This window comes from Loxodonta africana, chromosome Y (assembly GCF_030014295.1).
Source record: "Loxodonta africana isolate mLoxAfr1 chromosome Y, mLoxAfr1.hap2, whole genome shotgun sequence".
Taxonomy (NCBI): domain Eukaryota; kingdom Metazoa; phylum Chordata; class Mammalia; order Proboscidea; family Elephantidae; genus Loxodonta; species Loxodonta africana.
Window position 1 is genome coordinate 15,679,918 of NC_087370.1, and position 116,335 is coordinate 15,796,252.

The following is a 116,335-nucleotide window of genomic DNA, read 5'->3' on the forward strand; positions in this document are numbered from 1 at the left end:
TCTCACAATGAAATTACCTAGAGAGCTTCAAATAATACTGATTCTTAGGTTCTGCCCCAGGGATTCCGATATAACTGGTATTACAGGGTGGCCTGGACATGGACACTTTAAAAAGTTCCCCCAGACCATGGTCTCAGGGAACATCTAGCTTAACTGGCATAATGTAGTTTATAAAGAAAATGTTCTACTTCTACTTTGGTTAGTATCGCCCAGGGTTTTAAAAGCCTGTCGGCAGCCACCTAGGATACTCCACTGGTCTCACCCGTTCCAGAGCAAAGGAAAATGAAGAAATCTGATGTTGTAATGGAAAAATTAGTCCAAAGGACTAATGGACCACATCTACCATGGCTTTCACCAGACTGAGTCCAGTCCAACTAGATGGTGCCAGGCTACCACCACTGATAGCTCCAACAGGGATTACAATGGAGGGTCCCGGATGGGGCTCTAGAAAAATTTAGAACAAAATTCTAACTCACACAAAAAAGACCAGACTTACTGGCCTGACAGAGATGTGTGAAACCCTGAGAGGTCCCCAGACACCCTTTTAGCTCAGTAATGAAATCACATTCCTGAGGTTCACCCTGCAGCCAAAGATTAGACAGGCCCATAAAACAGTATGAGACTAAACGGGCATACCAGCTTAGGGACAAGGACTAGAAGGTAGGAGGGAACAGGAAAGCTGGTAACAGGGAAACCAAGGTTGAGAAGGGAGAGTGTTGACAAGTCATGAGGTTGTTAACCAATGTCATAAAACAATATGTCTGTTTAATGAGAAACTAGTTCCGTAAACCTTTATCTAAAGTACAATAAAAAAATCTGCCCAAAATGGACAGAAAAAAAAAAAGTTCCCCCAAGTGATTTTGTTTGCAAGCAAGATTGAGAACCACTACTCCAGTCCAATCTATGAATAAGTATATATTAATGTAGCAATATATGCAAATGCTGAGCACTTCACCTCTTTCAACAGCACAAACTTCAAACTACTTAAAGCAAAATGCTGAGGAAAAAACACTAGGTAAACGCGGAGGACAAATCTCAAAGATATATGTTACACTAAATATGGCAGACACAAAAAACTACCGCATAATTCAATTTATATAAACTTTAGGAACACGCAAATCTGTGCTGAAAGAAATAAAAAAAAGTGGCAGTGGGGAGTGATGACAGCACAAAAACACCAAAGAACTTTTTGCAGATTGAAATGTTTTCTATCTTCACTGCGTATTACAGTGGCGTATACATTTGTTAAAACTCAACGAACTATACCGTTAACTGTACGTTTCTCTCCTCATATAAAGCATATCACACTAAAAACAAACCAGTACACTATGAAAAGACTTAACAAATCAATCTTGTAAGAACTACAACCAGGATATTCCTTAGAAGAGAGGGTGGTGAGAGTTAAGCTTGCTTACTTGGACATGTCATCAGGAAAGACCAGTCCCTACAAAGATGATCACGTTCGGTAAAATAAAGGGACAGCACAATGGGAAACCTTCCATGAGATGGACTTATACAAGAAACTGAAACACACCAACAATCATGAGGATGGTGCTGGAACTGGCAACATTTTTTTCTGTTATACATAAGGGTTCCGTGAATCGAACCACACTCCACCACCCAGAGCACGTGTTATTACCTCAGAAGTCCAAGCCCTCACTAGATTTAGAAGAACAGCAAATCCCAGACCAGCACCGATGAAAACAGAAAGAAGACAGGAGTAGGGCAAAAAGTACTGAAGTCGTGACAAAGCTAACTGCTGCACAGGTGAAAAAGAAAATAGACTAAAAGCCTTATAAATAGCAAACAAGAGCCAAAGGGGGAAAAAAAACGCGTCTCCACGGCATTTCCTGTGCACAGACGTCAGTCGATGTGCACCACCAGGAGGGTCCGGAGTGAAACCGCACCGTAGCGGAAAAGGTTGCACTTGGTTTCTGCGCAGACGCTGGAGTTGTAGCGGATCACGGGAGGCAAACGCCGGAACTCGCCGCGATGATTCCGATGTCTCTTGTGCTGGTGGTGATGGGCGGGTGGACTGCGGTCTACCTGATGGACTTGGTGTTGAAGGTGAGGGCCTCGGGTTTGAGACCATACCTGCTGGGTCTAGGCCCAGCAGTGGAAGGCCATGCGTCGCTCGATGCCCCCTTTTCCCTTTGCCCTGCTTCACGCCGCTGGAGTCCACGTATTGCCTGCGGCTCAGCACACAGGCCAGGTGGAGTAAATGTCTACAGTGGAGGGTTTAGCAGTTCGGGCTGCTGCCTTCTCAGCACTCGTACTTCAGGCGGTGCATGCTCTGCGTTCCGTGAGGCTGGGGCCGGCCTGAGTGGCCTCAGCCCTGCCAGACTGGCTGCAGTTTACCGTGGGGAAAATAAATCTTCCATTTTGTTTTGTTTTTTTTTTTTCCTTTCATTGCCTTTAAGGTCAAGACCCTTTATTGGGATGAATCTAAATCAGCTTGTGATTTTGAGCAGTAGCTTCAAACTTCAATGTGCGTAAGATTATGGAGATTTCCATTAAAACACAGTTTCTGATTCAGAAGGTCGGTGGCAGAGCGTTAACATGCTGCGTTTTTAACAGGCTCCAAGGTGCTCATGCTGATTCGGGATCACATTAAGCACCAACGAAGTAAATAACATTTTTTTTGTAACCAGCGTTATGGAGATGTATTTGACATAAAATACCAATTGAACAGTTGTTTGAAGTGTACTTTATTAATATAATAAACATTTTTATCAGGCCTCCAACTTTCTGCACCTTGGTAATCCCTTCTCCTTCCTTTCTTCACTCTTCCATCCCCAGGGAGCATTTGCTGTGCTTTCTATCACTCTAGTTTGCATTTTCCACTATTTTATATAAACGGAACCCATAGCCATAAAATGTACTTTTTTTGCTCAGTTCTTTAACTAGCGTAATTACTTCGGATTCAGTAGCTCATCCTTTTTCTTGCTGACTAGCATTCCATTGTATGGATGTGTCATTGCTTATTCATTCATCTGTTGAGGGACATGGGGGTGTTTCCAGTTGTTGGTTATTACAAATAAAGTGCTTATTAACTTCTTGCACAAGTGTTTCAATAGACATGCATGTCTTTTTCTTTTGGCTAAATACCTAGGAATGAAATCACTGGCTATGGTAGGTGTATGCTCCACTTTTTAAGAAGCTGGAAACCTTTTTCCAAGGTGGTGCGCCATTTTACAATCCTGCCAGCACTGTGTGAAAAATCAAGCTTCCTCACATCTTTGCCAATACTTGGAATGGTAATTTCACTTCTAGCTATTCTAAAAACTGGATAGTTGTATCTTAGTATGTTTTTACTTTTAATTTCCCTGTTGCGAATGATGTTGAGCATTCGATTGGGCACATTTTCTGTATACCTTCTTTGGTGAAGTGTCTGTTTAAATCTTCTGCTCATTTTTTTTGTTTTAAGTTGTTCAGTTTTAAGATGCTTACGTACTTTGCAAGGACTTCGATTTTTTTCTTTTCTTAACAGTTTTTTTTTAATGTTGAGAACTTAACGCAACAAAACATACATCAATTCAACATTTTCTGCATGTACCATTTAGTGACATTTATTACATTCTTTGAGTTACGCAGCCATTCTCATCCTTTTCTGAGTTTCCTCGTCCATTAACATAATCTCACCGTCCCCTGAAGTTTTCATTCAATCTTTTCAGTTGCTGTGGTCAGTTTGATCCTGTGTAAATAGTTTTTTAAAAACCATAGTGCTGAAGGCAGACACTTTTTACTAATTAAGGTAAAGCATTGGCTTGAAGAAGACTTAAGGGAATATTTTTGGTTTAAAGTTTCAAGATTATCTCAGGGCAATAGTTACAGGGATTCATCTACCTTCTGTGCTTCTAGAAAGTCTGGAGTCCATGTGAATTTGAAATTCGGTTCTGCATTTTCCCCGTTTTGATTAGGATTCTTTCATAGAATCTGTGATCAAAATGTTCAGTGATGGTAGGCAGCCATCATCCAGTTCTGGTCACATGGCAAAGGAGGGAGTTGTTCATGGAGGCAAATAGCCACACATTTCAAATCCTGTTCCTATTCCTGACTTTCTCCATTGCTTCGGGTGCATAGAGACCAATTGCTATGCTTTGAATGGCCACTTGCAAGCTTTTAAGACTCTAGACACTACACAATGAATAGGAAGTAAAGTAGAAGCAATAAGCATATTAGGCCAGTTAATTGGGATGTCCCATGAAACCATGACCCTAAACAGCCGAACCAATGGACCAAATCCCATGGTTTTAATTGTACATAAGCAGCCTCAGCTGCTAGCATGTTTTAAAATTTTTTGTTGCTGTAAACATACATATCAAACAAATTCTGCAAGTTCTGTTTTTATAGGTGTACAACTTACTGACAGCAATTAAAATAATTGACTGTGCAACCCTAACGTTAATCAATGTGATATTTCCATCACTTTTAACACCCTATTCCCCCTTCTTTCCTTCCCCTGGTAACACTTTGTTCTCTATACATTTGCCTTTTCTTGCCTTTTTATGTAAGTGAGGTTACATAATATTTGTCCTTTTTGTGATTGATGTATTTCACTCAGAGTAATGTCTTCCAGCTCCAGCCATATTGTAGCATGTATCAAGGCTTCTTTTCTCCTACTGCATGAGCATTTTGTTTATCCATTCATCTGTTCATGGACATTTAGGTTGTTTCTGCCTTTTGGCTATCATGAATCATTCAACAGTGAACACTGGTGTACAAGTCCCTGCCTTCAATTCCTTTTTTTGTATATACCTAAGAGTGGATTTGCTGGGGGTCATATGGTAGTTCTCTTTTTAGTTTTTTTGAGGAACCCCCACAATGTTTTCCATGGCATTTCTATCATTTTGCACTCCCACCAGCAATGGTTGGGGTTCCAATTTCCCTGCATCCTTGCCAACATTTTTTCTTTTTTTTAAATCTTAACCATCTTAGGTGGGAGTGATGTATTTTTTCATTGTGTTTTTAATTTGCATATCTCTGGTAGCTAATGATATTAAGCATCTTTTCATGTGTATGGTGGGCATAAGAATATCTTTGGTGAAATGTCTGTTCACATTCATTGCCCATTTTATAGAAGATTGGGCCATTTGTCTTTTTGTTGTTAAGTTGTTGAAGTTTTGCATATATTTTGGTTATTAGAGTCTTGGCAAATATATGGGAAGAATATCTAGGGTTGGTAGTTTGTCTTTTTATTTTTTTTTTGTAAAGTTTTTTTTTTTTTTTTAATTCAAAGGAAGGTGAAACATTTTATTTGATGCAAATCCCTTCCGTCGTTCAAAACATCATTCTTTATTTGTTGTTGTTAAGGTGAGACTTTACAGAGCAAATTAGTTTCTCATTCAACGATTTACACACAAATAGTTTCATGGCATTGGTTGCAATCCCCACAAAATGTCAGTATACTTCTCTTCCATACGTGAATTCCATCCATTTTTCCTTTCCCTTCCTGCCTTCTTGTCATAGCTTTTGGACAGGAATCTGTAAAATGAGCTTCAGGAATTGTTTCATTTTTGATCTAGCAGGTGTCTGGGGGTCATAGTGTTGGGAGTTCCTCCAGTCTGTTAGACCAGTAAGTCTGGCCTCTTTTCACAAATTTGAATTCTTTTCTACATTTCTCTCCTGTTCTTTCTGGGCTTTCTGTAGTGATCCCTGTCGTAGCAGGCGATGGTGGTATCCATGTGCCATCTAGTTCTTCCGGCCTCAGACTGGTAGAGTCTCTGATTTATGTGGTCCTGTAATGAATGCTTCGGGCTAGTAATTTCCTTTGTCTGTTTTCGTTCATTCTCTTTTGCTGCTAATAGATGTAATTTAGGTGGCTGCTCCCCAGCTTTTAAGACCCCAGACTCTAGTCACTAAAGTGAGATCCAGAGTGTTTTCTATACAAACTGTGTTATGCCAGTTGACCTAGGTATCCCTGGAGACGATGGTTCCTAGCCCCCAGCTCCAGCTACTTGGTCCCTCAAAGAATTTGAGTGTGTCTAGGAAACGTCTTTGCTTTTGCTTTGGTCCGTTTGTGCTGACTTCCCTATATTGTGTGTTGCCCTTGCCCTCACTGAAATTGACACTTGTCTACTATCTTATTAGTGATGCCCCCCTCAGCCTCGTAACCATCAAAGTATGTTTTTTTCTGTGTGTAAACCTTTTCTTGAGTTCTTATAATAGTGGTATCGTATAATATTTGTCCTTTTGTAGCTGACTTGTATTACTCTTTTTTTCTGATTTTTCCTCAAAGTGGCATCCCTGGATTTGTCTTTAGTTTTGCTGATTCTGTCTTCCATTATTTCCAGTTGCTCTCAAAACTTCCTATTGAATTGTTCATTTCCGAAATTTTGTTGTTTATCTTCTGGATGTCTAGTTGCTGTTTTTATATGATTTCTAATTGTTTATTTATCTTGATCTTTTGTCCTTGCATTATTTTCCTATTGCTTTATCTGTGCTTTCCTTGATTTTGGCTATGCTTTCATTGAATTTGTCTGTTTTGTTCTTGATCTCTTTTCTTATCCCAAGGAGAGTCATAAGTATTACTCTTTTGAATTCCATATCAGGTAGGTCTGTTTCCTTTTCTTCTGCCAGGAGGTCATCTGATTCTTTATTTTGATCATTTGCTGGAACCATCTTATGATGCTTTTTATGTGTTTTGATATTGTGTTCTGTCTCCAAAACACTAAGATATTATTTTTTTATTTATTGATTGTGTGTTCATTTGTTTCATCCTGCTTTTTTGTTTTCTTTTGATATGTCAGGGTATGTGGGCCAGGCATGTTTTGTTGCCTGCTTGACTGTGGGCACAATAGTTCTCACAACCTTGTCTGTGTGGGCAGGTCTGTGTGGGCAGGGCAGCAAAAGGCAGTGTGAGCCTTCTTCACTGTACAACTTGTTTGGTGAGGCGGCTGAGGGTGGACTGGGTGGGTGCTGTCTGTCTCCTGATGTTGGTCCAGCAGTGGGAGAGCTTTCCCAGCCCCTTGCAAGATAGGTGGGGGTGTTGAATGGGGAGTGATACAGTCTCATTTCCACCGCGCAGCAGCTGGTCAAGTGCAGGAGAAGGTAGTGCAGGCCCAGCGTGGCTGCTGACCTGAGCACTAGGGATGCTGTAGCTGTGGCAGCGCTTTGTGGGCCAGTGGGACAGGTGGGATGGCTTATGGTGTGACCACTTTCTCTCTCTTTGGGAGCTCTGTGAAGTTGCCTTCCCATACTCCCTGTCTGGGGTCATTACTGGCTGTGTTTGAAGATGGCAAAACTGCGCCGTGTTAGCTGTAGGTCTAGGGAGACCTCTTTTCTGTCCATTTCTTCTTTCTTGATTCTTGGTCTAGTACCTTATCTCTTCATTTGATGCTTAGGGTTCCAAAATTGATGTTTGTATCAGTTTTACTTAGTTTTTTGGTCTTTTCTGCAGAGGGATGGCATGGTGTTTCTGTCTATATCACTATTTTGGCTTCATCTCTTTTATTTTTGATGAACAAAAGCTTTTAAATTTTATGAGGTCTCATTTATTTTGTCTTTTGCTGTTTGTGTTTTTTTTCTTATATTAGATAATCTATTGTTAAAAACTGGGCCTGATAGTGTTGCCCCTGCGTTTTTTTTTCCTAAGAATTTATTTAGTTTGCACAGTTAGGTCTGTAATCCATTTTGAATTTGTTTTTATGTATAGTGAGGGGCATGAATCCTGTTTCATTTTTTTTGCATGTGGAAATCCAATTTTCCCAGCATCGTTTCGTAAAGGGACTCTTCTTTCCCCATGGAATGGACTTAGCACCATTGCGAGAAATTAGTTGACCATTGATTGATCTGTAATTTTATTTCTAGATTCTAAGTTCTATTCCATTAGTCTGTGTGTCTGTTGTTACCAAGCTAGTTTGATTACTATGACTGTATAGTATGTTTTAAAATAAGGAAGTGTAAGTCCTCCTACTTTGTTCTTCTCTTTCGACATTGTTTTAGCTATTCAGCACCTCTTGCAATTCCATATAACGCTGAAGATTAGTGTTTCTATTTCTGTAAAGCAGGCTGTTGGAATTTTGATCGGGATTGTGTTAAATCTGTATAGATCACTTTGGGTAGTAGCAAGTCTTAACTATATGTATATATTCCAAGCCCAGCCATTTTTGGACTTAAAAACTCACTTTTTTTGGAGCACAATCAGCTTGTAGTTGAGGATTAATTTTTTTACCCCAACAGTTTCAACATGTACAATTTAGTGAAGTTGATTACATTCTTCAAGTTGTACAACCACTCTCATCCTTCTTTTCTGAGTTTTCTTCTCCTTTAACATAAACTTACTACTCCCTAAGGTTCCTGCCTAACCTTTCAAGTTTGTTGTCAATTTGATCCCATGTAGATAGTTCTTGAAAAGGCGTGATGCTCAAGGCAGACATTTTTTACTAAATTAAGCTACATTGTTGGTTTTAAGAAGACTTCAGGGAATATTTTTGGTTTTAAGGTTTCAGGATTACCTCAGGACAATAGTTTTTCAGGGATTCATTCACCTTCCATGGCTCCAGAAAGTCCAGTCAGGATTTGATATTCAGTTCAGATACTTTCCCCATTTTGATTAGGATTCTTCTGTACAATCTTTGATCAAAATGTTCAGTGATGGTAGGGAGACACCATCCACTCTCCTGATCTCATGGCAAAGGAGGCAGTTGTTCATGGAGGTAAATAGCCACGTATCCCATGTCTTCCTTCTATCCCTGACTTCTTTTTCTGGTGCTCCAGGAGAGTAGAGAACAGTTGTTGTGTCTTGGATGGCCACTTGTACACATTTAAGACCCCAGGCACTACACAGTGAACTAGGAGATAGAAAAGAAGCAGTAAACACAGTATTAGGTCAATTAATTGGGATATCCTATGAAGCCATGAGCCATGACCTAAACTTCCAAACCAAAGGTCCAAAATCTCATGAAGTTTTTGAACAAAATCAGCCTCAGCAGGTACTCTTTTTTTTTTTTTTAAGTCATCATAAATATCTCTATCACACAGTTTTTGCTAATTCAGCTTTTTCTAGGCGTACAGTTTATTGACAGCAATTACAGTAAATGTCTGTGAAACCCTAACGTTTATCAGTGTGGTATTTCCATTCCCGTTAACCCCATTTCCCCCTCTGTCCTACCTCTTGTAACCACTAAGAAACTTTGGTCTCCATACATTTGCCTTTTCTTGTCTATTTATGTGAGTTAATACAGTATTTATTCTTTTGTAATTGGCTTATTTCATTCCACCTGATGTCTTCAAACTCTATACATACTGTAGCATGTATCAAGACTTCATTTCTCCTACTGGTTGTGTAGTATTCCATGCTATGTTTGTACCACATTTTGTTTATCCGTTCGTCTGTTGATGGGCATTTAGGTTGTTTATACCTTTTGGCCATTGTGAACAGTGCTGCAAGGAAAATTGGTGTACAGGTCTCTTTTTGAGTGTCTGCTTTCAAATGTTTTGGATATATATCCAGTAGTGGAATCGCTGGACCATGTGGTAGTTGTGTTTTTAGTTTTTTAAGGAACTGCCATAGTATTTTCCACAACGTCTGTAATATTTTGCAGTCCCACAGGCGATAGATAGGGATTCCAGTTTCCCTACGTCCTCACCATCATTATTTTTTGGTTTTTTAAATCTCAGCTATCCTAGTGGAAGTGAAATGGTGTCTTGTGGTTTTGATTTGCATCTTTCTGATGGCTAACTGTGCTGAGCATGCTTTTTATGTCTTTGATGGTTATTTGAATGTCCTCTTTGGTGAAATGCCCATTTTATGATTGGTTATTTGTCTTTTTATTGTCTGAATTTATACATGTATTTTGATTATTAGATTCTTGTCATATGTGTGGTTTCTGAAGATATTCTCCCAGTTGATAGCTTGTCTTTTTATTTTTTATTTTTTTGCAGAGTCTCTTAAGGAACAAAAGCTTAAAATTTTTATGAGATCCCATTTATTGATTTTGTCTTTTGCTGTTTGTGCTTTTGTTATTAGACAATCCATTGTTGAAAGCTATACCTGACAGTGTTACCCCTACTTGTTCTTCTAAGAATTCTATGGTTTTGATTTACAGTAAACTAAATTGGTTTTTGTATGAGGGCTATGTTTATCCATAGAATGAATTAAGGACTATTCCTTACTTCTATATATTTTGGAGAAGTTTCAACAGTATTGGTGTCAATTCTGTTGAAAACGTTTGGTAAAATTTCCCAGTGAAGCTATCTGACCCAGGCCTTTGTTTGTTTGGAGGTTTTTGATTGCTGATTGAATCTTTTCACTTGTTGCTCCTCTTTGAGACTTTCTACTTTGTCTTGAGTCAGGTTGTATAGGTTGTGGGCTTCTAAGAAGTTTTCCATTTCATCTAGGTTATCAACTTTGTTGCCATACAATCATTCATAACATCTCATTACACTTCTGCTATCTCTGCTGGGTCAGTTGCAATGTACCCTCTTTTTTTTATTTTAGTAGTTTGCGTCTTTTCTTTTTCAGTCTAGCTAAAGGTTTGTCAATTTTATCGATCTTTTCAAAGAACCAACTTCTGGCTTCCTTCATTCTACTTTTCTGTTTTCAATTTTATTTATGCTCTGATCCTTGTTCTTTCCTTTCTTCTGGTAGGTTTAGGCTTGATTTGGTCTTCTCTTTCTAGTTCCTGGAGTTGTTGAGTTAGGCTGTTAATTTGAGTTCTTTTTTCATGTAGGAATTTATTGCTGTTAAGTTTCTCTCTGAGTATCGCCTTTTCTGCATCCTCTAAGTTTTGGTATGTTATGCTTTTGTTTCATTTGACTCTAAGAAATTTGTGATTTCTTTTTTAATTTCTTCCTTGACCCATTGGTAGTTTAGTAGTATGTTGTTCATTTTGATATATTTGTGTATATTCCAGTTTTTCTTTTTTTTTTTCCAGTTTCACTCTGTTTTGGTCAGAGAAAATACTTTGTATGATTTCAGTCTTTTGAAACATATCATGGCTTCCTTTATGATGTAACATGTGGTCTATCCTGGAGAATGATCCATGTGCACTGGAATAGAATGTACATTGTGCTGTTTTGGGGTAAAGTGTTCTGTGTATGTCTGTTAAGTATAGTTGGCTTATAGCTTCATTCACATCCTTGGTTTTCTTTTGATCATCTTTCTAGATGTTCTGTCCAATATTGGAAGTGGTTCTTGAAGTCTCCAATTATTCTTGTACTATCTGTTTTTTCCTTTCAGTTTTATCAGTGATGTTGGGCAGTGCAACAGTTAAGAGCTACAGCTGCTAACAAAAAGCTTGGTGATTTGAATCCACCACTTGTCCTTGGAAACCCAATGGGACGGTTTTACTCTGTCCTATAGCACTGCTACGAGTAGGAATTGACTTGCAAGCAACGGGTTTTTGGTTTTGTTGTTGAGTGCGTATGTATTTGTGATCATTAAATCCTCTAGATGAATTGTCCCTTTTATCAGTACATAATGTCCTTTTTGTCTCTTCTAACATATTTTGCCTAAGTCTAATTTGCCTGATACTAAGGCAAAGAGAGCTATCCCAACTTTCTTTTGGTTGTTATTTACATGAACTGTTGTATTCCATCCTTTCACTTTCAACTTATTTCTGTCCTGGGGTCTAAAGTGTTTCTTTTGTGAACAACATATAGTTGGATCATGTACTTTTATTAATTTTACCACTCTCTGCCATTTGATTGGCACATGTAGTCCATTTGCATTCACCATAGTTGTTGTTGTTAGGAGCCGTCAAGCCAGTTCTGACTCATATCGACCCTATGCAAAACAGAACAAAACGTCACCTGGTCCTGTGCCATCCTCATAATTGTTATTATGCTTGAACCCATTTTTGCAGCCCCTGTGTCAGTCCATCTCATGAGGGTCTTCCTCTTTTTTACTGATCCTCTAGCAAGCATTACCTCATCAATTCTTCCTTTTGCGTTAGCTGCTCAACGCTCAAGAGCAAGTTTCAGAGTCTCCTCTGACATCCATCTTAGTCTTTTCTTTCCTTCCTGTCTTTTCAATGAGCTCTTGCTTTCTTCATGTCTGATGTCATTCCACAACTCGTCTGGACTTCGGTCACTAGTGTTCAGTGTGTCAAATATATTCTTCAGATGTAGAACCTGGAGCAAGTTACCCAAAAGATCTAAGATAATTGATGAAACTAAGATAATCGGTGAAAATAGCTGCAGTAAACAACTAATATTTAACACCAAACAATTTTCAACTAGACAGTGCTATGTAGGACTTTCGTAGCTCAAGATAAGAAGTCAAATGCCTGGCTTCAAACTTCATAGAACAGGCTGACTCTCTTGTTAGGGCCAAATGAAGCTGGTCACTTTAAGCTGAAGGCAATGCTCATTTACTGTTCTGAAAATCTTGCAGCCCTTAAGCATTATGCTAAATCTACTCTGCCTGTGTTCCATAAATGAAAAAACAAAGCCTGGATGACAGCACATCTATTTACAACATGATTTACTGAATATTTTATGCCCATCGTTGAGATCTGCCACTCAGAAAAAAAGGCTCCTATGAAAGTATTACTGCTCATGACAATGGAAAAATAAGTAAACCATAAAAATGTACTTCCTAACCCAAGAGCTCTGATGGAGATGTACAAGGTTAGTGTTTTCATGCCTGCTGACGCAACATCCATTCTGCAGCCCATGGATCAAGGAGAAGTTTCAGCTTTCAAATATGATTACTTAAAAAATACAATTCATAATGCCTGCCGTAGTGATTCCTTTTCAAAGGAATGTGCAAAGTAAATTGACTACCTCTAGAAAGGATTCACCATTCCAGATACCACTGAGAGTAGTCTTGATTCATGGGGGTCAAAATTTCAATGTTCACAGGAGTTAAAAGAAGTCGATTCCAACCCTCATGAATGGTTTTCAGGGGTTCAAGACTTAAGTGGAGGAAGTAACTGCAGAAGTGGTGGAAATAGCAAAGTGGAGCCTGAAGATATGACTGAATTACTGTAATCTCATGATAAAACTTCAGCAGACAAGAAGTTGCTTCTTATGGATGAGCAAAGAAAGTGGTTTTTTGAGGTTTAATCTACTCCTGGTAAAGATGCTGTGTTCATTGTTGATGTGACAACAAAGAGTTTAGAATATTACATAAACTTAATTGATAAAACAGTGGCAGGGTTTGAAAGGATTGACTCCAATTTTGAGAAGTTCTACTGTTGGTAAAATGGCATCAAACAGCATTACATGCTGCAGAGTAATCTTTTGTGAAAGAAAGAATCCGTCTGTGCAGCAGACTTCATTCCCACAGCCACAGACTTCATTCCCACAGCCACCCCAATCTTTAGCAACCAACACCCTGATCAGGCATTAATCATCAACATGGAGGCAAGACCGTCTGCTTGCTGAAGGTTCAGATGATGATTAGCATTTTTTTTTTAGCAATGAAGTATTTTTTAATTAATATATTACATTGTTTTTAAAGATATCATGGTATTTCACACTTAATAGACTACAGAATAGTGTAAACATAACTTTTATATGCACTGGGAAACAAAAAAAAATTTTGGGGAGGCCAAAACATTCATGTGACTCACTTTATTACGATATTCACTTTATTGCAAACTGTGGAACTGAAGCCATAATGTCTCTGAGGTATGCCTGTACCTCATTTTTAAAAAATTTTTCTTTATTGCCTTTTATTATCAGTATCTTTATAAACCTAGTCTTTATTTGTCTTTGAGGGTTGAAAATATTACATATACACTTAAAATATATATATTCATACATAAAAAATACATAAATCATAAAAATTTTCTTTGATAGTGAAAAAGAGTTAGATGATGTTGGCATATTGTCAATTTTGGTCATAATTCCACTTGGGGAAAGTTCTGGTCATCTGAATTATCCCTGGGAATGAGGATGGCATTTCTTCTCAGAAAATTAGTGAGAGTTGACTGTGAGGTCCTTCTCATTTTTGCTTCATGTATTTCCTGGTAACATCTCACTGCCTCCTGAATCTGCCTCTTTAGCAAAGCATTCAGTATTTGGGTCCATGCTTTTAAGCAACTGAAGCTACTAAATCTACATGGCAGTGTTTTTAACAGTAAATCATAAAATTGCATGTCTGCACATGGTAATGCAAATTATGTGTTGTAACACTGTATATAGTATATACTGTGACAAGATGTTTTAAAAAAAAAAAGACTTTGAAGTGCAGTTCACGTAAGCTGCATTTAAGTGTTATTGGTCGCAAGTCAGGGGCTATCTGCCTTCAGAATTTTTGCAGGTCTTTTCATTAGAAATTTGTCTGTCATGTTTTGTCTGATATGGGCTGTGGAGACATTGGTATCAATAATGGTATACTCATAGAATGAGTAAGGAACTATCCCCACTTGAATGCTTGCAACATTGGATATTAGTTCTTTCTTAAATATCGGGCAGAACTTACAAATGAAGTTCTCTGGGGTAAGTTTTTTTGTTTTTTTGCGTGGAGGGGGGATTTTTTTTTTTTAATTTTGTGGAATTGGGCCATTTTGTCTAAGTTATTGAATATATTGGCATGAAGTGGTTCATGTTAGTTTGTTATCCTTTTCATAGTCTGCAAAAATGTCACTGTCTTTTCTGATACTGGTAGTTTCTGTCTTCTCTTTTTCTTTTACTAATCATCCTTACTAAAGATGTATCAATTTTATTGATGTTTTCAAAGAATGAGGTTTTGGTTTTTCATTATTCTCTGTTGTTTTTCTTCTTTTTATTTCAGTGATTTTTACATTGATCTTTATTATTTCCTTTTCTCTTTACTTTAGAATTAATTTGCTCCTTTTTTGTCTGCTTTCTTAAGGTGATCCAAAGACACAGACTTGAGATCTTCTCTGAGTATTTAATGCTGCATATTCCCCCAATACTGCTTTAACAATATCCCAGAAATGCTAATACATTTGGCTTTCTTTATCATTCAGTTAAAAATATTTTCTAATTCCCTTTTTTAAAATTTGTTTTTTATAGAACTCTAGATGAAGGTTTATGGAACAAACAAATTTCTCATCAAACACTTAGTACACATGTTGTTATATGACACTGGTTAACAACCCCACAACTTGTCAACGCGTTCGGTTCTCAACCCTGGATTCCCTATTACCAGCTTTCCTGTTCCCTCCTACCTTCCAGTCCCCGCCCCAGGGCTGCTGCACCCCTTTACTATTGTTTTGTTCCATGGACCTGTTCAATCTTTGGCTGAAGGGTGAACCTTAGGAATGGTCTCATTTCTGAGCTGAAAGGTATCTGGGGGCCATATTCTCAGTGTTTCTGCAGTCTCTGTCAGGCAAACAAGCGTGATCTTTCTTTTTCGCTTAGAATTTTATTCTGCATTTTCTCCAGCTCTGTCCGGTACCCTCTATTGTGATCCCTGTCAGAACAGTCAGTGGTGGTACCCTGGCATCACCTAGTTTAACTAGACTCAGTCTAGTGGAGGCAGTGGTAGATGTGGTCCATTAGTCCTTTGGACTAATCTTTCCCTTGTATCTTCAGTTTTCTTCATTCTTCCTGCTCCTGAAGGAGTGAGACCAGTGGAGTATTCTAGATGGCTGCTCACAGGCTTTAAAGATCCCAAATTCTACTCACCAAAGTAGGATGTAGAACATTTTCTTCATAAACTCTTTTATGCTATTTGAGCTAGATGTTCCCTGAGACCGTGGTCCCCACAGCCCTCAGCCCAACAATTCAGTCCCTCAGGGAGTTTGGATGTGTCTGTGAAGCTACCATGGCTCTGCCTTGAACAGGCTGTGCTGGCTTCCCCAGTATTGTGTACTGGCTTACCCTTCACCAAAGTTACTGCTTGTGTATTGTCTGTTAAGTGTTTTTCCATCCCCACCCCTCCCCTCCTTCGTAACCATCAAAGATTGTTTTTGTATGTAAACCTTTTCATGAATTTTTACAGTAGTGGTCTCATACAGTAGTTGTCCTTTTGTGCTTGACTTATTTCACTTGGAAACCCTGGTGGTGTAGTGGTTAAGTGCTATGGCTGCTAACCAAAGGGTCGGCAGTTCAGATCTACCAGGCGCTCCTTGGAAGCTCTATGGGGCAATTCTACTCTCTCCTGTAGGGTTGCCACGAGTCAGAATCAACTTGACAGCACTGGGTTTGATTTTTGTTTTTTTTGGCTTATTTCACTCAGCATAATGTCCTCCAGATGCATCCATGGTACGTGATGCTTCACAGATTCATTGTTGTTGTTTAGTGTTGCGTAATATTCCATAGTGTGTATTTACCACGGTTCGTTTATCCCTTCATCTGTTGATGGGCATCTAGGTTGTTTCGATCTTTTTGCTACTGTGAACAATGCTGCAGTGAACATGAGTGTACATATATCTGTTTCATATGATGGCTTTTACTTCTCTAGGATTTACTCCTCGGAGTAGGATTGCTGGATCATGTGGTATTTCTATTTCTAGCTTTCTAAGGAAGCCTCATATCTTTTTCCAAAATGGTTGTATCATTCTGCATTCCCACCAGCAGTGCATAAGAGTTCCTGTCTCCCTGCAGCCTCTCCAACATTTATTATTTTCTGTTTTATTGATTCGTGCCAGTAACGCCGGGGTGAGATGGTATTATGTTGTGGTTTTGATTTGGATTTCTCTGATGGCTAGAGATTGTGAACATTTCCTCATGTGTCTTTCGGCTGCTTGAATGTCATCGTTGGTGAAGTGTCTATTCATTTCCTTTGCCCATTTTTTAATTGGATTATTTGTCTTTTTGTTGTAGCAGTGCTGGATTTTCTTGCAGATTTTAGAGATCAGATCTTCGTCTGATTTGTAATAGCCAAAAATTTTTTCCCAGTCGTTAAGTTCTGTTTTTACTCTTTTGGTGGAGTCTTTTGATGAGCATGTGTTTAATTTTTAGAAGATCCCAGTTATTTAGCATATCTCCTGGAGCTTGTGTGTTGTTGGTTGCCGTTTATATCTTGTTAATGCCATGCATTAGGCCTCTAGCTCTGGTCCTATTTTTCCTTCTATGAACTTCATGGTTTTTTGCCTTATATTTAGGTCTTTGATCCATTTTGAGTTACTTTTTGTATATGGTGTGAGGTATGGGTCCTGTTTCTTTTTTTTGCAAATGGGGGTCCAGTTTTGCCAGCACCGTTTGTTAAAAAGAATGCCTTTTCCCCATTGGATGGGTTTTGGGCACTTGTTGAAGATCAGGTGACCATAAGTAGATGGATTTACATCTGGATTCTCAATTCTGTTCTGTAGATCAATGTATCTGTCATTGTACCAGTACCAGGCTGTTCTGACTACGGTAGCTGTATAGTAAATTCTGAGGTCAGGTAATGCGAGTTCTGCTACTTTATGCTTCTTCTTCAGTAGTGCTTTACTTATCTGGGACCTCTTCCCTTTCCATATAAAGTTAATGATAAGTTTTTCCATCACTTTAAAGAATGTTGTTAGTATCTGGATTGGTATGGCATTGTATTTGTAAATGGCTTTGGGTAGAATTGTCATTTTCACAATGTTGAGTCTACCGGTCCCTGAGCACAGTATGTTTTTCCATTTATGTAGCTCCCTTTTGGCCTCTTGCAGTAGTGTTTTGAAGTTTTCTTTGTATAGGTCTTTTACATCCCTGGTTAGGTTTATTCCCAAGTATTTTATTATTTTAGGGGCTGCTATAAATGGTATTGTTTCCTGATTTCCTTTTCATCATTCTCTTTATTGGTATATAGAAGTCCAACTGATTTTGTGTGTTTATCTTGTATCGTGCTGCTCTGCTGAATCTTTCCAGTAGTTTTCTTGTGGAGTCTTTTGGATTTTCTTAGTATCATTCCATCCACAAATAGGAACAGTTTAACTTCTTTGTTACCAATTTGGGTGCTCTTTTTTTCTGTTGCTTGCCTTATTGCTCTAGCTAAGACTTTCAATGCAGTGTTAAATAGGAGTGGTGATAAAGGACATTCTTGTCTTGTTCCTGTTCTCAAGGGGAATATTTTCAGCCTCTCTCTATTAAGAACAATGTTGGTCATTGGTTTTGCATAGATGCCCTTTGTTATGTTGAGAAATTTCCCTTTTCCACCTATTTTGTTGAGCGCTTTTATCAGGAATGAGTCTTGGGCTTCATTGAATGCCTTTTCTGCATCGATTGAGATGATCACGTGATTCTTTTCTTTCCTTTTATTTGTGTGGTAGATTACGTAGATTGATTTTCTAGTGTTGAACCCTACTTGCATACCTGGTATGAATTCTACTTGGTCATGGTGTATTATTTTTTTGACATGCTGCTGAATTCTGTTGGCTAGAATTTTGTTGAGAATGTTTGCATCTATGCTCACGAGACAGATTGGTCTGTAATTTCCTATTTTTGTATTTTCTTTGCTGGGCTTTGGTATCAGGGTTATGTTGGCTTCATAGAATGAATTCAGAAGTATTGCTTCCTCTTCTATGTTCTGAGATAATTTAAGGAGTACTGGAGTAAGTTCTTGGTAAAATTCTCCAGTGAAGCCGTCTTGGCCAGGGCTTTTTTTGGTTGGGAGTTTTTTTTTTTTTTTTTGCCTTTTGAATCTCTTCCCTTGTTATGGGTCTGTTCAGATTTTTAGCATGATTTTGTGTTAGTTTGGATAGGTAGTGTGTCTCTAGAAATTTGTCCATTTCCTTTAGGATTTCAAATTTGTTGGAATAAAGTTCTACAAATACCCTGTTATGATCCTTTTTATTTCAGTTGGGTCTGTTGTAACGTCCCCCATTTCATTTCCTATTTCAGCTATTTGCATCCTCTCCTGCTTTTCTTTTGTCAGCTTAGCCAGTGGTTTGTCGATTTTGTTGATCCTTTCAAAGAACCAGCTTTTTGCTTTGTTGATTCTTTCTATTGTTTTTCTGTTCTCTATTTCATTTGTTTCTGCTCTAATCTTTATTACTTTCTTTCTTCTGGTGGCTGTGGGTTTCTTTTGCTGTTTCTGTTTCTTAAAGTTGTGTAACTAGTGTTTTGAATTTGTCCCTTTTTTTTGATGTATGCATCTAATTGACTTCTGAGAATTGCCTTTGCTGTGTGTTCCAAAGGTTTTGGTATGATGTGTTTTTATTCTTGTTTGATTCTAGGAACTTTTTGATTCCATCTTTGAGTTCTTCTTTTACCCAGTGGTTTTTAAGCAGGGTCCTATTCAGTTTCCATGTAACTGAATTTTTCTTCCTTAATCTTCCTCTTGTTAATTTCTACTTTGATGGCATTGTGGTCAGAGAAGATACTTTGTATTATCTCCCCTTTCGATTTCTTCATTGATCCATTCACACCCTAATTCCCTGGAAACCTGTGGCTGTGTTATCTTAGATGGCTCAAAGGCATTGCAGATACGATTAATTTCAGGTCTTGAGGTAAGAGATTACCCTGGTGGCCCCAGTCTAATCCTAAACCAGCTGCCATGGAGTCAACTCTGGCTTGTGGCGACCTCATGTGTGTCAGGGTAGAACTGAGTTCCATAGAGTTTTTCATGGTTGATTTCACAGAAGTCGACCTTCCTTCTGCACCACCTCTGGTGGACTTGTCCCCCAGTCTTCTGCTTAGCAGCTGAGTGCATTATTGGACCACTTGGGGAATCTTAGTGTAATCATATTATTGCTAGTTGTTTTGAGTCATGGTGACTTTTTGTAAAACAGAGCAAAAGATTGCCCAGTCCTGCATCATCTTTGTGGTTGCTCATCTTCCAGCACTATATTGAAAATATCCTGTTGTGATCTAGAAGGTTTTCATTGGTTAATTTTCTGAAGCAGATTAGTGGGGTTTTTTTCCTAGTCTGTTTTAGTATGGACGCTTTCTGAAACCTGTTCACCATGGATGACCCTACCAGTATTTGAAATGCTAATGGCATAGATTCCAGTATCACAGCAACACATAAGCCACCGCAGTGGAGTCTTATCATAGGAGTCCTTAAAAGAGCTGTGGTCAAAGAGAGATGTGAGGACAGAAGAAGGGTCAAAGATGCAACATTGCTGGCTTTGAAGATAGAAAGGGGTCCCTGAGCTGAGGAATGTGGCTGGTTTCTAGAAGCTGGTAAAGGCAGGAAAATGGGTTCAACTCAAGAGCCTTCCAGATGGAATGCAACCCTGTGGATAACTTGCTTTTTTTTTTTAGTTCCATGAGACCCATGTCGAACTTTTGACCTTTAGAATTGTAAGATGAAATTTGTTGTTTCAAGCCACAAATCTTTAAAAATTTCATATGCCAGGAATAGAAAATTAGTACAATGGGTTATTTAGAATGTTAGTTTCTAAATATCTGGAATTTTTCAAAGGTGTTTTATGTTATTTATTTCTAATTTACTTCCAGTGTGATCTGGAAACATTTCTTACAACTTGAGTATTTAAAATTTATTCAGACTTGTTTTATTGTCCAAAATATGGTCTGTTGTGGAAAACATTCAATGAATACGTGAGAAAGTTTATTCTGTGGTTAGTGATATGTTCTATAAAAGTCATCCAGATCAAGTTTGTTGATAAAACCAAAAAACCAAACCCGTTGCTGTCGAGTCTATTCCAACTTACAGCCATGGATGCAGAGGCCATTCTCCCTGGTCACTGAGTTAGGTGTTATGTACATGCTCTGCTGCTTACCAGTTGATTGGGGCCCAGGTGCCCAGGTTCCCAGGTTCTTGGTCACCAAGGATGTGGTGTGGGGACTCTCACCTATAGTTCTGGGCAGGCAGGGCTGTTTGGGGGTGTTCAGAGCCAGTAGTGCAGCCAGTCTTTAGGTGTCCAGTGCCATTGGCTGGAGGAATTGGGGGCCCCACTAGTTCTTAGGCCCCTGTTGTGGGTGGCTAGATGAAATAAGTCATACCGTTGGCCCTCAGGCTCTCAGTGTGAATGGATGAGGCCCCTTCTTAGGGTGTGGGGCGGTGCCAGTGTCACAGATCTGCAGCTTTTGTGAAAGTGGGCTGCCACAGCTGAAAGTGAGCTATAGGCCCATTTTGTCCTAATGAGAGTGTGCCATGTGGGGTCGGCTCACAAAGCACTGGTGTAGGTGATCCACAGTGTTGAAGGGTACAGCAAATATATGAGCCCCCTACATCAGTGGCTGGGTAAAGTAACAGTTGCAACCCGGCTGTCAGTTCTCAGCTTAGTGGGCATGCAGTGTTGAACACTGCTGGACTGGTATCAGGGAGGGGGATGGACAAGGAGAAGGGAGTGTTCCTTGGCCATGGAGCCCTGGTGCTGAAGGGTGATGGAACCCTAATCATTAAAGGCAAAGGTGAAGAATTAGACTAAGTGACAAGCGGAAGTTGAGACAAATCAAAAACTGTAGTATTAGGAAATTACAGATCATGATAAATGGAGAAAAGATTAATTTCATTTTACTTGGAGCCACAGTCAATGCCCACAGAAGCAGCAATCAAGAAATCAAACAAGATATTGCATTCGGCAAAGCTACTGCAAAAGACCTCCTTAAAGTGTTAAAAAGCAGTTGTGAGGATTTTGTTTTCTTTATGTTGAGGTGTAATCCATACTAAAGGCTGTAGTGTTTGATATATTCACACATATATACTCATATATACATACCTGTATACTTATATATCTACATACATACCATCCTTTTTTCTTTTAGAATTCCTTCAATAGCCATTTGTTACAGAGGATGTGTCATTCTTCTTTTCCAAGTTCTAGAAAACAAGTGTAACTGAACGAGGGTTCTTCCCTCTCTTATTAGCTGATCAAAATAAGATGGACACCACACCACCAGCTGCAAGGGAGACAAAGTGGAAATTTATCATTTGCACAAACAAGGAACAACATAGGGCTTAGCAACTGAAAGACCACGTGCTCACTGTCTGAGGGGGTTGGGGAGTTTTTTATTTCCAGTGGTGTCTGGGGGTTGGATTTGGTGCACAGAACTCTCCACCCTTAGCCCTCTCATGTCCACATTTGAAGGTCCAGATGTTGAATAATGTTGGTGATGTCCAGGTCCAAGTACAGATTAACGACACAGCTCTGTAGGTCCTGCGCATGCTTCAAAATCTTGGTTCACGCATGCATGGGATTTTGGCACAATGTGTTCAGGCCAAACTGCAGTTAGAAGCTGTGGCTTGGCTAGCTGTGAGGGTGGGAGGGAACCACGGCAGAGAAGGGGGAGGTCTCAGCGGAGGCTTCACAAGCAGCTTGGGGAACTTCACTTGTAGACAGAATAGAGAATGTTATGGATAAACAATTGGATAAGTTACACTGAAGCTTACAGTGTTTTTCATGACTCTAAGAGGGCTGCAGTATCCTTGCAGTGACAGATACATTTTTCAGAGTAATAGATGGGCATCAGTACCAAAAAATAGTTACTTATTACAGTGAAACCTGAGAGATCTGGTACTTGATGGGACTGGCTTGTTTTTCTGGGTCTCATAAGTTTTCCACTTTGGACAGGATGCAGTCTTACCATTTTTCTACCACTTCCTATTAGTGAAAAATATTTGAGTTTTCCTTCTTTGACTGGTTTCCATCTTAGACAGGTTCCAGCTTTCACAAGTTTTAGCATATAGTTCTAGTAAGGAGCCCTGGTGGTGCAGTTGTTAAAGCACTCTCCTAACGGAAAGATTGGTGAATTGAACTTGCCACCCATTTTGCAGGAGAAAGAGGTGGCTGTCTGCTTCCTTAAAGATTACACTACTGGAAACCCTATGGGGCTGTTCTCTTCTGTCTCCTAGGTCGATATGAGTTGGGTTCAACTCCACAATGTGGGTTGGTTTGTTTTTATAATCCTAGTATAAAGGGCCAGAATTGGTGTGTATAAAAGAGCCTTAGGTGATCTAAAGACCTATATTGGTTAGGAACTTAAATTTCTATAAAGAAATCTGCTCATAACCAGCTATCATCCTCAAATCTCAGATAATTTAGGAGATTTTGAATATGGCCAGTCCTCCATGTCCATGGGTTCTGCATCAGTGGATTCAACCAACCAGGAATTGAAAATATTCAAGGGAAAAGAAAGTTTCATAAAGCAAAATTTGAATTTGCCACCCTCCAAGCACTGCACTGAAAGATGTATACACATACCCTGCTGTATGTAGCCTCCCATCATTTCACAGATCCTCAATTTCTCTCCAGCACTCTTTATTTGACCGTTGTTTGCCTCCTGTCTTGTCATTATCTTCTAAACAATACAGGTTAACAACTATTTACATTGTATTAGGTATTGGAAGTAATCTAGAGACAATTTAAAGTGTACGGGAGGATGTGCATAGGTTATATGCAAATACTATCCCATTTTATATAAGGGACTTGAACATTTGTAGAATTTTAGCATCCACATAGGTCCTGGAACCAATACCCCGCAGATACCAAGAGATGACCCTAATTTGTATAGTCAAAATCAGCCTAATTTCTTAGGGTAGTTCTCAATAAGAAAATACACTACTGATTCTTAGTTACCTTTTTTTTTTTTTTGGTACGTAAGTGATAAGGTATTCTTTCTAATACATTGTTTTAGATTCTTTTTAAACATAACACAAGAATCCCTTCTCTTCTGTGGTAACAAGTCTTCCTAGAATAAGCATTGTTAACCACCTCATTGGACACCCTTCCTTTAAAATCTTCCTTCCAAATTCCTTACAACGGAACATAAGCTTTAAAATTATAAACATTTCAGGAGCCAGTATCATGATTACCTGCAGAAAATGCCTCTGTTTGCTTTCCTTAAACATTAAAATTGTTCTTCAGAATTGAATGATACAAAACATTTGTTTCTCTCTTAGTCGTCTGTCAATTTTAAGCATTCCTATGAAGACTGGCTGGAAAACAACGGGTTGAACATCTCCCCTTTTCACATAAGATGGCAAACTGCTGTTTTCAATCGTGTGTTTTACAGTTGGGGAAGGCGGAAAGCGAGGATGCTTTACCAGTGGTATTCTTTATTTTCTCTTTTTAAGTTATTCATTGTGATTATGAGAAGTAGTTTAAGTTAGCTATGTCAATCATTTTTCAGCCTACTGAGTTTTAAAATGTTGACAAGTACAGACACTGTGATTTTCTGTTAACTCATGGCATTGTATCAATTTCCTTTTGTATACATTAACAATAGGTTTATGTGTTTATGGTTAGGGGGTTTATAATGATCTTTGAAACACTCTAGAAATAAGCAGGTTTTGTGGCTGAGAGCATTTCGTATGGACAACAGTGAGGACTTTGTCTAAATTCCTATTTGTTAAAAAATTAACTCCAAATATAGTAGACAATAATGTACACAATAAAATCATCAAAAAGTTGGAAGAAAATGCTACCACAAATCATAGCAAAGGAAATAGTAATAAGGAGATAATAATGACAAAAAGCAGAAGGTGAATAGCAAGCAGATATACCGTAAAGAAAATTGACAAATCCAAAAGTTAGTATTTTGAAAATATTCATAAAATTGGTAAACCCCCTAGCGTGACCGATAAAAGGGGAAAAAAAGCATAAGCAACCAAAAATCAGTATTAGAAAAAGTTACTACAGATTCTATAGACAATAAAAAATAATTAAGACTTAAACAACATTAGCCTGTAAATTTGAAAAGTAAGATGAAGTGCACAAATTCTTTGGTAAACACAACTTAGCCAATTCACTGGAAATGTAACAGATTATTTCAAACTGAGAAGGATAATTTCTAGTTATTAAAACAATAAAAGAAAGAAGCAATAACTTGATTTTATCACATAAATAAGCTCATTTGTCACAAAACAAAGCTAAAAAAACATTAAATATAGAATAAGTAAAACTTACTGAATGAGTAGAAAGTACAGTTAAGTATAGAATAAGTATAAATGATGGCTATACTGTTGAAAGAGCCTTTGTAAATATTTGAGAACGAGATTAAAGACCAACACATAAATGAGCAAAGACAAGAAACAGAAACTTTTTTTTTTTTTTAATTGGGAACAGTTTTCCGTCTCTTCGATTGTTATAACATTGCAAATTGTTAGAACTATTTCAATTGATTACTACCCATGCTTCAGTCAGAAAGCTGAAGTTTGAGTGGGTAAAAAGACACTTACTGACATTTTTGCCATTATTTTCAAACTGTGAAATGTGGCTTATGAATATTAGTAAATGAGTTGTGAATATTTATATTTATGTGATTTTCCATTTGACAGGTTCAATTTTGGAATGGTGTTTGGAGTGATTGCCATGTTTAGTTCTTTTTTCCTCCTTGGAAAAACTCTAATGCAGACTTTGGCACAAATGATGGCCAACTCTCCCTCTATTTATTCTTCTTCATCCTCCTCCTCATCTTCTTTGTCCTCTTCCTCTTCTTCCTCCTCTTCCTCCTCTTCCTCTTCTTCCTCCTCTTCCTCCTCCTCTTCAGTTCACAGCGAGCAGATGCTACAAGTTGTGGTAAGTGCCTTCCTTTTTTGTTTCTGTTAAGTATAAAGGTAAAATGTTACCCTATGTAATACAACAACTACCCATAATATAAGTATGAAAATAAAGTAAAAGTCTCACAATATTTCAAATTATATACTTTCACAGAAACATTAGTAGGAAAAGAGAAAAAAGTAATCAAAATTGTTGAAATGTTTATTTGTAGTAGAACGAATAAACTATTATCCAGACTGCCCACAATTAGCAGATTACCAATTTAATTCTCGTTTTCTTTTTATGAAGTTAAAAAGTTGAAGCCACAGAAGAATAAACCTACTGATTTAAAATCTTAATGTACAAATCAGCTTGCCTGTGTTACTACGCAAAGTTCTTGCCCTTCTTCTCCATGGGTTTCATAATCTTATTAGTTATCTCTTGCTATATAGTAGCCCTGGTGGTGCCATGTTTAAGAGATTGGCTGCTAACCAAAAGGTCTGCAGTTCAAATCCACCAGCCGCTCCTTGGTAATCTTGTGGGGCGGTTTTACCCTGTCCTGTGGTGTCACTGAGTCAGAATCGATTTGATGACAATGAGTTAGTTACTTTATTGTTATATAACAAATTACTTCAAAACTAGGCAGTGTAAAAAATAGGCATTTATTTTCTCACAGTTTCTATGGGTCAGATGTCCAGGTCCAGCTAAGCTGGATACTCTGCTTCAAGTTCTTTCGTATGCTGCAATCCCATCTGCTAACCAAAATGTCAGCAGTTCGAACCTACCAGCCATCTGGTTGGAAAAAGATGTGGTAGTCTGCATCCATTAAGATTACAACCTTGGGAACCCCATGGGGCAGTTCTGCTTAGTCCTATAGTGTTGCTGTGAGTCAGAATCCATTCAGGGGCAATGAGTCTGGGTTTGTGTAATCAAGTTGGTGGCTCAGGTTCTGCGCTTTTACCAAATATCTAATACAGGATTTGCTTCCAAGCTCATTTAATGTTAGCAGACTTCAGTTCCTCAAGTGTTGTTGGAATGAGAGCCTTAGCTCCTTGGTGGTGGTTGGCTGGAGGCTGCCTTTAGTTTCTTATTATATAAGCTTCTCCCGAGAGGAGCTTGAGTTAAAAGAGCATGTATGCCATCAAGACTATAGAATACTAGAAAATTGGAAGTCACAGTTTTTATAACCTAACCATGGAAGTGGTATGACATTACTTTTGGCATATTCTGTTTGGTAGAAGAAAGATACTAGGTCCATTCAAGGGGAGGGGATTACATAAGGGTGTGATTATGAGGAGGCTACAGTCATTGACAGCCAGCTTTGAGAGAAGTCTACCACAGAGTCTAATCAATAATTCTCTTTTATTTAAAGCTATAACATGTTTCTGAATGGATATTCTGATTCTTTTATATGAACAATAATGTGCCAGATTGTGAGCTTTTAGAATAATTTTCACTTTAAAGCATATGTATATACCTTTATCATTTTATGTCTCCAGAGTTTTGAAGGTGGTATAACATTGGTTAATTTTTTTTAATATTTTGATTTTGGTGAAAGTTACACAGTAAATTGGGTTCTCATTTAATAATTCCTATATATATTGTTCAGTGACATTGGGTACATTCTTCACAATATATCAGCGTTCTTGTTATTTCCATTTTGGTTGTTAGAATTTAATATAATGAGCATATAAAAATGCCCATATTCTTTGAAGGGTCCATGTCTGGGACTCTGAATTATGGCAACACTTCCAAATGTAGAAATAAAAGAAGTTTCTATCAAGGTCTTTATTTATTCCAAAAATACTTATTATTTTGACAAATTGGGAATAACTAAAATACCTCATAATTTAGAAATACATAAATTATGGGATTCTATAGATTATTACGACTACATTAAAAATTTATGATGTAAGGCAACTTGTGCATTTTCGTATGTCCTTCACACGATTGTATGCTCCAAATGGCTTGCTTTCTGCATTAAATTTCAATTTTAATAAAATATTTATGTACCTCTTGATAACGTTTTTTGACCAATGTAAATGAACAAACATGGGTGGAAGAAATGGAAAGAGTCATACTACCACACCAACGAGACTAGCTTTAATTACCAATTCTTATATAACATGAGAATACTAAAATGAAACTTCTTTGGTTGAGAGGGAGACAGTTTTTGCTACAGAACTTAAGTGCTTGGAACCTTGCAGGAAAAATTCAAAGGAAGGAGTAGGTATTTTAAAAAGAACTCTCATATATGGCATCCAGCCTTTGAGGGCCAGTCAGTTGCTGTTTCCTTCACTGTCACTCTGTATCCCCTAGGACTTTGCTGAGCTCCCTAATTTTTTTTTAATGTTGAAGACTTCAGGAAGCTGAAGCTTCACATTTTTAATCTGGCATTTATTATTCTTCACAGACTATTGTGCTGTTTACAAAAAAACTACCTATTTCAAAAAAAGAATGATGGTTTTGTTTTTTGTTATGGTGGAAGTACAGAAGTGAACGACTGATATTTGTATTACTTTTAGTTTATGGAAAATTCAGCTTGGAATTTAAGCTTTAATACAGAGTGAACGTCTTGGTTTCTTGGTACCCAAATGTTTATTATTGTGCCGGTAAACAGGTCCCGGGTATAAATTTACCCGTCAACCAGCTGACCTATTTCTTTGCTGCAGTCCTGATTAGTGGTGTTGTACATGAGATTGGACATGGAATGGCAGCTATTAGGTAAAGATTTTTTTTAATTTTTTATTTCTGCTACATGTAATAACATTTTTCCTTTAGGAAGTTTTGTATCTGAAATCTGTTACATTTGATATACTACATTTGATATTTCAGTATTTTTGTTTGTTTAGATATAGCCTAATTCATATACACCATCATTACTTTGAGATAGCTTATGTTTTATAGAAAGGATTAAATATATTGATAAGTATCCCAAAGTAATCATGTGCTTGTCTATAATCTGAGACTTTATGAAACTTAATGATTCTATAGCTATCATTGCGTTGAATGATAGCCACTGCACTTAGAGCCCACCCATCTGCTTTCTTTGGCTTATCAATTGAAAGAGTTTCCTGTTTCTCTTTATGTCCCCTGCTGGCTACAGCAAGAAAACTGAATGCAGTGGATTGGTTAACAAATATCATAGCCTAGTTACTCAAGTGGAAGATAGAAAGAGTAGATACAGAAGTTGATTCTAGCGTCACACCCTGTTCTTGGTCTATCCAAATCTATGATTTTAATTATACCAGAGCATTTGAAAACCCACTCAACTTTTGAAATAGTGGTAGACCTTCAATGATAATTACTGCCATAACAAAGAAGTATATTGGGAGATGTATTTTAAGCTTTGACTGTGTGGACCAGATGAAAGGTTAAGAACCACTGTTTTACAGAGTATTTAATCACTTTTATTACTTTCCTGTTGCTTATGATAGAACATGTACTGTTACACAGGTGCACAATAGTGGCTTAAGTGTGCATCTGTTTTTTTTTTTCTCTTCTTCCATGTATTTAAATTTGTGGCTTTTAGGGTTTTACAGATGGAGACATCATTATTAAGAGTTTAACCACTCACACTCTGTTTTTTTAAATAATTTGAATAGTTTAAAATCCTAGGTTCCTAAAAGTAGTTGATTTTACCTAGCTCATTCAGAGCCAAGTGATTATATGACGTATTTAGGTGCTTTTTTTTTAAAGCAGCAGTTTGAGCTGATGAGAATATTGAATGTTAATGACCATTTTTATAGAACAAATTGGTAGAAAAAATTATTGAGGGAAATGTATTTAGTAATTGTTTTAAGAACAATCATCCATTTTTCACTTTAAATGTATTTAACATTGATCTCTGGGTGGCACAAATGGTTAAGCACTTGAATACTAGCAGATAGGTTGGCTGTTTGAACGTACACAGAGGTACCTCAGAAGACAGTCCTGGTGATCTGCTTTTGAAAGGTCACAACTTTGAAAACCCTATGGATCAGTTCTATTCTGCACTCACAGGGTCACTGTAAGTCAAAATTGACTTCACAGCAACTAACAACAACATTTTAACATTAAACTGAATCCACTTAGGTAAAATTCCGCCATTATTTATAATTTTCAAGGTACATTTAAGTGTATTTGGATAATTTACTCAGATTACATACATTAGCATGCTTTACTCTGAAAATAATTAATAGTAAATGATCAAAAGTTTTTCTCATTTAGTTTTTCCTACGAATATATACCATCTCTGTATGTATGTGATTGGGGTCCCTGGGTGGCTCATATGGTTAAGCATTTGGCTACTAACCAAAAGGTTGGCAGTTTGAATCTACCTAGAGACATCTCAGAAGAAAGGCCTAGCAATCCTGTTTTGAAAATAGAGTAGCACAATTCTACTCCATATATGGGGTTTTCATGAGTCCAAATCGATGCTGTGGCTCCTGTCTTTTACATATGTGGTTAATTTCAAGCTATGGGTCCATATGAGATTCATTATTTTAAAAAATTAGATTTCACAGATACCCAAATCTGTAATAAACCACTATTATAAAAAATTATGCATATGAATAAGTATGTTCTTGCACTGGTTTTGGTTTGGGCTCAGCTGGTTTATCCAGAGAAACTTCTTTGTTTTTTTAAACAAGAACTCTACTTCCAAAAATTGGTCAGTGAAAATTGCATAGATAGCAGTAATACAGTGTTCAAAATAGTGAGCAAATCTGTGAGTTTTCAGATTTTTTAGCATTATTTATTTGACAATGCAATGAAATTGTAAATTACTTTTATCTTATGTGATTTCTTAGGGAACAAGTTCGATTCAATGGCTTTGGAATTTTTCTCTTCATTATTTATCCTGGAGCATTTGTTGATCTGTTTACTACTCATTTACAACTTATATCACCAGTCCAGCAACTAAGGATATTTTGTGCAGGTAATAGACATTAAAATTTTTCTTATAAATGGTCATTTGTATGTTGATGGTAGTTTTGTGGAAGGTATGCCCACCACCAATAAAAACATCTTGCCTTTCAGTTGGTAAATTCATTTTATAATGTTATTTCTGTTTAAAATTGACAAAATGAAAACATTTATTCAGCTCACTGAAAACATAGTGAACATGACGAGTATCAGCCAAGTTGAAATTCAGTGAAATATGTATCAAATCAAGGGAAAACATCACGTTCAAAGCACAGGATGAATTAAAATGAATCAGGTATGAAAATATGTATATAAGGATGTGCAGTGATTCTTTCTGTATTTCTGACTTGATCAGAGAAACAGAATTATTAGCAATACACATACACACACCCCCCCACGTATACACACATATATACATGTAACACAGAGATATTTTTAGAAGGGGGATTTAATCATATCAGTTACCCCTTTCCAAGACATCTAATACAAAAATTTTTTCTTATGCTTTATTACTAAAAATTGTGAAGAGAAAGATAGATCATTCTGGCTCCAGTCTTAACTTTTTAAAACTTCTTTTTAAATACTGAAAACCCTGTTTTTATTTATGTCAGCCAGTGTTTTGAGGGTGCTTATACATGCAAACATGGCTATAGAAATGATGCATTGATTATAAAAAGCTGAAGCTTTTCCACAGTTATGGTTTGTGTTCTGTCAGGTGTAACTTCTGTGTATGATTGGAGAAATAATTATGTGGTTTTTATTTTATGGATTGAGTCATCTAGTTACCTAAAAAATCACTTCCATGACGTAGCTGCATTGTCTCTTTTGTTTTATTTCTAGACTATATTGAGCCTAGGTGGGCTTGATTGAGATGAACTTTACCCATTTCTGATAACTGACCACTTAAGAACTTCAAGTCTCTGCCTATCAAGTTGCCTTCATCACAGCCATTGATTTTTTTTTTTTTTGACTCATTATCTCATTCTTAAACTCTGGATAATCCATAGTGATATTTTTCCCCTGTTCTGCCAGTCTCAAAATAAAGCTCATATCCTGAACTTTTAGGGGAATTTCATCTAAGTCCTTGCTATTATTTGGCTATTCTATTGAAATTATAAATAAAAAGAAAAAGTATGCCAGTACAACTATTTAAGATTATTCTCAGAGTTCTAGTGATTGCAACAAGAACGAAAGAAAACAAAATGAGCTATGGATGTTGAAAGATGTAAATAATCAGTATTGGGAGATAATGGTAAACCCAGCGGAAGAACTTGAAGATTAAGGAATTATATATGGGGAGAGAGCCATCAGCAAAATGATGGACTAAGAAGCTCAATGCTTTTATCCCCTCACAGAAACATCAAAAGAAAAATAGAAACTATTGGAACAAATGTTGTCACAGCTGTGGAAAATAGCCAAAAGTTCATGGCAAACAAGCAAGTGATGTCTTTAAACAGTCAACTTCAAAACAGAACTAAAATATTGTGACTTCTTTTATAGGCTCAATACCACTCGTTTCTGAGTTTGGCAGCTGGTTTGAAGCAGCAGCCCACCTTTCTAGCCTGGGAACCTCTTCCCCAGTTCCAGAGGGAGCAGAGTAGACCTTATGTACAAATTACTATGTTTGTTCTGCCTGTCAGGTGGCTACCTAAAACGCTGAAGTAAACCACTTATCTCTTTTTCATCCATCTGGGACTTACATTGATTGAAAAAGCAGCAAGCATTGCCTGAATGCAAGGCCTGTAGTCATCTGGGCAAAAGAGTGCAATTGAGATACCATAAAATGCTTTAGGCCAAGGAGGAAAAGCCCAGGAATTTCTTTGAGAAATTGGAACATTCAAAATTACCTATGTATAGACAGAAATTTGAAAAGCACATGAATGCTCCGGGCAAAAGATATGCTCAAAGAAACTGATAAATCCCTTGGGCATACATTTTGGCTTAGTTCAGGCCTGGGTAAGTATTAAAGAAGTATAGCAGCTCAGAGCTAATCTGCTAATTTCAAGAAAATTTTTTTAATATTAGTTTTACTTCTGTTTTTTTTTATTTTTGTTGTTTAAGGAAACCTCTGTTAAATACAACAAGCTAAAGGAAGAAAGACTTGGGTGACCACATGAATCAAGGCATCCAGGCTTGGCAAAAATTATTTGGAAAAGTCGTTAAGTCAATGGCCTGGCATGTTCTTCTACAGAAAAAAAAAAAAAAAAAAAACTTTGAGGAAAGGGGAGAATATGATTTCTAGAGTTACTACATTACAGTGATATCACAGTTTTAATAACGATAACAAAGAATCACAAGGCATACAGAGAAATAGAAAAGGATGCCCATGTAAAGTAACAAAATAAAGTAATAAACAGAAATTATCCTTCAGAGAGCCCAAACATTGGACTTACTAGATAAACACCCTAAAACAAGTATATTAAATATCCTCAAAGAGCTAAAAGACCAACATACAAAGAATAAAGGAAATTTTAAGAAAAGAACACAATGAGAATATCAATAAAGTGATAGAAATTATAAAGAGAAGCCCAACAAATGCTGGAAATAGAAGCTAAAATAGTTGAAATGAAAATTTACTGAAGGAATTCAGTAACCGAGCTGACAGAAGAAAGAATGAGGGAACTTGAAGATATGAACAATTGAGCCATGTAAAGAGAAACGAATGGCCTGGGGACCTGCAAGACATCATCAAGTGAATCAAATAAACACTGTTTGATTCCCAGAAGTAGTTGAGGGAGAAAGGAGGCCAAAAGAATATTTGAAGAAATAATGGATTTAAACTTCGCAAATGTGATGAAAGACATAAATCTATACATCCAAGAAGCTCAATGAACTACATGTAGGATAAACTCAAAGACTTCCACACCCAGACACATAATAGTAAAATTTTCAAAAAACCCAAGACAAAAAATCTTGAAAGCAGCAAGAGAAAAGTAACTCATCATGTATAAGGGATCTGCAGTAAGAGTAACAGTTTCTCTTCAGAAACCAGGGAAGCTAGAAAGCAATGGTATGATATTTTTAAAATGCTGAAGGTGGGGGGGACTGTTATACAAAACTGAGGGCAAAATTAAGGCATTTCCAGATAAATAAAAGCTGAGGGAATTTGTTACCGCAGTACTGGCCATAAAATGCTGAAGCACGCCTTCAGATTGAGAAGCAGGAACACTAGACACTAACTCAAAGGTGTATGAAGAAATAAGGATCTCTGTTTAATTTCATGTACAAATACAAAGATTGGTGTAATTTTTGTATCTAACTCTACCTGTTATGTCCTCCATGATTTAAAAGACAAATACGTTAAAAAATACATAATTATTTTATTGGGTACATGCTATATAAAGATGTAATTTGTGATACTAAGAAAGAGGGAGGCAGAGGACTATTGGAATAGAGTTTTTATCTATTATTGACACTAAATGGTGTCAATTTAAACTAGGTTGTTATGAATTTAGGTTGTTAAATATAATCCCCATTTAACAACCACAAAGAAAAGAAATCACAAAGAAAATATCTTAAAAATATACTCAAAAGAAAAGAAAATGAAAATAGTTTAATATAAAATATCAACAAAACACAAAGGTAGTATTGGAGGAAATGAGAGACCAAAGGTATAAAACACAGAAAAGAAACAGCAGAATGGAAGAAGTAAGTCCTTCTTTATTGGTATTTAAATGTTAATTGACTAAATGGCTCAACCAAAATGCAGAGATCAGCAGAATGGATAAGACACGTGAACTAAATATATGCTGTCTACAAGAGATCCACTTTAGATCCAAAGACACAAATAAGTTGAAAGTAAAAGGACAGAAAGCATAGGGCATGCACATTGTAAACAAAAGGAACTCAGAATGTCTGTATTACTATTGGACAAAGTAAATTTTAAGTCAACTGTTCAACTGTTACAGAGACGAAGACATTGTATAGTGGTAAAAGGGTTAATTCATCAAGAAGAGATCTATATAAAATGTAAAAGATGATACATATATATAATATATCAATAAAAGTATTTGCAGTTTACATCAATAATAGTTGGCAACTTATATACATTACTTTCAATAATAGGTAGAACATCTAGACAAGAGATCATTAAAGTCATATAGGAATTGAACAACACTGTAAAACTAGTAGACCCAACAGATATGCGTAGCAAGCTCCACCCAGCAACACCAAAATATGTATTCTCCACCTCACATTGATTATTCTCCTTGATAGATAACATTAAGCTACGAAACAAGTCTCAATAAATTCAAAAAGATAGAAATCAAAGAAGCCATCTTTCCAAAATGGAACCACAAATCAGTATGAAAATGAAACTTGAAATTTTACAAATATGTGGAAATAAAAAAACTCACAGTTAAACAACAGTGAAAAAGAACTCTGAAAGGAAGATAGAAAACAGAAACAAATGAACATGAAGACAGCATACCAAAACTGATGGAATACAGCAAAGGCAGGGAAATTTATAGATGAAAAAGCCTACATTAAAAAAGAAAGAAAAATCTCATATCAATAACTTTACACCTTGAAAAACTAGAAATTCAAGAGGAAACTAAACCCAAAGCTGGCAGACCTGTATAGAAATTTCTTTGCAGAAGTTCATAGGAATGGCCTGAAATGATACTTAAAATTATTAGTCATTAGGATGTGCAAATTGAAACCACGGTAAGATACCACTTTCCACCCACTAAGAGGTAATTATTAAAAAAAAAAAAAAAAATCTAACAATGGTGGGGATTTGGAAATTGGTTAAAAAAAAAAAAGGAAAGCTGGAAAAATACGTAAATATGTAGAAGTTAAACAACATGCCATTAAGCAACGAATGTGTCAAGGGAAAAAAATCAGGAGAGAAATAGGAAAATACTTAGAATCAAATGAAACTAAAGCATAACATAGCAAAAATTATGGGACACATTGAAGGCATTTCTCCCAGATAAATTTATATAGTAAATGCCTACATTAAAAAGGAGAAAGATCTAAACTCAATATTGTAACTCCACAACTTGAGAAACCAGAAGAGAAGAGCAAACCAAGCCCAAAACTACCAGCAGGAAGTAACAAAGACCAAAGCAGACATAAACAAAATAGCAGAAAAACAACAGAATCCATGAAATCAGAAGTTAGTCATGTGAAAAGATGAATAAAATTGAAAACCTTCTAGGGACATTGCCAGATAAAGGGAGAAGAGGCAAATATGTAAAATCAGAAGTGAAAGGGGGTACGTTAAAACTAACCCTAAGGAATAAAAACGATCCAAAGAGAATATTATGAACAATTTCACAACAACAGATTAGGTAATTCAGATGAAATGGACAAATTCCCGAAACACGTAAACACCCTGCACTGAATGAGGAAGATAAAGAAGATCTCAGTAAACCCAGTAACAAGTGAAGAGATTGGAGCAGTAATCAAAACCTCCCAAAAAAGAAAAGATGACATCATCAGAGAATTCTGCCAAACATTTATACATGAAGTTACCACAGTCCTTCTTAAACTTTTTTCAAAAATAGAGGAGGAAAAAACATTTCCTAACTCATTTTGTAATCAAAAGCTAAATTAAGATGCCATAAGAAAAGAATACTACAGGCCAGTATCCTTTATGAATATAGATACAAATATCAAGAAAATACTTGCAAACTGAATGCAAAACCATATTAAAAGGATTTAATACCATAATCAAGTGGAATTTATCCCAGAATGCAAGGGTAGTTCAACTTTTGAAAACCAATCAATATAATAACACCACATTAATAGAATAAAGGAAAAGAACCCTGTGATCACCTTAATTGAAGCCATTTGATAAAATCCAGCACCATTTCATGATAAAAACACCCTATAAGCTAGGAATAGAAACCAAATGCTGCAATCTGATAAAGGGTATTTATGAAGAACCTACAGCCAACATTATACTCAATGAGAGCTTTTTTTCTTAAGAAGACAATGATGCCTGCTATCCCCATGCTATTTATCATTGTACCGGAAGTCCTTGCCAGAACAGTTAGGCAAGAGAAACATATAAAAGATACTCAGATCAGGAAGGAAGAAGTATCAGGAAGGAAGAAGTAAAACTATCATTTTCACTGATGCCATCATCCTATATATAGAAAACTCCAGATACCTAAGAAAGCTACTAACCAAAAACCTGTTGCCATCAAGTTGATTGTGACTCATAGCAAACCTTTTGGACAGAGTAGAACTACTCTATATGGTTTCCAAGGAGCAGCTGATGGATTTGTGCTGCCAGTGTTTTGGTTAGCAGCTAAGCTCTTAACCACTGTGCCACCAGGGCTAAGAAAGCTACTAGAACTAGTAAATTCATCAAAGTGATGGGATACATAGGTCAGTATACAAACATCGGTCAGGTTTCAATACATCGTCAGTGAGCATTCTGAACAGAAAATTAAGGAAAAAATTCCATTTACAGTAGCATCTAGAAAATAAAATAACTAGGAATAAATTTAACCAAAGAAGTGAATGATTTATACACTGTAAACTATAAATCATGCCCTAAAGAAATTAGCCAAAACCAAACCAAACCCTTTGCTGTCGAGTAGATTCAGACTCATAGGTACCTGTAGGGTAGAGTAGAACCGGCCATGGAGTTTCCAGGGAGCATCTGGTGGATTTGAACTGCGGACCTCTTTGTTAGCAGCTGAAGCGCTTAACCACTGCCCCACCAGCATTTCCAAAGAGATTGAAGAGGACCTAAATAAATGGAAGGACATTTGTGTTCATGGATTGAAAGACATGTTGTCATTGTTAGGTGCCATTGCGTTACTTACAACTCATAGTGACCCTGTGTACAACAGAAAGAAACACTGCCTGGTCCTGCACCATCCTCACAGTCATTGTTGTGTTTGAGTCCATTGTTTCAGCCACGATGTCGATCCATTTGGTTGAGGGCATTCCTCTTCCGCTGACACTCTACCAGGGTCCTTCTCCAGGGACTAGTCCTGCCTGATGATAATATGTCCAAAGTACATGAGATGAAGTCCTGCCATCCTCACTTCTAAGGAGGTTTCTAGCTGTACTCCTTCCAAGACAGATTTATTCTTTCATCTGGCATTCAGTATTCTTTGCCAACACCGCAATTCAAAGGCACGAGTTATTCTTCAGTTTTCCTCATTTATTGTTTGGCTTTTGCGTGCATCTGAGACAATTGAAAATATCATGGCTTGGGTCAATCCTCAACATAATATTGTTAAACTATCAACACTACCCGTCTTGGTTACGTAGTGCTGCTGTAAGAGAAATATCACAAGTAGATGATATTAACAAAGAGAAATATATTCTCTCACAGTCTCGCAGGCTACAAGTCCAAATCCAGGGCATTGCCTCCAGGGGAAGGCTTTCCCTCTCTGTTGGCTCTGGAGGAAGGTCCTTGTGAGTAGTCTTCCCTTGGATTGGGAGCATCTCAGCACAGGAACCTCAGGTCCAAAGGATGCACTCTGCCCCTGGCACTGTTTTCTTGATGGTATGAAGTCTCTACTTGCTTCTATCTTTTATATCTCAAAAGAGATTGGCTTAAGACACTATCTAATCCTGGACATCTTATCAATATATCTGCCACTAATCCATCTCATTAAATCATAGTGATAGGATTTATGACACACAGGAAAATCACACCAGATGACAAAATGGTAGACAACCATACAATACTGGGAATCATAACGTATCCAAGTTGACAGATTTTTTGAGGGACACAATTCAATCCATGACATTCCACCCTTTGGCCCCACAAAATTCATGTACTTGCCACATCTAAAACATATTCACCCCCATCATATCATAGTAAAAGCCTTAATTCAACTCCAAAATCCAAAAATTCCTCTTTCTCTGTGAAATCTAGAATACAAATTATCGATTCCAAAGTACAGTGGTGCACCAGGCACAAAGCAGGTATTTCCATTACAAGTGGGAGAAATTGGAGGGAAAGAAGGCACAACAGGCACCAAGCAAGTCAGCAGTACACATTAGCCCTCAAGTCTTTGGAAATAATCCTCTGTTCTCTGAGAGAATTTACACAATGGCCTTGCCCTCCAGACTGTAGGTATTGGCCACACTCGCTGGAATCTGAGTGGAGGCCCCTTGGCCCTCAGCTTCAGCTCCACCTTCCAGGCCTGTTGGGATGGCAGCACTGCTCCTCGACTTTAGACGCACATTTTTCTAGTCTATCTGAGTCAAAACTCCACCCTTAGAAACACCAGAGGCCGTGGCTCCATCCTTTGAAACCCCAGAGGTCATGGCTGTACCTTTGAGACTGAGGCAGCTCGGCTTCCTGTGTTCCCTTTCTCTTCAGCTTCTGCTTCCTGGTTGCTAGGCCTCTCAGTCCTTGGGCCTCATACCCGCAAAACTCTGCAGCTCCACCAGTAAGTGCCTGGAGGCACACCACCCCACCAGTAAACTTGGACCAGAAGGCACTCAGTTCTCTTGCTCCATGGGTCAGCAAGCCTAGCTCCACCAATCAGAGCCCAGAGGCACCCTACTTCAGGAAGCCTCCTGCGCAAAGGCACTGTCATGGATTGAATTGTGGCCCCCCAAAAATATGTGTCAACTTAGGCCACGATTCCCAGTATTCAGTGGATGTCCTCCATTATGCGATTGTAATTTTATGTTAAGAGGATCCATGTGGAATTGTAACCCCCTTACCAGGTCACATCTATGATCCAATGTAAAGGGAGTTTCCCTGGGATGTGGCCTGTACCACCCTTTATCTCTTGAGAGATAAAGGGAAAGGTAAGGAAGCAGAGAGTTGGGGTACCTCATACCACCAAAAAGACAGTGCTGGGAGCAGAGCACACCCTTTGGACCTGGGGTTTCTACACAGAGAAGCTCCTCCTCTGGGAGAAGATTGATGAGAAGGCTGACAGAGAAAGAAAGCCTCCCCCTGGAGTTGACACCCTGAGTTTGGACTTTTATAGTACTTTACTGTGAGAAAATACACTTCTCATTGTTCGAGCCATTCACTTAGGGTATTTCTGTTATAGCAGCACTAGATGACTAAGATAGGCACTCAGTTCTCTCGCTCTAGTGCTTATCACACTGATCTCCTGGTTCTGCTATTGCCGGTCCTCTCTTGCACCTGGTCCTCTGCTGATCTTTCTCACCATCTGTGCCTTCTCTAGTGTTAACGGTTCTCCTCACTTATTTCTGAGCTTTCTATCCATTCACAGTTTCAAAATCACTTCCACATTTTACATGTCTGTTAGAAGAGCACCACACTCCTGGTACCAAATTCTGTCTTGGCCATCTAGTGCTACTATAGAAGAAATACCACAAGTGGATGGCTTTAACAAAGAGAAATTTATTCTTTCACAATCTAGTAGGCTACAAGGCCAAATATAGGATGTCACCTTCAGGGGAAGATTTTCTCTCTCCGTCAGCTCTGGAGGAGGGTCCTTGTCATCAATCTTCCTTTGGTCTGGGAGCACCTCAGTGTAGGAACCTCAGGTCCAAAGGACTCACTCTGCTTCTGGCACTGCTTTCTTGATGGTATGAGGTCCCCCTGTCTCTCGCTTCTGTCTTTTATATCTCAAAAGAGATTGGCTTAAGACACTGTCTAATCTTAACACATCTCATCAGTATAACTGCCACTAATCCATATCATTACATCATTCTAATAGGATTTACGATACATAGGAAAATCACATCAGATGATGATAGACAGTCATGCAATCCTGGGAATCATAACCTAGCCAAGTTGACAGATATTTTTGAGGGACACAATTCAATTCATGACAATACCCAAAGCTAAATTTAGATTAAATTCCCATAAATAATGTAACAGCCTTTTTTTTTTTTTTCCAGAAATGAAAAGGTCAGCCCTCAAATATATATGGAACGGCAAGGGGCTGTGAATAGCCAAAGCAATCTTGAAAAAGAAGACCAAGTAGGCACATACTACCTGATCTCAAAACACATTGTCAACCTACAGTAATCAAGACAGTCTGGTACTGGTATAATGACAGATGTACTGACCAGTGGAACTGAGAGTGTAGAAATAAACCCACACGTATATGATCATTTGATTTTCAATGTGGGTGCTACATCCATTCAACGGGGAAACAATAGTCTCTTTAATAAATGGTGCCAGGAAACTGGATTTCCACATGTAAAAAAATAGAGGAGACCCATATTTCACAGCATAACCAAAAATGGATCGAGGACCTAATTGTAAGAACTAAAATCATAAAACTCCCAGAGGAAAACTTAAGGATAATTCTTTGGGACTTGGTATTTAGGAATGAATTCTGGAATTTCACACCAAAATACAAGATAGATAAGTGGGACTTTATCAAAATTACACACTTTTGTTCATCAAAGGATTTTTATCAACAAAATGAAGAAACAACCCTCAGATAGGAAAAATATTTTGTGGAAGTATGTATCTGATAACTCATTGTCATTGAGTCAGTTCCAATTCACAGAAACTCTGTTGGACAAAGTAGAGCTGCTTCGTAATCTTTACAGAAGCAGACTGCCAGATCTTTCTCCCACAAAGCAGTTGGTGGACTCAAACTGCAAACCTTTCAGTTAGCAGCCAAGCACTTAATCACTGTGCCACCACTGATAAGGGCTTAGTATTCAGAATGTATAGTGAACTCTTACAATCAGCCGAATTTAAAATGGGCAAAGGACCTTGAATAGACATTTCACCAAAGAAGTACACATGCCAACAAGTACTTGAAAAGATGGTTAGTGTCATTTGTCATTAAGGAAATGCAATTCAAAATCACAATGAGATGTCATTTTACCCTATTGGGATGGCCAGGGAGCCCTGGTTAAGAGTGGCAGTTGAAATCTACTACCTGCTGCTTGGAAACGCAATCGGGCAGTTCTGCAGTGTTATATTGAGGGAATCAACTCAACAGCAACGGGTTTGGTTTGATTATTTTGGTTAAGATGGCTATGATAAAAAAAAAAAGGAAAACATATTAGCAAGGAGGTGGATAAATTGGAACTCTCATCTGTTGCTGGTGGGGTTGTAAAATGGTACAGCCTCTGTGGAAGACATTTTGGTAGTTCCTCAAAAAGTTAATCATCAACTTCACGTGGAAAGAGAAGAGGCCCTGGATAAGTAAAGCATTACTAAAGAAGAGAAAACAAAGTGGGAGGCCTCACACTACCTGATTTTAGGAACTATTATACCGTTATAGTAGTCAAAGCAGCCTGGTACTGGTACAAAAACAACTACATAGAAAAATGGAACAGAATTGAGAATCCATATGTAAATTCATCCACCTATGAGGAGCTGATATTTCACAAAGGCCCAAAGTCAGTTAAATGGGGAAGAGGCACTCTCTTTAACAAATGGTGCGAGCATAACTGGACGTTTATCTGCAAAAAAAATGAAACAAGACCCATACCTCACACCATGCACAAAAACTAACTCAAAATGGATTGGAGATCTACATATAAAATCTAAAATGATAAAGATCATGGAAGAAAAAATAGGGACAATGCTAGAGTCCTAATATGTGGCATAAACAGAATACAAAATATAACCAACAATGCACAAACACTAGAAGAGAAACTAGGTAACTGGGAGCTCCTAAAAATCAAACACTTAAGCTCATCCAAAGACTTCACCAAAAGAGTAAAAAGACAACCTACAAAGTGGAGAAAATATTTTGGCTACAACATATCCAATTAGGGTCTAATCTCTAAAATCTACAAGATACTGCAAAACTGCAGCAACAAAAAGACAAATAACCCAATTAAAAAATGGGCAAAGAGTATGAATAGACATGTCACCAAAGAAGACATTCAGGTAGCTGAAAGAAGGAAATGCTCACAGTCATTAGCCGTTAGACAAATGCAAATTAAAACTACAGTGAGATATCTTACCCTTTCAAGGCTAGCATTAATTCAAAAAACACAAATAAATGTTGGAGAGGTTGTGGAGAGACTGGAACACTTATAAACTGCTGGTGGTAATGTAAAATGGTACAACCACTTTGAAAATCTGTTTGGTGCTTCCTTAAAAAGCTAGAAATAGAAGTGCCATACGATCCAGCAATCCCACTCCATGGACTATATCCTAGAGAAATAAGAGCCTTTACATGAATAGATATATGTGTACCCATGTTCATTGCAGCACACTTTACAATAGCAAAAAGATGGAAACAACCTATGTGCCTGTCAACAAACAAATGGATAAATTATGTTCTATTCACACGAAAGAATACTACGCACAATAAAGAACAATGATGAATCCACAAAACATCTTGCAAACATGGATAAATCTAGAAGGCATCATGCTAAGTGAAATTAATCTCAAAATGATAAATACTGTATAAAACCACTATTATGTACTCAAGAAAAGGTTTAAACACAGAAGAAAACATTCTTTGTTGGTTACAAGAGTGGGCAGGGAAGGACAGGGGAATTCACTAATAGTAGACAAGAATTATCTTAGGTGAAGGGAAGGACAACACGCAATACATGGGAAGTCAGCACAACTGGACTAAACCAAAAGCTAAGTTTCCTGAATACAACTAAATTCTTATAAAATAGCAGGTGTGTGTGGGGGGGGGTGTTTAGGCACTATGGTTTCAGGGGACATCTAGGTCAGTTGGCATAACAAAGTGTATTAAATATTAAAATGTTCTGCATCCTGCTTTGGTGCATGGCGTCAGGGGTCTTGAAAGCTAGCAAGCGGCCATCTAAGATGCAACAGTTTGTCCCAACTCACCTAGAGCAAAGGAGAATGAAGAACAACAGAGACACAAGGAAAATATTAGCCCAGGAGACAAAAGGGCCATATAAACCAGAGACTCCATTAGCCTGAGACCAGAAGAACTGGATGGTGCCCAGCTACCACCAGTGACCACCCTGACAGGGAACGCAACAAGAAGTCCTTGACAGAGCAGGAGAAAAGTCTGGTGCAGAGCTCAAATTCTAGTAAAAAGATCAGACTTACTGGTCTGACTGAGACCAAAGAAACCCAGAAGACGTGGTCCCCGGACTCTCTGTTAACCCAGAACTTAAGCCATTTCTGAAGCCAACTGTTCAAAAAATTAGACTTGACTATAAAACATAAAATAATACTTATGTAGAGTGTTCTTCTTAGTTCAGGTAGATACAGGAGACTAAATGGGCAGCTCCTGTCTGGAAGCGGAAAGAGAAGGCAGAATGGGGTATGAGCAGGTTGAATGGAAACAAAGCCCAGGGAGGAAACGGGAAGTGTGCTGTCACGTCATAGGGATTACAACTAGGGTCTCATAGCAATACGTGAGTTTTTGTATGAGAAATTAACTTGAGCTGTGAGCTTTCACCTAAAGCACAATAAAAAAAAGTTAAACATAGAATTACCATGTGACCCAGCAATTCTACTTCAAGGCATATATGCAAAAGAATTGATAGCGGGGACTCAAACAGATACTTGTATAGCAATATTTGCTGCAGCATTATTCACGATAGTCAAAAGGTAGAAACGACTCAAATGTCCGTCAACACTTGAATGAATAAACAAAATGTGGTGTATACATTCCATGGAATATAATTCAGACATAATATACAACATGTATGAATCTCGAAAACATTATTTTAGTTGAAATCCTTGTTACGTGCTGTAGAGTCAGTTCCAACTCTAGCGACCCTGCAAGAGAGAATAGAACTGCCCCATACGATTTCCAAGGAGTACTTGATGTATTTGAACCTCCAGCCTTTTGGTTAGCAGCTGAACTCTTAACCACTATGCCACCTGGGGTCCATTAGGTAGACACAAATGGACAAAAACTATGATTTCATTAACTTGAAATACCTAGGGTAGGTAAATGCATAGGGACATAAAGTAAAGAGGGAATGGAGAGTTATTGCTTAATGAGTATAGAATTTTTGTTTGGGCGAATGTAAACGCTTTGAAAGTTATGCTGATGATAGTTGCACAACATTGTTACTATTGCATTTTATGCTTAAAAATAGCTAAACGGCAAATTTTATTCTATATATTTATTTTCACGGTAAAGTAAAAAAATTTACAAAAGAAGAAACCCTAAATTGAAAGTTGAAAATAAGTACACAAAAATGATTGTTACTGTACCTATGTGTCTGAAAAATCAGCCAGACAGTATGACGCAGATTAAAAAGATCCCATTCAAGAAAGCATTATGACATGTCAGAAGTTCAGAAGTTAAAAATTCTAAGGATTATATGTGATTATATGGTGGAAACTACAAATCTTAGTGTATACTTGAAAGAAATCGTGAGTAAATGGAGAGAGAACATGCCTCTATATAAGAAATGAAAAAATGTGGGCTTTATTTCAGTTATTCCTGTTGTTATGGTGATGTTGCATGTTTGGCACTTGTATAAGGATTGTCACATTAGTCAGAAATACAAGGTAAAAATAACCAAAATAAATAGACATCTAGCTCACAGGATACTAAAACATAATTCCACCAGTATTTGAGATTATTCTCCTGACAGTAAGTATGTATATAATCTCACAGATAGAAAAAGATTTATGCACAACTGTAAAAGTAGAGTACTTAATGGAAAATATTGGTAGATTAGATCATGCAGTTCTTTTTTTAATTTGTGTCTACCTAAAAATTTCAAATAGAAAATACAGAATCCATTGCAACAAATTACATACATGAAATACATAGAAATAATTAATAAATAATAAAAATCTTTTAAAAATGAGTAAAAAAGATTACTCTGTCCAAAACTCTAGAACCAAAAGCTCAAAAACCTGCACACTGCAAGTACACACATGTAAAAGTGATCCCATTAATTGAGTCAATGAAATGACTCTATTTACCTATCAAATAGGCAGATTTGTTGTTTTTATTAAAGTTGTTTTCATTTTAATGTAAATTGCTAATGTGAACAGAGTTGCGGAGATAGGTACATCCATACCCAATTGGTGAGCTCGTAAATTGACAAAGTGTATCTGGAAGGCAGTTTTGTGACATGTATAGAAAAATGTCAGAGTGCCTTTTTTGTTGCTTCACTTCCAGTTAATGAAATTTGTAAGGAAATCAGGCAAATGTTTAGTGACAAAGATGCATCAAAACTTGGAAACCACGTCTATAGGTATTCCCTGACTTACCACACATTCAAGTCTGACAAAACACACTTAGGACCATGTGTATTTGTTGTTGTACATCTTATCAGTAATAAGTACTACATATAATGTTGCAGCAAGTAATTTGCTGATGTTATCATTCTCAGATGTTCACTGCAGATGTTCAGTGTTATGATTTTACTGTTCAAAACAATGCCATGTAGCAAGCTATTAAAAGTAAAAAAAAAGAGAGAGATATTTGACTTATGTCAGAACCAGTTTACATCACAGCCTAACAGAACCCCAGTGTAAATCAGGGACTACCTATAATCACCAAACTCTGAGAGATTGTTTTGTGGACTATTACATTCATATATAATACAGAAAAATTTAATGATGTGGAAATTTATTTGTAATATGCTGTTTTAAGAGGTTACAAAACTATTACCTAAGTTTTGTTAAAAGGTTAAAGCTGCATGAAAAAGCAGTTACGAGAATGTATTCTTAAATGTTCATTGTGGTGTTCTGTTCGGCAGTGACATTTGAGTTAGTGGGGTTTCTTGTTTTTCTTTTTTAAATCTTTTCATCTCTTCTGCATGAAATTAATTCCCTTTTATGAACTTTTTTTAAAATTTTGTTTTTTAAGGAACACATGGTTGCTTGTGAAGTAATCCAAAGTGTACACTTCATTTTGTATCAGAAGCACTATTCCCCATACTTTTACATGTGAGTTGAAAACAACCTCTTTTTCCAAGTGCAATTTGGGCTTACCCACTTCAGTTCAGTGGAAATTTGTACATTTCTGTTAACTGTGGCTACAGCAGTACATCAACAGGGAACTGCCAGAAATTCAAACCGGACTCAGAGAAGGACATGCAACAAGATATCATTAGTGATGTCAGATAGATCCTGGCTGAAAGCAGAGAATACCAGAAAGATGTTTACCTGTGTCTTACTAACTATGCAAAAGCATTCAACTATGTGGATCATAATAGCTTATGGATAACATTACAAAGAATGGGAATTCCAGAACAATTGTATTCATGAGGAACCGGTACATAGATCAAGAGGCACTTGTTCCAAGAAAACAAGAAGATAACTGCATGGTTTAAAGTTAGGAAAGGTGTGCACTAGGTTTGTATCCTTTCACTATACTTATTCTGTCTGTATGCTGAGTAAATAATACAAGAAGCTGCACTATATGAAGAAGAATGGGGCATCAGGGTTGAAGGAAGGCTCCTTAAAAGCTTGCTTTATGCAGATGACACACCTTGCTTGCTGAAAGTGAACAGGACTTGAAGCACTTACTGATGAAGATCAAAGACCACAGCCTTCAGTATGAATTACACCTCGACATAAAGAAAACAAAAATCCTCACAACTGGACGAATGAGCAACATCATGATAAACAGAGAAAAGATTGAAGTTGTCAGGGATTTCATTTTACTTGGATCCACAGTCAACAACCATGAAAGTTGCAGTCAAGAAGTCAAATGACACATTGCGTTGGGCGAATCAGCTGCAAAAGATGTCACCTTGCAGACTAGGGTGCGCCTGACCCAAGCCATAGTGTTTTCTATCACGTCATACACCTGTGAAAATTGGACATTGAGTAAGGAAGACTGAAGAAGAATTGATGCCTTTGAATTATGGTGTTGGTAAAGAATATTGAATATACCATGGACTGCCAAAAGTGTCTTGGAAGAAGTACCTCTAGAATGTTCCTTGGCAGGACTGCGTCTCACATACTTTGGACATGTTATCAGGAGGGATCAGTCCCTGGAGATAGACATCATGCTTGGTAAAGGGTTAGCGAAAAAGAGGAAGACCCTTAATGTGATGGGTTGACACAGAGGCTGTAACAGTGGTCTCAAGCAGAACAACTGTTGAGAGGATATCACAGGACTGGGCAGTGTTATCATTCTGTTGTACATAGAGTTGCTATGAGTTGGACTTTACAGCACCTAAACATAACAACAGTAACTTTTATTTGAATAGCAGTAACATTCCTTTAAAGATCATAAATTTTTTTAAATTAGTGATGTATAAATTTTCTGAAATCAATGACATAAGAAATAGATGTTATGACTCCTGGTAGTATCAAATCATATTACCGTGTGGTGTTCCTAATATGCAATTAAAATGCTCATATGTTAGATTTCAATATCTGAAATGAAGGAGCCCTCTAACCTGAACATCTGTCTGCTAGAGTAATAAGTAGATCTGTCTGCCTCACAGCTACTCTGATCACTTACTAATTTATAGGAATACTTAGGTGATAGGAAGTTGAAATAATCACAGCTCTGCTGCCCATGGTTGAGCTCATTTCTTTTTTTTCTATCTTTTCAGGTATCTGGCATAATTTTGTCCTTGCACTCTTGGGTATTTTAGCTCTTATTCTCCTCCCAGTAGTTCTCTTGCCATTTTACTACACTGGAGTTGGAGTGCTTATTACTGAAGTTGCTGAGGTAAATAATGGGTGATTTGGGCTGTTCTTTCACCAGATTTGGTGTTAATTGGTGTATCATGTCTAGAACTTTATTCAAGATTTCATGACGTACTGATTGTTCAGTTTCTTTGGAAGAAATTACTGTAATCCTTTCAAATTCAGTTTAACAATGGGGAACACATTGACTTTCAAAAATACCGTGACAATTGTTTTTGTTGTGAGTTACAAAGATACTGTCGAGATTACCTACTCATAGTTTGTGGATAAAATAATATCAACATTACTTTTATGCTTAAGTTTATATGTCTGTTTTTTGTTCCAATATGTTTACTCTTAAGAAGTAACAAACATGAAACCTAGGCTAGTAAGGAGAGTTTAATGTCTTCAGCTCTGTACTTCACTGTCTTAGACAATAAATATTGTGATGGCATCAAGACTCCTGCTCAGATACTGGGAAGAGGAAAACTACCTATGAGGAGCTGGCTTACATGATTCATTTTGTTGAAAGTATTTTCTCCATATTTGGGATGATCTTTATATAAAGACTTGTCTTACAGTTTTATTCCTTGAGGAAATAAAATATTAAGGGCATTCTGGTGACTACTTTGACCCCTCCCCCCCCCAACATGCATTCATATACACACAAAAAATATCACTTAGCAGTTTGGGGGAAAACTTTATCATTTTAATGTTATGAGTCAGCAAATGGATTATTATTTCAGTTGCCAAACATTCAAAATCTTAGGATTTCCAAGAATCTGTCTTGAATTCAAAACTATTGTAACTGGATCTTTTCTGCATTGTTCAAATTATTCTCTTAGTGTTCTTAACTACCATTTGCTGACATTAATCATAGCTTTTCTTCACACATTATCTGATCTGGTTTTGGCCTCTTCCTAAGGACTCACCTGCCATTGGAGCCAGAGGCCTTTTTGTGGGAGACCTTGTCACCTATCTGCAGGATTGTCCTGTTACCAATGTGCAAGATTGGAATGAATGTCTAGATACCATCGCATATGAGCCTCAGATTGGATACTGTATAAGTGCATCAACTTTACAACAACTAAGCTTCCCTATAAGAGGTGTGTATATTTCCTGAATATAATGTAATGCTTCAACCACTAGTAATTTCCGTTCATCAATCCTTAGAATATACTGTGCTATGAATTTATTTTGTTCTAGTCTTTTTAAAGCATAAAGTAAAGTAATAATAGGCTCAAACTAGTAGGCATTCTTCTTGGTAAGCTGATGTGAATATACGTTTCTTTAATTATGTACTTTTGCTGAGCATCTAATTGTATAATATCCTGTTTGACTTTCATCGTTTAATTCTTTCTGCTTCCAAAGAGCTAAGTAAATGTTCAAGCTCGACAAGGACCATTAACTAAATTCCAGTAAATACATGCTCTAATATGGTATAATATTATTATGGAAAAAAAATATATATAAACAACAAGCTTTATGAAAGCTTATAGTAGAATAGGTAAAATACTGGCAGTTAATAATAAAATAGCTAAAATCAAACATTCTATATTAATATATTGTTAATCCAAAGCTTTTTATGGGGATATGAAGGAAGACAGGCAGACAAGGTTCCAAGTGGCCTTGAGGGAGATCCAAATTGCAGTCTGATAATAACTTCATGAATGATGGTGGCATGTCTCAGAGCTATTGGTGGTACAGTTGTTTTCTGTGGCAGACATCTAGAAGACATCATGATTGTAAAGAAAACACCCATTCGTGTCATGTATATCAATTTTTTAACACGTAACAGGTAAAGCTGTGGGCTTCCTTGGCTCAAATGAATCAGACCGGTAGCTATTTTGACGAAATTGTGGGAATTCAATTTATTTAAAGTGTGAAAAAATGGAAATTATGCCTACGCTGTATCTTTAAGCCTAGAAATGCCCTGAATGCTTATCCGCATCTACTGTTGTAAAGAAGTATGATTAATCAATGAATTCACTGAAGTATTTTGTGTATGGCAAGGGTAAGATAGTCATAACTGATTAAAAACATTTTTTTCTAGTATGACCCATGTTTTACATATACATTAAAAGTCAAGAGAATAGTATAAATTACCCCGATGGGTCTCTCTACCAGCTTCAAAAATTAAAAACATTTTTACCAATTTTTAAAACCTATGATCTCACCAGTATATTAAGCAAGCATCCTGTTATATCATCCACTAACCTCAGAGTATACATTTCTTGGATAGTGACTTCTTAAAAACATTGCTATAGTGTCCTAATCATACCTAAATAATTAACAATGATTTGTGATGCCCAGGTTACATTCACTTTTCCCTAATTATCTATTTGGAGTTGTTTTGTTTTATTTGATTTTTATATGTTATAAGCCTTTTTTAAATTTATAACATTTTCCACTCCTTTTCTGAAACCTCTTTTATTTGTTGAAGTTGAGTCATTTGTAGAATTTTCTAAAATCTGGACTTGTCTGTTTGTGTCTGCCCCCATAATGTCATTATCATGTTCATCTCCCTTCACATTTCCTATAAACTGTTCATTAGGTCTATAGGCTTGATTAGAATCAGAATCTATATTATTTTTGGCAAGAATATTTCTTAAGTAGTGCTTGGTACTTCCTGTTAGATCACATCAGGAGGCACATTGTTAATGGTTGCGTCACTTTGAACAATACTAAGATCATTAAGTGGCATAACCAGATTTTTAAAGTTTAAATGTTAGTGAACATTTCCTTTATTTGAGAAGTGATTGTATCTTCCAAGTGAGGCAAGATTGATTTGTAATTTGGAATGTGGTCTTCAGTAAGAAAAATAATTCGTTATTTCATTTTAGATCTTTTACTAGTTTTCTTATATTTCCTATAAAAATTTCTTAAAATATCGATTTACAAAAGTTAAAATGATTCATTAATCAGGAAACGTACCTCTAATTGGAATCTTAGAGTCTATAAATATCATTTAACATGTATACTAGATTGAATTTAATGGCAGACTTTTCCACTGGAGCTATAGACATTTAAAAAAGCCACGGATTTACAACATTTTACATATGTCTAAGTAACTTTTTTATTATTCCTTTTGGATAGAGGTGAAGGATACACCTGAATTTGGGGGCAGTCATCCAAATGATACTCATGTTCAATTTAGGATGGAATTTGGTATGTTGTTGTTAATGGCTCTTGAGTCATTTCTGATGCATGAGTATAGGATAGAACAACTTCATAGTGCGTTCAAGGCTGTGACCTTTCAGAAGCAGGTTGCAGGCCTGTCTTCTGAGGCACCTGTGGGTGGATTTGAATCACTAACCTTTCAGCTAATAGTTGAATGCTTAACTGTTTGAGCCACCCAGGGACTACAGGGGGAATTTTGTATACATAACTTAAATTCTAGGAATAAACATTACTTCAGAACAGTAAAGTCACCCTTAAAGGATCTGACCCAACCAATCATTTCTGAACTATTTTTTCATTTTCTCAGGTACAGTATTAAATTTTAAGGTATTTCCTAAGATTGCTCTTGAGCAAGATAGCAATGTAAGTACCTACATGTTCTCGTCCCTTCACAGAAACGCACACACACAAAAAGCAGAAACTAGCAGAGCCAGCCTTATCACAACTGTGAAAAACGGTCAAAATTTTACAACGCAGTGAATGCTGAATCAAGAAAAAAGGTTTCCTACGTGCCTGTGTCCCACATCTTTTCTGGTTTGATGGTGGTCTTAAAGTGGTGGCCTCTGGCTCCAGAGAAAGCAAACCAGACCTTATTCACAAATTATTGTGTATGTCCATTCTAACACATCTGGTGGATAACTAAAGGACTGAGCCAAAGCACTCATCTGTGTTTGACTTAACTCACACATGGTGGTAAAGCAGTAAGTAGGCATTGCACCAAAATTTTAACTGCCTATAGATAGCAGTGGCTAAGGAGTGCAATTGAGGCGTAGAATAGATGCCTAAATACTGGGAGGAGAAGTCATGTAATATGTATTGGTTTGTTTCCCCTCTGACATTCAAGGAAATATCTGTCAAAACAATAGCGAAACTCAAGCTGAGGGCAGATTCTTCAGAGACCACACACAACTAGGAAGATAGTCTTTATAAATACAGGGGAATCTACAAGGTCAACAGACTGCTATAACTTTCAGCAATCAAAAAGACAGTAAACCAATGAGAAGGGGAAAAAATCTGATTCAAATAGCCACTTTTCAAAAAAAATAAAAATCACAAGACATACAAAGAGATAGGGAAGGATGACTCATTAAAAAGAACAAATTAAAGTCACAGAAACTGTCCCTGAGGAAGGCTAGATAATGGACTTACTTTAAATGATTTTTGTGAAGAATGTATTAAATATTCTTCAAAGAGCTAAAAGAAAATAGGAAAACTATAGGCAAAACAAGAATGTAAATAAAATGGAATTACAGAAATTCTTGTGCTGAAAAATACATTAATGGAAATCAAAGGGTTCAACCACAGATTTGAGCTAGTAAAAAGAATCAGTGACCCTGAAGATTGAGCAATTGAAATTATCAAGTCTCAGGAGAAAAATTTAAAAAAAAAAATGAGAAAAGGGAACACAACCTAGTGAATTGTGAGACACAGTCAAGTGCATCAATTTATGCATTGTGGTTGATAAATACATAGTATGGCTTCTGAACAACATAAGGATGTCAGCTTTTATTGCTCCTATTCAACATTGTACCAGAAGTTCTAGCCAGAGCAGTTAGTCAAGAAAAAGCATCCAAATTGGACGAGAAGAAGTAAAATTAGCTCTGTTCCCAAGTAACCTGATTTTATATGTAGAAAATTCCAAAAAAAATCTACAAGAAAGCTGCAAAAGCTAGTAAGTGAATTCAGCAATGTGGCAGAGTAGATAATCAACATGTGAACAGCAGTTATGCCTTATGCATAAGCAGTAAACAATCTGAAAAGGAAATCAAGAAAATAATGCCATTTTCAAAAGCACCTAGAGGAATAAAATACTTAAGAATACATTTTATCATAAAGGTGAAAGACCATTTCATTGAAAACCATACAACATTACTGAAAGAAATTAAAGAATACTTAAATGAAAAGATGTCCCATGTAACAGACTAGAAGACTTAACATAGTAAAATGTCATTAATACCTGAGGCAGTCTATCAAAATTCCAACAGGCTTTCTTACCCAAATGGAAAAGTGAATATTCAGTTCGTATGAAATTGCAAGATGTTCTGAATGCCAAAAATCAATCTTAAAAAAGAAAAAAAAAAAAAAAATTAAGAGGACTCAGACTTCTCTAATTTCAAAGCATACTATACAATCACAGTAATCATAACAATCAAAAAAGTATTGTTATTAGAATAGACAGCAAATGTAATGTAAGTGAGAGTCCAGAAATAATCCCATACATCTACGATCCCATTTTGATGAAAGTGCCGGGCATATTCGATGGGTAAAGAATTGTTGCTGTTAGCTGCCATCAAGTCAATTTCAACTCATGGTGACCCCATGTGTAGACTAGAACCACCCCATAGGGTTTCCAAAGCTGTAACTTTTCAGAAGCAGATCACCGGGATTATCTTCCACAGTACCTCTGTCTGGGTTTGAATCATCAGCCTTTTAGCTGGCATGAGTGCTTTTAGCCATTTGGCCAACCAGGGACTCTGGGTAAAAATAGTCTGTTTTATCAGTGATTCTGGGACAACTGCGTTTCCACATAAAAAGTGTAAAGTTGGACCCAGACCTCGCACCATATGTAATTAGCTCAAAGTTGATTGATGATCTTAATGTAAGAACTCTTAGAAGAAAACATGAACGTTTTCGATTTCATGACCTTGTTTTTGATGGTGTATTCTAAGATGTGACACCAAAAACAGGAGAAATCAAAGCGAAGATAAATGAATTATACTTCTTCAGTATGAAAATATTTTGTACATCAAAGGAATTCATCTTGAAAGTATAGAGACAACCTACAAAATGGGAGAAAATATTATGGAATCATACATCATACAATTTAATATCCAGAAAACGTAAAGAACTGCTACAGTTTCCAACAAAAAGACAAAAGCCCAACTACAAAGTGGACAGAGGACTTGAAGAAACATTTTTGCAATGATACACAAATGACCAATAAGCACACAAAAAAGGTGTTCAGTGTTTTTAGTCATTAAGAAAATGCAAATCAAAACCACAATGAGATATGGCTTCAAACCCACTGTTGTTGTTAAGTGCCATGGAGTCAGTTCTGACTCATAGAGACTCTGTACAACAGAACAGAACACTGCCTGGTCTAGTGCCATCCTCATAATTGTTGTGCTTGACCTCGTTGTTGCAGCTATCGTGTCAGTCCATCTCATTGTAAGGTCTTCCACTTTTTCAGTCACCCTCTACCAAGCTTGATGTCTTTCTGCAGGGACTGCTCCCTCCTGATAGCATGTCCAAAGTAAATGAAACAAGTCTTGCCATCCTTGTGTCCAAGGAGCACTCTGGCTATACTTCTTCCAGGACAGATCTGTTCATTCTTTTGACAGTCCACGGTATATCCAATATTCTTCACCAAAACTGTAGTTTAAAGGCATCAATTCTTCTTCAGTCTTCCTAATTCACTGTCCGGCTTTCACATGCATATAGTTGTTGTTAAGTGCCATCAAGATGATTTCAGCTCATATCAAGAGAACAAAACACCTGCCCAGTCCTGCATCATCCTCATGATTGTTGTTATGCTTCAGCCCATTGTTACAGCCACTGGGCCAATCAATCTGGTTACAGGTCTTCCTCATTTTCACCGACCCTCTCCTTTACCAAGCATCGTCTCATTCTCTGGGGACTGGTCCCACCTTATAAGCTATCCAAAGTATGGTTGAGACAAAGTCTCACCATCCTCCCTTCTAAAGAGAGTGCTGGCTATACTTCTTCCAAGACAGATCTGTTCTTTCTTTTGTCAGTTAAAGATGGAATTATTATATGACCCACCAATTCCACTCCTAGGTATTGATCTAGGAGTTTTGAAAGCAGAGACTCAAACAGACACTTGTACATCAGTGTTCACTGCAGCATGATTTTGCAGTAGCCTAAAGGTGGAAACCACCCAAGTATACACCAACGGGTGATTGGGTAAACGAAATATGGTATAGACATATAATGATACATTATTCAGCCATAAAGAGAAATGAAATTCTGCTACATGCCATGTTATGGGTGAACCTTAAATACTTAGCCATTTGTGCCACAGCGGCTCCCCTAATGATTGTACAGAATTAAAAAGGATTATAAGAGAATAAACAGTTGAATGCGAACAAGTTAAATAATCTAGGTGAAATGGACAAATTCCTAACACACAAACTATCTATACTCAAGAAGAAATGGGAAATCCCCACAGATGGGTAACAAATGCAAGTGTTAATTTAGTTATCCAGAGCATCCCAGTGGAAGAACTTCTAGAGGGACTGGAGCAAGATGGCAGGCGAAGTTGCTAAATGTTTCTGTTCCCTGACAATAAACATAAATAAAATAAAACAATGTAGTGGAACCAGCAGACTCAGAACTCTAGTAATGGTCAAAGAGTTACAGCATCTAAGAGGAAGCTGATGAAGGAATAAAGCAACCTTCAGACAGTAGGAAAGCTTGTATCTCTATTGTATATACTCTTCCCACCACTGTCCTGGTGGTGCAGTGGTTATGAAGTATGGCTGCTAGCCAAAAGGTTGGCAGTTCAAATCCATCACCTGCTCTTTGGAAAACATATGGGGCAGTTCTACTCTGTCCTGTGGTTTGCTATGAGTTGGAATCAACTCAATGGCAAGGGGCTTTTTTTTTTTTTAATGGTTCTTCTCACCTCTGCAGCAGTGGGGACTACAACAGACCCAGTGCAGCTGGTTGGAAACAGTGAGCCACATTTTCCTTTGGCTCTGACATGTGGAAAATTGACTTAGCTCTTACTGGCAGACTTTTGTGTGTGATTTTTTATATCTTGTTGGGGGCTGTCCGAAGGACTAAGTATGCGTGATCCTCTAAGAATAATCAGCTCCCATGCTCCACAGGATGGGGAGGAAGCAGTGAGCATTGCCTGCAGTCTGTAATTGCCTTGTATCCCCTGAGGTTAATTAGCATAATTTAAACAATAGGCACCTAGGGGCCAAAAGAGAAGGGCTGCTATGAGAGTTTTCTGCAAAAGTTAGAATGTTTGAAGCAAAGTGTAGTAATGCAAAATGGCAGATTAGGACCTTTTAAAGGTTTTTCCCTCCACCATATCACCTGTTGTGCCCAGGAAAGAGCAACTGAAATGAACTATCCAGGGACTCTAGAAACAGATGCCTAAATCAACCAGGGAAGTACTTAATGAAGGGGTGAGCTGCTTATCTTTCCTGGGTAAATCGTGTGTGCCAAACAGCTACCATCCCCCACTTACAGCAGAGATGGAAATGGTGGTCCATATTCCTGGAGTGGCTGGCTAGTGTCAATGTGGGCAGTGGGGACATTGCCCCCAAAGTTCTGGCATTCAGAGTTTGCACAGTTCCTGGTGGTACACTGAAAGGTTTAGACAATTGTGGAGATTTTGGCCCTTTCACAGCAGGAGCTTGTCCCTGCCAGCAGACTCAAAAGGCTAGCACACCCTCTGGTAGAATCAGTCGGGCCCACTGACTGACTGCAGAGATAACATAATTGGAACACACAGTTTGCAGAAAAGTAGCTTGGAAAAGGTACTGAACAAATAGCTACAGTCTACCTCAAGGAACAACAGCAATCCTGAGAATTGAGAGAATCAGATATTTTCTCTATTCTGCTGTTTGTTTCCTGAAGTACAAAAAACACTGCTTTGAGTTGCTATCAGCACATAGCTTCCAGACAAGAGTTATTGCTAGCAATGCACATTTTGGAAGGCAGTCTTCACAATAACAGAGGAGGTTGTTGAAGAGATAGACTATTACAGTGTTTAGTGATTAGAAAGAAAGAAAATTGTGATCCCAAGAGAACGGAAATCTGAGCTGTAGAATAGCATTATATTGAAATGGCCCAGTTCCAAACAAAGAACAAAAGATAAACCTTTCAGAAGAATAATGCAAAGAGAAGGAATCAGCCATACAGAAGTCCAGATTATGGACACATTAAAAGGCTTTAAAAGAGCAATATTCAATGTGCTTAAAGAACTAAAAGAAAATACAGACAATGATCATCTAAAAACAATAAGGATACCAAATGAGAATTTCAATAAAGAGAAACTATAGCCCCAAAATTATTGCCCTGAGATAATCTTTAAATCTTAAGCCATTTATAATCCTTGAAGTGTTCTTTAAACCAAATAACTTAAAAAGAAACCCAAACTGGTTACTATGGAGTGAATTTGAACTCATAGAAACCCTATGAGATGAAGTACAGCTACGCGATAGGATTTACCAGGCTATAATCTTTACAGGAACAGACTGCCACATCTTCTGCCAAACATTTAAACCGCTGCACCACCAGGGTTTCCTAAACAAAAACAAAGTTCCAAGTAGTGCCTAGTGGATTCAAACTGCCGGCCTTTTGGTAAGCATCCGTAGCACTTAACTACTTCACCACCAGGGTTTCCAGAACAAAACAGTTTAGCTTAATTTTAAAGAATGTCTACCTTGAGCACTACATGCTTGTAAAGAACTACATATATGGGTTTAAATTGACAACAGCACCTTGAAAGCTTAGATAGGACTGTTTAGGGAGCAGTGAGTTAATGTGGGGGAAACAATTCAGAAAAAGAAGGCAAGAATTTTTGCACAACTTGAAGAATGTAATCAGTTTCACTGAAATGTACCTCTAGAAATTATTGAATTGGTGTATGTTCTGCTGTGTATATTTTCAACAACAACAACAAAAAAGGTTTTTAAAAAGAGATGGAAACTGTATTTTAAAAAGAGCCAGACAGAAATATTGGATCTGAGGAATACAATAACTGAAATAAAAAATTCAGTGAAGAGACTCAGCAACATATCTGAGTTGGGAGAAGAATTGGTGACATAGAGGACGAGATGGTCGAAATTATTGTGTCTCAGGAGCAACAGCAGAAAATTAAAAAATAACATTAACACCAGATGGAATCCTGTGACACTGTCAAGTGAACCAACATACACATCATGGGAACCCACAAAGAAGAGAAAGAAAGGGAGAGAAAAAATATTTGAAAAGGTAATAATAGAAAACTACAGATTATATGAAGATCATGGACTTAAAAATCTAAGAACCCAATGAAGTCTAAGTAAAGTAAACCCAAAGAGACCCACAATGCAACACATTGTAATTAAACTCTTAACAACCAAAGATAAAGAATCCTGAAAGCAGCAAAAGAGAAGTAAACTGTCACGGGGAATCCTCAGTAAGATTAAGTGACAATGTCTCCTCAGAAACTTTGGAAGCCAGAAGGTAATGGCATATATAAGGTGGTGGAAGAAAAAAAAAAAAAACTGTTAAATTTATCAAAAAAAAAAAAAAAAACTTCAAATATGAGGGTAAAATTAAGACATTCTCATATAAACAGAAACTGAAGAACTTTGTTATGATCTAGCCTACCTTACGACAGATGCTAAGGGACATTCCTCAAATGGAAAGGAAAGGAGTCTAGACACTTGCTCAAAGCTGTACATAGCAACAAAAAAGATTTCCAGTAAAGGTAATGTTAAGGACAAATGCAAGGGTCAGTTTTATGCTATTTTTGGTTGGTAATTTTAGTTGTTATGTTCTACAAACTTTATAATGCCAAATAGATTTTTTTACAAAGTTTTTTTTTTTTTTTAATGAACACGTAATTTAGAAGGCTGTGTTAGTGATAACAGATACTAAGAGGGGAGAAAGAATAGAGTTGTTCTATGTCACTGAAATTAAGATGATATCAAGTTAAATTAGGTTGTTATAAATTTGAAATCTTAAATGTAATCTGGTTAACTACAAGGAAAATATCCACAGAGAAGGAAATTAAGGGTTCAATTTAAAAAAAATCCACTGAGCACAAATAATGGCAATATTGGAATAAATGATGGGCAAAGAAGGTATAAGACATGAAAAATAGCAAGATGATAGAAATAAGTTCTTCCTTAACAGTTATCACATTAAATGTAATTGAATTAAATGATCAAAGCGAAAGTCAGAGAGTGGCAGAATGGATTAAAAAATAAACAAAAAACATGATATATCTATACGCTTGCTACAAGAGACACATCTGAGGCCCAAAGACACAAACAGGTTGAAAGTGAAAGGCTGAGAAAAAAAAATCCATGCAAATGGGAACAGAGAAGGAGCTGGAGTGGCTATAATGATATCAGATAAAATAGATTTTAAATGAAAAGCTATTATGGGACACAAAGGACATTAGATGATGGTAAAAAGGTCAAGTCATGAGGAAGATATAACAATTTTATGTATAGCTGTTTTTAGAGCCCAATTACATGAAGCAAATCCTGACAGTACTATAGAGAGTAACACCTCTACAATAAAAATTGGAGACTTCAATACCCCACTCTCAGTAATAGAGAGAATGTTTAGAAAGAAGATAAACAATGAAACAGAGGATTGAATAACACTGTAAGTCCATTAGACGTAACATATATATACAGAGCACTTCACCCAACAACAGAACAATAACACTTTCTTCTCCAGTACACCTGAATTATTCGCCAGAATAGACTGTATGTTAGATCACGTAACAAATATCAATTTATTTCAAAAGATTGAGATCATACAAAATATCTCCTCTGTTCTCAGTGGAATGAAGGTGAAGTCAGTAGCAAAAGGAAAACTGGAAAATACACAAATATGTAGAAATTAAACAACATGCTATTAAATAAACAACTTGGAGTTGAATGACAATGAAAGCACAAAAATCTATGGAATGCAACAAAGGCAGTCTTCAGAGGGAAATTTAGAGACTTAAATTTGTTTAAAAAGAAGAGCTCAAATCAATAGCCTAAGTCTAAAATTTGAAGAGCTGTAAAAAGAACAATTTATACCTAAAGTTATGATAGGGAAGGAAATCACAAAGATCAGAGCAAGCATAAATGAAATAGATAATAGAGGAACAGTGGAGAGAATCAGTGAAACCAGAAGTTGGTTCTTTGAAAAGATTAATAAAATCAGCCAACATTTAGCCAGACTCACAAAGAAAAAAAAGAGAGGAGAGATGCAAATAAATAAAAGTGCAGACATAACAACTGACTCAACAAATAAAAAGGATCATAAGAAAATACTATGAACGATTGTACACCAACAAACTTGATAACTTAGATAAAATGGAAAGATTTCTAGAAACATGAAATCTACCTAAATTGACTCAATAGTAGTCTCAACAGACCTGTAACAAGTAAAGAGATTGCATAAGACATCAAAACCGCCCCAAAAATAACAACAAAAACTCTGGGCCATGGAGGGACCCCAGAGGTTGTGGCCCCCGGACTCTGTTAGTCCAGGACTGGAACTATTCCCGAAGCCAACTCTTCAGACCGGAATTGGACTGGCCTAAAAGACAGAAAATGATACTGATGAGGAGTGAGCTTCTTGGCTGAAGTAGACACAGGAGACTACATCGGTAGTCCTGTCTGGAGGCAAGATGAGAAGGCAGAGGGGGGACAGGAGCTGGTTGAATGGACACGAGGAATACAGGATGGAGAGAAGGAGTGTGTTGTCACATTAAGAGAAGAGCAGCTGCTAGGGTCACATAGCAAGGTGTGTAAGTTTTTGTATGAGAGACTGACTTGATTTGTAAACTTTCACTTAAAGCACAGTAAAAATAAAAAATAAGAAAAAATCCTGGGCCAGGTGGCTTCATTGGGGGAATTCTACAAACATTTAAAGAAAAATTGACACCACCCCTGCTCAACTCTTCCAAACAAAAGAGGAGGGAAAGGGAACACTCTCTAATTCATTCTATGACTACCAAACTGAATCCAACAGTGTATTAGAAGGATTTGACACCATGACTAGGTAGAATTTATTCCAGGATTGCAAGGATGGTTTAACATTAGCAAAGCAATCAACGTAATACACTACATTAATAGAACATATGAAAAGCACCACAGATGTCAGTCCACACAGAGAAGGCATTTGAGGAAAATCCAGCATCCTTTCATGATAAAAAAGACAACAGGCTAGAAATAGAAGGGAAATTCCTCAAAGGGCATTTACGAAAAAGTCAAAGCTAACGTCATACTCAATGAAGAAAGAGTGAGAGTGTTCCCCTTAAGATCAGAAGAAGACAAGGGTGCTTTTTCTTAACACTGCTATTTAATATTGTACTGTAAGTGCTAGCTAGAGCAATAAGGCAAGAAAAACAAGCAAAAAGAAAAACACTGCATGATGAAGCAGTAGATTATATTGATAAGTTCTATTAAAATTTGACTTCATGTAGTTCTACATTTAATAACCCAGTATAACTACTGTAATAAACCTTTGATTGAAAATTATAGTAAATAGTATCTTTGATTTACCATCATTTTACCTGATTTTCCTCAAAGGCTGTGCCATAATCGCTTGAGACAGTAAGATAATTTTAAATAGTTGTTTACATTTTGCTTATAAATTTCTAACATTCAAGAAACTGTTGAATATATATATAAACGAAATTTCTGAAGAATTTTACTGTCTCTTTGCTTCAGCATTGCCAAGTACAGTGTAAAGTGAAAAATTATTTACAAGTAAAGAAATACTATGATGTAGCACTCTGAAAGATGGTACTTCAAAAGCAATCAACTAACCAGCCATAGGTGAAGGGGTAAAAAGTACTATTCCAAGAGCCAGCTTTGGTAGTTTTAATTTTAGTGCATTTACTCTGTTTTATATTTACACATTTATTCTTCATCCTTCAATGTCAGCCTGTTTAGCAACACATCACTTAGGGCTTCAAGTGGGGTTTGGCCAAATACGTATAACCTGGTTTTAAAATCAAGCTCATCATGAGAACATATGAACACCACATACGTAATTTAAGATTTACGCATAGAAAGCTCTGTGCAGTTGGTTTTGGGAAATAACACCACTGAGGTAGCTAGAGAATGAAAGTGCCACCAAAGTGCACAATTAAATGAGTTTCATTTCCATGTCTCTGTTTACAGACAATGTATGAGAGGAGCTCCTTGAGAGAATGTGGTAAAGAAAAGGAGACAAAGTTTGCTTTTTTTTCCGACATTGTCAAACATGAGTTTTAAAAAATGGGAAGGAAAGAAACTCATGAATGGACAGTTATCTCTTCCACAGAGTGTTGTAAGTGTTAAATAGCACAAATAAACTTGTTGCATGTATTTAAATGGTACAAACTATGATTGTTCATTTGTTTCACACATAGGAGATGAAAAGAAAAATGTAGCATGAGAGAATTAAGTGTACCCATTAAGAGTGCAAAGGAGTCCCTGGATGGTGTAAAGGGTTAAGCACTGGACTACTAACCAAAAGGCTGGCAGTTCATACATACCCAGAGACACCTCAGAAATAAGACCTGGAAATCTGCTTCCAAAAGGTCACTGCCTTGAAACCCCTATGGAGTGCAGCTGTACTCTGCATACTTCGGTTCTCCATAAGTCAGAATCAACTTGAGAGCAACAAACAAGAACAACTTTAAGAATGAGAAATGAACAGAGAGTTAAGTGGGGGCACATAAAGGAATTTAATTAGTGTTCCTAAGTCAATAGCTTCCATTATCCTAAAAAGTTCTCCAACCCATATGTTAGGTAAGGGTACATGATTCTTCCTTTTGACTTCATAAGTTTACTGTGTTATTTGCACCTATTAAATTTACAGTTATTGTTAGTTGCCATGGAGTCAGCTATGACTCATGGCTACATTAATTAACAGAATGAAACATTGCTGGTCTTATCTTTGTGATCATTGTATGTTTGAATCCATTGTTGTGGTTATTGTGCCAGTCTGTCTCATTTCCCTCTTTTTCACTGATCCTCTACTATTTAGTACTGTACTATAAGTGCTAGCCAGAGCAATAAGACAATGTCCTTTTTTGGTGCTTGTCTTTCCTGATGATCTGTCCAAAGTAAGCAAACCGAAGTCTCACCATCCTTGCTTCTAAGGAGCATTCTGGTTATATTTCTTCTAAGACTGATTTGTTCATCTTTTTGCAGTCCACAGTATATTCAGTATTCTTTGCCAACATCACTCTTCAGCTCATCGATTCTCCTGTTTTCATTGTCCTTTTTTTCTTTTGCATCTATATGTGTTTGAAAAGACCATGGCATGGATCAGGCACATCTTAGTCATGATAGTGACATCTTTGCTTTTCAAAACTCGAAAGAGTTCCTTTACAACAGATTTGTCCAGTGCAGTCATTTGATTTTTTTGCTGACTGTTGACATTGATTGTTGATTCAGGTAGAATAAAGTCACTGTAGTATATTGGAAAAAAAAAAAAAAAGGCACCAAATAATATGTCTTAATGACCCCGTTTTAATCAAGTTTAAAGTAAATTTAACAGGACAGTAATTTGGAAATTCACAAAAATGTGAAACATCTGTAAAGGAAAACAAATGTAGAAAAAATAACCAAAGAGGGGGGCCAAGTGACAGAACAGTCAGACACTTCCTGTGGTCCCTCTTACAACAAAGACCTGTAAAAACAAATGAATTGATTGTATGTGACAATAAAGTTGAGTCAGACTGAGTGACGGGGGAAGGAGAGACAGTTCAGAAGCAGCAAAAAAGTGCCAGTCTTGAAGTAGCTGGTACCTGGTGGGCTGAGTTGGCTGGCACATTTGGGCTGAGGCCACTCAGGAGGCGTTTTACCACATCAGGAGAGACTGGGCGGCGGAGAGACTGCACAAGCCTCTGGAGCCAAGGGGAAGTGGCACTGGAATCTGCGAAAGTTAAATGCAAGCATGTAACCTACCATGTGGGGTCAAAATAACCTCTCCTCCCGGACTTTCTCAGTGGAAAAGTGCCATTTTCCTCTCACCCACCTTCTCCACTCCACTTTGACACCAGTTCAGCAGCATTCAACAGTTGCCAACACCCCCTAAGCCAGAAATAAGGGCTATGGTGCCCAAACCAATGTCTCAATTTTAGGCAGGGCAAGGGGGGAAGCACCACCTCCCCTATGCTGGGTACTCATTACTGACTTCACCCAAACCAGTCTTGGGACTTTAAAAAAATTGCCACACCCCCTAAGCTAAGAACTCAGGCCAAGCACCTTGCTTTTGAGTAGACACTGGCATTTGGGGTTCAGGGGCTTCTAACTCCCTTCACCCCTGTCGAGACCTGTGTGGGCTGATTCAACAGTGTAGGCGCTTATTAACATAGAATAACAGGATATTTACTTGAAGCCTGTTGTCAACTGCAGCAGCCAAGGGGGATTTCCAGGTTTGTGACATTTGACATCACCCTGCTCATTAAGCAGGGCTCTCACACACCCATATCAGAAACCTGAGGGCTGGTGGTTCTACGTAGCCACCCACAACAGAGGTCGGAGAATAAGTGATGCCTCCCAGTCCTTAGAGCCAGTGGCACTGGGTGCCCAAAGTCCAGCTGCAAAACCCACCCACCTACATGCTCAAGGGGATAGGGACATGCCTTTCACCCAGGCATGTAGGGAGCTGTCAGCCCCCTGCCTTGCTCAGCCCATAACCCCCCACTGCAGACAGATGACTGTTCCTGCTTCAGTCACCACTACACAGCTCTGCATATCTAAGATTGTAGGTGAGAGCCTGAACGACACACTTGGTGTCAAACAACCTAGACACCTGAGCTGAATCTGCACAAGAAAATTGAACACTGTTGCCTCCTGGGCTTACACACCTAGTAGCAGCTCTAACCACCTGGTAAAAAGGCATAAGAGCTTCAAAGATGCCAATAACCAGAGTAGCTCACATGTCCAGCCCACTTGGGCACGTCAAAACAAAAAGCTAGTACAGTAAGCAAACATACAATAAATAAATAATTTATTGATGGCTCAGAGACAACAGTCAATATCAAATCACATAAAGAAGTAGGCCAACATGTCTCCAGTAAGCAATCAAAACAAAGAACTAGGAAACTTTCCAGAGGAAAAAAGATCTTGGAATTACCAGAGTTAGAATTCAAAAGACTAATATATAGATCTCTTCAAAAGATCAGGAAGGAGATCTGGCAAAACTCAGACCAAACAAAGGAGCACACAAACAAAAGAGGAATTGAGGAAAACAATACAAGGGCAGAACAACAAATAAAACTGATAGAAACCATAGGAAGACAGAAGATAGAAATCCAAAAGATTAACAATAAAATTTTAGAATTAGCTCAGTAGAAGGTCATAGGAGCAGAATTGAGGCAATGGAAGTCAGAATTAGTGAGACTGAAGATAAATCCCTTGGCACCAATTTATCTGAGACAAAATCCGATAAAAGGATTTTCAAAATGAAGAAACTCTAAGAATTATATGTGACACTATCAAGAGGAAAAACCTACAAATGATTGGAGTACCAGAATGGGGTGGGGAGGGGGAGGATAACGGAAAATACAGAATTGTTGAAGATTTGCTGGCAGAAAACTTCCCTCACCATATCATGAAAGGTGTGAAGATACCTATCTAAGAAGCTCATCCAACCCCACACAGGGTAGACCCTGAAAGAAAGTCCAAAAAAACCCATTGCCGTTGAGTCATTTCCGACTCACAGCAACTCTATCACCAAGACATATTATAGTCAAACTTGCGAAAACCAAAGGTAAAGACAGAACCTTAAAGGTGACTAGGGATAAACAAAGAGTCACCTACAAAGGAGAGTCAGTAAAACTAAGCTCTGACTACCCAGCAGAAACCATGCAGGCAAGAAGGCAGTTGGATGGCATATGTAAAGCCTTGAAACAAAAAATAACACAAGAAGGTGTTACGGATTGAATTGTGTCCCCCCAAAAGATATGTTTTAGTTCTAATCCCTACTGCTGTGGATGTAATCATTTTGGGTAAACAGCACCTCTCTTTGAGGATATTATCAGTTAAGTCATACCAAAGCACAGAGAATTCTAGTCCTAATCCCTTCTGAGTGGCATCTTTTAAAAGGGAAGAACAGACATGGACATAGGGCCACACATTGGCAGGGGGCACTGTGTGAGAATCTGTCTACAAGCAAAGTAACATCAAGATACACCAGGGCTGCCAGAGACAAGGGATGATCTTCCTAGAGCAAATGAACAGGCTTCTGCTGAAACCCTGAATTTGGACTGCTAGCCTCCAGAACTGTGAGGCAACAAATTTCTGTTTCTTTAAAGCCACTCACATGTTAGTTCCTGGAAACTAAGACTTTAGAATTGGGCAATAGGTAAAGGCTGAAAGAGTTGCGAAGTGCTTCGTAGTAAAAGCCTACATTACCTTCAGGAGACTATTGGAATTATAGATTAAACAGGTGATTCTGGTGGAGGCTTAGAAAGAAATGAGGGTTGTAGAGAAAGCATTTATTTTCATGAACTGAATGTTGCTCAATATTTAGACTTTAAATTCGCTTCTGAAGAAAGCAAGAGCACTTCAGATTTCCTTATTTCAAAACATAAGCTGTCACAACCAACAGTCTGGTACTGATACAATAATAGACACATAGACCAATGAAATCAAATTGAGAGTATAGAAAGAAACCTATACATCTGTAATCAATTGACTTCTGACGGTAATGCTAATCTCATTCAAGGAGGAAAGGATAATCTAATAAATGGAGCTGGGCAACTGGATCTCTGCATGCAAAAGAATGAAGCTAAATTCACACTTCACACCATGTACAAAAACTCAAAATGGATCAAGGATGTAAATGTAAGAACTATAACCATAAAACTCTTAGCAGAAAACCTAGTAGTACTGCTTCAGGACCTAGTTTTTCATGATTGATTTTTGGAGGTGGCACTGAAAGAATGAGCAGCAGAAGACAAAATAGATAAATTGGACTTAATAAAAAGTAAAAACTTTTGTTCATCAAGGACTTTAACTACAAAGTGAAGAGACAACCTCTAAGCTGGGAGAAAATTAAGGGGAACCATACATTGAAAAAGCGTTTAATATCCAGAATATATCAACACAGCATATGCCCTTGACAGCAACAAAAAGACACACAACCCAATAAAAAAAATGGGCAAAGGATTTGAATAGATATTTCATCAAAGAAGATACACAGATGGCAAGCAAGCACATGAAAATATGCTCAATGTCATTAGTCATTAGGGAAAGGCAAATCAAAACAACTTCACCCCACTAGGATGGCTAGGATTTTTTTTAAAAAAGGAAAACAAGAAAGGTTGGTGAGGATGTAAAAATATTGGAACCCCCTCTCATCCATTAGTATTTGAAATGCAAAATGGTACAGCTACAGTGTGAAACAGTTTAATGGTTCCTCAAGTAATTAAACATAGAACTACATTAAAAAAAAAAAAAACCTTAGATCCTACTATATAGCTACAGTAGTCAAAACATCCTGGTACTGGTACAATGACAGATACATTGACCAATGGAACAGAATTGAGAACCCAGTGTAAATCCATCCATCTCTGGTCACCTGATCTTCGACAAGAGTCCAGAGTCCATTGAATGGGGAAAAGGCAGTCTTTTTAACAAGTGGTGCTAGCAAAACTGGATGTCCATCTGCAAATAAATGAAACGGGACCCATGCCTCACACCATATATAAAAACTAACTCAAAATGGATCAAAGACCTAAATATAAAGCCAAAAACCATGAAGTTCATAGAAGAAAAAATAGGACTAACGCTAGAGGCCCTAATACATGGCATTAACAGGATATAGACCACAGCCAACAGCACACAGTGTTCAGAGCATATAGCTAGATAACTGGGATCTTCTAAAAATTAAGCACTTATGCTCATCAGAAGACTTCACCAAAAGAGTAAAAAGAGAACCTACAGACTAGGGGGAAAAAAAAAATACAAATCAGACAAAGGTCTAATCTCTAAAGTCTACAAGAAAATTCAACATCTCTACAACAAAAAGACAAATAATCCAATTAAAAAGTGGGCAAAGGAAATGAACAGACATTTCACCAAAGAAGACATTCAAGTGCCCAATAGACACATGAGGAAATGCCCACAATCTCTAGCCATCAGAGAAATGCAAATCAAAATCACAATGAGATACCATCTCATCCCAGCATTACTGGCACAAATCAATAGAACAGAAAGTAACAAGTTTTGGAGAGGCTGTGGGGAGATCCAAACTCTGTGCACTGCTGGTGGAAATGCAGAATAATACAACCATTTTGGAAAACAATATAACGCATCTTTAGAAAGCTAGAAATAGAAATATCATATGATACAGCAATCCCACTCCGAGGAATACATCCTAGAGAAATGAGTCATCACACGAATAGACATATGCACACCAATGTTTATAGCAGCATTGTTCACCATATCAAAAATATGGAAACAACCTAGATGCCCATCATCAGATGAATGGATAAACAAATTGTGGTACATATACACAATGGAGTTTTACACAACAATAAAGAACAACGATGAATCTCTGAAGTATAACATGGATAAATCTGGAGGGCATTACGCTAAGTGAAATAAGTCAATCACAAAAGGACAAATACTGTATGAGACCACTACTGTAAAAACTCATGAAAAGGTTTACCTACAAAAAGAAACAATCTTTGATGGTTATGAGAGAGGGGAGGGGTGGGGGTTGAAAAACTTAATAGATGAGTGAAAACTTTAGTGAAGAGTAAGACAGTACACAATACTGGGGAAGCCAGCGCAACCTATACAAGGCAAGGTCATGGTAGCTCCACAGACACATCCAAATTCCCTGAGAGACCGAATTGTTGATCTGAGGGCTATGGGCATTATGGTCTTGGGGAACATCTAGCTCAATGGGCATAACACAGTTTATAAAGAAAATGTTCAGCATTCTACTTTGTTGAGTGATGTTTGGGGTCTTAAAAGCCTGTGAACAGCCATGTAGGACACTGTACTCATCCCACCCCTTCGGGAGCAAGGAATAATGAAGAAAACTAAAGATACAAGGCCAAGATCAGTCCAAAGGACTAATGGACCACATCTACCACAGCCTCCATCAGACTGAGTCCAGTACAACTAGATGGTGCCTGGCTACCACCACTGACTGCTCTGACAGCGATCACAATAGAGGTTCCCGAACAGGGCTGAAGAAAAATGTAGAACAAAATTTTAACTAAAATAGAAGAGATTTGCTGGCCTGACAAAGACTGGAACCCTAAGAATATGGCCCACAGGCACCCCTTCAGCTCAGTAATGAGACCACTCCTGAGATTCACCCTTTAGCCAGAGATTGAACAAGCCCATGGAACAAAACAATACTAAAGGGACACACCAGCCCTGGGGCAGGGACTGAAAGGCAGGATGAACAGGACAGCTGGTAATAGAGAACCCAAGGTTAAGAAGGAAGACTGTTGATGTGTCGTGAGGTTGTTAACTAATGTCATAAAACAATGTGTATACTAACTGTTTGATAAGAAACTAGTTTATTCTGTAAACCCTCATCTAATGCACAATTGGAAAAAAAAAAAAAACCCTGAGGTTGAATCTGACTTACAGCAACGCTGAAGGACAGAGTGGACTTCCAAAGTTGTAATATTTTACAGAAGCAGACAGCCACATTCTTCTCCCCTGGAGCAGCTGCAGAGTTTGAACTGCTGGCTTTTGGTTAGCAGTCAAGCACTTTAACTACTGCGCCGCCACTGCTCCTTAGAACTACCATGTTACCCAGCAATTCCACTCCTAGGTAAATACCAAAAAGAATTGGAAGCAATGACTCAAGTGGACACACGTACACCAATGTTCACTCTAGCATGATTCACAAAAACCAAAAGGTGGAAACAACTTAAATGCCCATCAATAAGTTAATGTGTAAACAAACAGAATTTGTTTATACATGTAATGAAATATTGCTCAGCCATAAAGAGTAATGAAATCCTGACATATGCTGTAATATGGATAAATCTTGAAAAAATTACACTGAGTGAACTCAGTCACAAAAAGACAAATATCGTATGATCTCACTTACAGGAAATATCTAGAATTTGCAGATAAACAGAGATCAAAGTTTATTAGTTGTTACCAGGGACAGGATGTGGGAGAGGAGAAGTGGAGTCATCGTTTACAAGGCACTGAGTATCGGTTATTGGTAAGGGAAAATCTGGCAGAGGGTACTGGTAATGGTTGCACAATATGATAATGTAATCAGTATCAATCAACTGTACACGTAAAAAGTACTGAATTGGGAAGTGTTGTGTTACATGTAGTTTTAACACAGTGTGGTGTGATGGGTCACTTTTTTGTGGCCTTTCTAAGCCATGGTCTCATAACTCCTACCCAAGTGGTTTGGCGGGACTGTGTGTTAGGATAATTGTGGCCTACCAAAGGGATTGGTCACATTGGCCATCCCGTTGAGCTTGAAATGAGCCACCCCAGAGATGGAAAGATGATGATGCCACCACTACCAAGGAAGAACAGTCAGGAGTAGAGAACACACCCTTTGAACCTGGGATCCCTGCCCTGAGAAGCTCCTGGACCCAGGAGACAGAGAGCAAGCAGTAACACTGAAGACAGCAAGAAGTGGCAGCAGAGACCTGGCAGCAGGAGACAGCGCGGTAGGCTTCCCAGCCCACAGAGAGAGAAAGCCGAGTGCCTCTGGGCAGAGGCCAAGGGCCAGGGAGAGGCGTGCCTGCAAGCTCAGCTGGGTAAGGTGTGTCCTGATGGAAAAACTGTATCCTGGGTGTTTATGAACCTGAACTGTAATCTGTTGCTTCCCTTATAAACCCAATAATCACAAGTATTGTTTGTGAGTTCCGTGTGGCCCTTGCAATGAGTTATGGAAACCAGCAGAGAAGTGGAGGATGCCATGGGAGGTTGGTGTCAGAATTGGTAAAGGTGGTGGAGAGAGAAGATAACATCTGAATTCTGCCTGATAGGAATCATCTTTGGGCTGTTGGCTTTGATTCCCCTTGCCTCTTGTGAAGAGAGAGGAGGTCAGACACCCCTCTCATGCCATTTTTATACATAATGATAAAACAAAGTGGCTTCCAATGAGGAACAGTTCAGGACTGGATGGCTTCATTGGTGAATTCTATCAGACGTTGTTCTTTTTTTTAATAATTTTTATTGAGCTTTAAGTGAACATTTACAAATCGAGTCAGTCTGTCACATATAAGCTTATATACACCTTACTCCGTACTCCCACTTACTCTCCCCCTAATGAGTCAGCCCTTCCAGTCTCTCTTTTCATGACAATTTTGCCAGTATCTAACCCTCTCTACCCTATCTCCCCTCCAGACATAAGATGCCAACACAGTCTCAAGTGTCCACGTGATACAAGTAGCTCACTCTTCATCAGCATCTCTCTCCAACCCATTGTCCAGTCCCTTCTATGTCTGATGAGTTGTCTTTGGGAATGGTTCCTGTCCTGGGCCAACAGAAGGTTTGGGGACCATGACCGCTGGGATTCCTCTAGTCTCAGTCAGACCATTAAGTCTGGTCTTTTTATGAGAATTTTGGGTCTGCATCCCACTGATCTCCTGCTCCCTCAGGGGTTCTCTGTTGTGTTCCCTCTCAGGGCAGTCATCAGTTGTGGCCAGGTACCATCTAGTTCTTCTGGTCTCAGGATGATGTAAGTCTCTGGTTCATGTGGCCCTTTCTGTCTCTTGGGCTCATAGTTATCGTGTGACCTTGGTGTTCTTCATTTTCCTTTTCTATCAGACTTTTAAAGAAGAGTTAGTACCGATACTGCTCAAATTCTTGTAAACCACAGAAGTAGGAACATTTCTTTATTCTTTGAGGCTAGCATTATTGTGATTACAAAGACAAAGGCACCACAAGGAAAAAACTATTGACTGACTTTTTTAATGAATGGAGACACAAAAACTCTCAACAAAATCCTAGCCGAGTCCAAAAGCATTATACATCTTGACCGAGTGGGATATAGCCCGGTAATTTAAGGATAGTTAAAAATAAGAGTATCAGTCAATGTAATATAGTACATTTAGAACAAAAGAAACACACACACACACACACACACACACACACGAGCTCCATTGACACAGAAAAAGCATTTAGGAAAGTCCAATACTCTCTCATTAGGAAAACATTCAACAACAAGAAATAGAAGAGAAATCCCTAAAAATGATAAAGGCCATTTACAAAAAAAAAAAACACTTCTATCCTCATGGTTAATTTTGAAAGACTAAAACTTTTCCCTCTAAAATCAGGAATAGGACAAGGGAGCCACCATCACCACTGCTGTTTAACATTGTACTTCAAGTTTTAGCCAGAGCATTGGGCAAGAAAAAGAAATAGAAGGCATCTAAATTCAAAGGAGCATATAAAACTCTATGTACTCACTGATGATGTGATCCTTGTTGCTCTTGACTGTCAACTTGATTCCTAATCATAGTGTCCCTATTATAGTAAATCCCAAAGAAGGTGCAGGAAGTTTCCTCGAGCTAATAAATGAATTCAGCAAGGTTGTAGAGTACAAGGTCAAAACACAAATATGAGTCGCCTATTTGCCCGTAATGAACAATCAGAAAAGGAATTCAAGAAAAAAAAAAATCCATCCATAATAGCATCTAAAAAATAAAATGCCTTAGAGTAAATATAACCAGGGAGTTGAAAGATGTATACACTGAAACTAAAAATCTTGGCTAAAAGAATTTAAACAACACCTAAATAAATGGGAAGATATTCTGTATTTGTAGATTAAAAGAAAATATAGGTAAGATGCAAATAGTACACAAAGTGATCGATCTGTAGTTTCATCATAGACTTATCACAATTCGACACCTATTTTTGCAGAAATTGGAAGTTAATCCACAGATGGATGTGAAATTGCAAGAGGCCTCAAACGGCAAAGCAATCTTGAAAAAGAACAAAGTGGAAGGACTACCTGCTTTCAAAGTTTTTATAAATCAACAGTAATGAAAATCGTATGATGCTGTTGTAAGGATAGATATTTAGACTAAAAAAAAAAAAAAAAGAATTGAGACTCCAGAAATAAAGCCATGTATCTGTGGCCAAATAAGTTTTGAGAAGGATGCCAAGTTCTTTCAATAAGAAAAGAATAGTCTCTCTGAAAAATTTTTGCTGAACAACGAGGTATCTACATATAAAACAATCAAGTTGGACCTTAACACCATATACAAAAATTAACATATACAGGTGTCCCTCATTATCTGAAAGTGCAGCTTTTCTGTGAAACCTTTCGTAACCCAAAATAGCATAAAACAAGCAATTACTATTAATTTACATAGAAAAAAGCTTGAATGTTCCCAGACCAAAAAATTACCAAATTATGCCAAGTAACACATAAAAGCTAAAATTATGCTGACGTGTAATAGATACAAAGCATAGGTCCCAGGGAAAGAGCATGGTCATGCCACTCTTGCTGCTCAAGGTACACACTGCCTCTTTAATGGCTTGCTGCAAAACAAATGCTGAAAGTTATTTCTGCCTTGTCCTTTTTTCATAAAAGCAAAAATCCTTTTTGGATTTCTTTTTGTTAGCAAAAACAGCTAATATAAGTCTTCCAAAAAATTAAGGTGGCATAAAGTGAACTTTTGGAAAGCGGGGTGTACCTGTAATCATAAAATTGTTAGAGGAAAGCACAAGGGTAATTCTTCATTGCCTTGTGTTTGGCAATGGATTCTTTGATACAACATCAAAGCACAAGCAACAACAATAACAAAAAGGTAAATCAGACTTCATGAATATTAAAAATATCAAAGGACATCATCAAGAAAGTGAAAAATGGCTTACAGAATGGGGTAAAATATTTCCAAAACATGTCTGATGAAAGCTGAATATCCAAAAATATAAAGATCTTCTACAACTAAACAACAAAAAGGCAAACAACCCAATTTAAAAATGGGCAAACGACTTGAATAGACATTTCTCTAAGGGAGATATACAAATGGCTAATCAGCACATGAAAAGATGCTCAACATTATTAGTCTTTATGAGAAAATAAAGTTGCCATCTAGTAGAACTTCCCCACAGAGTTTCCAAGAAGCATCTAGTAGATTTGAACTGCCAACCTTCTGGTTAGCTTTTAACAGCAGGATCACCAGGGCAAAATCACATTGTGATACCACTTCATACTCACCAAAACCAACAAAAAAAAAATGTTGTCCTGTTGATTCAGACTCATGGCTACCTCATGTATTTTGGAGTAAATCTGTGCTTCATAGGGTTTTCAATGGCTATGACTTTTTGGAAATAGGTCACCAGACTTTTTTCCTAGACACTTATTGACTAGGTTTGTACCACCAACCTTTTGGTTAGTAGCCAATAGCTTAAGCATTTGTATCAGTAAAGGATCCTTTACACCCACTAGTTGGCTAATATATTTTTTTAAAAAAAGGAAAATTACAACTATTGATGAGGTTGTGGAGCAAATGGAACCCACGTCCATTGCTGTAGGGAATGTAAAGTGGTATATAGAAAATAGCTTGGCAATTCTTCAGAACATTAAACATAGAATTACTATGTGACCCAGCAATACCATTCTTACATGTATATACAGAAGAAATAAACACTATATGATTTTTCATTGCAGCCTTACTGTCACAGCCAAGAGGTGGAAATACACATCAACCCATAAATATATATATACGCACATAGTATTCTTCAGCCTTAAAGAAAAGTGAAGTTCTGATATTCTGTAACATAGATGACCTTGAAAAGTTTATACTGAATGAAATAAGCCAGACACTTATTTGAAGTATCTCTGATAGGCAAATGCATAGAGACAAAAAGATTAGTGGTTACCAAGTCCTGCGTAGACAGAATAGGGAATTATTTGCTTAATGATTAAAGAATTTCTGTTTGAAGGTCATGAGAGTTTTTTTTAATGGTATGGTTCCATTTATTTATTATGATTTTGATTTTTTATCGTGCTTTGAAGTTTCTAGTTCATGTTAGTTTCTCATATAAAAAAAATTTTTTTAATTAACTTTTATTGAGCTTCAAGTGAACATTTACAAATCAAGTCAAACTGTCACATGTAAGTTTATATACACCTTACTCCGTACTCCCACTTGCTCTCCCCCTAATGAGTCAACCCTTCCAGTCTCTCCTTTCGTGACAATTTTGCCAGCTTCCAACTCTCTCTATCCTCCCATCCCCCCTCCAGACAGGAGATGCCAACACGGTCTCAAGTGTCCACCTGATACAAATAGCTCACTCTTCATCAGCATCTCTCTCCTACCCACTGTCCAGTCCCTTTCATGTCTGATGAGTTGTCTTCGGGAATGGTTCCTGTCCTGGACCAACAGAAGGTTTGGGGACCATGACCTCCGGGATTCCTCTAGTCTCAGTCAGACCATTAAGCAGTCTTTTTGCGAGAATTTTGGGTCTGCATCCCACTGATCTCCTGCTCCCTCAGGGGTTCTCTGTTGTGCTCCCTGTCAGGGCAGTCATCGGTTGTGGCCAGGCACCAACTAGTTCTTCTGGTCTCAGGATGATGTAGGTCTCTGGTTCATGTGGCCCTTTCTGTCTCTTGGGCTCTTAGTTATCGTGTGACCTTGGTGTTCTTCATTCTCCTTTGATCCAGGTGGGTTGAGATCAATTGATGCATCTCAGATGGCCACTTGTTAGCATTTAAGACCCCAGACGCCACATTTCAAAGTGGGATGCAGAATATTTTCATAATAGAATTATTTTGCAAATTGACTTAGAAGTCCCCTTAAACCATGGTCCCCAAACTCCCGCCCTTGCTTCGCTGACCTTTGAAGCATTCATTTTATCCCAGAAACTTCTTTGCTTTTGATCCAGTCCAGTTGAGCTGACCTTGCATGTATTGAGTATTGTCCTTCCCTTCATCTAAAGCAGTTCTTATCTACTAACTAATCAGTAAAAAACCCTCTCCCACCCTCCCTGTTTATGCCTTGTATTAGGGCTCCTACGGTTGTCCCTATTTTTTCTTCCATGATCTTTATCGTTTTAGTCTTTATGTTTAGGTCTTTGATCCACTTGGAGTTAGTTTTTGTGCATGCTGTGAGGTATGGGTCCTGTTTCATTTTTTTGCAAATGGATATCCAGTTATGCCAGCACCATTTGTTAAAAAGACTATCTTTTCCCCAATTAACTGACACTGGGCCTTTGTCAAATATTAGCTGCTCATATGTGGATGGATTTATATCTGGGTTCTCAATTGTGTTCCATTGGTCTATGTGCCTGTTGTTGGACCAGTACGAGGCTGTTTTGACTACTGTGGCTGTATAATAGGTTCTGAAATCAGGTAGAGTGAGGCCTCCCACTTTCTTCTTCTTTTTCAGTAATGCTTTACTTATCCGAGGCTTCTTTCCCTTCCGTATGAAGTTGGTGATTTGTTTCTCCATCACATTAAAAAATGACATTGGAATTTGGATCGGAAGTGTATTGTATGTATAGATGGCTTTGGTAGAATAGACATTTTTACTATGTTGTCTTTCTATCCATGAGCGAAGTATGTTTTTCCACTTACGTAGGTCCTTTTTAGTTTCTTGTAGTAGTACTTTGTAGTTTTCTTTGTATAGGTCTTTTACATCTTTGGTGAGATTTAATCCTAAGTATTTTATCTTCTTGGTGGCTCCTGTGAATGGTATTGATTTGGTTATTTCCTGTTCGACGTTCTTTTTGTTGATGTGGAGGAATCCAAGTGATTTTTGTATGTTTATCTTATAACCTGAGACTCTGCCAAACTCTTCTATTAGTTTCAGTAGTTTTCTGGAGAATTCCTTAGGGTTTTCTGTGTGTAAGATCATGTCCTCTGCAAATAGAGATAATTTTACTTCCTCCTTGCCAATGCGGATGCCCTTTATTTCTTTGTCTAGCCTAATTGCTCTGGCTAGGACCTCTACCACAATGCTGAATAAGAGCAGTGATAAAGGGTATCCTTGCCTGGTTCCTGTTCTCAAGGGAAATGCTTTCAGGATCTCTCTGTTTAGAGTGATGTTGGCTGTTGGCTTTGTATAGATGCCCTTTATTATGTTGAGGAATTTTCCTTTAATTCCTATTTTGGTGAGAGCTTTTATCATAAATGGGTGTTGGACTTTGTCAAATGCTTTTCTGTATCAATTGATAAAATCATGTGGTTTTTGTCTTTTATTTATATGGTGGATTACATTAATGGTTTTTCTAATATTAAACCAGTCTTGCATACCTGGTATAAATCCCACTTGATCATGGTGGACTAATTTTTTGATATGTTGTTGAATTCTATTGGCTAGAATTTTGTTGAGGATTTTTGCATCTATGTTCATGAGGGATATAGGTCTGTAATTTTCTTTTTTTGTGATGTCTTTACCTGGTTTTGGTATCAGGGAAATGGTGGCTTCATAGAATGAGTTAGGTGGTATTCCGTCATTTTCTATGCTTTGAAATAGCTTCAGTAGTAGTGGTGTTAACTCTTCTCTGAAAGTTTGGTAGAACTTTGCAGTGAAGCCGTCCAGGCCAGGGCTTTCTTTTGTTGGGAGTTTTTTGATTACCGTTTCAATCTCTTTTTTTGTTATGGGTCTATTTAGTTGTTCTACTTCTGATTGTGTTAGTTTAGGTAGGTAGTGTTTTTCCAGGAATTCATCCGTTTCTTCTAGGTTTGCAAATTTGTTAGAGTACAATTTTTCGTAATAATCTGATATGATTCTTTTAATTTCAGTTGGGTCTGTTGTGATGTGGCCCATCTCGTTTCTTATTTGGGTTATTTGTTTCCTTTCCTATATTTCTTTAGTCAGTCTGGCTAATGGTTTATCAATTTTGTTAATTTTTTCGAAGAACCAGCTTTTGTTAATTTGTTAATTCTTTCAATTGTTTTTCTGTTCTCTAATTCATTTAGTTCAGCTCTAATTTTTATTATTTGTTTTCTTCTGGTGCCTGATGGATTCTTTTGTTGCTCACTTTCTATTTGTTCAAGTTGTAGGGACAGTTCTCCGATTTTAGCTCTTTCTTCTTTTTGCTATACAAAAATTTATATACACATTGTTATATGACCCAAGTTGCTCTCCCTGTAATGTGAAAGCACACTCCTGCTCTCCATCCTGGATTTCCTGTGTCTTGTCCCTTTTTTTTTTTTCCTTTTTTAAAATTTTTATTGTGATTTAAGTGAAAGTTTACAAATCAGGTCAGTCTCACACAAAAATTTATATACACCTTACTATATACTCCTAATTGCTCTCCCCTTCATAACACAGCATGCCGCTTCCCTCCACTGTTTCTTTTCGTGTCAGTTCAACCAGCTTCTGACACCCTGTGCCCTTTCATTTTCCCTCCAGACAGGAGATGCCAACATAGTCTTCTGTGTCTACTTGATCTAAGAAGCTCATTCTTCTACAGCATCATTTTCTATCCCATTGTCCAGTCCAATCCCTGTCTGAAGAGTTGGCTTTGGGAATGGTTCCTGTCTTGGGCTAAGAGAAGGTCTGGGGGCCATGACCACCGGGGTCTTTCTAGTCTCAGTCAGACCATTAAGTCTGGTCTTTTTACGTGAATTTGGGTTCTGCGTCCCACTGCTGTCTTGCTCACTCAGGGCTTCTCTGTTGTGTCCCCTGTCAGCACAGTCATCTGTTGTAGGTGGGCACCATCTAGTTCTTCTGATCTCAGGTTGATGTAGTCTCTGGTTTATGTGGTCCTTTTTGTCTTTTGGGCTGATAATTACCTTGTATCTTTGGTGTTCTTCATTCTCCTTTGCTCCAGGTGGATTGAGACCAATGGATGCATCTTAGATGGCCGCTTGCTAGTGTTTAAGACCCCAGACACCACTCTCCGAAGTGGAGTGCAGAATGTTTTCTTAATAGATTATGCCAGTTGAATTAGATGTCCCCTGAAACCCTGGTCCCCAAACTCCCGCTCCTGCTATGCTGGCTTTGGAATCATTCAGTTTATTCAGGAAACTTCTTAGCTTTTCGTTTAGTCTGGTTGTGCTGACCTCTCCTGTACTGTGTGTTGTCTTTCCCTTCACCTAATATAGTTCTTATCTACTATCTTGTTAGTGACTATCTGTCTCCCTCCTTTACTCCCTTCCCCCTCTTGTAACCATCAAAGAATATTTTCTTCTCTGTTTAAACTATTTCTCGAGTTCTTATAATAGTGGTCTTATACAATATTTGTCCTTTTGCAACTAATTTCACTCAGCATAATGCCTTCCAGATTCCTCCATGTTATGAAATGTTTCACAGATTCATCACTGCTCTTCATCAATGCATAGTATTCCATTGTGTGAATATACCATAATTTATTTATCCATTCATCCAGTGATGGGCACCTTGGTTGCTTCCATCTTTTTGCTATTGTGAACAGTGTTGTAATGAACATGGGTGTGCATGTATTTGTTTCTGTAAAAGCTCTATTTCTCTAGATATATTCCAAGGAGTGGGATTGCTGGATAGTGTGGTAGTTCTATTTCTAGCTATTTAAGGAAGCGCCAAATCAATTTCCAAGGTGGTTGTACCATTTTACATTCCCACTAGCGGTGTGTATGTGCTCCAGTCTCTCCACAACCTCTCCAACATTGATAATTTTGTGTTTTTTGGATTAATGCCAGCCTTGTTGGAATGAGATGGAATCTCATTGTAGTTTTGATTTGCATTTCTCTAATGGCTAATGATCGTGAACATTTCCTGATATATCTGTTAGCTACCTGAATGTCTTCTTTAGTAAAGTATCTGTTCATATCTTTGTCCATTTTTTAATTGGGTTATTTGTCTTTTTGTAGTTGAGTTTTTGCAGTATCATGTAGATTTTAGAGATCAGACACCAATGGGAAATGTCATACCTAAAAATTTTTTCCCAGTCTGTAGGTAATCTTTTTACTCTCTTGGTGAAGTCTTTGGGTGAGCATAGGTGTTTGATTTTTAGGAGCTCCCAGTTATCTAGTTTCTCTTCTGCATTGTTAGTAATGTTTTATATACTGTTTATGCCATGTATTAGGGTTCCTAACATTGTCCCTATTTTTTCTTCCATGATCTTTATCATTTTAGATTTTATATTTAGGTCTTTGACCCATTTTGAGTTAGTTTTTGTGCGTGGAGTGAGGTATGGATCTTGTTTCATTTTTTTGTAGATAGATATACAATTATGCCAGCACCATTTGTTAAAAAGACTATCTTTTCCCTATTTAACAGACTTTGGCCCTTTTTCAAATATCACTTGCTCATATGTGGATGGATTTATGTCTGGATTCTCAATTCTGTTCCATTGGTCTGTATATCTGTTGCTATACCAGTACCAGGCTATTTTGACTACCGTGGTGGTATAATAGGTTCTAAAATCACGTAAAGTGAGGCCTCCCACTTTCTTCTTCTTTTTCAGTAATGCTTTACTTATCCTGGGCCTCTTTCCATCCCTTCTGAAGTTGGTGATTTGTTTCTCCATCTCATTAAAAAATGCCTTTGGAATTTGGATCGGATTTGTATTGTATGTATAGATTGCTTTTGGTAGCATAGACATTTTTATAATGTTAAGCCTTCCTATCCATGAGCAAGGTATGTTTTTCCACTTATGTAGGTCTCTTTTGGTTTCTTGGTGTAATGTCTTGTAGTTTTCTTTGTATAAGTCTTTTACATCTCTGGTAAGTTTTATTCCTAAATATTTTATCTTCTTGGGGGCTACTGTAAATGGTAATGATTTGGTGATTTCCTCTTCAATATTCTTTTTGTTGGTGTAGAGGAATCCAACAGATTTTTGTATATCTTGTACCCTGATATTCTGCTAGCTCTTCTATTAGTTTCAGTAGTTTCCTTGAGGACTCCTTAGGATTTTCTGTGAATAAGATCATGTCATCTGCAAATAGAGATAATTAAGCAAGTTAGATGTTTTTATTAAACTTGTAACAGGTAGTTCTACATGCTGATACCTAATTTCTTCTGTTAATTTTTTCCTTTTGTTTTTAAACATTGCAGTAGATGTTAACCTGCTCAATGAAAATATCAACAGTGTAGTCACTTCTGCCTTTGATGTAAGCCTAAGGAGCATGTCCCAAGTATCATTTGAGATTCAGTGACCTAGTAGTGAATCATGACTTTCCAAAAAGTCCCAAAAAGGAGATGAGTCTAGCCTGGAATTCTTTGTATCTGGAATAGATGTCTCGTTTCATTCTAGGTAGAACAGAAAGCAAAAAGTTGCCTTCCATTCATATTTAAGTCTCTGCTCTTAAGATTGTTAGGTTTCTATATGCCACATATAATTTGAAGAGAACTAAAAGTTAATGCCAAGAACCAGTGTGGTTCCTTTTTGAAAGTATTGTCTTGACAAACAGTTTGCATCCTCTCTTCTTTGAGGGAAATGCAATTTCAGAAATACATTGAGATAAATTCCTTGCATCTTTCCTAAAAGGATTTTCTTAACTGGAGAAATCACATTCAAGAAGTCCAGCACTTAAACAACTATTTTAAGGATGACAAGATCAAATATTAAAAGAGAAAAATGATATCCTCAATGAAACTGTCAGTCCAGACTCAGGAACCCCAGCTTGGACACCCTTTATTCCCATGTACTGTCTCACAGACCTTCAACTGAAGTGAGAAAGGACCCATTCTGAACTAGTTTTAAATGCTAATGAGAATGACACTGCAGAACTTATTGTTATGAGCACCTAGGTTACTGTTAAGGCTAACTTAAATTTTGAAATAATATGATTATTTTCTTATATTGAGTTATGACTCAAGGTTTCTTTGGTATCCTAAAATGAATTGTGCATATGTGCATATACATGTATATGTGTGTTTACATAATTTTGCAATTTTTAAAGCACTTATTACTAGACAGTATTTCCAAGTTTTGGTACTATTTCCAATATTTTTTATAAGTAAAGCTGCTTTAAACTTTAGCGTGCAGACTTTTTAAAAAAAAAATTTATTGCACTTTAAGTGAAATCTTACAAATCAAGTCAGTCTTCTACACAAAAACCTATACACACCTTGCTACATACTCCCAATTACTCTCCCCCTAATGAGACAGCCCACTCCATCCCTCCACTCTCTCTTTTCGTGTCTATTTCGCCAGCTTCTAACCCCCTCTACCCTCTCATCTCCCCTCTAGGCAGGAGATGCCAACATAGTCTCAAGTGTCCACCTGATCCAAGAAGCTCACTCCTAACCAGCATCCCTCTCCAACCCATTGTCCAGTCCAATCCATGTCTGAAGAGTTGACTTCAGGAATGGTTCCTGTCCTGGATCAGCAGAAGGTCTGGAGGCCATAACCAGCAGAATCCTTCTAGTCTCAGTCAGACCATAAAGTCTGGCTTTTTCTGAGAATTTCAGGGGTCTGCATCCCACTGCTCTAGTGCTCTCTCAGGGGCTCTCTGTTGTGTTCCCTGTCAGGGCAGTCATCAGTTGTGGCCAGGCACCATCTAGTTCTTCTGGTCTCAGGATGATGTAGTCTCTGGTTCATGTGGCCCTTTCTGTCTTCTGGGCTCGTAATTACATTGTGTCCTTGGTGTTCTTCATTCTCCTTTGATCCAGGTGAGTTGAGACTCATTGATGCATCTTAGATGGCTGGTTGCTAGCGTTTAAGACCCCTGACGCCGCCCTTCAAAGTGGGACGCAGAATGTTTTCTTAATGGATTTTATTATGCCAATTCACTTAGATGTCCCCTGAAACCATGGTCCCCAAGCCCCTGCCCCTGCTATGCTGGCCTTCAAAGCATTCAGTTTATTCAGGAAACTTCTTTACTTTTGGTTAGTCCAGTTGTGCTGACCTCCCCTGCGTTGGGTGTTATCGTTCTCTTCACCTAAAGTAGTTTTTATCTACTATTTAATTAGTGAATGCCCCTCTCCCACCCCCCTCCCTCCCCCATCTTGCAACCACAAAAGAATGTTTCCTTCTCAGTTTAAACTGTTTCTCAAGTTCTTATAATAGTGGTCTTATACAATATTTGTCCTTTTGCAACTGGCTAATTTCACCCAGCATAGTACCTTCCAGGTTCCTTCATGTTATGAAATGTTTCACAGATTCCTCACTGTTCTTTATCGATGTGTGATATTCCCTTGTGTGAATACACCATAATTTATTTATTCATTCATCCATTGATGGGCACCTTGGTTCCTTCATCTTTTTTCTGTTGTAAACAGTGCAGCAATAAATATGGGTGTGTGTATATCTGTTCATGTAATCGCTCTTATTTCTCTAGGATATATTCCAAGGAATGGGATTGCTGGATCATATGATAATTCTATTTCTAGCTTTTTAAAGAAGTGCCAAATCAATTTCTAAAGTGGTTGTATCATTTTACATTCCCACCAGCAGTGTATAAGTGTTCTGATCTCTCCACAGCCTGTCCAACATTTATTATTTTGTGTTTTTTGGATTAATGCCAGCCTTGTTGGAGTCAGATGAAATCTCATTGAAGTTTTGATTTGCATTTCTCTAATGGTTAATGATCGTGAGCATTTCCTCATGTATCTGTCAGTGGCTTGAGTGTCTTCTTTACTGAAGTGTCTGCTCATATCTTTTGCCCACTTTTTAATTGAGTTATTTGTCTTTTTGTAGTTGAGTTTTTGCAGTATCATGTAGATTTTGGAGATCAGGTGTTGATCAGAAATGTCATACCTGAAAACTTTTTCCCAGTCTGTAGGTAGTCTTTTTACTCTTTTGGTGAAGTCTTTGGATGAGCATAGGTGTTTAATTTTTAGGAGCTGACAGTTATCTAGTTTTTCTTCTGCATTCTTAATAATGTTTTGTATACTGTTTATGCCCTGTATTAGGGCTCCTAACATTGTCCTTATTTTTTCTTCCATGATCTTTATCATTTTAGATTTTATATTTAGGTCTTTGATCCATTTTGAGTTAGTTTTTGTGCAGAGTGAGGTATGGGTCTTGTTTCATTTTTTTGCAGATGGATGTCTAGTTATGCCAGCACCATTTGTTAAAAAGACTGTCTTTTCCCACACTTAACTGTTTTGGGGCCTTTGTCAAATAGCAACTGCTCATATGTGTTTGGATTTATGTCTGGATTCCCAATTCTGTTCCATCGGTCTATGTGTCTGTTGTTGTACCAGTACTGGGCTGTTTTGACTACTGTCGCGGTGTAATAGGTTCTAAAAATCAGGTAAAGTAAGGCCTCCCACTTTATTCTTTTTCAGTAATGTCTTATTTATCTGGGGCCTGTTCCCCTTCCATAGGAAGTTGGTGATTTGTTTCTCCCTCTCATTTAAGAATGTTGTTGCAATTTGGATCAGAATTGCATTAAATGTATAGATCGCTTTTGGTAGAATAGACATTTTTGTAATGTTAAGTCTTCCTATCCATAAGCAAGGTATGTTTTTCCACTTACATAGGTCTGTTTTGGTTTTTTGCAGAAGTGTATTGTAGTTTTCTTTGTATAAGCCTTTTACATCTCTGGTAAGATTTATTCCTAAGTATTTTATCTTCTTTGGGGGTAATGTAAATGGTATTGATTTGGAGATTTCCTCTTCAATATTTTTTTTGTTGGCGTAGAGGAATCCAACTGATTTTTGTATGTTTATCTTGTATCAGGATACTCTGCTGAACTATTAGTTTCAGTAGTTTTCTTGAGGATTCCTTAGGGTTTTCTGTGTATAAGATCATGTTGTCTGCAAATAGAGATAATTTTACTTCTTCCTCGCCAATCTGGATGCCCTTCATTTCTTTATCCAGCCTAACTGCTCTGGCTAGGACCTCCAGCTCAATATTGAATAAGAGGGGTGATAAAGGGGCTCCTTGTCTGGTTCCCGATCTCAATAGGAATGCTTGCAGGCTCTCTCTATTTAGGGTGATGTTGGCTGTTGGCTTTGTATATGTGCCCTTTATTATGTTGAGGAATTTTCCTTTTATTCCTATTTTGCTGCATTTTTATCAGGAATGGGTATTGAACTCTTTCAAATGCTTTTTCTTCATCAATTGATAAAATCACATGATTCTTGTTTTATTTATGTAATGGATTACATTAACTGTTTTTCTAACAAATCATCCCTGCATACCTGGTCCCACTTGGTCATGGTGAATTATTTTTTTTAATATCGTTGAACTCTTATTGGCTAGAATTTTGTTGAGGATTTTTGCATCCAAGTTCATGAGGGATTTAGGTCTATAATTTTCTTTCTTTCTTTTTTTTTTTTTTTTTGTGGTATCTTTACCTGGTTTTGGTATCAGGGATATGGTATCTTCATAGAATGAGTTTGGTAGTATTCCGTCTTTTTCTGTGCTCTGAAATACCTTTAGTAGCAGTGGTGTTAACTCTTCTCTGAAAGTTTGGTAAAACTGTGCAGTGAAGCCGTCTGGGCGAGAGCTATTTTTTGTTGGGAGTTTTTTCATTACCTTTTCAATCTCTTCTTTTGTTATGAGTCTGTTTAGTTGTTCTACCTCTGTTTGTGTTAGTTTAGGTAGGTAGTGTGTTTCTAGGAATTAATCCATTTCTTCTAGGTTTTCAAATTTGTATGAGTACAGCTTTTCATAGTAATCTGATATGATTCTTTTCATTTCAGTTGGGTCTGTTGTAATATTGCCCCTCTCATTTCTTATTCGGATTATTTGCTTCCTCTCCTGTTTTTCTTTTGTCACTTGTTCAGTGGTTTATCAATTTTGTTGATTTTTTCAAAAACCAACTTTTGGTCTTGTTAATTCTTTCAATTGTTTTTCTGTTTCATTTAGTTCAGTTCTAATTTTTATTATTTGTTTTCTTCTGGTGCCTGTGGGTTTCTTTTGTTGCTCTCTTTCTATTTGTTCCAAATGTAGGGATAATTCTTTGATATTGGCCCTTTCTTCTTTTTGGTTGTGTGCATTTATTGGTATAAATTGGCTTCTGCGCACCACTTTTGCTGTGTCCCAAAGGTTCTGTTACAAAGTGTTTTCCATCCCATTGGATTTTCTGAATTTCTTTATTCCATCCTTAATGTCTTCTATAATCCAGTCTTTTTTGAGCAGGGTAGTGTTCACTTTCTAAGTGTTTGATTTCTTTTCCCTGCTTTTCCTGTTATTGATTTCCGGTTTTATGGCCTTATGGTCAGAGAAGATGCTTTGTAATATTTCAATGTTTTGGATTCTGCTAAGGCTTGCTTTATGACCTAATGTGTGCTCTATTCTAGAGAATGTTCCATGTGCACTAGAAAAGAAAGTAACTTAGTTGCTGTTGGGTGGAGAGTTCTGTATATGTCTATGAGGTCAAGTTGGTTGATTGTGGCATTTAGATCTTCCTTGTCTTTACTGAGCTTCTTTCTGGATGTTCTTTCCTTCACCGAAAGTAGTGTGCTAAAGCCTCCTACTATTATTGTGGAGCTGTCCATCTCCCTTTTCAGTGGTGATAGAGCTTGTTTTATGTATCTTGGAGCCCTGTGTTTGGGTACGTAAATATTTAACATGGTTATATCTTCTTGGTATATTGTCCCTTTATTCATTATTTAGTGTCCTTCCTTATCCTTTATGATGGATTTAACTTTAAAGTCTTTTTGTCAGAAATTAATGTTGCTACTCCTGCTGTTTTTTGATTGTTGTTTGCTTGATGTATTTTTTTCCATCCTTTCAGTTTTAGTTTGTGTCTCTAAGTCTAAGATGTGTCTATTGTAGGCAGCATATAGATAGATCTTGTTTTTTAATCCATTCTGCCACTCTCTGTCTCTTTATTGGAACATTTAGTCCATTTACATTCAGCGTAATTATGGATAGGTATGAATGTAATGCTATCATTTTGAGGTCTTTTTTTATGTGTTGTTGAGAATTTCTTTTTCCCACTTAATTTTTATGTTCTGAGTAGGTTATCTTTATATATTGTCCTTTCCTTATATTTGTTGTTGATTTTGCTTCTGCTGAGTCTCTATTTTTTTCTTGTATTTTATTTTGATGAGTAGGATAGTTTGTCTTCTTTGTGCTGACCTTATTGTTTACCCTTATTTTTCTAAATTTAAACCTAAATTTTCTTTCATTTTGTCATATCTTCCTCTCCATATGGAAGATCTAGGATTACATTTCTTAGTCCCTCTTCATTGTTTTAATGTTATCTTCTTTTGTATGATAACGTCGCTGTTACCCTGTTTTGACCTCCTTTTTTTTTAACCTTTTTTTTTTTTTATTTCCCTGTCTGGTTTGACTTCTGATTGCTCTGCCCAGTGTTCTAGTCTTGGGTTGATACCTGATATTATTGATTTTCTAACCAAAGAACTCCCTTTAGTATTTCTTGTAGTTTTGATATGGTTTTTACAAATTCCCTAAACTTCTGTTTATCTGGAAATGTCCTAATTTTACCTTCATATTTAAGAGACAGTTTTGCTGGATATATGATTCTTGGCTGGCACTTTTTTTCCTTCAGTTTTTAAAATATGGCATCCCATCGCCTTCTTCCCTGAATGGTTTCTGCTGAGTAGTCATAGCTTATTCTTATTGGCTCTCCTTTGTAGGTGACTTTTTGTTTATCCCTTGCTGCTCTTAAAATTCTCTCTTTATCTTTGGTTTTGGCAAGGTTGATTAAAACATATCTTGGTGACTTTCTTTTAATATCTCCCTTACATGGAGTTCAATAAGCATCTTGGATAGATATCTTCTCATCTTTCACAATATCAGGGAAGTTTTCTGCCAACAAATCTTCAACAATTCTCCCTGCATTTTCTCTTATCCCTCCCTGTTCTGGTACTCCAATCACTCATAGGTTATTTCTCTTGATAGACTCCCACATGGTTCTTAAGGTTTTTCATTTTTTTTAATTCTTTTATCTGATTTTTCTTCAGATATATTAGTGCCAAGTGATTTACCTTTGAGTTCAGGAATTCTAGCTTCTACTTGCTTGATTCTGCTCCTCTGACTCTCTGTGGAGTTGTCTACTTCTGTAATTTTATTGTTAATCTTCTGAATTTCTGATTCCTGTCTCCAGCTTATTAAATTTTTCATTATGTTCCTGAATAATCTTTCTAATTTCTTCAGTTGTTTTATCTGTGTGTTCCTTGGCTTGTTCTTTGTATTGCCTCACTTCCTTCCTAATGTCTTGAAGGGTTCTGTATATTAGTCTTTTGTATTCTACCTCTGGTAGTTCCAGGAATGCACTTTTATCTAAAAGATCCCTGGATTCTTTGTTTTGAGAGCTTGTTGAGGTGATCATGGTCTTTTTCTTTATGTGACTTGATATTGACTGTCGTCTCCGAATCATCTATAAATTATTGTATTAGTTTATGCTTGCTTACTGTGTCGTAGCTTCTTGCTTTGTTTTGTTTTCATATGCCCAGATGGGTTGCTTGAGTAAGCTAGCTTGATTATTTTCACCTTTGGAGCTCTGACGTCCTGTCCCCAGAGGGCTAGAGCTGTTATCAGGTATATCAGTCCAGGAGTCCGTTCAGTTTTCTTGTATGAATTCAGCTCAGGCGTCCAGGTAGCTGATCATCAAGTGTGTGGTAAGGCTTTACCATACAGTCTTAGAGGGGCAGAGGCAATTGGTGTATGTATTGGTATCTAATTGCAGCAGGGGGTCACACCCTAAACAAGGCAGGAGACTGAGAACCGACCCCTGAGTGTCTCTGAGGAAAGCATGTCCCTGTTCCTAGAGCGTGCAGGTGAGTGGGTTATATAGATGGACCATGAGCACCCAAAGTTTTTGATTTTAAGGACTGGGAGGTACCAGTTATCCTTGGACACCTGTCACGGGTAGCTGGGTGACCTGAGTGGAGTTACCAGTCCTTAGGTCCCTGATGTGGGTAGGTGAAGACCTTGTTTAATAGGCAGAGCAGTGTCAAACATCAAACACCCACCTCTTCACCACACAGCTGAAACGGTTGGAGTCTACCAACAAGGGCCTATTCTCCCAAAATAGGCCCACACAGGTCCATGCAGAAGAGAAAGTTGTCAAAGCCCATGGCCTGTTTATGCCTGGACAGAAGGCTCTTCTGTCCTGAGCTCCCCTGGTTAGTGGAGCTGGCAAATTATCCTTTCCCCCAATTGCAAATTTTCTCCTTCTCTGAGGCCAGGAGGCTGGTTCTAGGCACTCAACAGGGCCTATCTCAGGCCCAGGGAATTCAGCCACTGAAGCTGGATTGGGTGTTGGGGGTGGGGCACAGTAAAATATATGCAAGTACTTAGCTTTTGCTGAGAGTGCAGTTCTTCACAGGTTCCAGAGGTGTGAGTAGGCTGTGTGGCTGGCTGCCTCTCCCTGAGGAAACTACAGCCGAATGCTAGTACCAGCCTGCCACCGCTGCCACTTCGGGAATAGTGCCTGAGGGCTCCACACAATTCAGGTCTGGTAACTCCTCTCTGTTTCTGAATGGTCTCTTCCTCCCCGTACCCCTCAGTTCGTTTTCTAAGCTTGCCGTTGAAGCACAGGGCCCCCAGCTTGTCACAAATATACTCGTTTCACTTGTTTTTTTAGGTCTTTGTTGTAAAGAGGGCTTGCTGGAAGCGTCTGTCTATTGTGCCATCTTCACTCCGCCTAGTGGCAGATTTTTATATGGGCATGTGTATCTCAACTCATTTAAGTAAACACCTAAGGGTATGATTACTGGTTATATACTAAATCTATGTGTAGTCTTGTGAGAAACTGCCAGACTTTTCTGAAGCAGCTGTACCATTTTCCGTTCCTACCAGCAATGAATGAGAGTTCCTATTGCTGCCTTGTCAGCAACTATTGACAATGTTTAGAATTTTGACCATTGAAATTGATACAGTGGTATCACATTATTGTTTTAATTTGTGATTTCCTACTGGCATATAAGATTGAGCATCTTTTCATATGCTGATTCACCATCACAGAAAAGATTTTAGTGTTAATGAAGTCCAATTTATAATTTTATTTTATTTTTTATGGAATGTGCTTTTGTTGTTGTAGCTAAAAAGTCATTGCCAAATCAAGGTCAGCTACATTTCTACTATGTTATCTTCTAGAAGATTTATAGCTTCGTCTCTTGCATTTAGATCTGTGACTTATTTGGAGTTAATTTGTGTGAAAGGTATAAGGTCTATCAGATTCATTTTTTTTGCATGTGGATTTCCAGGTATTTCGGCATCATTTGTTGAAAAACTGTACCTTATCTCCACTGAATTACCTTTGCTCCTTTTTCAAGAATCAGTTGACTATTCCTGTTGGTCTATTTATGGGATTTCCATTCTGATCCACTGATCTGTTTGCATGTTGTCAGTACCGCACTGCCTGATCGCTGTAGCTTTGTACTAAGTCTTGAAGTCGGGTCATCTTAGTCCTCCCAGTCAGTCCTTCTTCAGGGTGTGTTAGCTAATTTGGATCTTTTGCCATTCCATATTAACTTTATATGGAATCAGTTTGTTGCTTTTGATTGGTATTGCATTGAGTTTATAGATCGAGTTAGGAAAAATGACATTTTAATATTATCATCCTTTCCATGAATGTAGGATCTCTCTTTTATTTAGATCTTCTTTGATTTCTTACATCACAGTTTTATAGTTTTCCTCATATAGATCTTGGACATACTTTATTACATTCATACCTGTCTTTCTTTCTTTGTTTACTTATTTATTTTGGGTGCTGAATGGTATATTTCATATTTCAAATTCCAACTGTTCTTGCTAGTATACAGAAAAGTAATTGATGTTTGTATATTGATTTTGTATCCTGCAGCTTTGCTATGATCACAAATTAGTTCAGGGAGTTTTGTTTTTTTTCGGTGAATTCTTTGGGAGTTTCTGTATATGGAAATTTACATCATGTGCAAACAAAGACAATTTTTAATTTCTTATTTTCCAACCTGAATACCTTTTACAACCTTTATATGTATATATATACACACATATACATACACACATATATATATATACATACATACACACACCTATGTATAATTACATTAGCTAGAACTTTGAGTATAATGTTGAATAGCAGTGATGATTTGTTGTTAGTCTTATAAATAATTACTCTTAGGAAGACAAGTGGCATAGAACATAATTTATGTGTTGTTGTTGTTGTTGTTAGGTGCCATTGAGTCTGTTTCAACTCATAGTAACCCTGTGTACAACAGAATGAAACACTGCCTGGTGCTGCACAGTCTTATAGTTGTTGCTATGTTTGAATCCATTTTTGAGCCATTGTGGCAGTCTATCTTTTTGAAAGTCTTTCTCTTTTTCACTCACCCTCTATTTTACCAAGCATGATGCCTTTCTTCAGGGACTAATTCCTGCTAACATGTGCAAATTACCTAAGATGAAGTCTTGCCATCTTTGCTTCCAGGAAACGCTCTGTCTATACTTCTTCTAAGACACACTTGTTCATTCTCCTGGTTCCAAACCAAAAGACTGAACCCAGTGCTGTTGAGTTGATTCCGACTCATAGCAACCCTTTAGGACAGGGTAGAACTGCCCCACAGGGTTTCCAAGCAGTGCCTGGCAGATTCAAACTGCAAACCCTTTGGTTAGCAGCCATAGGACTTAACCACTATGCCACCAGGGTTTCGCTTCTCCTGGTAGTCAATGTATATTCAATATTTTTCACCAGCACCATAATTCAAAGGCGTCAATTCTTCTTCAGTCTTCCTTATTCATTGGCAGCTTTCACATGCATTGAGGCAATTAAAAATGTTGTGGCTTGGGTCAGGTACATCTTGGTCTTCAAATGATATCTTTGCTTTTTAACGCTTTAAAGAGGTCTTTTGCAGCAGATTTCCCCAATGCAATACATCATTTCATTTCTTAACTGCATTGATTGCACATCAAGTAAAATGAAATCTTTGACAACTTCAATACTTTCTCTGTTTATCATGATTTTTTTATTGGTCCAGTTGTGAGGATTTTTTTCTTTATGTTGAAATGAAATCCATACTTAAGGCTGTAGCCTATGATCATCATCAGTAAGTGCTTCAGGTCCTCTTGGCTTTTAGCAAGCAAGGTTGTGTCGTCTGCATATTGCAGGTTGTTAATGAGTCTTCCTTCAATCCTAATGCCCCGTTCTTCTTCATATAGTCCAGCTTCTTGGATTATTTGCTAAGTATATAGATTGAATAAATTTGGTGAGGGGATACAACCTTGACATACTCTTTTCCTGATTTAAAACCACACAGTATACCCTTGTTCTGTTTGAACAACCACATCTTAGTCTACGTACATGAGTTATGCATGAGTACAATTAAGTGTTCTGGATTTCTCATTCTTCACAATGTTACCTGTAATTTCTTATGTTCTGCAATAGTCAGATGCATTTGCATAGTCAATAAAACACAGGTAAACATCTTTGTGGTATTCTCTATCAGTCAAGATGCAGCTGACATTAGCAATGATATCCCTGGTTCTACATCCCCTTCTGAATCCATTCTGAATTTCTAGCAATTACCTGTCAGTGTACTGCTGCAACTGCTTTTAAATTATCTTCAGCAAAATTTTACTTGTGTATGGTATTAATGATATAGTTCGATAATCCCTGCATTCTGTTGGATCATGTTCTTTGGAAAGGACACAAATATGGATCTCCTCCAGTTGGTTGGCCAGGTAGCTGTCTTCCGAATTTATTGGCATAGATGAATGAGCACCTCCAGCCGTGCATCCGTTTGTTGAAACATTTCGGTTGGTATTCTGTCAATTCCTGGAGCATTGTTTTTCACCAGTCCTTTCAGTGCGGCTTAGACTTCTTTCAACACCATTGGTTCTTGATCATATGCTACCTCCCGAAAGGTTGAACATCAACCAATTCTTTTTGGTACAGTGACTCCATATATTCCTTTCATCTTCTTTTAATACTTCCTGTGTCAATTGATATTTTCCCCATACCAAAACCAAAACCAAACCCATTGCCATAGAGTCGATTCCAACTCATAGCAGCCCTATAGGACACAGTAGAACTGCCCCATAGAGTTTCCAAGGAGCACCTGGTGGATTTGAAGTGCCGACCTTTTGGTTAGCAGCTGTAGCACTTAACCACTGTGCCACTAGGGTTTCCATTTTCCCCGTAGAATCCTTCAAAATTGCAACCAAAGGCTTGAATCTTTTCTTCAGTTCTCTCAGCTTGAGAAATGCCATGTGCATTCCACACTTTCAGTTTTCTAACTCCAAGTCATTATAATTTACTTTGTCTTCTCAAGTCGCCCTTTTAAATCCTCTGTTCAGCTCTTTTACATGATCCTTTCTTCAGTTTGTTTTAGCTATTCTATGTTCAAGATCGAGTTCTAGAGTCTCTTCTGACATTCATTTTGGTCTTTTCTTTCTTTCTTGTCTTTTTAATGACCTTTTACTTACTTCATGTGTGATTCCTTGATGTCATTTCACAACTCATCTGGTCTTCAGTCAGTCTTGAAGTGGTCTCTGTATTCAGGTGGGATACGCTCAAGGTCATTCTTTTGCTCATATGGACTCAGAACAGCTGCATAGTTTATGTATACAGTTATATTCTTTCAGTATCAAATGGGCATATACTTGTGGCTCATTAAATTTTGAGGTTACAAAATTTGTAGCCAACAGAGAGATTATTGTGAAACCTACTGAGAATCTGGAACTGTACTTGTATGGGTCTGTGAGTTTATATGAAGATAATATTAATTCTTCATTATTTCTAACATATAATGTACCAAGTAACATAAACTCGTATTCTGTACCAAGTAACCATTATGTATATAATTGTTTCTGAATTCATACATCATTTTGCTTGTTCTTTTTTGTATTAAGAGGGCAATTTTTACTACAGTGAACTTCTGTAATGAATTCTAATTGTCTAACTATTTCTGTATAGTGTACAAACGACTAGATGGTTCCACTGAATGTTGTAACAATCACAGCCTCACGGATGTGTGCTTTTCCTACAGAAATAATTTTAATAAACGTTTGGTAAGTTGTCTTTGAAGCAGTCTTACTTGTTTTATAGTTATTTCAAGATAAGTATACAGAATTAAGATAGAATCTATTAAAACTTCAGGAAACCCTGGTGATGTAGTGGTTAAGTGCTATGGCTGCTAACCAAGAGGTTTGCAGTTCAAATCCACCAGCGTTCCTTGGAAACTCTATGGAGCAGTTCTACTCTGTCATGTAGGGTTGCTATGAGTCAGAATCGACTCAACAGCAGTGGGTTTTTGGTTTGGGTATTAAAACTTCTTCCTTTTGCTTTATTTTAGTCATTTTTTTTTAAAAATACTTCTATTTCAGATTGTCTGTTTATTTGAGAATCTTTAAAATTTACAGTGGTAATGTTTTCTTTAACAAAGTGGGATATTTGAATCTAATTTTTAGTAGATATACATAGATGACATTTCTTTTATAAAAGCTACATTGCTAATATGGTAATCACCATGCAATTTGTTGAACAAGTATAATTTGGATTTTTCGTGTTAATTAATCACTTGTAATATTTACTAGTTAATATTTTGTTTATAGCATACATGTCTACCAGCTCGGAAAGCAGTGGAAGCCACTCAAGTCTGCAGAACCAATAGAGATTGTAAAAAAAGCTCAAGCTCAAGTTTCTGTATTGTACCTTCTTTGGAAACTCACACTCGCTTAATTAAAGTGAAGCACGCACCTCAAGTTGATATGTTGTACATAGGACATCCACTGCACCTCAGCGACGCAGGTGGGTACTATCGTGATAGACCCTCAGGAAATCAGTAAGATCACTTATATCCTCAGTGGTAAAAACTCAGTGCAAGTTCCTACAATGATCTTATTTATTGCAAATTTGATTGCTTATCAAAGTCTTGTTAAGTTGTTCTTAAGCATTCATTGAAATATAGGCAGTAGGAAAAAATCTGAGTGTATAAAGCCAAATGCAGCAGAATCCCATGACTGCCCATGCGAGTGAGACATTTTTCCTTCACTGCCATTTATGTCTAAGCCAAGTGCATATCTCTGGGATGTTCTCTGAGAGTTTATTAAATTTATGTCAGTCCCCAAAAGAGTTGCAAGTTTAGCATCCTCCAGTGAATGCCAGGATGCAGGGTATATGACCACAAAGTAGTTTATCAATGACACATGAATTTTAAATTAATATAATTTCACAACTGGGCCAGTGTAATTGGTCTAACAGTGGCAACATAATTGGACTAAATATGTAGAGTGTACATGTATCTGAAGATCATATATTCTAACGTACTCTTGTGCAAGAATTTTGTTACTTCTTTTTTAATAGCTTTTTGAAAGTATAATTCACATACTATACAATTCTGCCTTTTAAAGTATACAATTCAGTGGTTTTTGGTATATTCACACAGTTATGCAAACTATCACCACATTTCATTTTAGAGCATATTCACTACCTTCAAAAAGAAACCCTGTCTCCTTTAGCAGTCTTCCCTCATTTTTTCTTCCCCCAATCCCTTGCAACCTCCAGTCTAATTTGTATATTTTTTTCTATATGTCACTTTACATTCTCTGATATACTTTATATATAAAGTAATAAAATATGCACATTTTATGTGTGTGTATATATATATAATATAATCATACATATAATTATGTAAAATGTCCAGAACAGGCAAATACAGGCATTTTTTAAATCAGTTTCTGTGTTTGATAGTCTTACTGACATATAGCCAGCTTTATCTTAACTTCACCTCACTGGGACTGAATTTCTGCGTTCCACTGTTTTGTATTAAACATTCTAAAGTAATTGTTTGTTTTTGTATGTAAAGCATATACCCTGCTTGCATATGTTTGGGGAAGGCTTTGTTCAACAATTGAATAAGCTGGTTCATTTTCGATCATATATTGGAAATTCATAATGCTGGTGCTTACATGGCGTGAATGATACCATTTTCTCTTTTAGTGAGTATCACCAGTTTTATTCCACGTTTCAACTTCCTAAGCATAGATCTGCCTGTGATTGTAGAGACTTTTGTCAAGTATCCTTTCTGATGTGAAAATGTTTAAAAGTATGTTACTTGGTGCTTGAGCAGTCTTGCCTTAAATAGATAGGCATAGACTTTACACATATCAGTTAATTAATTGTTAACAACTAAAAAAGAAACTTCAAAGATGCAAAAAAAAATTAAATTATACCTAAGAGGAAAGAAGTCAGAGGAGAAAGACAATCAAGAAGGAAGAAAGGTTAAGATGGAAAGGAAGGAACCCTGAATGCAAGTTGAGAGTTGAATTTATAGATCTCAAGTCTTCTCTTAGTAAGTTTATAAAAGAATGGAAACCTCAGTTACTAATGAGGTGATACATTCTGTTCTATCATGAGCTGTTAATTCTGACCAAGTACAGGATTCTAATTATTTGCTTAACCAGAAATTTTATGAATACTCAACTTGTCCCAGAAAGGATAGGCCAGTTTCCTTTACTAAAAGAGCATCTTAAAAGAACAAAAGATCATGGAATCTTTTTCATTGTATATTTACATGTAAAAGATGAATTAAAAAAAATGATTATAATGTAGCATTTGAATAAAAATAATTTGGAACACTTTTTTGTTTTTATTATTTTTAAATCTTTATAAATTTCTTTACTCTGGTTCGTCCCTCCCTTCTTGACCAAAAAAGAAAACGGAAAACAAATGAATGATTTTTTAAAAAATATGTATCAAAATCATGCCTTGGAGACTGCAGCTTATAGATTATAGAAAAAGTAAAATTAAAAATGCATTCAAGGGTCAAAATCCTGTGTTGCTCAATATTTAATTATGCTTTCTACAGATAAAAAGTAATGTACTGCCTTTTTTTGTATACCTTCTAAAATCTTCTTCCTTGATGTATCATTAAAAGTTTAGATCAGGAACCAGCAAACATTTGTGTATAAAGGATTGTTTATAAAGGATTGAATTTGGGTCATGGACTGTAGTTTCCTGACCCCTGGTTTAGATTCCTCCTTGGAAACTCATCAGTTTACTGTGTAAATTCTCATAGTTTTTATTGTTAGCTGCCGTCAAATTGGCCCCAAACTCATGGCAACCCCATGTGTTACAAAGTAGAACTGTTCCACAATTTTCTTGGCTGTAATATTTATAGAATTAAATTGCCAGACCTTTCTTCTGTGGAGCTACTGGTTGGATCTGAGACAAAACACTCCCAGTTAGCAGCCAAGTTCAAACTGCTTGCACTACCAAGGCTCTCATGTAAATGGTAGACCTTCATTTATCTAGTCTAATATTTTGTCTTTCATGATACTATAAACCCATTTATTTTAAATACTAAAGCTCTAAAAAAGGAATGACTTGTACTAATACCGAAAAAAAAAAAAACCAAACCCAGTGCCATCGAGTCAATTCTGACTCACAGTCAGAGTAGAACTGCCCCACAGAGTTCCAAGGAGTACCCGGTGAATTCAAGCTGCCGACCCTTTGGTTAGCAGCTGTAGCACTTAATCAGTATGCCACCAGGGTTTCCTGACTTGTACTAGTAGGCAGGAATTTAAAGAAAGTGGAAAAGTTCGTTATAGTCTCAAATTCAGTGAAGTCAGAATATATTCTTCTGACCCACTGAAGTGTGGTTTCCACCCAGCCCTCACAGTCTGCTCCTTAACAGATTTTAACCAGGTACCTGATTTCACTCTCCGGAGCTCTGGCTATTGTTAATGCAGTGCCCTGCTTCGCTTTGGATGGACAGTGGATTTTAAACTCTTTCCTGGATGCCACTCTGACCTCAGTGTTTGGAGATAGTGATGTCAAAGATCTGATAGGATTTTTCATCTTGCTTGGGGGAAGTGTGCTTTTGGCTGCCAACGTGACCCTGGGACTCTGGATGGTTACAGCACAGTAATATTTCCAATCTTCCAGCAGAATCTCTGAGTTACAGTGTACAACTGTATGGTAATATTTCTTGCCATGCAAACTTTCCTTGGTATGAAATATAAAGTATTTTTTTCCATTTACATGTTATCTGACAACTTTGAGCTCCTCATATGTCCAGAGTATACAAACACTGGGGTAGGGATAAACATAGGAAATGGAAGGCATAATCCCTGACTACCTTCCAGTTTTGAAGACTGAACATACACACCAGAGGCTTTTAGAACAATTTCCTGCTGGGTGAAAATTTATGTAATACCATTTTTCTTGACTATATATCTTGTTGAAATAGTGTAAAGGAGAACAGAAATGAGTAGAATTAATAGAAAAAAAATCTTCTTGAAAAGTTTTCAGCAGTTTTTGGGAAAAAAAAAAAAAAACTTCATCAATTAGAATTTGAAGGAAACCAATTCTGGCCAGATGGAAGAGTGAGTGTTTTCTTGGCCTATATATCTTGTCCTTTTCCTTGTTGGAAAAGTGTTTTTAAATTTAATGGTATATTATTTTATACTTTGAAAATTGGAGTCTGGTTGCAATTAAATTAATAAAACTCAATAAAGAATCTGCCAGTGTGAAAAGGAAAATAAATAAAGAAGTAGGACCAGTGATAACAGGAAATATATTTTGCCCCATAAGAGATGCATCTTTGATAATGTATATTCATGCCCTCATGAGGCAGCACTAGCTTTTACATTCAGAGTGGACTCCAAGTAAGTGTCTCATGCCTGCAGCATGTAAAATGAGGTTGTAATGGCTGAGCTGCAGAACTGAGCCAGGTCTTCTGACAGATCACAGGTGTCTCTGTTGGTTACCAGTCTCTATAGGGCTTTGAAGTTTGGAACCCTTCCAAGGCATACTGTATACCTTTTCAGTTGTGTTGCTGAGGCCTTATGGAATATAGCTCTTGGGTTCCTGTCTTCAGGAAGGAACCACTTTAAGCCCTGATGCATGTACTGTCCTCACCAGGTGCCCCCGCATTACACTATGCTGAATAACTAAACACCTAGCCCTTGCTTTTTTTCTTTCCCCTAAGCTTACCCTGTGAGTTCACTGACGACTTTGTAGCACAGTCAAAATGGCTGGCTACACATGAATACAAATGTGGGCTTGCCAGAGCTTGGAACTGACTAAAGCCCAAAAGAAACCCATCTGCTTCCAGATATTTTGGAATTGAGATAGCACCTGGAAATTTAGAAAGTTGATAGGACTTTGTAAAGACATTGCTATTAGAAGTGTATGAGCATGCTAATTCTTTGCACAAAACTTCTCATATTCACTGAAGAAGTGACAAAAGGCAGTATTCATTGACAGCTATCCAAGTGAGATATTTCATGGAGTTACTATTTTCAGATCATTGAGTTGCTTTGTGAGCATTAAGTCTACATAAAAAAAAATATATTATTTTGCTTTAAGTGAATGTTTACAAGTCAAGTAGTCTCTCATACAACAATTTATATATACCTTGCTATATACTCTTATACTATATACTGTAATGAGGCATCACACTCATTCTCTCCACCTTCTGTTTCCGTGTCCACTCAGCCAACTTCTGACCCCCTCTGCCCTTTCATCTCCACTTCAGACAGGAGCTGCCCACAGTGTCATGTGTCTACTTCATCCAAGAAGCTCACTCCTCACCAGTATCATTTTATGTCTTATAGTCTAGTCTAATCCCTGTCTGAAGAGTTGGCTTTGGGAATGGTTCCTGTCTTGGGCTCAGAGAAGGTCTGGGACCATGACTCTGGGGTCCTTCTGGTGTAAGTCAGACCATTAAGTCTGGTCTTTTTATGAGAATTTGAGATCTACATCCCACTGTTCTCCTGCTCCTTCAGGGATTCTCTGTCGTGTTTCCTGTCGGGGCAGTCATTGGTTGTAGCTGGGCACTGTCTAGTTCTTCTGGTCTCAGGCTGATGTCCTGTCTGATTTATGTGGCCCTTTCTGTCTCTTGGGCTCATTAATTACCTTGTAAATCTACGTTTTTAAGAAAATCTTTTAAAATATTAGTACAAATATGCTTTTCTTCTTAAATAATAATTATATGGTGGATATAATTTTAACTTTTTATTAGTGACTCTGGATCATCAGTTCATACCAGTGCTAATTATTAACCAGATAAATTGTTGGTTCATTTCGGGAAAATATGACATTTGTTCTAACATTTGGTAGATGGTCATTTGTGATCAGATTTTAGTAGCATAGTATTTTCCAAGTTTGTTCAGGTAATAAAGGTAGGATATGTCATGCGATACCTATGTAATCCTATTTCATTAACTTAAAGCAGTTTTCTAATAAAAATGCTGCCTATATCTAAGTCAATGTTTTAAAATTTAAGAAAAAATTTTATACATTAGCTGTTGTTTGTTTCTGTCCCCACCCCCCGAAAAAAACCCGCGTGTTACCTCAGTATTGCTTATTCTAAACACATTAGTCTGTTTAATCCATAGAATCGGGGTTCAGGAATGACTGCACTATAAAATTGAGCAGGTCAGTATCATTTGTATAGAAATGGCAGCATTGCATAAGAAAGGAAATGTGGGCTTGCTCCTTCAGCTTCATTATAACAAGGACCATATCATATTCGTGTTTATATTCTTGGCACAGTACAGGAAATGTAAGTGCTCAATAAATGTGGCTGAATTGTGTATTGTTAGTGTTGTTTATGGAACAGAAAAGCATGTTTCTGTTCAATTATTACTGAATATTTGCTATAAATGTATGTTAATGTAAAAAATAATTTGAAGGTGTTTGTTCCCCTAGTGTATTATCTTTTTTTACAGAAATAATCCATTTTGGTTTCTGCACAGTGATTAGGACAATGAACTACTTTGGGGATTTAAGAAAGTATATTGTTACTTAACAATAAAATGTTATTCTCAGCACTGTTTACATTTTTGAGGTTTTTAAAAAAATATTGTGTAATCCTTAAAGAATTTATATGTTCTTTTCAGCTTTTCAGTTTGAAAAGACATGTAGTTAAACTTACCAAACTGGTTATAAGTCATTGTAAATTGTAAACATGGCTTGACGAATATGTGGCTCTCGGTCATCATTTTGTCCTGTGATATTTACTGAATATCCAGATATAAACCAGTGGTACACAAAAGAGGTTTTTTTCCTAAATATCTTTGACTGTGCTGTAGTTTATTCTTAAGCTTTAACTTAAAGATGTTTTACTTGCCAACATTTGATGTTTAGCAATAAAAGAATACATGTGAAACAGCATTTTATGTTTTATTATCATCAACGTGTCTTTCTGGGAAACTCTGGTGGCGTATGGCTGCTACCCAAAAGGTCAGCAGTTGGAATCCACCAGGCATTCCTTGGAAACCCTGTGGGGCAGATCTCCTCTGTCTTCTGGGGTCACTGTGAGTAAAAATTGAACTGATAGCGATGGGTATGGGTATGATATGTGTCTTTCTGGAGCCCTGATTGCATAGTAGTTAAGTATTTTTCGCTGCTAACCAAAACATCCACTGTTTGAATCCACCAGCCGTTCCTTGGAAACCCTACTTTGTCCTATAAGGTCAGTATGAGCCCAACTGCAATGGATTTGGTTTGTTTTTATGTATCTTTCTGTGCCTTTTTATTTGTATTTTTTTCTTTTGTCTTCTTTTACTTTCCATAAGACCTTAGCTGGTTTTGAATAATTAATTCTAAAAGAAACTTCCAGTTTTCATTCAAGTAATCTGTACACAAAATCATGTTACAATCCAAATAAGAATCCTTTTTAAAATGTGATTTCTACATAGAAACTCCACCTCCCTACTGTTTTGAAAATGGCCCTTATGGATGATGGAAGTTAACTATCCCATTTCCTTTTATTAGTGGCAGACGGAGGTCTTATGTAAGTTAACTGTCTTAGTTGTCTAGTATTGCTCTAACAGAAATACCACAAGTGTATGGCTTTAACAACGGGAATTTTATTTTTCACAGTTTCGTAGGCTAGAAGTCCAAATTCAGGGTGCTTTCTCTCTCTGTTGTCTCTGGGGAAAGATTGTGTCACCAGTCTTCCCCTGGTGTATGAGTTTCTCCACACCAGAGCCCTGGATCCAGAGGACGTGCTCTGCTCCCAACACTGCTTTCTTAGTGGTGTGAGCTCCCCAACTCTGCTCTCTTCTCTCACCTTTTGTCTCTTGTAAGACAAAAGGTGATGCAGGCCATACCCCAGGGAAACTTCCTTTACATTGGATCAAGGATGTGCCCTGAGAAAGGGTGTTACATCCCACCCTAATCCTCTTCAATATAACCCAGTCCTACCTCATTAACCATTGGCAGAGATGAGGGTTTACAATACATAGGAAAATTACATCAATCGCAAGATGTAGGACAACCACACAATACGGGGAATTGTGGCCTAGCCAAATTGATACACATATTTTGGGGGGACACAATTCAATCTATGAAATCAACCCATGTTTGAGGAATTCTCAAAAAAATATTTTAACTGTGACACTTGATTCTTCTTGAACTTAGGCTCTAGCACTTTCTCACTTATTCCCAGCTTTCCTCCCTTATGCCCCATATGAATGAGGAACTAACCATTTTTCTTGATAGGCTAACCTGTCATTTCCACATCTCTCCTCTGGTCCCATCGCGCTACAATTAAGAGGCACAACACTAGATGACAGATAATCTAAACTTTTATTATTCTTTGAATGTTTCATCAAACTTCAGCATATATGTGCTTTAGTTAAATCAGCTTTTTGAGTAAATGAGCACATAAGATGGGAAAGAAGAAATATGTTTCTCATTAGTGACATTTACCTTTTTCTTCGCAACTATTTTAAATATGGAATAGCTTTTCTAACACTGAAATATAGTTGAATAACATTAAGATAATAAAGAAAATATTCTTTTTATGACAAGTATTTTTTAATCAGCAAATTTTTTTTTAAGCTGCTGTAACATAAGGTTAGTTTCTTACTTTATACCAATGTCAGAATATATGTGCATTAAAGATTTTTGAGCCTGGGGCCACCATCGAGACCCTTGTCCAAGCCTGACTGTGGATAAGTCCTCTGGGACCCCTACAAGCTCCTATTTTACGTTTTAATGATGTGTATCTATTAATGGATACCTTTGTAAACTTTTACCTTCAAGCCTCAACAGGAAATGCTACAGTGAGGGCCATTTTAGGAAGGGGGCGCATGGAAGCTGTGATGTGGGGTATAGTTAATAGCCTGGCCGTTCAATCTGGCCACTGACAACTTTCAGACTGACATATAAATCAAGCTCCTTTGGAGATGAGACATCTGGACAAAAAAAAAAAAATTTAACATATCAGTTATACTCCTGATAAGCTTTTGTTGCTTGTGTAACAAAAGGGCCAGAAAGGCCCTTATGCTGAGAAGCAAAAAAGCCAATGAGCAGAAGGTCCTTGCCAACTGACTGTAGAGGCCAAAGCACCCTCTGCTCCAGATCAAAGAGATGTGCAAGTGACCACCTCCTGGATTTAAGAGAGGACAGTCCATGGAAATTCACACACCATCCTAGACTAGGCCTACGCACCCAGATTGCCACTATCATCAGAAAATGCTGAACAACACAGAAAAGCTGACCTGCCTATAAGAACCAGGCCAAAGCTAAAACCTACCCAGGAGTAGATTCCTGAGCAAACAGGCCAGGACATCCTTGGCGGGTAAATCATATGGGGGCCTCTTATCCTATACAGAGGCTTCCACTGGATCTTGAATGACCTGTTCACACTGTGTATCACCCCCATTCACAGAGGCAGTTGAATACATCAATAGATGGGCTGAAATGGCTGATGGGAGGTGACAAGACAACCCCAGCATAGACTATACATTTCAGGCAAGCAGTCTGGGGTCTCAGTGTAGATGATCCTTGCGAGGGCATTTTTCATTTATGCCATATGCGTGATCAAACTGTATGTTCCATAAAATATGTTTCTTTTGTATACTGCTGTTCTTGACAAAACATCTGAGTTCCTACAGAAGTTGCTGCCTCAAGACTAAGACAGCCTGGGTGGCTGTACACTGGCAACCCTCACCTCAAGTCTCCAGAGATAGGGGAGGGGAGGGAGGAATTGTTAATGTTGTCTCTTTTTCTTTCCAAATTATCTCACAGTGATAAACAGGTCCATGCCATTCTTGGACCCTATGATAAAGGCTTGCGCTAAAGCTACCAATCAGACCAACTGTTGGCTGTGTCAGCATTTGAACCGAGATGATCAGTACCTCCCAACATTGTTGCAGCTGATTTGTCAACAAGGAGGATACCTCGTGCATCAATTAACTGAATGAGTAACCTGGTGCACTGAGATCTTGTGGTTAATGAATATAATTGATGCCGTTACTCACGAAAAACATCTTTTGAAGTATGAAAGCTGCTTGTGCAAAGTGCTCCAACTTTAGAAGGAAATTTCTGTGTGTCAGAAATGTAAATGGCACAGGACTGAATGGTTTGGCTCTGAGAACGGCAATTTTAAGACTGAGTTCGACATTACACTTGGCACGGGGAACTTGCAGAATATGACCAGGTAGTCCAAATGCAGCCTTTTAATCTATTCACTTAGCTCAGATTAAGTCACAACTGGGGTGGCTGGTTGGGATCAGCTCAGTGTCCAAAATGGGTGATGGGCATACCAGCGCTTGGTACTGCTTTGCTTTTTCTGGCACCCTAATGGGAGTCGGGGTGGGCTGTTCGGGGAATGATCTGCCTGCGTGCCTTCCACCTGGGCTGCCTAAGTAAAGGCCCAGAACATTCTCTGATAAGGAGGCTGGGAATGGAGGCACCTTCTTTTTCCAAGTTTCTTCTCCTTACCAGAGAACGCTTCCCCCTGTTCTGGGCACACATTAACTTTTTCTATCTCTTGTACATGCCTGGGCACCGTACAGCATCTGGCCAAGCCCACTTCTATATCTGTTCCCAGGAGAGAGGGAACGGGATCTGTCATACTACTGCACATGAGAAGGACCATGCCAGATTGTCAGAGCATCTAGGAGTGTACTGAAGAGGGAAACAGACTTTGCAAAGCCAAACACGAGTGCCCCCGGGTATTCTGCTAGCTCATTACCAGTTGCTGAGTCACTCTTAATGTAAGCCTCTGGATTGTAGCCGCTATTATCTGCTAACCCTGTAAAACCTCTGCCCTCTCATTGCGGGGTGTGGAGATCTGCTTCAGTCCTGTGGGTGCCCAAGACTTGCCTTAGTATGTAAATCTCCCTAATAAACTTTTTTGCTGCCATCCTGGAGTTGCCTGCCTCTTTCTTTGGTCTCTTGGCATCCCCCATTTTTGGAGGCAAGTTTCACTTCAACTAATACATGTCTGGACACCGTGCCTTGTACTGTTCATTTTTTTTAATAGTTCTAATAGATTGTTTTGTTTCATACTGTCTTGGTGTCTGATTTTGGTTGTAGGATAATCCTAGACTCATAAAACGAGTTGGGAAGTGTTGCCTTCTTCTGAAGTTCTGAAAGAATTTATATAGAATCATTGTTATTTTTTCTTCAAGTTCTGGGTACATTTCTCTAGTGAAGTCATCTGGGCCTTGAGAATTCTCTTACAGGAGTCTTAAGTTACAGACTTCATATTTTAAAAACAATTACAGGACTTCTAAATTATTTCATGTGTATTTGTTTAGATTCTGCATGATATTTCCAAGTACTCATCCATTTTGTCAAAGCTATTGAATTTATGAGGATAGAGTTGTTTATACCATCCCTTATTTTTCTTTTAATAGCTACAGAATCTATAGTTGTATCCCCTATATGTTTCTGCACTGGTAATTTATTTTCTCTTTTTATCTTTGTCAGTAGTGGTAGAGGTTTTTCAATTCTGTTGATCCTTTCAAGACCAACCTTTTGTTTCAATAATTTTTCTGTGTTTTTTTTCCTCTTTTCGATTTCATACATTTCTGTTTTTATTATTTCCTTCCTTTATATGCTTTGTGTTTATTTTCCTCCTCCTTTTTTAGTTTTTTGAAGTGATATTAGACATTTCCTCTTTCCTAATATAAGCCCTACAAATTTGCCTCTCGGCATAGCTTTTATTGTATCTCACAATTTTGGTATGTTGTATTGTGTTTTTGTTTGCATTCATTTTTTTATTTCCTTTAAGACTTATCTTTTAAACCAAAAATGATTTAGAAGTGTGTCATTTAATTGCCAAGTATTTGGATATTTTCCTGTGGTCTATTTCTAGTTTGATTCCACTATGGTTAGAGAAATACCATGTATAATTTCAATTCTTTTAAATTTGTTTGTTGTTGCTGGTGCCATCTGGTCAGTTCTAACTCTTAGTGACTGGCTTAGTCATCTAGTGCTGCTGTAACAGAAATAACACAAATGGATGGCTTTAACAAAGAAAAATCTGTTTTCTTGCAGTAAAGTAGGCTAGAAATCCAAATTCTGAGTGTCAGCTCCAGGGAAAGCCTTTCTCTCTCCATCAGCTCTGGAGGAGGGTCCTTCTCATCAATCTTCTCATTGACTAGGAGCTTCTCTGCACAGGAACCCCTGGTCCAAAGGACCCACTGTACTCCTTGCACTGCTTTCTTGGTGGTATGAGGTCCCCAGCCTCTCTGCTTGCTTCTCTCAAAATAAATTGGCTCAAAACAATCCAATCTTGTAGTTTGAGTCCTGCCTCATTAACAGCAGTGCTGTCTATCCCCTCTCATTAACATTATACAGGCAGGATTTGCAGCACATAGGAGAATCATATCAGATGACAAAATGGTGGACAATCACACAGTACTAGGAATCATGGCTTAGCCAAATAGATACACATATTTTGGAGGGATACAATTCAATCTATAGCAGTGACCCTATATAAAACAGAACAAAACACTGCCTAGTCATGCTTCATCTTCACATTTCTTGTTATACTTTAGCCCATTGCTGCAGCCAAAGTGACAGTCCATCTCACTATCTTCCTCTTTTTCACTCACCCTTGCCTTTACCAACCATGAGTCGTTCTCCGGGAACCAGTCCCTGCTGATAACATGTCTAAAGTATGTGAGACGAAGTCTCATCACCCTTGTTTCCAAGGAGCACTCTCGCTGTATATCTTTTAAGATGAATTTTTCATTCTTCTGGCAGTCCATGGTATATTCAATATTCTTCACCAACGCCATAATTCAAAGGCATCAATTCTTTTTTGGAAACGGCACAAATATGGATATCTTCCACTCAGTTGGTGAGGTAGGTGTCTTCCAAATTCTTGGCATAACCGAGTGAGCACATGCAGCACTGGATCCATTTGTTAAAACAACTCAGCTGGCATTTTGTCAATTCCTGGAGCCTTCTTTTTTGCCAATGCCTCCAGTACTGCTTAGACCTCTTCCTTCAGGACCATAGGTTCTTGATCATATGATACCTCCTGAAATGGCTGAAAGTCAAAAAATTCTTTTTGGTACAGTGACTCTGTGTATTCCTTCTTTTCTTCTTTTGATGCTTCCTGCATCATTAAATATTTTTCCCACAGAATCCTTCAAAATTGCAACTCAAGTCTTGAATTTTTTCTTCAGTTCTTTCAGCTTGAGAAATGCAAAGTATGTTCAACCCTTTTGGTTTTCTAACTCCAGGTCTTTGCACATTTCTTTATAATACTTATTTAGTTGTCTTGAACCACCCTTTGAAATCTTCTCTTCAGCTCTTAACATCATTATTTCTTCCTTTTGCTTTAGCTACTCAACATTCGAGACCAAATTTCAGAGTCTCTTCTGACATCCATTTTGGTCTTTTCTTTCTTCCCTGTCTTTTTAATGACCTATTGTTTTCTTCATGTTTGATGTCCTTGATGTCTTCCTACAACTCTTTTGGTCTTCAGTCATTAGTCTTCAATGTGTCAAATCTGTTCTTGACATGGTTCCAAATTCAGGTGAGATATACGCAGGGTCATATTTTCGTTCTTATGGACTTGTTTTAATTTTCGTCAACTTCAGCTTGAACTTGCATATGAGCAATAGATGGTCTGTACCACAGTTGGTCCTTGCTTTTGTTCTGGCTGATGATATTGAGCTTTTTGATTATCACTTTCTACAGATGTAGTCAATTTGATGCCTGTGTTTTCCATCCAGTGAGATGCACATGTATAGTTGCAATTTATGTTGTTGAAAAAACGTATTTGCAATGAAGATGTTGTTTGTCTTTCAAAATTCTGTCATGCAATCTCTGGTATCATTTCTAAGCCATATTTTCCACCTAACAATCCTTCTTCTTTGTTTCCAACTTTCATATTCCAGTCATCACTAATTATCAGTGCATCTTGATTTTGTGTTTGATCAATTTCAGACTGCAGAAGTTGGTTAAAATCTTCCATTTTCTTATCTTTGCCATTAGTGGTTAGTATGTAAATTTGAGTAATAGTCATGGTAACTGGTCTTCCTTGTAGATGTATGGATATTACCCCATCACTGATAGCATTGTACTTCAGGGTACATCTCAAAATGGTCTTTTTGACAGTGAATGTGTTGCCACTCCTCTTCAATTTGCCTTTTCTGGCAGAGTAGACTATTTGATTGTCTGATTCAAAATGGCTCATACCAGTCCCTTTTAGCTCACTGATGCCTGGGATATCCGTCTTAGGCATCTAGTGCTGCTATAACAGAAATACCACAAGTGGATGGCTTTAACAAAGAGAAATTTATTCTGTCACAGTCTAGGAAGTTAGAAATCTGAGTTCAGGATGCCAGCTCCAGAACAAAGCTGTCTGTCTCTGTTGGCTCTGGGGGAAGGTCCTTGTCATCAGTCCTCCGAGACCGTGGTCCCCAGCCCTCAGCCCAGTAATTTGGTCCATCAGTTTGGATGTGCCTATGAAGCCTCTATGACTGCCTTGTCATGTTGTGTTGACTTTCCCAGCATTGTGTACTGTCTTATTCTTTACCTAAACTACTACTTATCTATTGTCTAGTTAGTGTTTTTCTCTCCATACCTTCCCCCATAACCATCAAAGATTGTTTCTTTCTGTGTGGAAATCTTTTCATGAGTTTTTATGCTAGTGGTCTCATACAGTATTTGGCCTTTTGTGATTGACTTATTTCACTCAATATAAGAGCCTTCAGATTCATCCGTGTTGTGAGATGTTTCACAGAGTCATCGTTTTTCTTTATTGTTGCTAGTATTGTATTGTGTTTATATACCATAGTTTGTTTATTCATCCATCTGTTGATGGGCACATAGGTTGTTTCCATCTTTTTGCTATTGTGAATAATGCTGCAGTGAGCATGTGTGTGCAAATGTCTATTCAAGTGACAGCTCTTACTTGTCTAGGGTATATTTTTAGGAGTAGGATTGCTGGACCATATGGTATTTCTATTTCTAGCTCTTTAAGGAAGCACCACATTGTTTTCCAAAATGGTTGTACCGACCAGCAGTGCTTAAGACTACCAATCTCCCCGCAACCTCTGCAACGTTTATGTTCTGTTTTTTTGATTTGTGCCAGTAATTTTGGTGTGAGATGTTGTCTCATTGTCGTTTTGATTTACATTTCTCTAATTGCTAGTGATCACGAGCATTTCCTCACATGTCTGTTAGCTACCTGCCTGTGTCTTTTTTTGGTGAAGTGTCTATTTTATCCTTTGCCTATTTTTTAACTGGATTATTTGTCTTCTTATTGTAAAGGTGTTGAATTTTCCTATAGATTTTAAAGATTAGACCTTTGTCGATATGTCACAACCTAATTTTTTTTCCCAGTCTATAGGTTCTCTTTTTACTCTTTTGGTGAAATCTTTTGATGAGCATAACTGTTTCATTTTTATAAGAATCCTTTTATCTAACTTATCTTGCTGTCATTGAGTATTGTTAATTACGGCTTGTATCCTAGTTATACCATATATTAGGGCCCCTAGTGTTGACTTTATTTTTTCTTCCATGATGTTTATAGTTTTTGGTTTTATTTGTAGGTCTTTGATCCATTTTGAATTAATTTTTGTGTATGCTGTGAGATATGGGCCCTGTTTCATTTTATTACAGATAGACATCCAGTTTTGGCAGAACCATTTGTTAAAAAGACTGTCTTTTCCCCATTTAATGGACTTTGGCCTTTCTAAAAGATCAGGTGGCTATAGGTAGATAGATTTACATCTGGATTCTCAATTTTTTTCCATTAGTCAATGTGTTGTACCAGTACCAGGGTGTTTGACTACTATAGCTATATAGTAGGTTCTGAGTAAAGTAGCGTGAGACATCCTACTTTTTTCTCCTTCTTCAATAATGCTTTACTTATCTGGCCCCTCTTGCATTTCTATATGAAGTTAGTGATTAGTTTTTCCATCTCATTAAAGAATGCTCTTGGTATTTGGATCGAGATTGTGTTGTATTTGTGGATTACTTTGGGTAGAATTGACATTTTCACAATGTTGAGTCTACTTATCCACGAGCTTGGTGTGTTTTTCCAATTATATATAGGTCTCTTTTGGCTTCTTACAGTAGTGTTTTGTAGTTCTCTTCATATAGGTCCTTTATATCCCTGGCTAGGTTTAGTCCTAAGTATCCTTCTCCTCCCACCCCGCCAGGGGTTATTATAAATGGTATTGTTTTCCATTCATATTTTTCTTTATTGGTGTATAAGAATCCAAATGGTTTTTATATGTTTGTCTTGTATCCTGCTACTCTGTTGAATCATTCTATTCGTTCCAGTAGCTTTCCTGTGGAATATTTATGGTTCTGTATGTATAGTATCATATCATCCATGAATAGGGATGGTTTTACTTCTTCCTTACCAATTTGGATGCCCTTTATTTCTTTTTCTTGCCTTAATACTCTAGGTAGGACTATCAGAACAATGTTGAATAAGAGTGATAATAAAAGGCATCCTTGTTCCCATTAGCAGGGGGAATGTTTTCATCCTCTCTCCACTGAGAAAGATGTTCATTGTTGGTTTTGTATAGATGATCTTTATTATGTTGAGAAATTTCCATTCTATTCCTATCTTATTGAGAGTTTTTATCAGGAATGGATGTTGGTCTTTATTGAATGCCTGTTCTCAATTGAGATGATTAATGATTCTTTTGTTTTATTTATGTGGTAGATTATGTTGATTAATTTTCTAATTTTGAACCACCATGGTGCTTTTTTTTTGTTTGTTTAATATGGTGCTGAATTCTAATGGCTAGAATTTTGTTACGATTTTTTGCATCTGTGTTCACTAGAGAAATTGATCTGTCTTTGTGTCTATGTGTATGTGTGTGTGTGTGTGTGTGTGTGGTATCTTTGCCTGGTTTTGGTATTAGGGTTATGCCGGTTTAATGTAATGAATTTGGAAGTATTGCTTCCTTTTATATGTTCTGAAATAGTTTGAGTAGCACTAGTATGAGCTCTTCTGTGAATGTTTGGCAGAATTCTCCAGTGAAGCCATCTGGGTCAGGACTTTTGGGGGGGGGGTGTTTTTTTTCTTCAGCTTCTCTTGTCACAGAAGGCTGGAAGCCAAATTCATCGTACTGGCTCTAGGGGAAGGTTCTCTCTCTGCACTGGCTCTTGGGGAAGTTAGTTGTCCCTTTTCAGCTTCTGTTTCTTGGCTCCTTTGTGATCTTCACGTGATGTGACTTTCATCTTCCCCGTCTCTGCTTGCTTCTCCATGGCTCGTCTGCTCTTTTTATACCTCAAAAAGAGATTGACTTAAGACATACCCTATACTAATAGGCCATCGTTGACATAACAAAGAAAACCCATTCCTAAATGGAATTATAACCATGGGTATCCCAAAACCGAAAACCAAACCCTTTGCCATCAAGTCAATTCCAGCTCATAGCGACCCTATAGGATGGAGTAGAACTCCCCATAGGGTTTCCAAGGAGCATCTGGTAGATTCTAACTACCATCCTTTTGGTTAGCAGCTGAACACTTAACCACTATGCAACCAGGGTTTCCATTATAACCATAGGTATCCCAAAACCAAACCCTTTGCTGTCAAATTGATTCCAACTCATAGCAATTCTGTAGGACAGAGTAGAACAGCCCATAGAGTTTCTAAGGAGTGGCTGGTGGATTTGAACTCCTGACATTTTGGTTGGCAGCCAAGCTCTTAACCACTGTGCCACTAGGGCTCCTGCCACAGGTATACCAGGATTTATAACACATATTTTTGAGAGACATAATTCAATCCATAACAGGTTATTTCCACCTTTTTACTATTGGGAATAGTGCTGCGGTGAACAACGGGAACAGGTATCTGAGTCCCTGCTTTCAAGTCTCTTGGGCATAAACCTAGGAGCGGAGTTGCTGGGTCATGTGCCTTGAATGTCAGCACCTGTGGCACTGTAGCCACTCCATGTGATGGGGGACTTGCTGCTGAGAGCTGTTATGCGCTTAGATCAGACCCATGAAGAGCCTGGGCCCGAGAGGGGTAAGCCCTTCACAAATGTTGGTATCATTACTATTATTATTAATAACAATTATTATTATTATCCCTATTAGCCATTGTTATTTGTGTTATTATTACTGTCCCCTTTTAGCAAGCATTGAAGGTGTTTTAAACCATGCTTTGTTATTATTATCCCCTGTTTGTGAGCATCGAAGTTTTGTTCTTTTTGGCCTTTTGTGATTATTTTACAAACAATGCCCTGTGCCTCCCCTGTTGCCCCAGGAAGATGCAGGCCAGGGGAGGACAGTGTTGGTGTCTCTGTTGTCCTCATGGCCCTGCCCCTGCCCAAGGGAAATGCTGAGTAATTCACAAATAAGCCCACAGGGAATGGCCCTGAAGGTGTGGCGGCCACAGAGCAAAGCCCTGACCAGTTTTAAGTCCCTTGGTTCATGGGCCAAGGCCCTGTGGAAAGATGAGGCTTCTCCTCACTGCCATGAGAAGCCCTGGTGGCACAATGGTTAATCACTCATCTGCTAACCAAAAGGTCCACAGTTCAAGCCCACCCAGCCGTTCTGCAGGAGAAAGACATGCCAATCTGCTCCCGTAAAGATTATAGCCCAGGAAACCCTATGGGGTAGTTCATCTCCGTCACATGGGATGCTGTGAGTCAAAATCAACTTGACGGCTCGCAACAACAATATTCTCATGGCTGGGATGGAGACTGTCATGTGGCATCCCTGCACAGCCCTGCCTTAACCCTGTACCCCTGTCCTTTCATGAGCAGTGGCCTTCAGTGACATCCCCTCCAATGGCCAATCCATCATTGTCTCACTGAGAGGACAGAATCACAAAGCTAACAAATCACCCACACCCCACTGAGCCCTCACCAGCCTGAGCACTTAGAGTCTGCAGGGACTTCCCGCCACTTCTCATAAAGATGACCTCCTGGGGAAGGAATGGAGGTGCTTAGCTACTGAGGAGTAGCTTCCAGGCTCGTTTTCCCTCACTCTGTCCACCTCATCAGAGGCTATGTCGACAGCAGGCGTCATGCGAGAGTGGCCCTGCTGTCTTTGTCCAGGGCTGGGTGAACGCCAGCCTGTACTGAGCACCCATGCATGGCATAATCTGTCTTAGGGGTCTCTGGAGAAACACAGCCAGTGAGGTGCATACATATCTGTGTGTGAGTGCATACATTCGTATCTGTGTGTGTGAATGTATACATATGTATATACATATATGTATATATCCCTTGAGTGGTACAAATGGTTAAGAGCTCAACCATTAGCAAAAGATTGGGGATTCGAAACCACCCAAAGGTACCTCAGAAGAAAGTCCTGGCAATCTGCTTCCAAAAAGGCACAGCCTTGGAAACCCTATGGAGCAGTTCTACTCTGCAGACATGAGGTCGTCCTGAGTCAGAACTGACTCAACTACAATACAACAACAATACGTATATGTATTGTTGTGTGCCATCAAATTGATTCTGACTCATAGCAACACCATATAGCCAAGTAGAACTGCCCTATAGGGTTTTCTAGGCTATAATCTTTAGAGGAGCAGGTCACCAGGTCTTTTCTGCTGCAGAGCTGAGTGGGTTCTAACTGCTGACCTTTTGGTTAGGAGCTGAGTACTTAACCATTGCACCATCAGGGCTCCTTTTGTGTGTGTGTGTGTGTGTGTATGTATATATACACCCATTGCCATCAAGTTGATTCCAACTCATAGTGACCCAATAGCACAGAGTAGAACTGTCCTATAGGGTTTCCAAAGAGCACTGGTGTATTCAAACTATCAACCTTTTGGTTAGCAGTCATCACTTAACCACTGTACCATCAGGGCTCCATAGATAGATAGATAGATAGATAGATAGATAGATAGATAGATAGATAGATAGATAGATAGATAGATAGATAGATAGATAGATAGATAGATAGATAGATGGATGGATGGATGATAGGTGGATGATAGGTAGGTAGATAGATAGATATGTGTGTGTGTATATATATGTATATGTATTGTATATATGTGTGTGTGTATATATATGTATGTATATATACACAGAGATTAATTTATTTTAAGTACTGGCTCACACAGTTGCAGGGGCTGGCAAGTTCAAAATCCTCAGGTCCAATGACAGGCTGGAGGCTTCTCCAGGTTTTCATCCCAAAATCTATAGGTCAATAGACAGAAAGAGTGAACAGTGAGTGGGTTCTTTTTATAGTCTAGAGGTAGAACATACACTAGGGGAAACTCCCTTTTTGCTCTTAGTTCTTGAACTGATTGGATCAGGCCCATGCACATGATGGAGGTTGATCTGCTTTACTTAGGCCACCTGGTTCAGTCCCATGTAACTACTCAATAACTGAGTTTAGACCAGTGTTTGACCCTACAACTGGGCACCACAGCTGAGCCCAGTGAATACATAAAACTCACCATCACTTTGTCTCGTTTAGCCTTCCCCTGGGAGGTACAACCTCATCCCATGCAGACAAAGATAAGGCCGCGTGCCTGTACAGGGATTCCAGACCCACAGCCAGGCCAGTATAGATTGGACCCAGCCTGTGGAGCTGGACTCCAACCTCTGAGTCTTCAGCCACTCCATGTGCCTGCTGTCCTCATCCAGCCCTCCCTGGGGTCCTCATCCAGCCCTACCTGGGGTCCTCATCCGGCCCTCCCTGCTGTTCTATCAGGGGCTAGGGCCACTATCCTGGGGAGTAGTGTGTGTAGACAGCATGTGCCCATGGGCAGGAAGAGGGACGGCCCTCTCCACCCAGTGGTCTGGCCCTTGTCTTCTGGCCACACTCCACAGTCTTGCCCATACCACTGCCCTTGCAGGGGCACCAAACTCAACAGGGTCCTGTGCACAGTGCGGTGGACCCCAAGTGATACCCAAATGGCCACCAGCAAGCCTGCCACCTGTGACCAGGTACCAACCCAGGCCTCAGTTTCCCCCTGTGACACTAGCAAGGAAACCAAGGCTGTCCACCCTGGATGGCCCCACCCCAGCACCGTGAGGTACTCACTCCACCTTACCCTGAGTCGGGGTGCTCAGAGGCATCTTGTGGGTGGTGATGGGAGCTGAGCAGTGGCCACCATACCCCCCTGCCCTTGAGGAAAGCACACCCTTCCAGTCACCCAGAGAGCAGCTGCCCTGCCTGGCCTTCCTTCTTCTCAGCACTACCTTCTCCCCGTGGAAGCATCATTTCCATTCTCACCAAAAGAAAACAGAGACATGGAATGTCAGCAATGTGACCAAAGCACTTGGCTCAAGGTGGAATTGTGCTGTATTAAGTTCTCCTTGTACTTTTATATGACTTGGTTTAATATAATCAGCTAATAAGTTGATTAGAGCATAAGGCAGATTTATATCTTGTTCATAAACTGTTCTTTTCATTGTTCAAAATGTCTTTCTTCTTCAATGTTTTTGATCTTAATTCCACTTTCTCTGTACAAAAAGCAAAGCCCTCGCTGTCCTTTGGTGTATACGGGCTTGAGATCTCTTTGACTATCCCTTTATTTTCAAACATTCTTTATCACTTTCTTGTTGTTTTAATAATATTTTATTGTATTTTTGGTGAAGATTTACACAGCAGTTTAGGCTCCCATTCAACAATTTCTGCACAAATTGTTCAGTAACAATGGTTACATTCTTCACAATACATAAACAAGCTCATTATTTCCATTCAGGTTGTTCCATTTCCATTAATCTAGTTTTCCTACCACTTCATACCCTCATATTTGTTTTAAAGTAATTGTTGACCATTTGGTCTCATGTAGATGATTTTTTAAAGAAGCACAGTACTTACAGGTGGCATTCATTGTTTTTGAGCCAGTTTGCTATTTTGCTACAAGGCGATCTCAGGAGTTACTTTTAGTTCAAGGTTTGAATAGTATCTCAGGGCAGTGGTCTCAGGGAGTTCTCCAGTCTCGATCAATCCGGTGGGTCTGTTTTTTTAAATTAATTAATTAATTTCGGGAATTTGAGGTTCTGTTCCACATTTTCCTCCCATTCTATTAGGGTCCATGCATTGTTTCACTGATACGAACACTCAGAAGGGATAGCTGGGCACCATCTAGTTCTTCTGGTCTCTGGGTGGATGAGGCCATGGTTCATGTATTCTGTTTGTCCTGTAGACTAGTTTCTTCTTTGAGTCTTTGGTTTCTTTCTTTCTGTTTTGCTCTGGACAAGTAGAGACCAATAATTGTATCTTAGTATCACTTTATTTTAAGAATGCTGCTTGTTTTGAATTGAATTGTGATCCCCAAAACTATACCTGTGGATAAAATGAGCCCTGATGGAGCAACAGTTCAATACTCAGCTGCTAACTGAAAGGTTGGTGGTTTGAACTCACCCAGCTATGGGGTTGCTGTGTGTCAGAATTTATGAGATGGCACCCAGCAACATTCTGGTGGATGCAATCCCATTTGAGAATACACCTTTATTTGTTATGTAATGAGGCCATATGAGTTTAGGGTATGTCTTAAACCTACTCAGTTTTAAGAAATAAAAAAGGGAAATTAGAGAGGGAAGCACAGTTGGGGGAAGAAACGTGCCATGTGGAGATCCCTAAGGAACTGAGGAACAGAAGCTGAAAAGAGACAAGGATCTTCCCCCAGAGCCAACAGAGAAAGAAAGACTACCACCAGAGCCTACGCCCTGAATTCAGACTTCTAGCCTTAACCCTAACCCCACACCCACCACCATTCTCACATCGTCAGCCTGCATGGCTTCTATACCAACACCTTCCAGCATTCTCACACCCACAACCTGCATGGCTCCTGTACCTACACCCTTCATCATTCACACGTACAACCTGCATGGCTCCTGTATTTACACCCTTCACCATTCCCATACCTACCCCTTTCACCATCCCATACTTCCAACCAGCATGGCTCCTGTACCTACACCCTTCACCATTCATACCTACCACCTGCATGGCTCCTGAACCTACACCCTCCACCATTCCATACCTACAACCTGCATGGCTCCTATACCTACAC

At 37.9% G+C, this 116,335-nt stretch overlaps 1 protein-coding gene across 1 annotated transcript; it reads left to right on the forward strand.

Annotated features, from left to right (window-relative positions):
• Window positions 1–1,982: 1,982 nt before the first annotated feature.
• LOC135229098 (membrane-bound transcription factor site-2 protease-like) lies at window positions 1,983–99,964 on the forward strand. The gene is made up of 11 exons (XM_064278900.1): window positions 1,983–2,067; window positions 23,639–23,787; window positions 25,016–25,256; window positions 27,838–27,941; window positions 30,008–30,135; window positions 47,484–47,602; window positions 48,485–48,665; window positions 93,091–93,185; window positions 93,729–93,924; window positions 95,116–95,191; window positions 96,823–99,964. Exons 1-11 carry the CDS (start codon window positions 1,993–1,995, stop codon window positions 97,043–97,045), a joined length of 1,587 nt encoding a protein of 528 aa, XP_064134970.1. The 5' UTR covers window positions 1,983–1,992; the 3' UTR covers window positions 97,046–99,964.
• The last annotated feature ends 16,371 nt before the right edge of the window (window positions 99,965–116,335 follow it).

Excerpts from the sequence above, each read along its gene's own strand:
- LOC135229098 (XM_064278900.1), top strand. The coding sequence starts at position 1,993 with ATGATTCCGATGTCTCTTGTGCTGGTGGTGATGGGCGGGTGGACTGCG. Across the intron at positions 25,257-27,837 it reads AGCAGATGCTACAAGTTGTG|GTCCCGGGTATAAATTTACC; the intron begins GTAAGTGCCTTC and ends GCCGGTAAACAG. Across the intron at positions 93,925-95,115 it reads ACTGCACCTCAGCGACGCAG|TGAGTATCACCAGTTTTATT; the intron begins GTGGGTACTATC and ends TTTCTCTTTTAG.